The sequence below is a fragment of the Camarhynchus parvulus genome, chromosome 24 (genome assembly GCF_901933205.1).
Source record: "Camarhynchus parvulus chromosome 24, STF_HiC, whole genome shotgun sequence".
NCBI lineage: Eukaryota > Metazoa > Chordata > Aves > Passeriformes > Thraupidae > Camarhynchus > Camarhynchus parvulus.
Genome location: NC_044594.1, coordinates 4,958,464 through 5,100,145, shown reverse-complemented (window position 1 = coordinate 5,100,145; position 141,682 = coordinate 4,958,464). Strand labels below are relative to the sequence as shown.

General features: G+C 52.8%; 1 protein-coding gene across 3 annotated transcripts; it reads right to left on the bottom strand.

Moving 5' to 3' along the window:
• Positions 1-48,898: 48,898 nt before the first annotated feature.
• ETS1 (ETS proto-oncogene 1, transcription factor) lies at positions 48,899-124,995 on the bottom strand. Of its 3 annotated transcripts, none has more exons than XM_030964916.1 (10): positions 124,892-124,995; positions 117,602-117,684; positions 115,216-115,360; positions 70,342-70,461; positions 69,631-69,831; positions 66,209-66,286; positions 64,727-64,972; positions 60,197-60,457; positions 50,395-50,513; positions 48,899-49,114 (listed from the first exon to the last, which is right to left on the bottom strand). In XM_030964916.1, the coding sequence occupies exons 2-10, from the start codon at positions 117,671-117,673 to the stop codon at positions 48,899-48,901; spliced, it is 1,458 nt and encodes a 485-aa protein (XP_030820776.1). In that variant the 5' UTR covers positions 117,674-117,684; positions 124,892-124,995. The 3 variants fall into 3 exon arrangements, with proteins under 3 accessions (XP_030820776.1, XP_030820777.1, XP_030820778.1); XM_030964917.1 differs by lacking the exon at positions 124,892-124,995 and adding an exon at positions 123,609-123,626; XM_030964918.1 differs by lacking the exons at positions 115,216-115,360; positions 117,602-117,684; positions 124,892-124,995 and adding an exon at positions 93,030-93,169.
• Positions 124,996-141,682: the final 16,687 nt, after the last annotated feature.

Genomic DNA, 141,682 nt, shown 5'->3' with positions numbered 1-141,682 from the left:
ATGAACCAAAATGGTCCCAAAATGCACGAGCGGGCACGGGGTCTGTCACTGGGATCAGTTCTGCTCCATTTGCATCTTGCAGTTCATTGTCCAATTCCAGCTTTAGCCCATGCAGTCCCTGCTTGTTTTTCTCTCTCCAGCCCACGTTGTTTGTGCTCTTGGGCTGAGATTTGAATCATTTGTCCTTCATCCCCAGCTGGAGCAGGAATTGTTTTGTCTTCCTGCTCTGTGCACAGAGCTCACCATCCCCTCATGTGAAGCCCAGACCCACACACTGAAGCAGCACAGAATCTGAAAAACATAAAATCTAAACCTGAGGCATCACCACAATTCCATGGTTCCAGGTGATTTCAGAATTTCCTCCTCACTCAGGTGCAGGTCCCACCACAGACCCACCATGGGAGGGGGGCAGGGGTGGAGGGGAGGGTTCAGTGCCCAGCTCCAGCAGATTTTGGGGGGTGCCCCTGAATCCCCCAGGCCCAAAGAGCTGTTGATGCCCTGGGACTGAAACTGGGACCTGCCACCCCAAAAGTACCTGGAGGGAGTTGGTAACAGGGAAATGAGAGAAAAAGAGAGAAAAAAAAGGTAAAAAGGGGAAAGGGAGGGCTCAGCAGCATGAAGCTGCTCAGGTCAAGGAGCATCTGGAGCTCGTTTTAGGTCCAGATTGGAGCAAACTTTTAAGAGAAAAGTCTGGTTAAACCCAGACTTGCATCACTGCAAACTGAAACTTTGCTGCATGTTCAAGAGTCAATAAAGGACCCACATTTTGCATTATATTCATATCGTATTTCATATCTCCAGCAGCTAATAAAAGACACAAATTTCATATCATATTTATATCATATTTTTCATCTTCAAGAGTCAATAAAGGCCCCACATTTTATATTTCTATCTTCAAGAGTCAATAAAGGACCCATATATTTATATCATACTCATATCATATTTTGTGTCTTCAAGAGCCAATAAAGGCCCCACATTTCATATCATATTTGTATCATATTTTTATTCTCAGGAGCCAATAAAGACCCCGTATTTCATATCATATTTATATCATATTGATATTTTTAATAAATTATATTTCTAATAAATTATATTTTGTATCTTCAGGAGTCAATAAGGCCCCCCATTTTGAATCATATTTGTGTACTCAGGAGCCAGTAGAGGCCCAACATTTTGTGTCATATTTGTATCATGTTTCACATCTTCACGAGCCAACAAAGGCCCCACATTTTGGGCCATATTTGGCTTCATTTTCAGAGAGGCCTGGGAGGCTTTGGGTGACACCCAGACACGTGAGCAGCTCCAAACCTCTCTGTTGCACCTCTCCAAAAAGCAAATGCTGCAGATGCAGAGGAGAGATTTCTGTGGGTCCTGCTGAGCTCTGAGCGTTGCCAGGGGCACCAAAACCCCAAGCAAACAGCGGTGACATCGGTGACACCGGTTTGGGGTGGGTGACAAGAGCTCCCCTCTCACCTCTGCTGCAAGTTACCTCAGTGACAGCTCCTGCTTTAAAGGCACAAAGGTGGTTTCTTTGAGTTTTTGGGGTTTGGTTTGCAGCTGCTTTGCCCAGGAGCTGAGTGAAACTCTTGAGATCAAGATAAAGGTTGCGTGGCAACCGAGCACCTGATGGGTGAAATATGACACAAATGCAATCTGAAACATGGGGCCTTTATTGGCTTCTGAAGATACAAAATATGATCTGAAATGTGGGTCATTATTGGCTCCTGAAGATAAAAAATATGATCTGAAATGTGGGCCATTATTGACCCCTGAAGATGAAAAATATGATCCAAGATGCAGGGCCTTTATTGGCTCCTGAAGATACAAAATATGATACAAATATGATCTGAAATGTCAGTCCTTTATTGACTCCTGAAGATGCAAAATATGATACAAATATGATATGAAATTTGTGTCCTTTATTAGCTGCTGGAGATATGAAATATGATATGAATATAACACGAAATATGGGTCCTCTGTTGACTCCTGAAGATGCAGCAAATTTTCAGTTTGCAGAGATGCAAGTCTGGGTTTAACCAGACTTTGTCTGTTAAAAGTTTGCTCCAATCTGGATCTAAAACCAGCTCCAGATGCTCCTTGACCTGAGCAGCTTTGTGCAGCTGAGCCCTTCCTTCCCCTCTTCCCTCTTTTCCTCCCATCTCAGGAGCTGGGACTACAGGAGTCAGTACAGGGGGAGGGGTTGGATTTGGGCTTCTGCTCCTGTTATTGTATTTGTGAGGTGCCCCAATGAATGAAAGAAAGATGAATCTGACTCCATGTTCTCAGAAGGCTAATATATTATTTTATGATACTATATTATATTAAAGAATACTAAACTAAACTATACTGAAGAATACAGAAAGGATACTTACTGAATGCCAAACAGATAATAATGAAAACTCCTGACTCTTTCCAGAGTTCTGACACAGCTTGGCCCTGACTGGCCAAAGAGTGAAAACAACTCACAGCAGAATCCAACGGAACAATCACCTGTGGGTAAACAATCTCCAAACACATTCCACATGAGCACAACACGGGAGAAGCAAATGAGATAAGAATGGTTTTCCTTTTCTCTGAAGCTTCTCAGCTTCCCAGGAGAAAAATCCTGGGTGAAGGGATTTTTTCAGAGAAATGTGAATGCCACAGAGAAACCTGGGCTGGTGCTCCTGCTCCAGCTCCTGAGCCTGGAGAAACCTCTGGCATGGAGGAGAAATTGATGAGACGGATGAGAAATTGATGATTGATGAGCTCCAAGTCCTTCCTCCAGGTTTGCTCCTTGATGAAAGCCAATGGTTGGACTTGATGATCTTCATGGCCTTTTCCATCCTGAAGGATTGTGTGATTCCATGATCTTGCCATAAAAACTCTCAGAGCTGCAAATCTGCTGGAGGGGGTTGAGGTTGGAGATTAAAACTCCAAAACTCCTGGCCCAGAGGCTCAAATAAACTTTATTTTGGAGGATTTTAATTTCTCTGAGGATCAAAGCATGAATTGCATCATTTTTTTAGAGGAGGGTGGCAAAGAAAATCACTGCTTGGCAAAATATGGAAACTGCAGCACAGCACAGGACTTGAAAAATCCTGGCCAGATCAAAAATTCCACATTTCTTAGAGGATTTTTGGAGCACATTTCTTGGTGGAATAAACCAGGGGCTGGTGATAAACCAGTAAGAAAATAATCCTGTGTCTAGGGAAATGTGGACTGCTGGATCAGGGGAGGGAATTGTGCTGGAAAGGTCAAGTTCAGCTCTAAAAATCAACCCCTTGTTGGGACAGATTCTCCCTTTTCTGGAGGCAAAGGAGATTTTCCCATGGAAAGCATGTTTCTCCTCATTAAGAGGAGAGGCTCCTCTGCCTGTTCAAATATCCCAATAAATGCTGGATAAATAAATCCTAAAGGATCTGTTTAATAAATGATATTTTTAGGCATCCTCCGCAGGTCCCTTCTCCCCCTCGGTGGAATTGAGATGATGCCCGGGAGCAGCAGGAATTCCAGAGGAAAATAAATTCTCCCCTTCTTTGCCACTCCATTTCCCTCCCAAGCCAGGTGCTTCTTTAGGAACCTCCAGGATCAGAAATATTTAAATTTCCCAGATTTTTTTAAAGGGAAAGCTGGGAAGTGACATCCACCCCCAGTGACAATTTGCATTTTGTGAAATCCTGATTTTCCACGGATCTGTTAATTTTTATTGTGATCAGCCACAAATCCTTTCCCTCCATGAAGAAATGTTTTACTGATCTTGAAAGGAGATTTTTGGCCCCAAATACCAGCACAGCAGCAAAGAGCCCCCACCCCTCTCTCCTGTTTTCCAAGCAGGGAAGGGCTGGAGTACCCCAGGCCCAAGGACTTTGCCTGATCCCCTCTTTGCCCGTTTTCACCCAGAAAAGTGATTTATTAACAAGGCCTGCTGGAATCATTTCCCCTCCCCACACTGCTGTAAAACCCCACAGGCTCCAAACGAACAGAATTGCTGTGTTTGATCCCCATTTTCCCCCTCACTCCATCCCCCCGTTCCAAATTTCCTCTTCCCCACCTCATAAAAGAATTTTCTCCCCAAGAAATGCTGTTCCTGCTTTGCTGATGGGGTCAGGACCTTTCTTTTTTTGTTTTTTTTCCTTTTTTAATCCATTTTATTACCCCCGGGGAGGGAGGTTTTCCATCTGGGAGCTGTGTAATGTAATCCAAAAATAACAGCACGGCTGCTCTCTCCTGTGCCCCAGAGCCCTGGGAAGGGACCACCAGCATCTGGAATGATGGGGAGCTGGGGAAAACTCTGCCCAAATCCTCATTTATATAAATTAATTTATATTAAAATATAATATAGTCTGTATATTCTGTATATTGTGTTTAATAGTCTTTATATGTCTTGTATCTATTAAATAATTTAACTAATATACAATATCATGTATAAATATTATAAAATAATATTAAATAATTGTAAATTTTCTTTAATACAGGAGACCTTTATATCTATATCTATATCTAGATCTAGATATATAAATAGAAACAAAAATCACTCTGGAATGACGGAGAGATGGGGAAAACCCGGCCCAAATCCTAATTTATATAAATATAGTCTGTATATTATATATATTATGTTTATTAGTCATTAAATTAATTGTATAGATTAAATAATTTAAATAATGTAAAATATAATGGATAGCTATTATTTATGTATTGTATATATTAAATAATTTAAATAATATAAAATATAATGTAAAAATATTTTTTAAAATACAAAATAATTGTGAATTTTCTTTAATAGGGAGACCTTTATAGAGATAACATTTGTCTGGAATGATGGAGTGATGGGACAAACCCTGTCCAAATCCTAATTTATATAAATATACTCTGTATATTCTGTATATCATGTTTAATAGTCATTGTATGTATTGTATATATTAAATATTTTAAATAATATATAATATAATGTATAAATAATATAAATTATATTTCTATTTCTATAATTATAAAATATGTAATTATTCTAATATTACAATAATATGATTTCATTATATTATTAATATTATTATACTAAATAATTATTCATTTTATAATACAGTTTTATATATTGATCATGACACAATTGTTATTATAATATTAAATAATTGCGAATTTTGTTTAATAGGGAGACCTTTATATAGATATCATCCCTCTGGAATGATGGAGAGATGGGGAAAACCCTGCCCAAATCCTAATTTATAGAAATATAGTCTGTATGTTCTGTATATTGTGTTTAATAGTCTTTATATGTATTGTAAATATTAAATAACTTAAATAATATACAATATAAATATTATTATAAATAATGTTTATATATTATTAAAATATTGTTATAATAATAAAATGTTCTATTAATATTATTAATAATAATTAATATTAGTAGTAGTAATTGTTATTATAATAATTGTGGTAGTTATAACATATAATACTTATATTGTATATTATAAGAAATAATTATTATCATATTATTAACATATTGTTATATTGATATATTATAAATTATATAATAGTATTATAAAATAATATTAGATAATTGTAAATCTTTAAGGGAGACCTTTTTTAAATATTACCTGGATGGAGAGAGAGGAAAAGAAACCTTTTTTATTTTTTTTTTTTTTAAAATTTTTTTTTTTTTTTTTTTTTTTTTTTTTTTTTTTTTATTTTTTTTTTTTTTTTTTTTTATTCTTAAATTTAGAGACCTTCATATAGATATCATCCCCCTGGAATGATGGAGAGATGGGGAAAACCCTGCCCAAATCCTAATTTATATAAATATATTCTGCAGATTATTTACATTATGTTGAACAGTCATTACATGTGTTGTATATATTAAATGCTTTCAATAATATATAATGTAATGTATAAATATTGTAAAATAATATTAAATAATTGTAAATTTTCTTTAACAAAGGAGACCTTTATATAAATATCATCCCTCTGGAGTGATGGAGAGATGGGGGAAATCCTGCCCAAATCCTAATTTATGTATATATAGTCTTTATATTCAGTATATTATGTTTAATAGTCATTATATGTATTGTATATATTAAATAATTTAAATAATATAAAATATAAATATTAATAGAAACAATGTTTATATTTATTATTATATTATTATAATTGATTATATATTATATAAAATATTATAATATATATCATGTCTATATTGTATATTATAATAAATATTTATCATACTGTTAACATATTATATTTATATATTATAAATAATTGAATATTACTAGATGAAAATATTATATAGTTGTAAATTTTTTTTAATAAAGGAGACCTATATATATATTTATCATCCCTCTGGAATGATGCACATATAAATGTATAAATATATAAATATGATAAAATAATATTAAATAATTGTAAATTTTCTTGAATATAGGAGACCAGGACTTTTTGGGAAGTCCCTCTGAGGATGGACTGTGGATCTCCATGGGAGTTATTCCCTTGGATACCAAACAAAATGTCTTTTTGGATATCCAATGCCTATCCCTGCATCCTCCTCCCCTACCCCGGCCTCCCCAGGGCTGTGGTGAAGGCAGAGGGGACCAGGCACAGTGAGCCACCCCAAATCCTTATCCAGTCCACTGGAAATGCTCTGTAGCCCCTGGGAACAGCTCTTTGAGTGGGACATGGATTTGCAAGGAATTCTCCGAGCCTGACAGGAGGCTCACACAGTGTGCATCTGTGTGTACACTTTAGAGAAACACAGCCATGAAAGGTGCACTGCAGTGGGAGCCACAAAGGGTGGTTTAAGACTGACGAGGTCTCTGGTGCTGAGATGACCCCGAGGTGTTGGAAAGTCTCTTTTTCTCACCCCTGAGACTGAAGAAAAAGAGAGAGTTCCTTAGCTCTCGTTCTCAAGGTTGTTTATTTGCTCTTATCCAATGCATTGTCCCTCTCTGACCTGCTGAGATCTGTCCAACAGGTCAGTTCATGGCACACTGGCCACCCTTGGGGTGGTGTTAGCTTTTCATACTAAAAACTCTGTGTACTTTATTTACAATAATTTTCCAATACCTATCACCTGTGTTAGACAGTCTGTCTCTACTCTGAGCCAATCCAAAAGTGCCACCATCACAGCAGAAGCGTTGTCATTTTATTGCAGGGGTTCCATACTGTTATCTCCTTATTGTAAAGGTTTCACACCTTCTTGGTGTTTCTCGTGGGCAGCTCCTTAGAGAACTGACTCTTTACCTACTCAGTAACCAACTGACTCCAGTTCCCTTCTCAAACAACCAACCCACTCTTTTATAGCACTCTTCTTCTCACTGGTTACAGCTGTGGCCTGTTAAAGTCAGGCCTATTCCTAATCTTTGACAATTGGCCCAGCTGCAACTCCTTAGGGCTGAGATTACTTTCTACACTATCTTTATTTTCTTATATTCTATCCCCCTACACAGAAGATGGAGGCTAAGAAGAAGAAGCGTGAGAAAGACAGAACACACCCAGATTCCTCCATCTTGCCTCCTGAACCCCCATTCTAAATACCCCAAAGTTCTATATTATTTTTTATTATTTTTTAATTATTGTATATTATTTAAGTTATTTAATATTTACAATATATATAAAGACTATTAAACACAATATACAGAACATACAGACTATATTTCTATAATTTAGGATTTGGGCAGGGTTTTCCCCATCTCTCCATCATTCCAGAGGGATGATAGCTATATAAAGGTCTCCCTATTAAACAAAATTCGCAATTATTTAATATTATAATAACAATTGTATGATGATCAATATATAAAACTGTATTATAAAATTAATAGTTTTTAATATAATAATATTAATAATACAATGAAATAATATTATTGTAATATTAGAAAAATTAAATATTTTATAATTATATAAATATAATTTGTATTATTTATACATTATATTATATATTATTTAAAAGTATTTAATATATACAATACATACTTTTCCACCCTGTGACAAATTAACTATCATTCTATTCAAACTTTTGTGGTTTGTAACTCCTCACACAAAATTGGTAATTGTATCCATGGGCTAAAATCGAAGGCACAGGTGTTTTTGACTCCTTGCCAAGGTCTCTGAGCTCCTTGCCAGGGTCTCAGTCCTCCAGGGCAGCCAGAGGAATGTCCTGGGTTCCAAAATTAGATGTTTGGCTTTAAGGCATTTACAGCATGGTGTGGTTAAAGCTGATAAGCGAAAAACCACATATAGTGTATTGTAATTAAGAAATAATCAGTTTCTGATTATGATAGCATGAGTTATAACATCTGTATTGTCTCACCCTTCTCATGAGACTGAAAATGGAATAAAGGTTTTTAAATCACCTCTCAGTTGCCCCATCTCTGGGTCAGAAGAGGGCCCAATCCAATAATTTTGGGGAAAAAATGCCATCCTGAACAAAACTGGGTGTTTCCCATGAAAAACTGGGATAGGATATGATAGCCAGAGTGGCAGATGGGGAATACTTTATTATCTATTTATATCTCAATTTTATATAGATATTTCATCTCTATCATATATTTTATATGTCTCATATATTTAATCTCTATCATATATTTTATATCTCATATATTTCATCTCTATCATATATTTTATATCTCATATATTTCATCTCTATCATATATTTTTATACCTCATATATTTAATCTCTATCATATATTTAACTCCCAAATCGCCAGGGAAGGCATTTTCCAAGTCACCTTTCCCCATTCTCCCCTTTGTTAAAGCAGTTGCAGCTTCCAGACGGGAAATAAAACTCAAATATTTTGCCCCTTGCAGCTGAACTCAACCTTTATTTATTTTTTAAACATGGCTTGGAAAGAATCCCATAAATCCCTCATCCCTCAGAGCTTCCAAAGCTCCTGGGAACATCATTTTCCTTTGAAGTGGAAAGTGAGAAAAGTAAAGGTTGGGAAAGAGGCTGGTCCTGCATAGCCCAGTTTCCCCTCCCCCTTCAGAGTTTCCAAAGGGTTTCTTTTCAAATTTAAAATGAGTTTCACTCCCTGGTTTTGGTTCAAAAAGTGCAGGAGAAAAATCCCAACCTGTTGGATTCATAGCTCTTCCCATCACTGTACCTTAAGAAAAGAAGGGAAAAGGAGACATTTGACTTTTTTCTCTTTATTTAAGGGAAGATAGCAGGCAAAGTGGTCCAGCTGGGATTTTTGGTGTTATTTTGGGAAGCAGAGCTGATCCTCAGCACAGCCGGCACCACTAGAGGGCCCAGAAAGTGCTTTAAGTGATGCTGGTGCTTTCCTTGTGCTTATCATAATATCCAGTGCCCTAAAATTGCTTGTACATCACTGGATCCCTTCCAAAAATTATAATTTAAAAAAATAAATAAAATAAACTCCCAGCAGTTATTTGGGAGGATTTTTATATAGAGGCTCCTCCAAGACTCCTGCAACAGCAATCTCTTCCATTTCAGCCCCTGTTTGCAGCTGCCAATATCATTATTGTGTTCATAATCCATATTTTGGGCGCATTTGTACCTGTTTGAAGTTATTTGGGATCAATACAACCTGCATGGATGTCATTCCCCTTCCCAGGCTGGAATTCAGCTCACAGTGACCCTCCTGCCATGGATAACTCCCAGGACCCTCCTGGAGCTGGGGTTGAACAGTGACAATCAGTTTAAAAAAACCTTTTTCCATGAAATGAGGATGGGAACAGCTTTTCCTGCCGTTCTTGTCTTGGATATTTGGTTTCAGCTTAGCAAACAGGGAGGGAAGGTGCCCAGGAGTGGGCTGGGGTGGTTCCAGGCCTAGGAATACATTCTGAACCCAAGCCTTCCCAAAGCCTCAACTCTTACTTAAATATCTCCCAGAAGAAGCCAAGGGCAGCCTTGGCTCCTCCAGCCTGGGATCTCTGCCCCACAGCCCTGTGCTAGGATTAGGGGCTGCCTTGAGCCCTTCCCAACCCACCCAGAGGGGGGATCAGGGAGGCTGGAATCACCCAGGGTGGAGCAGGGATGTCAGGAGATCTTATCCCAGCTTTTATCTGCCATTCCCCATTGGTACCTGTGCCTCCAGCAGCCTCTGCCCCTCCCAGTCCTCCCTGAGCACTCCCAGGGGACAGCACTAAGAGCTCCTGGGGACACCATGAGGGACTGGAGATGGGAAATGGGATCTTAGTGATGGGGAAGGGCAAATCCAGAGAGCAGAGCAGCCCCCAGCCCCACTCCTGACCTCAATTTGGGCACTCCCAGGGCCAAACTTATGGGGATCTCAGTGATGCTCCCAGCAATGCTCCAACCATGTCACAGCCAGGGGTTCAAGAGCCCTCCCAGCAGGAGTGTGAGTCCCAGGGGATGCTGTCATTCCTGGAGTTCCTCTCCGGGCTGGGAAATCCATGCAGGAATTCCCAGAGTGTCTCTCCAGAATGGAAATCCACACACACACAGGGATTCCCATTCCCAAAGAGTCTCTCCAGAGTGGGAAATCTGTGCACCCACAGGAATTCTCATTCCCAGAGTAGTTCTCTGGGGTGGGAAATGCATGTAGGAATTCCCATTCCCAGAGTGCCTCTCCAGAGTGGGAAATCCACACAAGAATTCCCAGATAAGTCCGTGCAGGAATTGCCATTCTGAGAGTGTCTTTCTGGAGTGGGAAATCCACGCACCTGCAGGAATTACCATTCACAGAGGGCCTCTCTGGACTGGGAAATCCACGCAGGAATTCCCAGAGAAATCCACACAGGAAATCCCAGAGAAATCCACGCAGCAATTTCCAGAGAAATACATGCAGGAATTCCCATTCCCAAAGTGCCTCTCCAGGCTGGGAAATCCATGCAGGAATTCCCAGAGAAATCCACGCAGGAATTGCCATTCCCAGAGTGTCTTTCTAGAGTGGGAAATCTGTGCACCTGCAGGAATTCCCATTCCCGAAGTGGGAAATCCACGCACCCGCAGGAATTGCCATTCCCAAAGTGGGAAATCCATGCACCCGCGGGAATTGCCATTCCCAGAGTGGGAAATCCACGCACCCGCGGGAATTGCCATTCCCAAAGTGGGAAATCTGTGCACCCGCAGGAATTCCCATTCCCAAAGTGGGAAATCCGTGCACCCGCAGGAATCGCCATTCCCGGTGTGCCTGGAGCAGCTCCAGAGCCATCCCCGTTTCTGGAGCGCAGGGCCGGGCGCAGGAAGGGCCGGGCTCCCTGCAGAGCCATCCCGAGCCCCGGGATGTTTCCTGCGATTCTTGCTGGCCCTGACCTGCCTTTGGTTATCGAGGTGCCGCCGCTGGGCTGCCGCTGACCCTGCCCGAGCCCGGCTGCAGCATCCCCGCTCTGGCTTTATCTCCGCGGGGTTTCGCTTCCTCTGACGTCTTTGGAGCAGTGGGAGCAGAGGAGGCTCCGGGGCTGGAGGAGGCACCGGGGCAGCACCACAGCCTCCCGTGTGCTCGGGCACAGCAAATCCCATGGGATGCTGAATGCTGCTGCCTCCTGTCAGCTGGGCAAGAGCAAATTCCATTGTCCACATCGTCCATGAGCAGCTCCCAAACCCCTCTATCAAAACTTGCATTGGTGTAAGGTCCTAGAGGATCCCGGGATGGTTTGGGCTGGAAGGGACCTCAAAGCTCATCCAGTTCCATACCCTGCCATGGGCAGGGACACCTTCCCCTCTCCCAGGGTGCTCCAAGCCCTGTCCAACCTGGCCTTGAGCACTCCCAGAGTGGGGATCCTGGATAAATTCAGGGTGTCTTTGTGAAGTGCTGAGAGGCTCGGGGTGGAGCAGAGGTTTGCCCCTTCCTGCCCAACCTGCAGGCATGTTCAGAGTTAAACTTTGGTGGTGTTACAGACGGATAATGAGATTATTGGCTCTCACAATTAAGAGATAACTATTGTGTAAATATTTTAAAAAGTTTTAGCGATGTATAGTTATGTTATTGTGGTTTAGATGTCCTCTGTTCTCCCCACAGTTCCCTTTCCCCCCGTATTGTTGCCATCACACAGCCTGGGCTGTCCAGGACAGGTATGAAGGAGCTGCACAGGTGTCCCTTGCGTGGGGCAGGTGGGAATGGAAAAGCTTGGAGGTGCTCAGGGGGTGGGCATGGCAACACCTCAGCTCCAATGCAGTTACAAAGCACTTTTCACTGATAAATGGCAAAGAGGAGCTGCCTGACTGACTTTGGGAAGGGCCAGGGCTGGCTGATGCAACCCCCAGGGGTATAAAAGCCTGAGCATCCACCTTGAAGATGAACCAGCCACGTGGTGTGCACAAGGGGCAGTTCCCAGTGCTGCAGCTTCTTCCTTGTGTAGTCCTTTGTTGTATTTTTGTTAAGGTTTAATAAACCTCTTTAAATTTTCAAAGTGAGCAGTTGTCTCTCACAGTGGGAATTTAAACCCAGTCAGGCACTGGCTCCCCCTAGCCCCTTCCACAACCAACCGGAATCTATGGATGGATTCATTCCTTTCTGGGGAGTGGGAACCCCAAATCTGGCAAGGGGGAGCGGCAACTGCCAAACCCAAACCGCAGCTCCCACTGGATTACCCACCTCTACAGAGAGCCCAGCCTTTAACGGGCCCTTCCAACCCAAACAATTCCATTATTCCCTGACTTTGTGGGGGTTCACGGGTGTTTTGGGAGCCCCACCACCCCCAGCCCCATCACCCAGCAGGGAGGGAGCGGCTGCACCCCAAGTCCTGGGGCTGAGCTGTGGCACTGCCCGCCGGGCCGGCCTTGGCCCCCCAGCCTTTAACAGTCCTTTCCAACCCAAACTATTCCAGCATTCCCTGACTTTGTGGGGGTTCACGGGTGCTTTGGGAGCCCCACCATCCCCAGCCCCATCGCCCAGTAGGGAGCAGCTGCACCCCAAGCCCTGAGGCTGAGATGCGGCACCGCCCGCCGGGCCGGCCTTGGCCCCGCTCGTCCCCGGCAGCCTTTTCCACCGTCCCGCTGCCCATTGTTCCCGCAGCCCGGCCCTGACCCCGGGTATTTATAATCCCCCTTTCCGGGCCGACATTGTGTGCTCGGCCCGGGATGAGCCGGGCTCCGCTCCCGCTTCCGCGCCTTCCTGTTTACACCCGGCCGCAGCCGGGCCGGGCCCTCCACAGCTCTGCTTCTCCTTCCAGCAGGGACGGTGTGATGGCCCTGCTCCCCAAAACACCCGGGGAAATGGGGATAAATCACCCCCTGTGCAGTGCTGAGGGACCAGGCTGGGGACTGGCCGCCCTTCTGCCCACCCTGCTGCTCGCACCCTATTCAGAGCAAGCCCTGGGGTTGGTTTGCCTCCTTTTTGCAAGGAGGTTCCTTGGGATGGGCCCAGCAAAGCCATAAAGCCCCTGGAGTTTGGGTGTCACTCATGAGCTGGGGTCGGGGCAGGATGGTAGCAAAGGCAAAGAAGGCTTTATTCAAAAAAACAGAGTGGTTTTTATAGAGGGGTACAATAGATTCTATTCTATTGGCTGACTAACAGAAACATCTTTCTCACCCACTGTCTTGAGAGGAACAGAAAAATAAAGTAGAAAAGCAGCACCTGCAAACTGATTATAGTCAAGTTATCACATCTTTCCAGCTCCCTAAAACTTCTCACAAGCCACTGTGAGAAGCGCTTGCTGTTTCTCTCTCTCTGTCCCATGGCATCCACATTTGGGAATAGTTGGGTTAACCCAGGATGAGCTCTAAGACACCTTATTGCAATTGCCACCTTCAGCTTCAAACCCTGGAGAGTTTGTCCTGGGGCTGCTCAGGCAATAAAATCTAAGCTGTCTCAAGTTCTTCTACACCCCTGGAACACTTTGTGACCCCAAAACAATGCCCAGGCTCAGATTTGGGCCCCAAATGGATTTTTTGTCTCCTAGAACTGGCAGTGTTGCAGCTCAGCAGGCCATGGCCATGCCTTGACACAGACAAGCCTTGGGTGTGTTTGGTATTTTAAAAAGTGGAAAATATGTCCATTCTGTGCTGATCCTGTGTGCAGAACTGTTCATTCCAGCAGCAGAGACCTTTTTCCCAGATAGATTTTATTGTTGGGGGAGGTAAATCAGCGCTGGCAAGGGGCAGACCTTGGGCTGCCAAGAGCCCGTGGTGACCTCTGTGACAGAGCTGGGCCACAACAGGATGGGCTGTGGGCTCCTCTGCTGCAGGGCTGGAGCTCAGGCTGACAAAAAAGAGGTCAGCGTTTAATGGGAAAAGGTGTGGCAAGAAAATCAGGCCTGACCCGGTTCCAGTTGCTCCTGTTGGGACAGGATGAGTGTGAGGGATCCCCAGGCCTCGCCATGGTGCTGTCCTGGCACAGGGAGAGCCAAGGCAGAGGGAAAAGGTGTTTTTCTTGTGCTAGAAAGAGGAAAAATTGCAAAAAGGAGGCAAAGCAACCCCAGGGCTTGCTCTGAATAGGGCAAGCAGGGTTAACCCCAGAGTTTGCAGAGGTTACCCCATGGGCAAACCCCAGCCTGTATCACCCCCTGGGCAGCCCCTGGAAGCCGGAGGGGTCCCTGGCCCGGGAGTGGAACAAAGGCAAGCCCCAAACACAGCCCTGGCACTGTTAATGTGCCCTGGCAGAGCCGGGTGGAGCCAGCGCTGCAGGAAAGCCCCGCTGCAGCCGCTCATCCATCCAGCCTGGAGAAATCATTATCTGTGCTGCTGTCCCCTCAGCCCGGCTGGGGACGTCACTGGTGGCCTCCATCCATCCCTGGAGGAGCTCCAGGCGTGTTTCCCCTCGGACAAACAATGGCCCTGACTCACGGAGCTGCAGGCTTTGGGGGGGTTTCTGGGGGGGTTTTCCTGCTCCTGGCCCATCCAGGGAGAATTCCCCCCCAAATCCCACCTGCAGCCCTGGCAGATGTGCAGAGCCCACGGCTGTCACTGCACATTTATCCTTTATCAGCCCCTGACAGGCCAGCCAAACAGAATTCCAGATGTTTCCTACCCCGGAGCCCAGCCCAAGGTTTTGGGGTTTTTCAGTGTTGTTTTGGGTTGTTCAGTGTTTGCTCGGCTTGTCTGGTACTGGGACATCTGGAGAGGGCAGCTGCCTGCAAACATTGATTTATTTTTCTTTCCCCAAAATAGGAAAAAATATTTTCAATTTCCATGCAGCTCCTGTTAGCCAATATTTAACATAAAAATAAAATCCTGGGATTTGTCCTGGGACTGCTCAGGCAACAAAAATCTATCTCAAGTTCTTCTGTGTCCCTGAAACACTTTGTGACCCCAAAACATCATCCAGGCTCAGATTTGGGCCTCAAATGGATTTGTGGGAAAAAAAATTTGTAATTTCCATGCAGCTCCTGTTGGCCAATATTTAATACAAAAATAAAATCCTGGGATTTGTCCCGGGACTGCTCAGGCAACAAAATCTGGGCTATCTCAAGTTCTTCTGCATCCCTGAAACACTTTGTGACCCCAAAACAACATCCAGGCTCAGATTTGGGCCCCAAATTGATTTTTTGAAAAAAAAATCTGGAATTTCCATGCAGGTCCTGTTAACCAGTATTTAATATAAAAATAAAATGTGCTGTGTAATTTGTTAGGTCATTGGTAACATTATTTATGGGGAGAGAGATGGATTACAAGAAGAATGCCGCATAAAGGCGGCAGTGGGATCACACCAGCCTTCATGTAAGGATCTGAATTCCCTTTGCTGGGAATGGCAGCAGAGTGGAAGCCCAGCTGAAGGCTGGGGCAGGCACTCGACAGGTGTCCCTGATCCCTGGGAGGGATGGGATCAAACAGCTCCTGGAATGGTTTTGGATGTGTTGGTTTTGGCAGAACAAGAATTCCTAAGTAAAACAAATATTTTAAAAAATATATATTTTATTTTTTACTTTCTAATTTTATTTTAACTCTGAACCAAAATATTTTCCATGGGAAGCCCCTGTCTGGCTGTCAGTGTCTGTGCAGTGGAGCTGATGGACCCGACCCAAGCGTCCCACCCACAGCCTGTGCCAGCCTGGGCTGCAGCTCCTCGGGGCTGGGGTTCTGCCCTCCTCTGCCAGACCTGCTGCAGGCACTGCAGGCTGAGCATAAATCCTGTCAGGACCCAGGACATTGCTCTGGCTGCCCTGGAGGACTCGAGACCCTGGCAGTGGGCTCAGAGATCTTGGTATGGAGTCAAAAACACCTGTGCCTTTGATTTTAGCCCAGGGAAACAATTACCAACTTTGTGTGAGGAGTTACAAGCCACAAGAGTTTGAGTAGAATGATAGTTAATTTGTCACAGGGTGAAAATGTAGAATTTTGGAGATTTAGAATGGGAGTTCAAGAGGCAAGATGGAGGAATCTGGGCGTGTCGTCTCCTTCTTCTTCTCCTTCTTCTTCTTCTCCTCCTCCTCCTCCTCCTCCTCCTCCTCCTCCTCCTCCTCCTCCTCCCTTCTCCTCCTCCTTCTCCTTCTCCTTCTCCTTCTCCTTCTCCTTCTCCTTCTCCTTTTCTTCTTCTTCTTCTTCTTCTTCTCTTCTTCCTCCTTCTCCTTCTCCTTCTCCTTCTCCTTCTCCTTCTCCTTCTCCTTCTCCTTCTCCTCCTCCTCCATCTTCTGCTGTGATGGTGGCACTTTGGGATTGGTTTAGAGTAGAGACAGACTGTCTAACATAGGTATTGGAAAATTATTGTAAATAAAGTACACATCGTTCTTAGTACAAAAAGCCAACACCACCCCAAGGGCAGGGACTGTGCCACAACCCAACACGCTGGACAGATCTCAGCAGGTCAGAGACAATGTTACAGATAAGAGAAAATAAACAACTTTGAAAAGCAGAACCGACGAATCTCAACTTCTTCGGTCATGGGGCTGGGAAAAAAGAGACTTTCTAATCCCTTGGGGTCATCCCAACCACAGAAACCTGAGAAAATCCCACCCTGCATCACTCCCAGCCCCCAGAGAACTCCTGCAGGGCAGCAGCTGAGGAAGGGGCTCCTTTGGCAGTGCTTTTGGGGGAGCTGGAGCATCCAGGAACGTGGCTGGTGGGATGGGGCAGTTCCCAGCAGGAAAATTGGATTTTCTCAGGGCAAGAAGCAGGATGGTGCTGGTGGCTTGCCTCAGGTGAGCCAGGAAATTGGTGGAGGTGAAACTGGAGATCCATGTCTCTTCCAGATGACAGCCAGAAGGCTGCTGGAAAATTCCACCAGGGGTTATGCCAAGTATTTTCTCTGCATTAATTCCCACTTTGGACTTCCCAGGTAAGCCCCTGCAGAAGCCCCAGTAGTGTGGGTGGTCCTGGTGCTATGGATGAGCTCTCTGAAGACAGAGATTCCTTGCCTCATGTGGAGAAAAATAAAATTTCTACCGTGACCTGAGATCTGCAGTCATGGATCCATGGAATCCTGGCTGGTTTGGGTTGGAAGCAATCTTAAAGCCCACCCAGTGCCACCCCTGCCATGGCAGGGACACCTTCCACTGTCCCAGAGTGCTCCAGGCCCTGTCCAACCCCTGGTCTTGGGCACTGCCAGGGATGGGGCATAACTCCATCCCTGATCAATGAAGGGAAGCAGAGGCAGAACAGGGTCACACATTGATGGTGGGACTGAAAAACCCCACAGCTCCTCCATGTGCAGAGGAGACTTCCCAAAGCATCTCTTCTCTGTGGCCATCCAGCCCGGCTGGGTTCACATGGAACATCTGAAAAAACAACAATTAAAGGGATTGGAGAGGGATGATCTTTGTTTCACTGCCTGGTGAGGAACAGCTACAGGCAGGGGAATTTCCCTTTCATTATATTCAGATCATCTCTCTCCCCACACCAGGAAAATCCACATCCTTTCCTCACCAGCCCCCTCAGAAAGTTCCCCAAGCCCTGAGCCTTTCCCCCTTTATTCCCTGTGGGATCATCCAGGCTGTGAGGAACTAGGATAATCAGATTATTGCTGAGATGGGAGGATAAACAGGGCTGGGAGGAGGGGATGTGCACAGGGCACTGACATCTCCCTGTTATCCCCAGGGAACAGAGACATCAACAGGAACCTTTGGTGACTCTGGGCAGGTTGGGAAAAGTCCAGCTTGAGGCTGTGGAATTCCAATTGTTCCTGCAAAACCTGGCTCTGGAGATGTTCAGCTTAAATCCAGTGTCCTTGGGAGCACATCCATCAAATCCAGCAGTGCCACCAGGCATGAGGAGCATCCACACAGACCTTGTCCCATTCCTGCCTCCCTTTCTCCAGCAACTCCGTTGGGATTAAGGATCTTTTCTGTTGGAGCTCTGGATGCTGAGAATTTCAAACTTTCTGTGCTGACAGACTCTGACCCACAAAAGGACATTGCACTGACCTGAGGCCATGGAGAAGCTTCCAAAATGGAATGATAGAACTGGGATTGTGGGTGTGGAGTTTGGATAGAAGTGTGTGATATCACAGGGGGGAAAATTTAGAGTTTAAGTTTTTAGAATAGAGTCATATATATAGGGCAAGATGGAGGGTTTAGAGCAGAGGTTGGTCCTTCTTCTTCACCTTCTCCTTCTCCTCCTTCTTCTTCATCTTCTTCTTCTTCTCCTCCTTCTTCATCTTCTTCTCCTTCACCTTCTCCTCCATGGGTGGTTTTGTGTAATTTGTTTGGGTGGTTTTGTGTAATTGGATAAATAAGTCCACGTTGAGGGCCATGGGTGGTTGGTTATTGAGTTAAAAGTAAGAATAATTTAGGTGTCATTTCTTAATTGGACAGTTTAGCCTTAAAAGACCCTGTAGAGAAAGACAGTGAGCCATTTTGTGCCTTGTTAGTGAAGAACTGCAGAGCTCACTGCTGTGAGACTGTGATATAGATAAGGGAAAATAAACACCTGAGTCTGAACATGAAATATTGTCTCGAGTGCTTCAATCCCAACCTCAACAGAGGAAGGAGGAAGCCAAAAACCAACACTTTTCCACCCAGAAAAAGTGAATACCTGTATGGCACAAGGGATGCATCTCATTAATACAAATTTTAATAATTTCCTGCTTTTTAGAGCTTAATCCTCACAAGAGGGGGCCAGCAGAGGGGGTCTGCTCTGGGAGCCATCAGAAATCCCGCACAAAGCTCTTTTTAGGGAACAGGCATGGAAAGAAGGGGCTCTTGGGTTATTTTCCAGTTTTTCCTTGTGTTTTCCAGCTTTGGTGGATATGAAGATCCCCAGGATTTTTCCCTGGTGCTGTTATTCCCTTTCCATCCATGCACTGAGCAGAAAAGGGTGGGGAAGGACCAAAATCAAGCAGGAGTCATTGGCAGGGAGAGGGCAGGAGCTGCCAGCATTGATACACCATAAATAATAGCCAGAGGGGCTTGGGAAAAGGAAAAAAAATCCAGAGGAATTCCAGAATAAAGCAGGAGAGAGCTGGGATAAAGCCTGGTGGGTTTAACATCCTCTGCAGTCCTCGGGGCAGGAGCAGGGGCTCTCTCTGCTGAGCCCAGACACAAAGAGCAGGATAATTTGGGAAGTGCAGGATGAATTTCCTCCCCAGGACCCTTTGGATTGTCTCACCAGTGCATTACATCCTCTAAAGCTTATAAATCAATTAACTCAGGCCTGCTTAGCTAATTAGAGCTGCTTACACTTCCAGCTAATAAAATATTTGTCATTTCTAAGGCACGCGGGAGTTTTTCTTCAGCTTAACCCAATCACCCTGACAATTCCTGCAGCTGAAGACGTTCCCAGAAGCACTTTTTGCCAGAGGTAAGAAAAATCTGATTAGGTATGACAAAAACTTGCATTCCTGTAGTTTTCCCTGCTGGAGTGTGGATGGATGGAGATGATGACCCAGCAGCACTCCCATTGGCAATCCAGCAGTGAGGATGGAATTTGGAGGAAATTTTGGGATTAAGGGTGCAGAGGTCTGTTGGACACTTGGGTTCAATGGATTTCAACATTTTGGCTTCATCCTTAAGCCAAGCCTTGCTGATCTTGGGAGGATTCAAGCTCACCTGGTGGGTTTTTGGTGTTTATTCTTCTCCACATGTTTAATTCAACAAAGGGAAAAGAAACTCTTTGAATGTGCTGCTGCATCCAAATGTTTTTTCCCCCCTTCTATCTTCCCTTATTTTTTAATGGGCTTAATAAAGAAGGAAATGTATCAGCCAAGTCCAGCCCATGTAGCTTTAACAACTCAATTTAATTAACATCTCCCAAACTGTCTTATTAAAACTAAATTAAATCCTGATTTGAGAGGTTTAATAGATCACCCAGACCTTGTGCAGAGACAACTGCAGCTGTGGGAGTGGCAGCAGAAGGAGCTGAGACTTTCCCTGCTCACCTTTGGGGGGGCAGAGCTGCTCCCTCCCCCATTCCCAGGCTGCCATCCAGGTCTCCTGCCAGGTTAAATCAGTGTTCACCTCTGGGGCTGCAGACAGCCAGCAGCTTCCTGAGTCCTGAGTTGATCCTGGAAGACAGGAAAAACTGCCAAACCAGAAAATTATACAGAATATACAACCCTTTCCCTGGCTTTTTAAAATCCATTTGCCTAAACTACATTTTTGTAAGGTTATTTTTGACTTGTAAAAAAAAAAAAGAAGATGCTCAGGTTAAATAAGAATTATCCTAAAAATGGCCCTGTTTGCCATACATGCTGTGTGGGCAAGGATTTTGGCTTTGGGGGTAGGTGGAAGCTCATCATTTTTGGAATGGAAACAGCGAAGAGGAAGAAAATATCAATTTATTTTGGAAATCTTTGCTCCCAACAAGGAAAATGCTGCTCCATCAGCCCCTTCTGTGGAGGAGCTTGTGCCTTCCCCCATCCTTCCATGCCCTTTTCTCTCCATTTCCCTTTCCCCCTTTGCTTCCCTCCAGCTCCCAGGGATGTTCTCCCACCAGAAAACCTCCAGGAGCTGCTCCTACTTTTCCCAGCAGGCCCTCAGGACCTGAGAGCTGATGAGGGCAGCATCTGCTTTCCATCACCCTGCCAGGCCAGGCTTAGCTCTGCTCCAGTCTAATCCCTGCCAGGTTAAACCCTGCTCCCACAGCCCTGCCCTGTGCTCCAGGGGCTGGAGATCAAGGGAGCTCCTCAGGGTGGGGCTGAGCAGCCCAGAGCTGCTCCTGGGGACACCTCAGAGCTCCTGGGGACACCTCAGAGCTCCTGGAGACACCAGGGAGCTCCTGGATGGGTTGATGGGGCTGGAGCTGCTCTTGAGGACACCTCAGGGCTCCTGGATGGGCTGGCAGGGCTGGAGCTGCTCCTGGGACACCTGGGAGCTCCTGGATGGGCTGATGGGGCTGGAGCTGCTCCTGGGACACCTGGGAGCTCCTGGATGGGCTGGCAGGGCTGGAGCTCCTCCTGGGACACCTGGGAGCTCCTGGATGGGCTGATGGGGCTGGAGCTGCTCCTGGGACACCTCAAAGCTCCTGGGTGGACTGGCAGGGCTGGAGCTGCTCCTGGGGACACCTTGGAGCTCCTGGTGACACCTCAGAGCTCCTGGAAGGGCTGGAAGGGCTGGAGCTGCTCTTGGGGGCACCTCAGATCTCCTGGGGACACCTCGGAGCTCCTGGGAACACCTTCGAGCTCCTGGAAGGGCTGGAAGGGCTGGAGCTGCTCCTGGGACACCTGGGAGCTCCTGAAGGGCTGATGGGGCTGGAGCTGCTCCTGGGACACCTCAGGGCTCCTGGAAGGGCTGGCAGGGCTGGAGCTGCTCTTGGGGACACCTCAGATCTCCTGGGGACACCTCGGATCTCCTGGGACACCTGGGAGCTCCTGGAGGGGCTGGCAGGGCTGAGCTGCTCCTGGGGACACCTCGGAGCTCCTGGTGACACCTCAGAGCTCCTGGGAGGGCTGGAAGGGCTGGAGCTGCTCCTGGGTACACCTCAGGTCTCCTGGGGACACCTCGGAGCTCCTGGATGGGCCAGCAGGGCTGGAGCTGCTCCTGGGGACACCTTGGAGGGCCAGGAGGGGTTGGCAGGGCTGGAGCTGCTCCTGGGGCTGTTCCAAGGTGGGGTTGAACCCATGGATGGGTTTTGGGGAGGGGGTTCCTAGCAGGGCTCAGCTGCTGCTTTTGGGGGACCTGCCCATTCCTGGGGCAGTGGCCTGGTGGGAAGGGCCATGCCCAGGGACAGTGCCAGCCGCCAGCCTGGGAAATGTCTCTGCTGAGCCCAGGAGGGCACAGGCAGGGGCTGTGGGGGCTGGAGGGAGATAGGCAAGTGCTCAAATCCCCCAAATCCAGCTGGCCACGGGGTCAGCACTCCCAGCAGTGGGCAGCCCGGTGCTGTAGGATCCTGTTTTCTCTGGTATCCTGGTTTAGGGCAAATTTGGGAGAAAACCTCCAAAGGGGGCCCCTCCAGAAAGCAAACCCACACGGCCCCTGCCCCCAACCGGTTCGGGAAGGATTCCTTGGAGAGAAGTGGAAAGAACCTGTTTATTTAACAGGCACAGCACCCCCCAGCACACAAAATGAACAATACCGGATGACACCACTCTGTCACCGCTCTGAAAAAGATGACAAATTCAGAAAGTCTCTCCTGTGGGTGCTCGCTCTGTTATCAGTCCCTCCAGGGAAAGGCTGCAGCCCAGACTAGGCCCCGCTAGGCCACAAGGCGCAAACTCTCGGTGTTCCCAGGTCCCAGACCGGAGCAGGTTTGAACAGTTCCAAGAAAGGGGCAAAAAAACAGTCCAGGGAAAAATTTGGACTGCCTAGGTGAACTAACTAATGAGCAGAAGCAAAAAGCAAGAGCAAAGCAGAGCAAAAAGCAAAAGCAGCACCATGTACTGCCCTGTCTGTGTGTCCTGCCAGCTGTGGGGGAGCAGGCTGATAACAGAACAAAACAAAACAAAACAAAACAAAACAAAACTTTAATTCTTCAGAGCCAGTCTCGAAAGCACAGAACATAATACCCAGCATAAACAGAACACATGACTGGAGATACAAGCATCATAACGTCACCCTGGGACACCCTGCAATGAGCACTCCCAGCTCTCTGCAGAGCAGGGAAGCCTCTGGTGAGAATAGCTGGGGCAGCTGCTGCAGCCACAAGGTGCAAACTCTTGGTGTTTCCCAGGTCCCAGTCTGGAGCAGCCTCGAGTGGTTCCAAGAAAGGGAAAGAAAACAGTCCAGGGAAAATTTGGACTGCTTAGCTAAACTAACTAATGAGCAGAAGCAAAAAGCAAGAGCAAAGCAGGAGCAAAGCAGAAGCAGGAGCAAAGCAGAAGCAAAAGCAAAGCCAAAAGCAAAAGCAGCACCATGTACTGCCCTGTCTGTGTCCTGCCAGCTGTGGGGGAGCGGCTGATAGCAAAACCAAAACAAAACATTCGCTCTTCAGAGCCAGCGTTGAAGGCACAGAACATGATATCCAGCATAAACAGAACACATGGATGGGGATACAAGCATCATAACCCTAGGACATCTGGGAAGTTTGGTATTCATTCATTGTGAGCCCTAAAGGTGCCCCTGCCCATCCAAACCAGCAGCAGAGAGGGCAGCCAGGATGGCTCAGACAAAAAAAGGATTTAAAGCCAGATTTAAACCACACTAATTAGTTAAAATGCCATTGTTTCATCATTTGGTACTAAACCAGTGACTTTAAACCAGCAGCTGCTCATTTTGCAATTCTCTTGACGAGGATTTTCCATCCCTGCTGACGTTGGTGGAGTTATATCACCTGGAAATCTTCTGCCAGTGTGTGTGGAGCAGCATTGTTTACTGAAAAGTTTTAATCCTCCATTTACAGCCCCTCTGCTGAGAATCTGCGCTGAAATCAGGAAAGGCATCTGCAAAAAAAAAAATCCCTAAAAAACCCCTGTGTAAGCAGAAGGGAAGGAGATTTGAATCATCCAGTGCTGGAAAACTTCTCTCATCTATTTATTCCTGGGCCTGACATGTCCGAGAAAAAAATCCCCAAGCGCTTTCCAAACTCCAAGAGGGGTCTGGAAAGGTTAATCCTGGCACAATTTTGCCATCAGCTGTTCTGGAAGCTGTTTCCCCACGGAAAATGTTATCTTGGGATGGGCTGGGTGTCCCTGGGTGCTGCAGGGCAGGAGGAGGATTAGCCCCAGCCCTGTTTGTAACTCCTCAATGGGAGATAAGGATCGTGTGATAATTGCTGGCAGTAAGGAAAGAGAACTATTCCCCAGCTCCAGCCTTGGGGGAATACTCCCTTTTCCCTAAAAAGCACTGGAGGAAAACACCCTTTTCCCTAAAAAGCACCGAGGGAAAATGCTCCTTTCCCTAAAAAGCACTGGGGGAAAAACTCCCTTTGTCCTAAGAAGCATTGGGGGAAAACTCCCTTTGCCCTAAAACACATTAGGGGAAAACTCCTCTTTCCTGCACTGGGGAAAATTCTTATCACTGAAAAGCATTGCGGAAAACTCTCTCTTTCCTAAAAGCATTGGGGAAAATTCCCCTTTCCCTGAAAAGCATTGGCGGGAAACTCTCTTTTTCCTAAAAAGCATTGGGGGAAAAACTCCATTTGTCCTAAAAAGCACTGGGGGCAAACTCCCTTTTCCCTAAAAAACATTAGGGGAAAACTCCCTTTCCCTAAAAAGCACTGGGGAAATTATCCCTTTGCCCTAAAAAGAACTGGGGAAAATCTCCCTTTCCCTAAAAAGCACTGGGGGAAAACTCCATTTGTCCTAAAAAGCACTGGGGGGAAATGCTCCTTTCCCCAAAAAGCACAGGGGGAAAACTCCCCTTTCCCTAAAAAGCATTGTGGGAAATGTTCCTTTCCCTAAAAAGCATTAAAAAGTTGGCAGAGAACCATCAATCAGCTTTTTTCTGAGACCTTCCTGGGGCTGCTGGGACTTTTCCCAGAGAGGATTTTCAGGAGTTTTGTCCCCACCCATGGGTTGGGTTTGTGTTCTGGTGGAAGGTGGCATCTCCCCAGGTTTGTCCTGGTGATCCTTGGGGGGAATTGGGTGGTGTTTCAAAGCCAGAGCTCAAGTTAGAAATGTCACTTAAAGCCTGAGCTCTGTGTGGTTTGAAGTTATTTTCTTCTTGCAAAGGGTCCTTAGAGGCTTTTGCTTTTTGGTATGAATAATCTGGTTTTCCCTTTCCTGGGAATTCACTTCAACAGCTCCTTGGAAAAGCTAGGTGTTGCCTTCCAGCCTCCCAGAGAAGCTGGATGCTGTAATGAAGGACACAGAAATTCAGGTAAAAGAGGAATGAACAAAACCATAGAAATTATTTTCCTCACTTTTTCAAAACCCTTTTCCCCTCTCTGCCCCCTCTGCTTTCCCCAGCTCTTCCCTTTCCTCTCCTGAAACAGTTGGTTGTGAGTGGGGTTCAAATTTCCATTGTCAAATTTTTCTTTTAGAACTAAAAAACTTTCAGTTTAAAAAAAATACTGGGAAAACATCTCAGTTATAATTGTAAATTTTGTTTCAAGTGAAAACTAATGCTAAACCCCAGAGTTATGGACAGTTATTGACCTAATTCTGTGCAATGATGGTGTGGAATCAGCTTTCTTGGGTTTATTTTTTTATATGTTTTGCTTTATTTGTAATCCCAGAGCTGCTTTGCTTCTGCCCAAAGACCCTTTCAGTAGTGTGAGGTGGGGTCCCCTCCTGGGGGCTCCTGGAGCTTCTCCCTCTCCCCCACAGCAATGAGGTACCCTGAACTTCCCAGGGCAAACCTCCGAGCCAGGGGGAGTCCTGCTGCTCCAGAGGGGGCTTATTTTGGGATGTCAGGCAGCAAAACCACCCCAGTGAATCCCCAGTCTGGAGCAGAGAGGTTTCTGTGGCCCTTTGGAGGTGGAGCAGGGATCAGACATCGTGGAGAGGGGAGAGGAGGAGGGACCCAGTGCTGCTTTGATCCCTCTCGGCGTTCCCCCAAGGCCCCCATGTGCCCAGCACCTGAGAAAGGCTATTTATAAACCTGCAGGAAGAACAGGGAGCCCATAAATCTCCTGGGCTTCCTTTTCTCTCTGGAGCAGGAGGAGAATTAAAACCATGTGCTGGATTCCCCAGGGATGCTCCATCCTCCTGCCCCAGCCTGGACGTGCCCACAGGACCTGACTGTCCTCACCTGGGGGTACTCAATAAGGCAGGAGGTAAAATCCACACACTAGAGAGGAGGGAAGAAAATTTCCTGACACTTTGGGGTGGTTTCATGTAGAAACCCCAAAGCTCCCAGGCCATGAACTTTGCTGCTGCTGAATCTCCATCCCCACAGCTCCTTTGAGGACCAGATTCCATCACCTCTCAGCCATTCTACTAGAAAGAGGACAGCTGATCACTTTGACTAGGAACCAAACCCTCCATTTAACAGGGAAGAGTCACAGAGTTTCCTACAGGCTTCTGGAAGCTGCCATGGAGATTCTCTGGAGGTTCCTACGGGGCTGAGCTTGTGCTGCAGCCCAGCATCTCTTACTCAGCGTAGATTTGGCTGCTGGACCCCAAATTCCTGGAGGAAACGTGGATGCCATAAGGCTCAGCCACGCACTGGAGTGGTGATGCCTCCCTGATGGGCAGAGCTGCTCTTTTTGGGATCAGAGGTCAGAGGGCACCAAACTTTGCTGCTGCTGAATCTCCATCCCCACAGCTCCTTTGAGGACCAGATTCCATCACCTCTCAGCCATTTTATTGGAATTAGGAGAGCTGATCACTTTGACTAGGAACCAAACCATCCATTTAACAGGGAAGAGTCACAGAGTTTCCTACAAGCTTCTGGAAACTACTGTGGAGATTCTCTGGTGGCTCCTACAGGGCTGAGGTTGTGCTGCAGCCCAGCATCTCCACACTCAGCATAGATTTGGCTGCTGGACCCCAAATTCCTGGAGGAAACGTGGATGCCATGAGGCTCAGCCATGCACTGGAGTGGTGATGCCTCCCTGATGGGCAGAGCTGCTCTCTTTGGGATCAGAGGTCAAAGGGCACCAAATGTGTGACCTCCCATGGGGGCTGGAGCTCATCCTGACCCCAGAGCTCCTCCTGGGGAATGGAGGGGAGGCTGCTCCTGTCCCTGCTCCTGGGTGAAAGGGGAGCAGTGCTGCTGACCCCAGAGGGCACAGAGAGCAGGAGCAGATGGCAAACAGAGCTCCCAGTGTGGCTCTGCCTGCAGGAGGTGACCCCGGGCACGGGGCATTGTCACCAGGGTCCTCACCGGGACACGGGGCCCAGTGACTGCAGAGAGCTGCTAAAAATACTGGGAGGGACAAAAACTGGCTCCTCCTGCCCCTGCAAAAATTGGGAATTTGCTGTGCTGTTTGCATGGCCATGAAAAAAAACTATCCCAAATTTTTTTGGTGTTTTTTCCCCATCCTTCCATCCTTTCCACTGGTGCTGTTCAGCTCTGAGCCCTGGATCTAAACATGGGGATTCCTTCTGCCAAAAAAAAACCAAAAACACTGAGAAGTTATTATTGGTATCATTTTTAAGGTGGGGTAACAGAGCAGGGTTGGATTTTGCCTTCCCCTTCATATCCTGGGAACGAGGCAGGGAATTTCATGCAAGTTTTCACACAACCCTGGCCAAAATCAAAGCTGCAGCCCATGGACACGTGGGATGCTCTCCACATGGAGCAAGGCTGTCCCACTCACTTTGCATCCACTGAAGGAAAATAAATCAAACAAACCAGTCCAAAACTGCCTCCTGAAAGCCCCAGTTCTCACGGCCAGCAGTGACCAGAGCCTCCCTGCAGGGCTTTCCTTGCAAAAACTTGGCATTTTCTATCCATGTAGGATAACTGGGGCAAAACCAGGGCTTATTTCAAAGTTATGAGGGGAAAGAGGTACCAAAGAAAGGAATTCAGAGTAGTGAGAGGGAAGTGCTTGGCTGCACATCTGGGATCAAACCTGTGAAAACTGAGGGGAATCTAAGAAAACCACCTTTTTGGGATGGAGCTGGGCATAAAATTGGGAAAAGCGGCAGAAATCAGGAAGGGAAAAAGAGATAAAATCTCCTCCAGCACCATCCAAGTGTTTCCTAAACCCCCAGGCTGGGTTGCACACATGGGAAAACAGCCATAATTCAGGACATTGGGATGGGGAGCTCTGGGAAAAGCAGCGTCTGAAGTTTCCATGAAGGTCCCACAGCACCTGTGGAATATTTTCTCTGCTGCCTGCCCCTAATTGCATCCATCTGGGATGGAGGAGCTCTTTCAGCGCTGCCATGCGTGGGCAGAAGCTGCTGGGCTTTGCCCCACATTTCTGTCAGGTCCCAGATAAACACAGCCCCATCCCTGGGGAGGCTCTGGGCTGCTGGGATAAGGCAAACACACCAAGTTCTGCTTTCAGGGCAGCTTCAAGAATGAAGCTCTGATTAAACAAATGATTTTCAGCCTCTTTTTGTCATATTCTTGGGACAACAAAAATAAAAAGGAGGGGCAATCTCTCTTACCTTTTTCCCTGGGAATACAGGCACTGTGTGCCTCAGTTTCCCTGTTTATCTCTGGGACATGCTAAAACTTGCTGCCCGGATGAGTTTAACAAAAATTCCAGTGTTTAAAGTGACATTTCCATGTGCCACCCCCAGGTAAGATGTCCCAGCAGCAGGAATGTAAAGAAAAAGGGAAAATTCCCCCACTCCTCATGGAAAACTCTACTGGAGGGAAATCTCCTCCAGGAGGAAGGACCAGGGCTTTTGGAGCTGGTTGGAGCTCAGAATCCCCCAGGGATCAGCCTGAGGCTGCAGCAGGGGCTGGGATTGTCATCACATTATTAAACAGTTCTATAAAACATCCAAGTTTCTTCTGGTGGGAAAAAGCTGCAGGAGGGAGGATGGGGGAGCTGGAGTGGATTTTTTCCCTGATTGCAATTTTCTTTGTCTGGATGTCAAACCCTGATGCTCCAAAACATCCCAGTGACTCCAAATGATTCTGGACACAGTTTTGAAAAAAATTCTTTCATGTTTTGGCATCATGCAATAAAATTCTGGAGAGATTTCTCTCCCCATCATCTTCCAACCAATTCCTAGAGAGTGTGGAGAGGAGATAATTAAGTCAAGCATCATTAAGTGCTTCAAGAATCCTTCTCTCCTAAGTTTTCCTGTGATCCATTCACTTGCAGCAATCTTTACCTGAGCTCATCCCACCTGACACAGCTGGAGAAGTGGGGAAAATCCAAATGTGAGGTGCCCAGGGATGGAGAAGGGTCAGAAGCCAGGGTTTAGACCGAATCCTGTCACCCTGGGTGACATCTCTGCTTCTCCTAACCAAAGGGTTGGGATGAGATGTTTATTGCCCAGCAGCAGCACCTGAAATCACAGAATCATGGAATTACTTTGGTTGGAAAAGACCTCTAAGATGACCAAGCCCAGCCATAAATCCCAGTGTGACTCACTGAGGTCTTGTAGGATGGTGTGGTTCTGACACCACCATGCCCCTTGGTCCCCAGGCCATGAAATCCCTCTTCAGGTGGATCAGAAGAGGCTTTTCATGGAATCATGGAATTCCAGAATGGTTTGGGTGGGAAGGGACCTTAAACTTTCTCCAGTCCCATGGGCAGGGACACCTCCCCCTGTCCCAGGTTGCTCCCAGCCCTGTCCCACCTGTCCTTTTCTGTCCCCATGGTCCTTCCTCCCTGCTCCCACCATCCCAGCTGAACTTTGTGCAGGGAGTGGGAAGTGGAATCCAGGGAGGTGAAAAGGGTGGGAGAGGAGGAAGAGGAGGGAGTTTCAGGCCCAGCAGCTCGCTGACGGTTTTGCTGTTGCTCTTTTTATTTTTACTCCCTTTATGTTTATCCAATTTTGAAATTCTACTTAATTAAATTAAAAAAAAAAATCAAAGCCCTGCCTGGAATTTCTCTTGCTGCCCATTCTCAGCCTGTGAATTTCCCAACGCCTCGGCAGGGGCTGCCTGGACTCCGTGGGCCCAGAGCCAGCTCTGGTTTCCATTACAGTGATTAATGCCAGGGACCACGCTCACATCCCAGGCCTTCCACGCTGCTCAGGGATTTGGGGAATTTTGGTACCAGCTCTGGTGAATGCCTTCATTCCTGCAGGGCAGCCACGGTCACGTTTCCAGCAGGAGCTTGGGAGCTGCTCTGCAGGAGGATGGGAGCAGGGCAGGGCACCCCCAGAGCTGCTGGGGTGCCCCTGCTTTCCCTGCTCTCTGCCGAGGATTATCTCCACGCTCAGATCCTGATTTTCCCTGCTCCCTGCTAAGGAATTCTGCCTGCTCAGATCCCAGTTTTCCCTGCTGTCTGCCGAGGATTTCTCCCTGCTCAGATCTGATTTTCCCTGCTCTCTGCTGAGGATTTCTCCCTGCTCAGATCCTGGGTTCTTCTGTGGGAAAGCCACTGCTGGGATATGGGGAGGGCTGGTGGTGAGAGGTTTGTGATGGCAAAGTGGATCAGAGCATTTTCCTTCTTCCCTGTGTGCCCATAAATTCTGGAAACATCCAGGAAGTCTCCACCAGGACCAGCCTCTTCCTCACCCCCAGCGATTCCCAGCTACCTTCAATCCCTTCCCGGGAAAAGCATCACTAAATACAACTTTATTCCTTGTACTTTCATTGCTTTCCTTCGTTCCCACAGACCACAGCTGGCTGCTCCCAGATCCTTGGGGATGGGGGATTTCAGGAGGAATCAGGAACGCTGGGATGAAAGCAATGCTGGACAATCCATGCCAAATCTCCCCTGGGAAGGCTGAACTCTCCACCACCCTTGCTAAAGGCACCTTAGAGGCATCCCCACAGTTACCCTGCTTGTGCTCACGGTTTTCCCAATGCTGGGTTCATTGGATCAGCCCCAGGAGGAAATGCCCAGGCTCCCCAAACTCCTTCTCCAACAGATGTTCCAATAACAGCACATTAAAAAGGAAGTTCTCTCTTCCAGGTAGCTCCAGCTGTCAGCGATCCAGAGGTGAAATTTATCCTTTGCTCTTGTCCCTATAAATCCTTTCCTGGGCGCCAGGCCAAGGCAGCTGCTGCTGAGGGGCCAAGGGGTGCTCAGGGAGTTCATTCCTGCTGCCCTCACCCCAGCCAGCCTGGATCTGTGGGGAAAACCCCAAAATGCCTTAAAATCCCACAGGATTGCCCTGTTTGCAGCTCCTGGAAACACGATTGCTCCTTGTCCAGAAAAACAAAGTGTCCATGGAAGTGCATGGATTATTTGTGATGTGTTGATGACCTTGCCCTGCCCCAGCAAGACCTGGTCAGGTTTGTTGGATCTCCTCTCCCTGCCCAGACAGATGGATCCATCCATCCCATCTCTCTCAGGCATCTCCAAAGCTTTGGATGGACACCAAATTATTTGGGATACATCGCTGCCAATGCCTGCACCACAAAACCTTATCAGGTTGGCTGGGTCACCTCCTTCTTCCCAGAGGGATGGATCCATCCATCCATCCATCCATCCTCCATCCATCCACCCACCCATCCATCCATCCATCCATCCATCCATCCATCCATCCATCCATCATCCATCCATCCATCCATCCATCCATCCATCCATCCATCCATCCATCCATCCATCCCTCCTTCCATCTCCATCCATCCATCCATCCATCCATCCATCCATCCATCCATCCATCCATCCATCCATCCATCCATCCATCCATCCATCCATCCATTCCTTCCTTCCATCCATCCATCCATCCATCCATCCATCCATCCATCCATCCATCCATCCATCCATCCATCCACCCCATCCATCCATCCATCCCTCCATCCACCCATCCATTCCCTTCCATCCATCCATCCATCCATCCATCCATCCATCCATCCATCCATCCATCCATCCATCCATTTTTCCATCCATCCTTCCCTCTCTCTGGGTGCCTCCAAAGCCCTCTTCCCATGCTCCTAAATCTTCTTGGGTTATAGACTTTGGGAGAAAAAGATTCTGGAATTTTTTGGAGAGCTGATCAAAACATGTTTTGATTTCATTTGATGTCTCTTCATTCCTAGAAAATTGATTTTTTCAGCTCAAAGCCAAACTCTCCCCCTCTCCTCCCACACAATTTGTATTTCTGTGCTGATTCCTTCCCCTCTTTTGTAATGCCAATCCCAGAATTTCTATGGAAGGCAGACATCTTTTACAAGGAGTTTATCAGGAATCCCATTCTTTACCTGGAAGAATTGTCTTGAGGGATTATTGCCTTTTCTAGGAAGAATTTTTTCAGTCTTTCCTTTTGTGTGTCAGCTCAAGTCTCCGAGGAGCTGCCAGAGCCATGGCACTCCAGGGCACACATTCCACAGCTCCCAGCATCCGGCTGGCAAGAGGAGAACAAGCTGGGGCTGCCTTGGCCTGTTCAGCCCTGCTGGAGGTCACAGTCCCTCATGTTCATCCTCCTTCCTGGAATGCACATGGATATCGTCTCTTCCAAGCCAGGCTTTGGCTTCCCAGCCCAGCCCGCCCTTTGTGTGCAGAGCCTGAGCAACCAACAGGATCCCAGCTTTGTCCCTCTGCTGATGGGGATGAGGAGCTGGCATTCCCTCCTCAGAACCACATTCCTGAATATCCCCACACCCCCGTGCACTTCCCGCTGCCTTCAGCCAGACCTCTGTCTGCTTCCTGCCGTGCCCTTCCCGGGACAGGGAAAGTGCTGGGAAAGTTCTCTGCCAGGGCACTCAGCTGGCTGCGGCCTTGAACAATGCTTGGAAGGGAGGATGGGGAAAAATAGCTCGGCTGACGGAGCAGGGACTCATCCAAGCAGCAGCAGCAGTGCATAGTTTGTGGTGGAAGTGTCCTGGAGTTATTTCCTATGGAAATCTGGATTGGGTTAGCCCTGCTCACAGGCTGGAATCTTCCCAGCTCAGAGGCCCTGTGCTGGACTCCCAGTCATTGGTCCCCAGCTTTCCTACTCCAGGCTTTGCTTCTCCCAAGGAGATCTCTTGGTCTTCTCCCTGTCTGGTTTTCTGAGGGATGTTCCCAAAATGGCATCTGCTGGAGGCTGAGATTCCATCCCCAGGAAGACACCACAGGACTCCTCATCTGGAGTCCCCCAGGATCCATCCCATGCCAGTGCTGGGGCTTCAGGATCCAGTCAGAGACCATGCCCGTGGTTCTGGTGGCTGCACACGGGGGAAATGGAGCTCCTGGACAGGGTTTGTCCAGGACATGCCAGGGTTGGGCCCATCCGTGTTGCTAGAGCATGACAAGGAAAGTAACCAGGAACTGAGTTATCTCCAACAGCTCCTGGTGTTTTGTTAGGAAAACAGGGAAGACAAAACTGAGCTCATGTTTGTCAGCTCTTCTGATCTCTCTTAGGATGTGACACAGTCTCAAGCTATGTCAGGGAAGGTATAGGTTGGATATTAGGAAGAAATTTTTCACTGAAAGAATAATAAAGCACTGGAATGCTCTGCCCAGGGAGGTGGTAGAATCACCATCTCTGGATGTGTTTAAAAAAAGACTGGACATGGCACTTGGTGCTATAGTCTAGCTGAGGTGTCAGGGCACAGGTTGGACTCAATGATCTTAGACGTCTCTTCCAACCTCATTATTCTGTGATTTTGTGATCCTGATTTGGTGCTTTTGGAACAAATTCACCTTTGCAGAAACAAGGAGAGCACATGGAACACCAGAATTCCTTCCCATTGCACCTTCACATGGCCAAGCCCACTCTCCCTCTCCACAGCTCCATCACCTCCTGCTTGGAAGGAGGCCCAACATCAGGCTTGGAATTCCAGGGCCCCACTGGCTGCCTTTAAGCCCTGCTTTTCCCAGGCCACGTCCCCCTGCTCTCCCAACGCCGACCCTTCCGGAGCATCTGGCAGCCGAGTGCACAGAAGCCAGGCAGGGAAAACCACACAGCATTTTTATCCCTCAGCAGAACCTCCTGTGTTTGTTTCTGGAGTCACAGCAACCCCAAACGACGAGCTCTAGGCCTGAGAAGGAATGTCTGAGAAAATTGTCAGCAGGGATGGGACACTGGGTGGGTGTGCTCTCCAGAGGGAGAGATGTGTTCTCCATAGTGAGGATGTGCTCTCCAGAGGGTGAGATGTGCTCTCCAGAGGGAGGGATTTGCTTTCCAGAGGATGGGATGGGCTCTTCAGAGGGAGGGATGGGCTCTCCAGAGGGAGGGATGGGCTCTCCAGAGGGTGGGATGTGCTCTCCAGAGGGAGGGATTTGCTTTCCAGAGGATGGGATGGGCTCTTCAGAGGGAGGGATGGGCTCTCCAGAGGATGGGATGTGCTCTCCAGAGGATGGGATGTGCTCTCCAGAGGGAGGGATGTGCTCTCCAGAGGGCGAGATGTGTTCTCCATAGTGAGGATGTGCTCTCCAAAGGGTGGGATGTGCTCTCCAGAGGGAGGGATGTGCTCTCCAGAGGATGGGATGTGCTCTCCAGAGGATGGGATGTGCTCTCCAGAGGGAGGGATGTGCTCTCCAGAGGGAGGGATTTGCTTTCCAGAGGGTGGGATGGGCTCTCCAGAGGGTGGGATGGGCTCTCCAGAGGGTGGGATGTGCTCTCCAGAGGGTGGGATGGGCTCTCCAGAGGGTGGGATGGGCTCTCCAGAGGGTGGGATGTGCTCTCCAGAGGGAGGGATGTGCTCTCCAGAGGGTGGGATGGGCTCTCCAGAGGATGGGATGTGCTCTCCAGAGGGAGAGATGTGTTCTCCATAGTGAGGATGTGCTCTCCAGAGGGAGGGATGGGCTCTCCAGAGGGAGGGATGTGCTCTCCAGAGGGTGGGATGTGCTCTCCAGAGGGAGGGATGTGCTCTCCAGAGGGAGGGATGGGCTCTCCAGAGGGTGGGATGTGCTCTCCAGAGGGAGGGATGTGCTCTCCAGAGGGAGGGATGGGCTCTCCAGAGGGTGGGATTTGCTCTCCAGAGGGAGGGATGTGCTCTCCAGAGGGAGGGATGTGGGCCCTCCCAACACACAGCTCTGGAGGACAGTCACCTGCTCTGTGCTCATGTCCCTCCCTCATTTTGGTCATGGATGAGGCCAGATTTGGGGTGAAATCCTTCAAATTCTTCTTGCAAGCAGATCCCTGAGCTAATCCAGCCCTTGTCTCCAAGGGATCATCTCCATCTCCACCCTGGGAAGAGATGCCCACTTGCAGATCTCTGCAAACCCTGGGTGAGCACAAACCAGCCCCCAAGTGATTCCTCTTAGCTTTTCCTGTGTGATTAAACAAGTTTGAATCACAACCCAAACTGTTTATTAAACCAATTTCAATAAATGTGCCACCCTGGGAGCAGCCTGTGCTCGTTTCCCCCTCTCCCACAATCCCAAATCTCACAGAGTGGGAATCCAGTGCTGCAGCTGCTGAGATTTCTAAATCCACATGCCAAACCTGGATTTGTTCTGTTTCTGTTTGTCATTTCCATAAGCCATCCCAGTAGGAATTGCACATTCCTGGTTGCTGATTTTCTCAAGAAGGGCTGCACAGATCCCTGGGCTGATACCAGGAATGCTCCTATGGAAGGAGCGTCGTGTTTTCCTGTGTGCACAGAGTGGCTCCTCCTGAGAGGAATTGCAGACGGATTTCTGTTGATTTGTTGGGTTTGTTTGGAGTTTTCCCCTCCTTGCTGGTGGCTGAGCAAGCAGCTGGCACAGCCCCACCATGGGTGATTCACCGTGACCAGGCAAAGGCGGATCCAGCTCTTCCTGGCCTGGCTGCTTGTGACGGGAATTTTGGGTTCAGGTTGGGAGGTTTTGGGGATGGGCACCAGCTTTGGGTTGGGTTGGGGCAGCACGAGGTGGTTGGGAAGGGGAATGTGCAAAATCCCATTTTGCTACTGCCACAAGGTGGTAATCCTGGGATTAGGGAGGGATCATGGGAGCGGATCAGAATGGTTTGGGTTGGAAGGGACCCTAAAGCTCAGCTCAGACCTTCCACTGTCCCAGGATCCTCCAAACCCCATCCAGCCTGGCCTTGGGCGCTGCCAGGGATCCAGGGGCAGCCACAGCTGCTCTGGGCACCCTGTGCCAGGGCCTGCCCACCCTCACAGGGAACAATTCCCATTCCCAATATCCCATCCATCCCTGCCCTCTGGCAGTGGGAGCCATTCCCTGTGCCCTGTCCCTCCATCCCTTGTCCCCAGTCCCTCTCCAGCTCTCCTGGAGCCCCTTTAGGCCCTGCCAGGGGCTCTGAGCTCTCCCTGGAGCCTTCTCCTCTCCAGGTGAGCACCCCCAGCTCTGCCAGCCTGGCTCCAGAGGGGCTCCAGCCCAGGAGCAGCTCCATGGGCTGCTCTGGACTGGCTCCAGCAGCTCCCCTTCTGATGTTGGACTCCCAGGCTCACACAGCACTCCAGGATGGATGTGCCACAGGCACTGATGTACATTTCCAGCTCAGAGTAAGGTTCAGTTGCAGAAACTCTCCCAAAACTGGTGTGAAAATCCCAGGTTTGTTGTCAGCACCTCAGCCTTGGCATCCAGATGGGATCCCTGCAAGGAGCTGCTGTGTCCTGCTGCAAGGAATGATTTCTTTGAGCTGCAGAACATATCTGGGGGTTGAGGAGCAAAAATGAGCCCCAGACTCCAAATAAGCCACAGCATTCCTGAGCAAACCCTTCCAGAACTTAACGAACCTCACCAATTAACACCTTCCTCATTGCCACTCTGTCTGTTCCTCATTGCCATTCTCTGCTTGTTCACTGATCAGTTTTTCTCCCAACCCTTCATGGCCACATTTCCTTTCCCCATGGAGGAAGGGAGCCTGTGAGCTGGATAAATCCTTTCCAACACACAGGGAGAGAAGTGGAGCTCCCAGAGCCTCATTCCAATAATTTTCCTCGCTCTCTCCTGAACTGCTGCCAATTTTGCAGTTCCTCCACTTGGCCTGTAAATATTGGTGCTGTTGGAGCCCAAAAGCTGTCCCAGCTCTGGGATGCTCCTGCTGCTCCCAGTTCACATCCCCTGATTTTCACCCCAAAATCAGATTTACATTGGCAGAACTGTGAGACCAGGCACCATTTTTTTGTTATTATCCCTGTTTTACTGGGGAGATAAGGATGTGTACACATTAAACCCCTGGAAGTGACCAAGGCCAGGCTGGAGGGAGGTGAGAACCTGGGATAATGGTATAAATAATTACATAATTAATAATAAATAATAATAAAAATTATTTTTAAAAATTGATATAAATTTAAATATTTAAATTATATTTATGTAATAAATCACATAATTTAATGTACACATTAAACCCTGGGAAGTGACCAAGGCTGGGCTGGAGGGGGTTAGAGAACCTAGGATAATGGGATAAATAATTACTACAACATTATTATTATTATTATTATTGTTGTTGTTGTTGTTGTTGTTGTTAATAATAATAAAAATAATTTTAAATTCTATTTATGTAATAAATTACATAATTTAATGCACACATTTAACCCCTGGAAGTTCCTGCCCATGGCAGGGGGTGGAATGGGATGAGCTTTAAGGTCCCTTCCAACCCAGCCTCTCAAGGATTCCATGACAGATCTTCCCAAAACCCTGCAAACCCCAGGGCAGCCCCAAACAGAGGCTCCCACATCTCATCCAGCCTTTGGAAAGGCACCCCTGGGTGCTGGGGGTCCCAGGGGCCCTGGGGAAGCTGCTGGCACCCCACAGGACCCACGGCAGGCTGGGTGGGCACTGTGGGATCCAAACCCTTTGGCACATCCCAGACCAACACTTGGCACAGCCTTTAAACAGGTCAGCAGTGGCAGAGATTTCCAAATGCAGCTGGGAAAGGGGCTGGAGGGTTTGGATTCACTCTGAAGGGAATAAATCCATCGCTGCACACCAGCAAAGGGGTTTTCCCCTGTGTGGTGACACGAAAGGATGGTGACAAATCTCTCCATTTGATCCCTTTTCCTGTGTTGATCCCACCCAGACAGAAGTTCCTTGGATCCCCAAATCCTCCTGCAGCTCTGTGAGTGCCACTCTGTCACTTTTATGCATTTATTTGGCATTTCATCCCCTTTCTCCTCTTTCCTTCGCTGGCAGGAAGCCCCTGACTTCTATTTTTATCATCAGGAGTTGGCTCTGCCATGAAAGTGGGACCTCACAGGAGCAACCCCTGGATCCAGAAAAGGGGATAGGGAAAAATAAACATCCATCTCACCCTGTGCCAGCACTGGGACAGGGCTGGATTTCATGGAGGAGGGAAAAGTCAAACCAGGGCTGTGCCAGCTCCGTGCTGAGAGTGAGATTTCCCCCACTTGCTATTTTTTGGGGGGGTTTTGTGATGAAAAGCCAGCATGGTGATGCAGATCCCAGTGATCTATGTGGAGTTCTCCTCCAAGGAGGATTTTCCACTTGGCCAGACTGGGCAGTGCTGAGGAGAAGGGCTTGGAGGGGTTTGGAAAGAGGAGCTGGCAGGGAACTGGGAACAGGTGCTGCAAAACACCTTCAGTCAGGCCCCAAAGGGTCCCCTTATCCCAGGTTTGGGGCACAGCATGGAGACATGGGGCCTCCAGGTGCCTTTAGTGTCCCCAAGGTGCAGCCACTGTCACCAGCCCCATTCCCAGAGTCCTGACCCCAGAGGAGCAGCATGGATCCAGCTGGATGAGGCTCTGCAGAGCTTTTGCACATCACTGAGATCCAAAATATCCCAGGTTAACTTTAGATCCTCCATGCTGACGTTCCCCATGTTCCCAGGGAAGATCTGGGAGGTGTTTGGGAACACAGAACCCCTTGCAAGAGCTGCTCACAGCTCAAACCCTGAGCTCTTTGGGCAGGCTTCCTACCAGGCTTCCCACAGGATCCTGATGGTCCCAGCTCCCAGGGTTTGGGTGTGGTGTCTCCAGGGAAACCCCAAACAACATCCCCCAGTGTCCCCCATCCCACTTTCCTGGGAAATACCTGGGATAGAGGTGGGGAAAGGTGGCAGCAATATGGGAATGGGTTTATTCTGCCCTGCTGGGTTGATCCTGGCTGAGGATTCAGGGGATTGGAAAAATGAAACATCACAGTGGTGGTGGGGCTGGAAGGAGCAGCCATTCCATCCCATCCCATCCATCCCATCCCACCCATCCCATCCCATCCCATCCCATCCATCACACCCATCCCATCCCATCCCATCCCATCCCACCCCCCACCCCACCCACCCCATCCCATCCCATCCCATCCATCCCATCCCAGTCCCAAACAGGGCCCCCCAATGTTCACCCCAGTGTTTAAGGCAGGCTGGGAAGGTTTGGGATGCACTTGGGGAAACTGAGGCAAAGATAGTGAATGAGGCCAGACTGGCCAAGAGTTCCCCAAGTCACAGATCCCAAATCCCAAACCTCCACTGGGGGATCCCGGCCAGCTCCTCGTGCCCTGCAGACAGGAAGCAGAGCCTTTTCCTGCTGCCAGATCCCCCTGCTTGGTTTCTGGGTTCATTCAGCCAAGGATTCTCCCCCTGGAGCAGAGCCCCCAGCAGGAGGACAGCGATGGGAATTTTGCAGGAGCAACCAGGACAGGGAAGGGGAAAAACATAAAAAAGCCAAAGAAAAATCTCCATGTGGGGAATTTTAGTGTTCTTTTTTCTTGCAGAGGATGTTTCCCTGCTCCAAAAGAAACCCTTCTCTGGCAGGGCTGGAGCTGAGCGGGCTCTGCTCTCCCCTCCAGCCTTCCCAGCCTGTCCCAGCTCCCTCCCAGGCCTGGGTGTGGGCTGGGAGCCGGGGGCTCGCTGGAGGTCTGCGCTGGGCACCTTGGGGCCTGCCCCAGCCAAGGCCAATGGCTCTGCCTTCGCCTCTGGCTTCACCTGGAGCTTTCCAGCTGGGAAATGTCATTAATGGGGGCTGAAATGCACGGCACCGTTCCTGCCGTGCCTTTCCCACCGTGCCGGGGCTGGAGCGGTAGGACGGGGGCGGAGGATGCCAGGGAGGAGCCCCGGAGGAGGGAGGGGAGGTTGGGATGGCAGGAGGGATGGAGGAGAGGGGGATGTGGGAAGGCAGTTGAGGAATGAGCATGGAGGAGGAGGGAGAGGCTCTGCTGGGTCCATCAAGGGCAATTCAAGCTCAGGGAATGGGAAATTGGGAAATTTGCCCCATGGAAAGACAGCCCTGTCTGAAGGAAAAGATGAGCTCAGTTCAGCATGACCAGGCTGGGAGTGTCCTCTTCCCTTCCCAAAATGATGCTGAAGGCAGGAGGGGGATGCAGCATGTGGGGAGCATCCCCACCTCAGGGATACAGAATTTTGGGAAGTATTCTCACCCAGGGATGCAACATCTCAGAAAACAGTTCTACCCCAGGGATGCAGAATTTTGAGGAGTACTCACAGTCCAGGGATGAAGGTTTTAGGGAGCATCCCTCTTTGATGGGTGCAGGATTCTGGGGAATATCCCAACCCCAGAGATGCAGGATTCTGGGGAATCTCCCAACCCCAGAGATGCAGGATTTTGGGCAGTGTCCTTGCCCAGGGATACATCAGCTGTGGGAGTATCCTGACCCCAGGAATGAAGACCTTTGGGGAGCATTCTCACCCCAAGGATGCAGCATTTTGGGGAGTACCCCCACCCCAGGGATGCACAATTTTAGGAAGCATTTTAGGAAGAACTTTAGGAAGCATCCATCGTTCTTTGCTGGATGGGGAATTCTGGGGAACGCGCTCTGCAGGGATTCTTGGTGAGCACTTTGGGGACCATCCTTTGTGCAGGGATGCAGCATCCTGGGCATCATCCCTTCCCCAGGGGTGCAGAATTCTGGGGACCATCCCAGGGACTCAGGAACCATCCTCTTTCCAGGGATGCTGCACTTTAGAGGCACCCAGGGGTGCAGCATCCTGGGGAGCATCCCATGAACTTGGGAACCATTCTCTTTCCAGGGATGCCATATTTTGGGGAACATCCCTTCCCCAGGGGTGCAGAATTCTGGGGAGCATCCCACCAACTCTTGGGTTTCCAGGGATGCCACACTTTGGGGACCTTCCCTTCCCCAGGGGTGCAAGATTCTGGGGAGCAACCCAGGGACTCGGGAACAATCCTCTTTGCAGGGATGCCACACTTTGGGGAGCATCCCTACCCCGGGATGCAGAATTCGGGGCAGCAGCCCTGGCCCGGGCTCCCCACGATGCCCTCCGGCTCGGGCTGTTTGTCTCGTGTCCCTCAATCCCGAATTCCTGCCCTCCGGAGCAGCCTGGCACAAAGGCTCATTGTGGCAGCGCCTTTCAAGCCAGGCCAGGGGGCGGCCGCGCTGCCGGGAGCGGGGAAAGGCCGCTGGAAGAGACCAAAGTTGCTGTTGGACGAGGTTCAGAGGCCGGGTCTCGGCGGGAGGGAGCCGGGGGAGGAAAGCAAACAGCGGAAAGTGCTGACTCCGACAGGCAACCCCGGCATCCCGCGGCAGCACGGCCAGCCCGCCAGGGGGAATGGGCACTGAAGGTGTCCCAGTGCCTCCCAGCAATGCCCAATCTCCATTCTGGGAGGGGGAATGGGCACCAAAGGTGTCTCAGTGCCTCCCAGCAGCCCCAAATCTCTGGTCAGGAGGGGGAATGGGCACTAAAGGTGTCCCAGTGCCTCCCAGCAATGCCCAATCTCCATCTGGGAGAGGGAATGGGCACCTAAAGTGTCCCAGTGCCTCCCAGCAGCCCCAAATCTCATGTGCCTGCTGTGATGTGCTCGCTGTGCCCGGATCCATCAGCAGGATGTGTCCAAGGATGTGCTCACCCCACAGGGGATCACAGGATGGTTTGGCTTGGGAGGGATCATGAAGATCATCCAGAAACCGTCCCCCAGGAGCAGCCAAGCTCATCCCCTGCTGCTCAGCACCCCATCTGTCTCCTTGCCCGCTCCCTCTGCACCCCTCTGCTGCCCCCCCTTAAATTCATCCTCCTCCTCTTCCACCACCTCCTTCCACCTCCCTGGGGTCTCAGGGATTTCCAGAGCCTTTCCCTCATTTCAGCCTCAGCAATTCCTGTTCCTGTTTCCATCTCAGTGTCCCTCAAACACCAGTTTCAATGTCTCATTTGAAGACACCAACCTGAAAATGTCCCTTTTCCTCACTGGTCTCCCCTTGGAGCAGCAGCTCAGGATTCCAGCCCAGAAATCCCCTCCATCCCACAGGGATCCCTTGGGATTCACTGCCTCCTGCTCCACTGCACTGCTGCATGTGTGCATCCCTGGATAATCACATGCTGGAGTCCAGGAAAACCCTTCTGCCCACTCTGGCTCTGTTCAATCCCACACCTGAGCAGCCACACAGCGGCCAACAGACCAGAAAAATCCTCCTCCAGGTGCAATTCCCCATACAGGCAGGATTTTCTGCCTGGAGAGGACATCACTCCCAGCAAAGCCCTTCCTCTCAGCTCAGTTCTATCATGAAGCTCAATTATTCCACGATTCTACAAAATTATTGGACTCAAAGGTCTTGAAGCAGCTTGAATTGCAACCTGAGTAATTCTATTCTATTTCTATTCTATTCTATTCTATTCTATTCTATTCTATTCTATTCTATCCTATTATATATTCTATATTCTGTAATTATATTCTATGAATAATTCTATCTTGAAAGTCTCTTCCAAATTTGTGATTCTGTGATGTTCTATAATATTATATTCTATTATTTCAAAGTCCCATGGTTTTTTATTATATAATCTATTAATTTTTTCTATAATTATAATGTCCCATGGTTTTTTATTATATAATTTATATAATATTTATCTATAATATTATATTCCCATTATTTCAAATTCCCATGGTTTTTTATTAGAAGCCTGGTTGCAGGATGCTGCAAAGGGGATGGTTTTGGGGGAGCAGAGCTGTGGCTGTGATGGGTTTTTCCATGGGAAAAGCTCCGGTTCCCTCCCCAAACTCCACATCCCCATCCCAAATCTCACTGCAGCCGCTGGTGGCGTGGAGACCTTGGGAAAAGGAGGGGTGGGGACAGGGCAGGGGCATCGGGGGGCACGTTTGCTCCGTGTGCCCCCCCGGGCTTCTCCTGGGGGAGCAGGGGGCGGTCAATGGGTTAATAATTAGCGCGGGGCCGTTAATGGGCGCTTTTCATGGGTGTTTTTAGCAGGAGCGCTCCACAGGCTGCAATCCCTGCGGAATGCGGGATTCGGGCTGCGGGGGGAGGAACCTGCGGCATCGCCGGGTTCTGCAAGGAGGGAAAAAACCCCGAGCGCTGCGGCACCTTCACCCCTTTGGGGTTCGGCTGCTCCCCCGGTAGAGCCTCCTCAGAAAGGAGCGGAAAGGAGCCGAAAGGAGCCGCTGGATGTTCATTTTCCCGGGACAGCCGAGCAGGAGCCGCGGCGCTCCCGCTGCGATGGAGAAGCCGCGCCGGGACCGGGGCCCGCGAGTCCCGCCCGGAGCTCCGCGCTGCGGGGATGGATGGAGCGGGCTGGGCGCCGGCCCAGGGCTGTCCCCGCTTCTGTTCCATCCCCTCCGAGGTCGGGGATCGGCTCGGGAGTGCAGCGATGTCTCGGGAGCACGGCCCGGCTGCCGTGAGGACCATCAGGATCCCGCATCCTCGGGTATCCCGGGATGTTGTTCCCCGTTGTTATAAATGGAGAGTTCCTCATCCTGCATCCGCACCCCCCGTGCCTTGTCCGCTGTTCCTCCGGTTGTGGTGACTGTTCCAGCGTCACATTCCTGAGCAACGCTCTGACCCGGGCCCTGCTGACTCAGCCAATCCAGCGTCACTGGTGTCCCTTGGGAACTTCCCTTCACGCAGAATTTTATGGATCAGCATCAGCTCCTGGCCCACGGACGTCCCCCAGATGCCGAATTCATTAATCACCACTTCCAGAGGCTCAGGCTCCAATCCAGCCCTGTCCAGCTGGGCACAGCACCATTTTCCTCCTGCTTTGATGAGGACAAGGAAACACCAGAGCCAGCATAACATTCCTTGGAAAAGCATCCCAACTCCTGTGCAGGCTCGGGAGTTGGAGTCATTGTGAGCCCTTCCTGATGCCCTAGGGAGCTGGAGCAGAGGCTGGATGGAGTTCAGAGGAACAAAGTGGATTTTTATTGCGGCGCCTTCAGAGGCCACACCCTGGCAGTACCAGAGCCACAGTCCTGGCTCTGCCCAGATGGCTCCAAGATGGAAGCAAGAGAGGGCTTGGTCACGAGATCTCACATTTTTATAGGTTTTAGTCCATTTGCATACAGGAGTTAACTGCCCAATTAATGGCTTCAGATGATGAAGTTTCCTCCTCCTTGCTTGCTTGCCCAACCTCCTCTTTTCACATTGTTTATGCTTTGGGCCTGAAGTTTGAAGAGATTGTCCTCGAGTCTCCAGCTGGATTGGGATTGTTTTGTCTTCACCACCCTGTAGAAGGATCCTGGTGACCCTGAATATAAAGCTAAAAGCTGCACACCAAAACAGACCAGAAAAACTCCAAACCCAAGGTACCATTCCAACCCAGGATATTCCATAATGGATCCAAACGTGTTTTTTTCCAGGACCTGAAGCACAGTGGTGAAGGACATGGAGAGGACCAAGGTGGATTTCTCCTCCCCAGGGGCCACAGCCCGAGGTCTCCAGGAGGAAAGAGAATTCCCAGCACAAATTCCTACTGGTGACCACGGGACCTGCAGGGGTGGCCACGCTCCTCACCTGAGATGCTGCTGAGGAAATGCCCCTCTCAAAGCTCATTTGGCCTGGTAAACCACAGATACCCCATGCTCCCAGTGAGGACTTGGGATCAAAGAGGGTTTGGGAAGCCTGGGCTGTGGATCCATGATCCCAAAGTGAGAGGGAGCCATGGGGAGCATCACCCCACCACGATGTCAGCCAGGCCTTTCTTTCCCATAAAACCCCAGCTTCAATAATGGGGAAAACAGAGAAATTGCTGGATTTTCTACATTTTTTGTTTCCCACTTTCTGCCCCGAATCTAAAGAGGAAAGGCAAGGAATAATCACATGGACACCAAGGGTTAGGAATTATTCTTCTTTTAATTTCACATGGTTTAAAATACGATATGAAATAAGGCTACAGTATATAAAAAACTCTCCAGCAAAATGATGTGCCAGCATCAGCAATTAAAACAAAACCAATCCCCTCCTTCTCTAGGAATTCAATGGAGGAGGGATTTTATTTTTGTTTGAATCCTTTAAAAAAAACCAAACAGGACCAGACACAACACACGGACACACACACACATCGCTACATCTCTAAGCTACCTCAGCTCAGGTTTTTTTAAAAAAGCACCTGCTTTTTCCTTGTTTTTTTTTTTTTTTAAATCTCACTTTTAAACTTTTTTTTCCCACTTTTAAAAAATATAAATTATATGAAAATACAAGTTGGAAAATAGTCAAACAGCACAATATAACAATCTTTTTTTTAACTTCTTCTAAGTTTATCAGCTTAAAAAAATGTGTAAAACCAAAATAAAACAAAAAAGACTTCCTTATTTTTGGATTTTTTTTGTTGTTTTTTTTACTGAGGCAGTTAATTCCTGGAGATATTCCATTATAACATATAAGTATACATAGATTTATCCTTTATTTAAACCTCTTTGGAATGTAGACAACAGCTCCTGGGTGTTACACAGACCCTACCAGGGAGCAGAGCACACCAAGGCATCCCAGTTTTCACAAGGAACCAGCAATTGAATCCTAAAACCTCGGAGAAAACCCCTCCAAAAACTCCAAACTCAGAAAGTGGAGATGTTTCCTGCAGCATATGGATTTACTGCTGCTTTCTGGGACCATTTTTTGGAGGAGATGTTGCTTTGGGAAGACAGGAGAAAGTGAAATTTTGCATTACTCTTTATTTGTTGCCCTGTTTTGTTATTTCTCGCCCTGAAGGATCCCACCTGGATGGGGATGGTGGGAGTGTGGGAATGACATGGATACCCACCTGCACACACCCCAGAGTCCAAGGGCTATCACATGGAGATGGAGAGGGACTGGCAGCAGGAAAGTGCTTGTGGATTTTGTCATTATTGGAGTGGGGTTTATCATTATTGGGGTGGTTTTATCATTATTGGGGTGGTTTTATCATTATTGGGGTTTTCCCTTTAGTTTTGAGTTCCCAAATATCAACTATCAAGGCCCCCAAAGCTGTTTGCAAGGCTCAGGCTCTGCCAGAGGGGCCAAGGGAACACCAACCCCCATGGAAACAGCAGGGAATGAGCAGGACACAGAAAATATCCCAAAATCTCACCCAAAGCACCTGAGACATTCCAAACCAAGACAAAATGACCCCGTTTCCAACAGTGTCTGCAAGGGGAAATTCACTCCTGTGTGGAGGAACCAGCACAGGAGGGAGTCCCAGCCCTGGCAGATCTCCATCATCCCTCTCAAATCCATCCTTGTGGGACAGCAGGCGGGAATTAACCAAATTTTCATGGACTTGAAGGAGCTCAGAGGGTTTGGGTTGAGCTCGTCCAGCTCAGCACAGCCCTTGCCAAAGGCCAGCAATGAAAAGCAGAAGGAAAAAGGAACCAAAGCAAAAGAAACAAAGATAAATCTGCACATTTCCAGTGTATAAACAGCACCCATCTCTGGGATGGCCTCTAGAACAGGAATTAAAGCAAAGGAAAATAGGAAATTATGGAGCTGATGTGTCTGGAACTGTTCACAGGCTGTGAGCTGGGAGGGCAAAGGGCTGGAGAAATGATGGGGAAACTCCAGCCAGAGGCTTCTGCCAAAAATCCAGAGCTGCTTCCCCTGGCTCACCCTTCCCTACCTTTAACCATCCCCCCAAAATCACTGGGAACAGCCAGGCTCAGCTTGGAGACCTGGAATAAGCACAGTGGGGAGGGATTTAGCCTGGCAGGGTGTGGGGCTGTAGCCAAACCTGCAATTCCTCCTCTTGGAGGGAAATTTTATCCCATTCCTTTTCTTTTTCAGCTGGAGCATCCAAGCAAAGCAGGAGGGATGTCCTGGGGCATGGCCCATGCCAGGGGCAGGGGCTGGGATGTCTGGGACTCCCTTTCTAAGGGTGGAAGGGGCATTGAAGTGACCCACGATGGGCAAGCTCAGGGCACTTTGCAGCAGCCCTGAACATGCCAAACCCCTCTGATTGCTGCTGGATGCTCTTTGCCAGCTCCTCCCTGTGCCCTCACACCTCTCCTGCCTCCCTGTCCAGCTGCCCAGCTGTGGCTCAGGCTGGACCTGTCCCAGAGCCTCACCTCTGGGGGTCTCACCCATGATATCCCAATTTTCCTTTCCTCCCTCCAGCTTGGCCAGGCTGCCTCCATCCTCCTCCTCCCTGCCTGCCCAAGGAGATGAGCCTGAGTTCCACGTCTCAGTGGGCAGAGTCCCTTTCCTCCTTTGGGGCTCCCTTCACCTTCCTCCATCCCCTCTTCCCTCCTTTCCCTCCATCCCACCTTTCCTTCAGACAACCCACAGCACCTGAGTGTAACACCCTCCCTTCCTGGGCCCCCTCTGCTTCAGCCCCAGGCAGGAGCTCCCTCCTGGCCTCCCCATTTCCCTCCAACTCCACCTTTTGTAAGGACACAGCAATTCTGGGGCTGACTTTCCCTAAAATGCCCAGTTTTAGGATACAGAGGTGCTGGGTCCCTGCTCCAGAGTCCAAGGAGAGCCCAGCACCTCTGGGCATCACTTTGGGGTTGGGCTCCCCTCCAGCTCTGCCCCTCTGTGGGGAGGGGGGGTTGTGCCTGAAAATTCTGGGTATTTTACACAGGTTCCTGTCCTGCCACCCCATCCATTGGGATTGGGCAGGAGTAACTCCTCAGCCCCCGTGGAAAGGCTCTGATCCCAGCTCCCAGAGCTGTCCCAGTGCCTCTGGAATGAGCTCTGTGCCCCAAGACACTCAGAGAAGGGATTTTGGTACAGTCCAAAATGCTGCCTTTAAATGCAAACATGCAGGGGGGTGAAAGATTCCCTTGGGAGGCCAAATCTGCAGGGATCTGGCTTTGGGATTGAATTGGGATATGGGAACAGCCTCTGACCCTGCAGGTCCCACCAGTGCCCCAAGGGGGGTGGGACCTTGTCCTCAGCCTGCCCAGAGCATCCCAGGGAGCACGGGAGCAGCAGGAGTGACCCCTCCAGAGAGAACCAGCTGCAGGAAGGGTTTGGGGGCCAGAGGGAGCAGCTGCCCTGGGCCTGGTCCCACAGCCACCCCTGGTGACACCAGTGCCACTGAGCTGGTGCTCTGTGCCACCCTCACCCTGACAGCAGCAGCCCAGGAGCCATAACGAGCCCATTTGCAGGGACAATTTCCTTTCTGCTGTGCCCACACACGGCCATAAAGACAGAGCTGCTTGGAACAGGAAGGAAAAAGCATTTCCCTTTGGATTTTGAAATTTTCCTGATTTTTCCCCTCAATTAACTCGCACATTTTCCATTTACCACATTGAAAACATGGGAATTTCTCTCCTTTCCTTCTCCCCCTAAAAAAATGTCTAAGCACCAAAGTGTTCCTTGAGCAAAAGAAGTGATTTGGAAAATGCCAAAAGACATTTTCCATGGAAATTTTGAGAGGATTTGTGCAGCCAGACTTTTAAAAAAAGCAGGGATTTCAACCAGCATTATCAGCACAGCGTGTGGGGCTGGAAACAGGAGTGGCACCCCCAGCCAGCATCAACAGGAGCCACTTTGGAGTTCATTTTCATTCCCATCCCAGTCCCAGCATTTCAATTCTCCAGTGGGGTCTACATAAACTAATTCCTCTTTTTCTCTTTTTCATCCCTGGGATAAAACTCTCTGCTGGCAGAACAGAAACAAACACACACAATATTGCAATACTGAGACCATCTTAGAGCTTAAGACTATTTAGGAAAAAAAAATACTGGCACAAAATTTAATAAAATAAAACTTTAAAAAAAATTAAAAAAGTCTTGATCCCTCCTAGGAAAAATTCTCTCTTGTAGAAAAGAGGACAATGGACAGAAAGGTGATGGAACAAGAACAATAGTTCTTGGTCTTTTCCTATATTGCCCCTCCCCAAAGCAAGAATATTCACCCATTCTGGTTTTCCAAAAGAAAAAAAGTTTAAAATTCCTCAAATCTTCAGGAATATTGTCATTCCTGACCTGTCAGTTTGTGTGTGAGTGACCAAAGGGATCCATTCCATCGCAATTTTTTCTAAACAGCCAAGGGTGGGGAGGGGATTGTTGGTTTTTTTAAGTGAGCTACATTTTCCTGGCTTTCTCAAAACTCAGAATTTTCCTCCAGAAAAGCCTGTCTTGGAACTTTCAGGAAATCAACAAAAAGCCCATCCTTCCCTAAAGTTTTCCTCTTCCTCCCCCCTCTCCCCCGACATCCTCAAAGCCTCGAATCTGAGCGGCCCTCAGAAAAAAACGAGCAGAAGAACAGCGAAAATCAATAAAAAGGGAACGGCCAAACAAGTCCCGCGGGCTGTCCCTGGGGGACAGCGCCGTGCCCGTGTCCCTGTCACTCATCAGCGTCGGGTTTGACGTCGAGCATGGCGTGCAGCTCCTCGGGGGTGTAGCCCAGCAGGCTCTGCAGGTCGCACACGAAGCGGTACACGTAGCGCTTCCCCGCCGTCTTGTGGATGATGTTCTTGTCGTAGTAATAGCGCAGCCCGCGGCTCAGCTTCTCGTAGTTCATCTTGGGCTTGTTTTTCCTCTTGCCCCATCGCCGGGCCACCTGCAGGCAGCAGGGACAGGGAGGAAAGGTCAGCCTGGCACGGTTGGTGTGTTTGTGGGGATGTTCCCTTCCCAGCAGGAAGAGGGAGGATTTCCACAGAATCCACAGGATTCCTCATCGTTAAGAATTGATGCTTGGGAAAAACAACCTCTGTGCAGTGGCAGAACATGGCAGAGCACTCCATGAGGATTTATCTGGGTAATTTTGTGTGCTACCTCAGATATATCCTCATATCCCAAGTCCTTCACCCCTTTCCCAAGGTTCCACCTTCTTGTAGGGGGATAGAACATAAGTAAATAAAAGTAGTATAGAGAGCAATCTTACCCCCTAAAGAGTTGCAGCTGAGCCAATTATTAAGGATTAGGAGCAGGCCTGATGTTAACAGGCTGCAGCTGTAGCCAATAAGAAGAATGTTATAAAAGAGTAGATTGGTTGGTTGAGGGGAACTGGAGTTGGTTGGCTGCTGTGAGGACAAGGAAGAGTCAGTGCCTGGAGGAGCTGCCTACGAGAAACATCAAGGAGGTACGAAACTCCAGCAGTGTGGAACCCTTGCAATGTACTGACAATAGAACTCTTGCACTATAATGACAACACCTTTTGCCAGTTCTAAGCCAGATGACACTGACATGCAATGGCCCAGTGCCAGTCACTTCTGCGCTTAGGCAGGCTCCAGTCACTCATGGAATTATTTAGGTTGGAAAAGCTCTCTAAGATCACGGAGTCCAACTTTTGCCCAGCACTGATCCACATCCCCAAGTGCCACATCCACAGAGCTTTTAAATCCCTCCAGGGTGAAGACTCCATGGGCAGCTGTGCAAGGTCTGAACAGCCCTTTCCATGAAGAAATGTTCCCTAATATCCAACCTGAAGCTCCCCTAGTGCAACTTGAGGCCACTTCCTCTTGTCCTGTCACTGCTATTTGGCAGGAAAAACCAACGCCCAGCTTCCAGTCAGGGGAGGGGACAAAGATCCCACCTGTTCCCCAAAGCAGGGGACACTCACCCCTCACCTGTACCCAGCCTATCTGAAGAGCTTTGCCATTGCTCCTCTTCCTAAGGTGTTCCAGCTACTTCCCACCAACTTTGGGCACATACTCCTGCTTCCAAAGGGTGACTGCATCCCTATTGTCAACAAACTTTCAGTTGGACTCCGATTCCTTGGTTCCCCGTGACATACCCAAGATCAGAGCAAAGTGGCTGCCCAAAGGGAGGAGGAGAGGCTTATCCACCCCAATATTTCTGAGGGATTTGGGTTGTGCACTTAATTCCAGGGCACTTTACCTCATCTGGGTCTGAAAGTTTGAATTCCCAGCCATCGCCCGTCCAGCTGATGAAGGATTGACAGGACTTGTCAGTGAGCAGTTCCAGCAGGAATTGCCACAGCTGGATGGGTCCACTGCCTAAAAAAGACAAAGGAAACATGGGATATTAACGCCAGGAAAAGCACAGTTTGGTCTATCACAGAGGGGGGAAAATTCTCATACAAAAGGTGCTCACTGAGTAAAATAAAGCCTTCTCCTGTCAAAAAGAGGCACCAGCAGCCACAGGGCAGGAGCTGAGCTGAGAGTTAAACCCTACAGGTAACAGAGCTTCCTATTTGAAGGAAGAGCTGAATATTCATGCTCTGGAATGCTTCACGTGGAGTTACATAAATAGGATTATTTTTCTGGCACACAAACAGGAGGAGTCACTGCCTTGGCACGGCAGCAGCGCCAATCCCTGTGCCAAGGAGCCGCCGGGCACGGCTGAACTCCGGCAGACTCTGCTTCCCGGCCGTGACTCTTTGCTCTGTGCTGCTGATCCAGATAAGGGCGACCCAGGCACAGAATTCCTTGGCCTCTTTCCAGGGCGTGTTGCTGCAGGAATGGGCTCTGCAGGCTCGTGGGGAGGGCGGGGGCACACAGAGCTCCCCAGCCCAGGATCTCCTCACTGGCACAGCCTCAGCAAATCCACACAGAATCTCCCTGTGGCTGCTGCTCCCCTGGCCCCGCTGGAGAGGCACGAGGTGATGCAGGGCATCCCATGCCATGGGCATTCCACCTCTCCTTCCACACCTGCTCTCCACCTCCCCTCCAATCTCTCCCTTGGGCCATCACCAATTTGTCCCAGCACTCCCAGTAAGCGCCTGTGGTGAGGTTGGGCTGGAGTCATGGAGGAATTCTGAAATATTTATCCCTCCCTTAGGCTTGTGTCCCAATCCAAGGTAGAGGAGAAGCCCTGGAGCTAAAATCTCTTTGATGAGCAACTTACAAATTTGGCTACACCCAAGTATTGCACTTAGCTGTGGGTAAGGTGTTTTGGGGAGACCCTGCCATGGTTTAAACCCAGCTTGGAATAGACCATTAATTATGACAATAATTATAACAACACAGCCAGAGGAGAGAGGAAATTATTTATCCCACAGGGAGTTGCAGAGGCTGGATTAGCTGGGGTAATCTCAGTGCTGACAACACTGAGCAAAGCTTCAAGCAGGGAAAAAATGAGTTATGGGCTCAGAAAAAGGGACAGAGCCCAGGCTGTTTCCAGGAATGACAAGGGATGCTGTCTGAGCTGCGGCTGTGGGATAACCCACGGAGGGAAGGGAGGGCTCCCCTTCTCCATAAGGTTTTAAATGACTCCAAAGCTGCTGGGGAGGAGGAAATGAGAGAGCTGGCTCCAGGACACAGGAATGGCTGTGTCCCATCCAGCCCTGCCCAAATTGTTTCCCTCCTGTTATCCCTGTGGAACCACTCCAGGGCTTTGTCAGAGCCAGCCCTTGGGGTTATCACAGCCCCAGGCAGGGCAGGGCAGGGCAGGGCAGGGAGCTCAAACTGCTGGAAAGGGGAAGGGACCCGGCGGGGAAAGGCTCCAGCCCGCTGCTCCCTGGAGCTTGCCAAGATGTTGACTCCACAGCCACGCTCTCCAGCAGGGATGGAGCTGGATTATCCACGCCAGAATGAGGGAGGAAATGCGGATGATGCCTTCACCTCTCATTGAAAGGGAGGAGTGAAAAGCCTGGCCTGAAGTGCCACCACATCTCCAGGCTCAGGCCTATTTATAGCAGTGAGCTCCAAATGCAGAGAAAACACTGGGGAAAGGCTTTAGTGGCTGCCTGAGGTCCTCCACAGGTGAATCCCCAAGGGGATGAGTTCTCTTGGCCCATCTGGCCTCACACCAACTCCCCACACACAGCCAGGAAGCATTCAACACCCAAATCAAGTTAACAGAGACACAGCCCACGTGTCCAAGGCCAGGTCCATCCCCTCTCTTTGATTTCTCTCCTGCCCAGCTGAAGAATAAGGATTTTTAGTTTATTCCTTCCCCAGAATAAGAGGAATGGAAATTTATCACCTGGGTTCTTGAATGAGGAGCTGCCCTCAAAACACCCCTGGGCCACCCTGGCCCTGCAGGATCTTTGGAGGGTCCAGCCAATGGCCAGTGCCATTCCTGTTTGGTTGCCAGCTGGCAGGAAGAGGTGCTGGGAAACTCAGGAATTCCTGCCCTCTCTGCAGCAAGCAAGGTAGGGCTCCTGCCACCGCCCCCAGTGCCACCCTGCTGGGTATTTTGGGATTTCCAAGGAAGTGGTGTCATCCCTGGAACAGGGATTCCCAAGGTCTATTCTGAGCTGCCTGCAGGACACGCGTAAAGCCCCAGATTCCTCTCCTGGACAGGCAGTTATGTGAGGAATGTGTTTGTGCCCGGCTCCAGGCATGTCCCAGCTCCTGCAAACGCCCCCTCCCTGCCCGAGGGGGAGGCAGTGGAGCCTGGCAGATGTGGCACTGCTCGAGATGGCAGCGAGGTGGCAGGAGCCAAACCCCAGCACATGCCCAGGCCTGTGCCCCAAATCAGCCAGGCAGGGAGGAGACAGAGCAGGGAGCAGTGCTGGAGGTCAGGACATCATCTGCTGCAGCTGTAATTACTGCTGGGAGGGGGGGCTCCACAAATGAGCCACTCTGCAGCCAGCAAGGAGCAGGGAATATCTTCCCATAGGATCTCAGGGCGGCTCATGCAGCAATGCCACTGCCCTCAATGTCACAGGGCAAGCTCCCAGGCTTGCCCCTGCACCCAAACCTCCTCATCCACAGGAGCTGGGAGCAGCGCCCATTTTCCATCCCTTGTGCTCCAACCCTTCCCCTCACCCCAGCCAGGGCTGGAAATCCCCATCAGGATGCCAGGTTGGGATCACTCCATGGGATCCCACGGGCTGGGATCACTCCACACAGCCAGGCTGTCCCAATGCCAGTGGGTGTCCCCCAGCACAGGATCTGCTGCCTTGGTTATCCCAAAACAACCCCCTGCTCACACAGCCTGGATTGGGGTGCAGCTCCAAGCATGAGCTGGAGGGGCACAAGGCAGCTTTTATGGCATTGCTCCTTCCACACACATCCAGGGGCTTCCCAGAGCGGGCCCAGCCCTGGCTGGGGGCTGGGGGCAGCCCCTGCTCCACAAAAGACAAGGGGAGGACTCAGAGGGGTGGGGGTGTCCTCCTACCCCACCACGACCTCCTGCACCCACGGGGCTGCTAAAAATAGCGCCCACAATGGGGGCCCTGTCTGGCCTTGGTGGCACTGAACAGAACAGGGTCCTTCAGCAGCACTGTCACACCACAGGAATTCTGCGGCGTCAGGGGGAAAATATTCCCCTGGGTCGGGTCAGTGGGAACTGGAACCACTGCCTGAGTGGGGCTTCCTCAGCACCAGGCCCTGCTGGTGTGCCCAGAGCCAAGGCTTTGGTGCCACACCATCCCTGTGCCATCCCTCCTGGGGCAGGACAGGTCCCCACCTCCTTCCCAGCCACGGGGACACCAGACTGTCCCGGGTGGGGCCGTTCCAGTGGCACAGTGACGGTGGCACCGCCCAGCTGGGGCAGACAGGGAGGGCACAACCCCAGCCCTGCTGTCTCTCTCGGGACGGTTCTACACACCCACCCCTCCCAACGGCCTCTGTTTTATTTCCCTTGGTTCAAACAAGACAAGAAGACAAAAAAACCCCACCTACCAACCCCCAGCGAGGCACCTTTGCCTGGCGCTCTGCGGTTTGTGGTTCCAGCCCCACAAAACAACCAGCCCTGGCAACGGCTCCAAAACAGCCCCTGCCCCATCACCTGCCAGCCTGCCCACCCCTTGGATGGCACCACAGTCCCCAAATCCCCCAGAGTGTTGGGAGTGCTGGTCCCCATCGCTCCCTCGTCAGAGCAGCTCCCACAGCTCCTGCCCAGCTCCTGCCCAGGCTGCTGCAGGCATCAGACACTGCAAAGTGCTGGAGCTCAGATGGAGCATCTCCATGGAACAGCTGTGAAAAAGCAGGAGAGGACCCAGGAACTCCTTCCTCCTTCCCTAGGGAGCAACATGGCCATGACTGCAGGCAGGAACGCAGCCAGGGGCTGTCCAGGCCAGAGCTGCTCCCCTGCTGCAGCTCCTCTGCTCTCAGAAGTGGGTGTTGGGAGGACTGATCTCACGAGTGGGAAGAGATCCACACAGATCATCAACCCCAGCTCCTGGCCCTGCATGGGACAGCCCCAAGAGTCCCACCCTGTCCCTGAACTCGAGGCTGACACCAGGGGCTCTGTGAGCTCCACAGCCCCCTGACAGTGTCCTGCAGGCCAGGAGCTGCTGGGCAGCACCAGCTGGGTGTCTGCAGGAGACCCAGGCAGAGCTGCTGCCCCCAGCACCCCCGGGCTGGAGCAGCCCTGGGCAGAGCTGAGCTTTGCCACGCTTGGGCAGCAGTGCATGGGGCTGGGTTTGCTCTCGTGTGCACGTCCTGCAGCTGGGGCAGGAGCCACTGAACCGGCCCTGGTGCCACCCTGCAGTCCCCACCCTGGGGAGGCCACAAGGGCACGGAGCCCATTGGGCCCTGCCTGAGGCAGAAGGGGGCAGGAGCTGCTGGGTGGTCACCCTGAAGTCACCTGCGAGGGCAGGACATGAAGGACAAGAGCCAGGAAGAGCAAGTGAAGGACATGAGCCAGGAGAAGCAAGTGAAGGACATGAGCCAGGAAGAGCAGGACATGAAGCTCATGAGCCAGGAGGGGCAGGACATGAAGGACATGAGCCAGGAGGAGCAGGGTGACCCCATCCCCTGCATCCCAGCAGGGCCAGAGGAGCTGTTGTGCTGCTGGGCACAGGAGAGGGGTGCCTGCATTCCCCAGCTCCTGTGCCCTGCCATGCCCACATGGCCACTGTGCTCCAGCAGGGCAGGCAGGGAAGGAGCTGCAATCCAGGAATGCTGCAGCACAGGCTGGGGAAGGGGAGGCAGGGACAGCCAGAGCCCTGGAGTGAGGCAGGAAAGGGGACAGGAAGGCAGCTGCTGGCAGAGTTTTGGGTGCTGGTGGCCACAGCACAGGGGGGATCTCGCCTCTGGAGGCTCCAGAGCAGCAGCAGAGCACAGGGGGAGGGGCAGCAGCACCTGAGCTGGTCTGAAAGGGATCCACTTTCCTTGGCACCGCCTCGGCTTTCTTGCAAAACAGCAGCTGTGCTCTCACTGCTGGGCACAGATAACATCACTCACCAACAGCCCGGGAGGCTCAGGCTCTGCTCACAGCAGCTCACACACTGCAGGGCTGGGGCACATCTGGGCCCCATGGCACAGCCCTGTGGGTGCTGCCAGCCAGGCTCAGCAAGGCCTGGCCTGGGCAGGTCCAGCTCAGCAGAGAGCTGGAGTGGGATAACATCTGTGAGGGAGGCAGCTCCTGCAGGGCTCCTGAATTCCTGCTGCCCAGCAGGACCACAGGGATGCTCTGAGAGGGACACTCGGGCCATGGGTGACAGCAGCTGGAAGGGTATTAACTCTTTGAGTGCTGGGACTGGCTTTAAAGGATCAGCACCTCCCTGAGCAGGCCCAGAGCAGAGGACAGGAGCAGCAGCCATACAACCCCAGCCTGCACCTGTGGGATCAGGGCTTGGTGTGCACTCACCTCAGCTCTCCCATCCCTCTCCCCTCCCCTCTGGAACACGAGGGATGGCCCTGCTGGGTGCTCAGTGATGTGGAGCAGCAGTTCTGGGCCATGGCAGCATGGACACCATGCATGGAAAGCCCCGGGTGTCAGTCCTGCCCACCACAGAGCAAACAAACCCCATAACTTGGCTGCCAAACCACACAGCTGCTCGAGGGAACCCAAAACCAGCTCAGTGCTGAACGGCCATGGTGAAGCAGCAAGGTCTGAGCCTCCTGTGGCCCTGCAGGGAGCAGCAGCACGGGCTGCAAACACCAACACGGGGCACCAAGATGCAGCTGAGTTTATCCGCCTGGTGCAGGGCTCCTGCAGGATGCTGGTGGCCATGGGAATCACCAGAGGCTGCAGGATCCAGCTGTGGCACAGCCCCAGGGCATGTGGAGGCAGAGCTGAGCTCACTTTAGCCCAGCTGGGCTCAGGCACTGGAGGGATCTCTGCCCACTCACACCAAACTTGGCTCTGCTGCTGAACCACAGAGCTTAAACTGAGCTCAGCTGAGCCAGAGTGAGGTTTAGCAGTGAACACATCCCAGGCCATCCCTTGCCTGGATTTCACGTTTGCACTCTGTGTCATGGCAAAGAAAATAAAATCTGGCTTAACGTAGAATCTCAGAATCAGAGAACCTCCTGAGCTGGGAGGGACCCACAGGTTCACATCCAGTCCCACTCCTGGCCCTGCCCAGACCCCCAACAACCCCACCCTGTCCATCCCTGGCAGCGCTGCCCAAACCCTCCTGGAGCTCTGGCAGCCTCGGGGCTGTGCCCATTTCCTGGGCAGCCTGGGCAGTGCCAGCACCCTCTGGGGGCAGAACCTTGCCCTGAGCTCAGCCTGCCCTGCCCTGGCCCAGCCCCAGCTGTGCCCTCAGGTAAAATCCAAGCTGTCCAAGCTCCAAACCCAGGTGTCCAGGGCTGGCCCTCCCTGCAGCAATGGAAACTGAAGTTCACCAACTCCTGAGCAATTACATTTCTCCTTCGAAAAAAAGATAAGAAAATTGCATCAACCTCTCTGTGAGCAACCATGGCAACTTGTTAAAATAGGTCAAGATGTGGGGGCAGATAAAGCAGCTCTGAAAGGCCGCTCAGAGCTGGGTGAAGAACACATCAAACGCAACAGAGCTTCCGCCAAAATGCACCTTCTCACCCCAGAAGGCGCCTCTGGGGCAGATAGCATCAGAGATCTGCTGGGGCCACCTCCCTGGGCACACAGCAACAGCCTGCCAACACTGCCTGAACAAGAGTGTTGGGTCCTTAAAGCCAGGACAGAGAGCTCTGGGGGTGAGGGATGTGATGTCCCTCTCCATCCTGCAGGTCCAGCAGGGCCAGCACGAGCAGGGGGCTGGGGCTGGGTGTGTCCCCAGGGGGGAAATGGAACCCCAGGGTCTCGGTGTTTGGGGCTCCTGGGCTGGCAGAGCCCTGCTCTGCTCCTTGGGAGGCTCCACCTCCTCAGCAGAGCCACAAGCAGAGCCCAGACTCTGAGTTCCTCTGCTCTGGCTGCCAGACAGCACTTCCTCCCCTGAGTAAAGTAAGAGTAAAGCATAGCAATGCACAAACAGGCCTGAGCCCTGCCTCACTCCCCACTCTGAGCCCTGCCTCACTCCCCACTCTGAGCCCTGCCTGAGCCCCACTCTGAGCCCTGCCTGAGCCCCACTCTGAGCCCAGCTCAAATCCCCACTCTGAGCCCTGCCTGAGTCCCCACTCTGAGCCCTGCCTCAGTCCCCACTCTGAGCCCTGCCTGAGCCCCACTCTGAGCCCTGCTCAAATCCCCAGTCTGAGCCCTGCTCAAATCCCCAGTCTGAGCCCTGCCTGAGTCCCCACTCTGAGCCCTGCCTGAGCCCCACTCTGAGCCCTGCCTCAGTCCCCACTCTGAGCCCTGCCTCAGTCCCCAGTCTGAGCCCTGCCTCAGTCCCCAGTCTGAGCCCTGCTCAAATCCCCAGTCTGAGCCCTGCCTCAGTCCCCACTCTGAGCCCTGCCTGAGTCCCCACTCTGGGCCCTGCTCAAATCCCCAGTCTGAGCCCTGCCTCAGTCCCCACTCTGAGCCCTGCCTCAGTCCCCACTCTGAGCCCTGCCTCAGTCCCCACTCTGGGCCCTGCTCAAATCCCCAGTCCCCACTCTGAGCCCTGCCTGAGTCCCCACTCTGGGCTCAGCTCAGACCTCCAGCCCCGCCCAGAGCAGCCTGAGCAGGGTTCTCCTCACTGGCACAGACCCTGAGAGTGGGGAGTGCCCAGTTCTCCTCCAGTTTGAAACCCAGCATGTTCTACTCGCTCTCCCCAGGCCCTGCTCTCACAGTGACCCAGCTCTGGCTCCCTTTGCTTGGAAAACCCAGGGCTGAAGGTCTGGGGGCTTTAAAATGGCTCAGGGGGAATCTCTGGAGTCACTGCCTGCCAGGGTCACCCATCCAGGGCCCTTTCCCAATGGCAAAAGCTGGCTCTGCTGGCTTGAGCCCTGAATATTGCTCAGCAGCCTTTGGAGCAGGCAAACACAGCTCCAGCTCGAGCATTTCCCAGTGATCCCAGATTTTCCTCTCCACATTTAAAGCCTATCAAGTGAAGCAATGCAAAAATAAATAAAGAAATCAGGCCTTCCCACTTATTGATCCCACCAAAGTGCCTGGGCCAAGGGATTCTCTTCTCAGCTCCAAGAGGGGTTGGAAATGAGGTGAGGGAAAATGTTACACAGAGGAAAGTGCTTGGAATTGTGCTCTGGCACTGCATGAACCCAAGTCTCCCCTTCCTGAAGGCACAGCTCCAAGGACAGCCTTTGGGGTGCTAATATTCCTTGGAAAAACACAGGGCCCAGCCACTGACTTCAGCTCCTTGCCTCTCTCCAGGGGTGGCTCTTCTGCACTCTTTTCCATGAGCAACAGCAAATGTGGAGGGAAATATCCAGCTTGGAAAAGAATGCTCCTGATTTTGCCAGCACCTCGGTGCCTCGGTTTCCCCAGCTGTTCAAGCTCATCCCCAAAGCACTTCCATGCCACAGGGAAAGGCATTGCCAGGAGAAAATAGGAATAAAAATAGGAATAAAAAGGGCAAATTGTGCTCAGTGGTCTCTTTTCTCAAGAACATGGATTTCCACGGCACAGCAGAGAATGAGCCCCAGGGCACAGTCCCTCCTCTCCCTCCCCAGCCCATGCAGGAATGCAGAGCACTCTCATATTTGGTAGAGTCTCATTCAGCAGGCAGGGCTGAGCTCTCTTTCTAACTAAAGCTATAGCAACAAACCACTTCCTTTTTTACACTCCTAAAATTATCTGCCCACCTTTCCTCCCCCTGCAGCTCTCCCACCCTGCCAGGCTCGGTGTCAGCCCCAGCTGAGCCGTGCGTGGGAGGCACTCGGGGACGGCCGCGCCCCAGGATCTGCTCCGAACCTGGCCACGATCTTTATCACCACAAACTCTTTCCACCAGCTGCTCCCAGCTGGGCCAGGACACATCTGAAGGTGTAGAGCCAGGGGAACTGGCGGGAGGCTGCCCCAGAGTTTTCCTCAGAGCACAGGGGAAAGCCATGGCACAGAAGGGCTGGAAAGGATTAGCTCAGCTTTAGCTGGAAGTCCCATCCCACCAGGTTTCTCTCCTTGGAGATGCCAGATTGCTGAAGGGCTGTCATAAAGAGCCAGAGTTTCCATGGCCTATCACCTTCTCATCTCTCCCAGCTCAGGGAATGGAAAATGTTTGGGATGGCTCTGGCAGTGCCCCATCCCTGCCTCACACCAAGGCACAGCAGAGCCTCCTCTGTGCCGCAGGGAGAGGCTCCATCCCCACACACAGAGCAGTGCTGGAGCTGGAGCTGAGCCTGCTCCTGCCCCAGGGGGAAAGCACAACCAAGAGCCCACCAGTCACCAGCACAGGGCTGCAGGCTCTGTTCAGGAGCCAAACCAGCCCCAGCTCCTCCACAGCCAGCCAGGAGCAAAGGGAGAACAGGGCATTGAGTGCCCTGTGCCCAGCCAGGTGCCACATCCTCCATGAGCTGTGAGATGGGTGGGATGCCCATGATCAAAGGAGATGCAGCCCTGGGCTGACCCCAGACACCCCAAAACCCTCCCTGCACCAGTCACCCCGAGCTGGGGCAGCCCAGAGTGCCCCGAGACCCTGTCCCTGGGCATGGGGAGGTGCTGCCCCAGGGCTGGGGGCACAGAGGGGTTCCCAGGCCCTGCCCTACCTGTGTAGCCAGCCAGGGCAGCAGCAGGGATGACAGGCTTGTCCTTGTTCATGTCGGCCCGGTCCCGCACATAGTCCTTGAAGGTGCCCTTGGGCTTGTGGCTGGGCAGGGTGGCAGGGTAGTCCTCAGAGTCGAAGCTGTCATAGGAGGGGACGCGCTGCAGGCTCTGGAAGGAGGACTGGCTGCTCCAGGACTGCGTCAGGCGGTCACAGCTGTCATAGCTCTCTATGCTCTCGAAGGAGTCCTGACCTCCCAGCTTACCTGGGGGAGGCACAGCAGGTGAGACAGGTCTGGCCAGCACAGAGTGCTTCCCCTGGCCAGCACAGAGTGCTTCCCCTGGCCAGCACAGAGTGCTTCCCCTGCCACACAGACACTTACACAGTCTTCCTGGCCAGCACAGAGTGCCTCAGCACAGGTGCTTCCTCATCCAGCACAGACACTCACCTGGCCAGCACAGAGTGCTTCCCCTGACCAGCACAGAGTGCATCCCCTGGCCAGCACAGAGTGCATCCCCTGGCCAGCACAGGACACTTCACCTGGCCAGCACAGAGTGCTTTCCCTGACCAGCACAGGGTACCTCCCTTGGCCAGCACAGAGTGCTTCCCCTGTGCACTCTGCAGGCACAGGGCAACTGATGCTGTTCCTTTACATCCCATTTCCAAAGTGAGCACAGCCCAGAGCTGCAATATTTCCACCTTTGCCATCCAGAGCAGGGCTGAGTCCTGGAAAACTTCAGGCAGAAGAGCAAGGCAGAGAGAGACAGGGGAAAAACCCAAATCTGGCCTCTCTACCCAAGACTGGTGCCTGGGGCTGGCTGGAAATGGTCCCTCATTTCCAAAAGGCAATTTCAGAGACAAAATTCACTTTAGATACTCAAGGCTGAGCTCAGGAGCCTAAACATGGGCACTCCAGGACCTCTCCATTCAGAGGGTGGGCAGGCCCTGGCACAGGGTGCCCAGAGCAGCTGTGGCTGCCGCTGCACCCCTGGCAGTGCCCAAGGCCAGGCTGGACAGGGTTGGGAACAGCCTGGGACAGTGGAAGGTGTCCCTGCCATGGCAGGGGTAGAACCAACTTTAAGGTCCCTCCCAAGTCAAATCTTTCCATGATTCTCTGATTTCAGTGATTCTCTTGCTGCTGAGGGATATTGGAGGTCTCCAATAAATCCCCACTACATCTGCCAGCCCAATTCAAACACTGCTCAGGCACACCCAGCTCTTTGAATTTGGATGTTTCTCCCCACATTACACAGCAGCCTTTTGCTGCCATCTGTTCCAGCCAGCCCCAAATCCCCAGCCAGCAGCAGGTTTGCTGCAGGAGCAGAGCCAATGGCTGAGAGCTCCAACAGCTTTTCCCAGCTCTGGTAAGGTGAGCACAGCTGGTTTGTGTCAAAGTCACTCTCTGGGGTATTTTTAGTCGAAGCCAGAACATGAGAGGCCGGATCCTCAGCAGTGCTGATTTACACCCCCCAGAGCCAGCCCTGTACTGAAACAGAACTAAAAAAGGCCCCAAAGAACAAACTGAAATTGCAGCCTCTGATCTCCCTACTCTACTGATTGCTCAACATCTTCCCTGACAAGCTAACAGGATCATTCAAGTTCACTAATTTCCCAAACCCAGCTAAAAACAGCTGCTGGGATTGTGCAAGAGCTCCTGGAGAAATTTCCATTGGCAGAGCTACCCACAGCCTGGGCCCAGAGAGCAAATCCCAGGGGACAGGGAACGTGGAAGGGCGCTGGCACACGCCCCCAAATATTTGTTGTGTTGTAGTTTGAAGAGCACTTGCTGTGAAAAGACTCAACTACTGCAGGGCCTGCCCTGATTGCTGGCCTGGAGTCACTGGGAGCTGGGATCCATTGGCTTCATTCTGCTGGGACAGCCCTGTTCCAAACTCTCTTCTATTTTCTTTTTGCTGTTTGAGGATTTTCACGCTCCAATCCTTCCCTGAATCCTGCTAGGGAGAACACAACACTGCTGTGTGTGTACATTAATTGGCATAACCAATTCCCTGAGCAATCCTGCAGCACAGGCTCATTTAGAAAAGGAATTAAAACCTGACAGAGATGTGATTTGTGTCAATCCATTGAAAATTCACCTAAATTCCACCTAGCTGGAACAATCACGCCCTGCACTTACTCAGGACCAGCTTAAATGACTTTGGCAGCTCCACTTCTCAACCAGCTGACAGGGCAGAGAGAAACAACCCCCATGGGACCCCAAAACTTCCTCCTAAAGGCCCCACAGAAGGCCTGGAAAAGGCCCCACAGTGTCTGGAAAACCTTCACCCCGAGGTGATGCTGAAGGGCTTGACTTTGTGTCAGACTAACCTTGTAAGACAGTGCAAGGTAGAGAGGGACATAAATATAAATTAACTGGGCTCTGCTTTATATTAAGGCTTTCCCCCAGCCCTGGGAGGATTTGTGTCCCCCAAAGCCCTTCCATGGCTGAAATGCAGCACTGGTGTGAGCACAGCCTCTTGCAAGCACTGTTCAACTCTTTACTAACAGCAGCAGCCAGGGCTCTCTGTTCCCTCCCCTGAAACCATTTTTAGGTTTGCCACTGAGAACAGGCTCGAGGTTCAGTTGCAAAAGCTTTCCTGAACCATTGCACTGTGAAAATGATGAAATCACCTGTGTTAAAGAAAAGGTCAAGAAAAGGCAAAGATATTGCAGAAAAACAACCCCAAAAAGAGAAGTTTCCCCAAAATTGAAACCCTGCAGCCCTTCTGGCTCAGGTCACCTCTCTCAGAAGGAGAGGCAAGAGCACAAATAACAAGTTCCCTGTAATTGGCTCTCCCAGCCTGGAAAAAGAGTGAGGAAGTTCAAATGAGCAGCACGTGCCACGCAGCCTGGAAAGCAGCTCTGGCTTTGCTGGGAGGGCAGCTCATCCTCAGCTCTCTGGATAAATGGGTTTAACTGCTGCACATCAAACCTGGCTCACAGCACCACGTCCCTGTAACGAATTCTGGGGCTGAGGACACCTGGATTCCATTTTAGGGGATGGCAGGCAGGTCACAGCTCTTCCCTGTGCCTCAGGTTCCCTACCTGGAATCTGGAGATAATGATCTCACTTGTGAGGGACTTTGAGCTCCATGGATTCAGCTTTTTGCTTTGAAGGAGGCAGAGCCACATCCCCAGCCTGGCATCACTGATGTGCTCACAAAGCAATCAGACACGTGGGCCCCACGTGTTCCCAGCCTCACAACATTAATTGGGAAGGAATTTGGGCTCAGATCCTCCAAAGTGTTCAGGTGTTCAAATCCCACCACTTCAAACAGGAATCAGGTACCTGTAACTCTCTGGGGAGCAGCATTCAGGGGGTCCTTGGCTCTGCTGATCTGCACCTCCTAACTAAGCTCAGGAATTGGCTGCAGCAGAATATTTCAAACAAGCAGCCATCAAATCCTGGACATAATGGACAAAGACTTCAGATCACAGAGTGCAAAACTCTTCAGAGCCTTCAACAGCAATTCCCAATGAGAACTTGTGAAGAATTTGTGGGGATTTGCCTGGGCTTCGAAAAATGGGATTTCTACAAGCACCCAGCAGTTTGTCCTCCCTGATAACATGAAAGCTCACTTCAATTTCTCTCAGGCTGGACATCAGAGCACAGCACCAGAAACATGCCCTTTCTGCAGAGGATGTAAAACAGGCAGCAGAGGAGAGGAAAGAAAGACCTTCCTCGAGGTTTCCCTGGGGAGGGAGAAGGGCAGGGAGGGCCCAGAGCCACCAGGGAAGCCAGCAGTGCTGGGAGAGGGCTGTGTCAGCGCTGCTCAGCTCCCTCGGTGCTCCCAGGGCCATTCCCTCGGGAGGGAAGGTGAGAACAGCAGGAATCCAAGACAGCCCCTGTCACACAATCCCCTTTTCTAGAACTTTCGTCGTTCTATTGCTCCAAAGTATCTAGTCTTCTTTACAATCTATCCTTTAAAACTCTTTTTCTAGTTCCATTTTATAGGAGTGTGCCCTTTGTTGATGGAGTGACAAAACCATCCTTTGTCCCCTCAAAAAGAAAAGAAGCCCAGAAGTTTCTCTCCTGGATTAGGTGAAAAAGCCACCTCACAGGCCATGGGGACTTCACCTCAAACTTAAGGATAGCTAATTGGACAGAAGCCAAAAAGTCACACCTGAGCAATTCACTAGAAAAAGGAATGAACAAAGAAAATTGCTTTTGTGAGGTGTTTTACCAGGAGCAAGAACATCTAGCACCTGGCTTGGTTTTTCTTTGTTTCTTATTTTGTCTTTTATTAAACCTTTTTGTTTCCAACACTGCAACAGAAGCCATCCTGCTGATTTTTATGCCTCCAAAGGTAGCTGAGCTATCTTGGGTGTGATACAGACCTCCGAGAGCTCATTAGACCTGGCTCAAAGAAGTTACTACATCACAATTTCTCTCTCAACAATATCTGTCCTGTTCCATTTCTAACTCAGCATTTCTCATCTCCCAGTTCCCCTACAAACACATCCCGTGTAAACCTTCTGTTAAACCCTGAAAACCCTCTCCAGGTTCCTTTCCCAGGTTTGATCCCAGCCTTACCTCGGCTGGCACGGCCCATGCACATGTTGTCTGGGGTCACCACCTCCTGCTTGATGGGGAAGAAGTCGTTGTGCAGCGGGTCCTGGGCGGGCTCGCGCAGCAGCACCGAGGGGTACTCGCTCTCGTACTTGAGGGACAGCAGCTCCTCCGAGCTGATGGGGTGCAGGGTCTGGTAGGACTCGGTGATGAAGCTGGGCTCCGAGAACTCGGAGGGCGGCACGCACTGCGCGTGCTCGATGCCGTAACCTGGGGACACAGCAGGGTCAGAGCCCGCGCAAAGCAGCCCCGAGGTCACAGAGCACCCCACAGCCCGGGGCAGGGGGAGGGTCCACACCCACACCCCTCCCCGGGGCACTGCTTGGGGTGAGGGCTCCAGAGCACCCCACACCCCCTCCCTGCTTGGGGTGAGGGCTCCAGACACCCCACAGCCCCTCCCTGCTTGGGGTGAGGGTTCCAGACATCCCACAGCCCGCCCTGGGGCACTGCTTGGGGTGAGGGCTCAGAGCACCCCACACTCCTCCTGTAATGTTTTGGGTGAGGGCTCCAGAAGCTACAGAGATGGGGTCTGAAAATGCAGCAATTTAGCAAAATAAGACACCCCCGACCGTCCCCAATGTGCTTTGCACCAAACTCCTGCCAGGGCAGCTGCCAGAAGGAAAAAGCTGGAAAATTCTGGGGAGTGGATTTTACCCTGTTGCTGAGCAGAGGAGTAACAGGGTAAAAATGTTTCATTGCTGATTGGGAAAGGTGAGTCCTTGCACAGCCACCTCTCCCCATGCTAGAGCCTGGAATCCCAATCCACAGAATCACGGAATCCCAGAAGGTTTTGGATTGGAAGGGAACTTAAAGCTCATCCAGTCCCACCCCTGCAATGGCAGGGACACCTCCCACTATCCCAGGTTCTCCAAGCCTTGTCCAGCCTGGCTTGGGACAATTCCAGGGATGGAGAGTCCACCACCTCTCTGGGCACCCTGTGCCAGGGCCTCCCCACCCTCACACCTCATCCAAATCTCTCCTCCTCAGGTCAGTTAGGCTTTTTGCTGGTTCATGAAATATCTCCTAGATTTCCAATGTCCTTAAAGAACATCTCCAAAGCAATGGCAATGGGAAGTGCAGGAGTGCAGGTGGAGACTCATCCCTTTCCTGGCTAGGCTGCTCCCTGGCAATCCAGAGTTCAGCCTTTTCCCCATTCCCTCCCTTTTTTAAGAGGTTTTTTACAATTCCCAATACTCAGGTGTGCTGAGGCTGCTTTCAAAATCTGCTGAGTTACAGCTTCAAACAAACAGTGCTTGAAGAAATCAGATGTTGGCACACAAGGCAGCCACCAAAAAGTCCAAGAGGCTTCCAAATCAACGCTAAACCCTTGGAAACACAGCATCCCCTTTGCAGGGTGCAGTCCTGTTGTGGTGAGGACAAATCTCTGCTCAAAGGTGCCTCCAGGCATGGTAATGGTGATAATTGACACTGCTAATTGAGACTTACTAATGAAGTAGTCTGAGGTGTAGCGGGACTCGGGGTACGTGGTGTTCACTCCGTTTGCTGGGTACGGTTTCACCTCCTCTGCAAAGAGGAAACGAAGGAAATGTCACCAGTGGAAGGCACACGGAGCTGTGCAACACTTGCTGTGACACACAGAGCCCTGAACTTCCCAAAATCTCCTCCCCAGGTCAAATGGGACGTTCTGAGCAACAGAAATGAATCCAGAGCTGAAATCCCACAGGAACCCAGGGCACGTGGGGTCCTTTGGGAGTTCCTGCTGCAGGAATGGCTGAGCTTGAACAAAACCAGCACAACCCAAACAGCAACAATGCTCTCAGCCAGGGCCCCAGGAGGCTCTGAGCTCCCAGCTGCAGCATTTCCTTGCTTGCCTCAGGCTTTGTCACCTCTCCTTCTCCTGGGGGTTGCTGAGCACACTTCCATGTGTGAGCTCCTGGAAAAACTCCCCACACAAGGACAGTTGTTTTCCTGGAAAAGCCCTATTTTCAGACCCGCAGTAGGTGTGTACAAGGGAGTGGGTGACCCATCCCAAAGCCAGCTCCTCCAACCCCAAATCCGTGTGCATTCCCAGCCTGTGCAGCACCTGATGCTGGCAGAACATTCCATGTTCCAAACTGCTTTGTTCCACTCCTGACACAGACTCCTCCGTGTATATATGCTCAAAATGCCAAATTTCAGCTTTCCATAGGCATAACTCACTGCAACAGGGCATGGAGCACATCAAGGCATGGATTCCCTGCTTCCTGTGGCTTTTTCCAAGCACTTTGCTCCTCCTGGGCTGCGCTGAATTTGCTTTCCCATGTAAAAGCCACCCTGCCCCTACCCCTAGCAGTTTTTCCATGAACACCTGATTCATTCCAGCATGGCATTCTGAGCAGGGATACTGGGATGGGAATTTTCTTTCCTTTAACCACAGCAAGGCCCCCGGGCAGCTCTGGGCTGGGTTTGTTCTGCCCCAGCTCTGGAGAAGCAGAGCACAGATAACGCACGTTCCCCTGTGAGGAGCCTAAATTTGGCCCTCTCCCCTGGGGACTGCAGGCTGGAAAATATTCCCTAACAAAAGGAGGGGTTGTGCAAACACAGAGGGCTAATGAGAAATGCTCTGTTCCTCTCTCCACAGTGTCTGCCAAGGGGCAGGGGGTGACCACAGAGCAGGGGAGAACCTTCAGCTGAGCTTAGAGTCAAGTGCAGGGCACTGCTGACTGCTGGTAACTGGGGAGGTTATTTTAGGAAGAATTATGGAAAAGTGAGCCTGAAAATACCCAAGTCCATGCAGGGAAAAGGCACCCATGTGCTGTTTTTAAAGCCTGAGCAGGCTGTGGTACGTGAGTCAGGCAGCGCTCACAGGGGACAGTGTCAGCTCAGGGGACAGCGGGGTCACAGCCTGTCCCAGCACGACCCCGGGCCAGCAACACAGGTAAAGCCAGGCATTTCGGGGTTAACAACCACTCCCAGCACCAACACCCCCAGTGATGGTGGTGGGGAGGATGGAGAGACAAGCTGGAGCCCTGGCTGAGCCTGGAGACTCCTGGATCTCTTCCCATGTCACATCCAGGTGCAGAGGGAGAGCCCCAGCTCCTCCTGTGTGGGCAGAGATGTGACAGGGACAGGGACAGGGACAGGGACAGGGACAGGGACAGGGACAGCTCTGTTCTGTCTGTGCAGCTTCAGCCCAGCTCTGGTCAGGGCTGGAATGAGCCCCAGCACTTACAGGGAACAGAAACCAGTCCTGGGGGGAGGCTGGTTATTTCTTGGGAGCTCTTTGTCACCCACAGATACCTCACTGGACATGTGCTCAGAGCCCACCAGAGGAGCAAGGGCCCAGCTTGTGCAAGAGTGACAAAGTCACCAGTGAAACCAAACAGGCAACGGAGATTTCTGGGTTCCTAGGGCAACACCAACAGTGTGAAGACACAGAAATTCAGCTTTATTCATTTTCAGCCTTTCAGAAGAAGAGTTGCAGCACGCACAAAGATTTTCAGCTTCTTTGAAAAACTCCTCCCTGTCCTAGGCCTTTGTACCACCAATTCAGTGTCTGAATAGCCACGTGTGTCAGTGCTGTCTGAAATTATGATTCCCCTGCCAATTCAGGGTCTGAATAGCCATGTGTGTCGGTGCTGTCTGAAGTTATGATTCCCCTCTGCCATAAATGTACAGCATCAAGTCCATCTCTGTGTGGGGAATCTGCAGGAAGGAGGTGCAAACCCAGCCCTGGTGCCTCAGTGCCTGCAGCACATCCCACTCTCTACAGTGGGCACAGCCCAAAAAAATCACAGAATTACAGAATCCTAGGATGACTGGGTTGGAAAGGACCTTGAAGACCTCCCAGCCATGGGCAGGGACAGCAGGGAAGAAGGGCTGTGGGAAGGTGCAAGCAATGGCTCAATGCAAGGAGAAATTGGGCTGACACAAGGTTTGGCTTTGTTTGGTTAAACTGCTCAGTGTTGATCCAAGCACTCCATGAAAAATATGCAAAACAAAAGGGACAGACCAGATTTAGAGCCCAAGAGCAGGAAAACAGCCTGGCCTGCCCGGAGCCCGGGAAGGGCCATGTTTACCTTCTGCAAACCACAGGTAGCAGTAAAATTAGTAATGGGCAATTAACATCCATTTGTCAATGGTTTCCTGGAAGGAATAACTGTGCTCCCCCTCCCCTTCCTGCCACCAGGGTCAGTAGGATAGCACAGGGGACATTCCAGGAAAGCAAAGAACTCTGCAGAGAAGGGAGCTGGAAAAAGAGCCCAGGTGTGCTGCAGCTCCAGCTTGTGGCTCGGGTTGAGGTGCTCAGCTCCTCACCTGCTCCTTAGAAACCATCCCAGTGCTCCTGGGCATCCAGACACGGAAAATCAACACCCTAAATCAAAGTGTGTGCCCCCAGTCACTGGAAGTTAATGCCCTTGGATGCTGTCATGCAGGGAATGGCACAGATGGCTTCTCCTCCCAGAAATGCTGGTTTTGGGGACATGGAACACCCTTTTTTTGGGACATGGAACAAAGCAAAGCAGCTTCCAATCGCCACTGGGAAATTTGGGTAGGATTTTGGCTGTATTCCTGTACCCAGTTCCAGTGGAGGAAATAGTAAAATTCACAACAGGAGCTGAACAGGCTGAGGAAAAATGCTTTGGAAAATCCCACCATGGATTCCAGGCAGTCACAGTGTCCCTGCCCACTGAGAATCCCTGCCAAGCAGCTGGCACAAACACTCTGCCTCTTTGAGGCACTGCCAGGATTTGCCTTGCCCGCTGCCGTTGGGATGCCCATTTGGAATCCTGCTGAAAAGCTGGGCTTTGGAAGATGTTTTTCCTGGGATTAAAGCTCAAGGTGAACACCTCCTGGTCTGTGGAAAGCCCCAGAACCAGGCTGGCAGGGATGCTGTGAATTGTTCACTGGGACACCCCAGGACTGACCTTTCTGCAGGATCTCCAGATGTTCCCAAAGGATATCTCCCACAAAGTCAGGCGCCAGCTCCAAGAAGCACTCCTTGCCCAGGGCACAGAGGGCAGCTCCATTCATGCAGAACTTCTGGAAATCCACCTCCTTCAGGCTGAACTCGTTCACTGCCCACATGACCCAGTCCCGCACGTGCGTCTCCGTCCACTGCTGGGGGTCTGCAGAGGGATCCAGCCGTGAGCACCCTCAGGCAGTTTTCCCAGGAAAACAGGACACAGACAGTGCTGCAGCTGCCCTGCACTGGCACAGCCTCAGCCCTGGAGACTGGCAGCCCACTGGCACCAGGGTGTGAGGAACACCATGCCCAGGCTGGATCAGCCTTAATGTGGACACGTTTCATCCAAGGAACAAGCTTTGGATTCGTTTGGGACTTCTAAAAATCCCATCACTTCTCTGACCCCCTTCTCCCACCCATTTCTCCAATTTTCTTGGTTTCTCCCAGTCACCAGCCTCCAGTAAAGGGTTCCTGCTGCCTCTCTGTTTAGTAGAGATAACTTGTCCATATTTTTCCAGCTGAAGCTTCCAAGAAGCTTCAGGTGGTGTTTGAATGGCAGCACCACCTGAGGAGAACCAGCAGGGGAAATGGCAGACAGGGAATTCTGGGCAGCCTGGAAGGAGGACACAACCCCTGTGGGTACTGTGGTCGCTCATGGGAAGCCAGGTCTTACCTTTGGGAATTCCCAGCCGCTGCTGCTCCTTGGCAAAGCCGCTGAATGTGGCTTTCAGCGCCTGGGACATCATTTCTTTGCTGCTGGGTGTTAATAAAGGCACATCTGCACATTCCATGTCTGAAAGAAGCAGGAGGGAAACAGAGCCATGAGGACACAGGGCTGGGAAAGATGTCAGGAAATGCCAGCCAGGTGCACATGGTGTACCTACACTTCTGGAATGTGCTACTGGATGATGATATCAAGGCCTTTCCAGACATCAGCCTGCTGGGCTTCAGCATCCCAGGTGTGTCTAGAGCTTGAGAAATGGCTCAGCAGCTCCAGGCACCAAGGAAGGCAGAATCCCACACCAGGGTGTGCAAGAAAGCGGGAGTAAAGCATCTCTGAATTGCCACTCTGTCATCCCAGTGCAAAGAAAAGCAAGAGGAAAATTAAAGAATCCTAGAAAATTCTTTATCCCAGGAAATTCTTCCCTGTGGGGGTGGGGAGGCCCTGGCACAGAGAAGTTGTGTCTGCCCCTTCCCTGGAAGGGTCCAAGGCCAGGTTGGAACAACCTGGGATAGTGGAAGGTGTCTCTGCCCAAGGCAGGAGGTGGAATGGGATGAGCTTTAAGGGCCCTTCCATCCCAAACCGTTCCATGATTCTAAGAGTCCATGAAAAAGTGAGCTGACAGCAGGCTGAGACAGGATGGAGGAGTGGCAGAATACCCATTTGAGGGGGGAAGGGAAACAAAGAGCTGGAAAATCCCACATTAGCCCAGAGTTACGTCATGCACATCCATAGCAGGAGCCAGGGTGAGTCATGGCCAACGCTGCCATCCCATGGGACAGCGGGGCCAAGCCAAGAGCCAGGCCTGGAGTCAGTCCTGACAAGGACCAAACCTTTTCCTTTCCTTTTTTTAAATCCCTTTTTCTAATTTATTTGGAAGGAGATGAAACTTTATTGCCAAAGAGTCTCACAATAAAAGCAACCATTTGAGGCAAAATATCTGAAGAGAGGTTTGGCTCTTTTTCCCGTACTTTCAGTATTCCTGAAAAACATCTTTGATGAAGAAGGAAAGTCTTGAACAACCACCACCCCAAAAACTGCCCTTGGTCAGCAGAGATGAAAATCTTCCACCTGAGGTTGGTTTAGCTCTGCAGCCTAGTGGAAATTTTCCATGAAAATTCAGTGGAAAATGACACCATGGGCAAAGAAAGTCTTTGGTGTTCTCATGAATATCTGGATGCCAACATTGAAAATCAAAAATTCTGTGTCTTGTGGAAACTCAACCACCACAGTTTTCCATCGCTCCAAGTTCATTAAACTCCTGATTTAATAAACCTTTACACTTGCAAAATGCTGCTGAGGGCCTGTTCCAGGCAGTGTTGGTGTATTCCTGATAAAACACAGAGTCAGCGATGGAAGCAGCGCTGCAGCCACTGGGAAGAGCCAGTCCAGCTGCCCAGTCAGGAATTTCTGCTCCACTCAACTCCTCCCCAGCCAAACTCATGGGAGTTTAAAGGGAGGAGGAGGAGGAGTTTAAATCATTTAAAGGCCAAACAACCCAACAATGGGTTTTTTTCCAAGTGAGAATCTGGGGGTTGGGTCAACAGAATTCCGGGGCAGTGGAGTCACCACCCCTGGAAATATTTAAAAAACCTGTGGATGTGGCTCTTGGGGACATGGGTTGGTGGTCACCTGGCAGTGCTAGGCAATGGTTGGACCCCATGATCTTGGAAGGCTTTTCCAACTTAAACAATCTTGGTTTTCCATGGATAAACCTCCACATGCAGCTCTGTAGCACAGGGTGAGGGTTACAATGCTGCAAGTATCCCCAGATCATCCACTGGGTGCTCCCGCCTCAATTCCATTGCCAAGCCACACAGAGCAACTTCTCTGTCCCCACTTCTGCACCTTCCACCTCTCAGCCCCAACACAAAAATTCCCCCTTCCCTTTGCACGTTCTCCAGCCAAGTCCCCAGGGCTCTCAAGAAATGATTTGCAGACCCTTGGCTCAGGCAGGAGCAGTGAAATTCTTGACATGGAGTCTCTCAGGACATAATTCCTGCCCTCAGCCCAGCACACAATCCAGGATTGCCTCCACAGTGGCAGGATCAGGACCTTTGAAAGCAAATCCCACATCCAAAGGCTATTTGGCAAATTACACTTCATTATTTACTGGATTTGGCTGGAGAGGGCACAGAAAATGAGCAGCCACCATCACTATCTCTGTTCCCCATCTGCTGCCTGAGATAACACTGGGAGAAAGTGGCTCGGTGCCCCTTTCCCTTCATCCTCAAGTTACACTTGAATGCTCTGCTCTCCCTGCTCTGTGGCCACAGGGACCACCCAGGAATCTGCTCCCTCTGCCTGCCTCAACAGCAGCTCCTGCCTGCCCTGGGAAGATGAGTCAGAGCCAGGCTGAGAAAACGGTTCTAACCCCAATTTAACACTGAATCACCATGAAAACCTGTGTGGAGGTGAGCTCCTCATGCCAGACACCAAGAGCAGGGTGAAAAACGGTATTTTTATCTCTGCAATAGCAAGGACCCATCCCTGATCCTGCTGTTTGGTCATGCAGGATCCACGGGCTGGCTTTGCACAAACCCAGCAAATCAATTTTTCAGTAGCGGGAGGATAAGATTTCGGTTTAGGAAGGTGAATGCTGAGCTCTGCACAAACAACCTGTCAAAACAGGGAGACTTAAAAGTGATTCCCAGGGAGAGGTCACAGGGAAGCAAACAATCTGTTCCCAAATAAAAAAAACCAAGCCAGAGGACGGTTTCTATTTAAACACCCAAATCAACCCAAATGCACACTTCAAGGCTTCTGCAAAATCTGTTGTGCTCGGCAGATTTGGACTAAAACATCATCTGCTTTTTCCTGCGAGGTCGCAGCCACTTGTTTGAATTTCTGCTGAGGACAGAGCAGCCCCAAAGCCCTGAGCCTGCAGAAGCCTTGGTTGGGTCAGTAGTGTCCCAGAGCTGGGGAAAACTCACCCCAGGAAACCAAACGTGCGTGTGAAGCTCTGCAGACGTGTTTGGGGACAAGGCTTGGCTGGTGGCTTGAGAAAGATGGGGTGGATGGACAGTTTTTACCCAAATTCTGCTTCTGCTGCTTTGGAGGTACTGAATTTATTTAAGTAATTCAGTATTTATTTTAAAACTGGGTGGTTTATGTGCAGGGAGCATGGTGGGCTTCACCCAGCTCTGTGCAGGGCCAGGACTTAGTGATCCCTGTGAATCCCTGCCAACCTGGAATATCCTATAACTCCATGAACTTTGCTGCTGCAGGGAAATTCCTTCCCATGGAGGCAAACCCAGCCCTGGCAATGTTCTCCAGCCCTTCGCCTCCAGTCTGGGATACCTAAAGGTCAGAGTTGAGCAGAATTTCAGGAACAAAAGCAACAAGCCCCACTTTGCTGCCCCTGTATCAGCTTTCAGTGCCATCTGAAACCTGTTTGCAAGATTTTAATCAAACCTTGCACCAATAAAACCTCTCCTTTAGTGCTGCCCACGGAGCTCAGGGCTGTGTTCAGGGGCTGGGGTGGGAGCCAGCACCAAGCCCAGCTGTTCCACCTAAACCCAGTTTAGGAATGCTGGGGCTTTAATCCCAAAAGCAAGCTCAGCAGCAGGGGCCAGACTGGGATTTCTGGCTGGTTTTTACGAGCCCATCAAAGCCCCTGACACGGCTGCCACGTGCACCCAGCTGTGGGGATGCCATGTCCTCGTCCTGTGCCGACAGAGCCGCCTTTGATTTCCCTCCTGGGAGAGCAGGCAGGGAGCTAGAGTTTGATTTTTAAACTGTGCCAGGAGTTGCAGTCGCGCTGGAGAGTTATGTCAGCAGCATCTGCAGAGCAGAGATGCAGGATTTGCCTCGCATGGGGACAGCTTTTATCTGACTGCAGCTTTCCAAGGCAAAGAGGGATCTGGAGGCTCCGTGGCTTCTCCAAACCAGGCCCCTTCAGCTCCCTGACATCCCTGGGGATGGGACTCACAGGGACAAGAGCATAAAACACCCTGACATTGCCCTGGATGGGTTCTGTGCTAAGGGGGGACCTGCCCAGACCCCCCAGCCAGGGGCACGTGGAGCCTGAGAGAAAACCAGGAGCAAAGAGGCCAAGATCACCAAGTTCATCTCCCAGCCAAATTCTCACTCTGCTCCCACCAGGCCCTGCATGTATAAACTATTTCCACACATCTGATCTTTTTAAAGAACTCAGATTTACAAACTTCAGGGATTTTGACCTTCAAATGCACAGAACTCCTCTGCACGCCAAAGCCATTTGCAACTGATTGCAGAAGGAAAATAAATGGCAGACAGGGCAAAAAAAGGATGGGCCGAGCAGAGGGATGGGAGCAAAGCCATTCTTCAGCCCAGTTTCCACTCGGGGTCAGTGACTCCTCCAGGCTCCCCTCGGCCACTCACTTTTTTCCATGGGTGTGGGGTTTCACCCAGTGGCTGCTGGAAATGGATGTGGGGAGGGTCAGAGCAGAGCCAGCTGACCCCACAGCACCTCCTGTCCTGGATGGATGGATGGATGGATGGATGGATGGATGGATGGATGGATGGATGGATGGATGGATGGATGGATGGATGGATGGATGGACGGACGGACACCAAGGGCAGGAAGCCAAGGTCTCCTCAGCCTCCCCGTCCCAGGCCTGGAGCACAGGATGCCACAGAGATGCCAGGCCTTGTGTGGCTTGGCAGAGGCACAGGGACAAGGGGGAAAGGCTTGAAAATGAAACAGGGTTTAGATTTACATTGGATTTAGATTCAGATTTAGATTTAGATTCAGATTTAGATTAGATTTCAGGAGGAAATTCTTCCCTGTGAGGGTGGGCAGGCCCTGGCACAGGGTGCCCAGAGCAGCTGGGGCTGCCCCTGGATCCCTGGCAGTGCCCAAGGCCAGGTTAGACGGGGCTTGGAGCAGCCTGGGACAGTGGAAGGTGTCCCTGACATGGCAGGGGGTGGGATGAGATGGGCTTTAAGGTCCCTTCCAACCCAAACCATTCCAGGATTCCATGGTTAAATAAGGGGAGAAAATGCAGGTTAGTTTCAAACAAGATCCTTTGCATCCAAGGGCTCCATGAATTCATGCCTGTGTCCCTCAGAAACCTCAATCCCTGAGCCCTGAGGCAGCTGAGATCCCCCTGGAGCCCCCATCCCATCCTGGAGCTGCCCACTCTCCAGGATGTCCCCCCACTGCTGGGTGACGATGGAGCAGGAGTTTCCCAGAGGGTGCCAGGGGTTCACTCTCCCACCCCCTCCCACGTGCCCACAATGGGTCTGTGCCCACCAAGGCCACAGTTTCCCCCCAGCCCACCCCGAGCTCATCTCCCTGAGCCCCTCTGTCCCAGCTTTCCCTGGGATCCAGAGCAGGGCAGAGCTGGAGCTGGGGGAAGCTGCAGCACAGATTTCCCAACGTCCCCCAGCTGGGAGGGTTCAGCAGCACAGAACCTTTCTCAGGATCAGAGCAGGCTGAGGAGAGGGGGGCTGGGAGCTGAGACCCTTCCCACGCTCCCCAGCGAGGCTGCCAGGCACCGTGGAGCCACCACGTCCCCACCACGTCCCCACCACGTCCCCACCATGTCCCCAGCTCAGGTTTCCAGCACCCCCAGGCTCCTCCAGCCCCTGGGGCAGCTCTGCCTTTCCCAGGTGCCCTGCGCCCTGGAGCAGGGACACCCGGGCAAACAACCCTGGCTGAGCCCCCTGTTATTTAGGCAGGATTAGGCAAAAATTTGTGTGCACTTTTGAACTGTTTTCACAAGCGTTGCCTCTCACTCCCACGCAGGAAGCAGGAGAGGAGCCGGCCTGTTCCAATTAGGGCTCCTCGGACCCAAAGGGCAGCAAGATTCCAGGGGGGGAAAGGGAAAATGGGACAGAAAGCTGGAAAAAAGGGACCAGAAGGAAATCTGGATGGGGAGCAGGGATAAGCACAGCAAGGGGTGTTTGCTGGGAATGGGATGGGATGGGATGGGATGGGAGCAGATGGGGAAGATTTGGGTCCCCTTCCTGCCAGAGACCAGCCCTGCTTCCCTCTGCAAGGATGGCACAAAAGGTGCAGACATTTGCTATTTTAATTTAAAATAAATATATTTCTTCAACAAAAAAATAAAAAAGAGAAGAAAAATAAGTCTTTTTTTTTTCCCTCCTTCAAGCAGTGAAAAATAAATACTGTGAGATGAAAGCTGGGCTTCGAGAGAAAAACAAGAGAGGAAACCGAAAGCCCACAGTGCTTAGCACTGCAGAAAGCCCAACAAAGCCGGCTTTTTTCCGGCCCTCAGCAGTTTTCTTAGGGAGATGTGGTGTGCCATGGGGGCCAGCTCTTCCCCTCAAAACGGGCCTGAGCACCGTCCTCCCTAAATGCAGATAAAGGCATTTTGTCCCAGGTTTGGGCTCTCAGCACTTGGAGCACCAGAGGGGAAGGTTCAGCTGTGGGTGAGGTGTTGGGATGCTCTGCTCTGCCTCGGGTTTGGGGTTCAGCCCTGTGTGCCATGGACAGCCTGGCCTGGCTGTGTCCATGAGGAAACTGGACACAGAGCAGCCACCAGGTGAGGGAGGGCTGGTTTGGCTCTGTGAGGAACCAGGCCCAGGGGAAGGGTTCTGCAGCCGCCATCAGTCACAGCCTGCCCTGCTCAGGCTCCAGCTCCTTCTCCTCCCTCGCTCTCCCTGCTTTGTAACGTGGGTGTTGGATGGCAATCCTGGGAAAGCAGCATCCTTGAGAGTCCCAGGAGCTCACAGGGGAGCAGCCTGGTGGGCAGCTCGCTCTGTCCTTGGCTTTTGTGGGGAGAAGAGGCAATGAAGTGCTAGAGAAAGGCCAGGGCTGAAGCTGCGCTAAACCACAGCCCCTGAGTCAACGCTCACTGTGACTATGGCAAAGCTCCCCCAGCTCAGCAGGGCCAGGGCCCACAGCTCCTCTTCCTTCAGCAGCTCAGGGGCTTCCCTCAGCTGGGGATTCACCCCATCCTCCCCGTTTCAGCTGCTGGAAGGAGCACAGATGGATAAAGCAAACCCTAGGGCGATTCAGCCACATCTGAGGTTGGGGAATGTGGCCATGGTTTAACAGCACTTGTTGGAACCATCAAAGAAGTCAGAAACAAGATTGGTCATCAATCCAATTCCACCAGCATTGCCCAGAGCAGCTGTGGCTGCCCCTGGATCCCTGGAAGTGTCCAAGGCCAGGCTGGACAGGGACAGGGAAGGTGCCTGTGGGACGGGATGAGCTTTAAGGTCCCTCCCAACCCAACCCACCCGAGGGTTCCAGGATGAGATGCCACAAGGCTGGAGCGGTCCGGCTCCAGCAGCTCCAGCAGCTCAGCACCAGACCCTCCTACTCTTGAATCAGCTCTCAGTGGCCTTTGCAGCCCCTTCAGATTTAACAGCATCACAACCTACAACTCCCACCAGGCTTTTCCAAGCCCACTGGCCTGAGGGCAGAGTCCAGCTTCATTAAACCCCTGTGGAGGCTCCAGGCTGGAGACAGCCAGGCCAGGATGCTGCAGCCAGCCAGGTGCAACCTCCACCTGCCCAGCCCCTCCTGCTCAGGAGGCAAAGCCATCGCTTCCCTGCCTCTTTCCCAATGGAATATCCCAGCAGCAGCGTCCCTCCGGAGGCAGGATTGGCGCCTCACCTCCAGGCTGGGATCGCGCAAACCTGTGAGCCAGGCTTCCCCCTAATCACCCTAATCCCTGCTAACCTCGCCTCTAAAGACTCTAATCCCCGGGCAGGGCACGGCACACGCGCTGCCGAGCCTGGAAAAGCCTGCCATGGACACCCAGCCCTGGAAAAGCCTGTCATGGACACCCGGCCCTGGAAAAGCCTGCCATGGACACCCAGCCCTGGAAAAGCCTGCCATGGACACCCAGCCCTAGAAAAGCCTGTCAGGGACACCCAGCCCTGGAAAAGCCTGTCATGGACACCCAGCTCTGGAAAAGCCTGTCATGGACACCCAGCTCTGGAAAAGCCTGACATGGACACGTGGCCCTGGAAAAGCCTGTCATGGACATCCAGCCCGGCTGGAGGCAGCTCAGGTGGAACCAGCCAGCCCAGGTCATGCCCCACCTCCAGGAGATGCTCCTTTCAACCCAGCCCCGCTGCTCACACCCCACAGAGCTGGGATTGCTCAACAGCAAATGGGGGAAAAGGGAAAAACCCCTGCCAAGCCCCGGCACTCAGCACTGAGCAGACAGTGCCCTGCTGCTGGCACAGAGCCCAGCTGCTCACGGGCTCACAACCAGAAGCTGCTTGAAGCTCCTCATTGTGCCAGGAGCCCTCAGTGCCAGCCGTGCCCCCAGAGCCTTGCAGGGCTGCAGGAGCCCAGCCTGAGCCTGCCAGAGCAATCCCACCTGGGCTCCAGCACTTAGGGCACGCTGCTCCGGGTCACACACACCCACCTGAGAGCTCACATTCCCTTCCAGCCTGGTCACACCCAGGAGTTCTGCTGTTCTCAACTCCCTGGCTGATGTTGCCATTTCTGGTATCTGTGATGGGGGGGGATGGGACTGGAGGATTTGTCCCAAGAGAGGAATGAACCCATCCCAGAACCCTGCCATGGGTTTTTTCCTGGATTGCAGAAGCACCCTGAGGATGCTCCCAAGGTACTCCCCAGACAGTTCAGATGGAATAGTTCTCCGTCCTTCCATCCAAACAAACTCTCAGACTCTTCTGCAGATATTCATCTCCCTGTCCTTCATCATCACCCAGGAATAGGGACAGACACAAAGGGGATTCAGCTCCAGCACCTCCAGCTGCTGCTGCAGGCTGGGGCTGCCAAGCCATGCACCAGAGTCTCCCAGCAAGGGAGAGCAAGGATGTAGCAAGGCCAGGTTGAGGATAATTGGCAGAACATTGCGTGGGGAAGATGCTGTCAGGATGGGAAGTGTGAAAAGGGAAGGCTGAGATCTCTTGGCAGGGCTGTCCCCTCGCAGCAGGAGGAAGGCCAAGGAACCTTCACTCAAGCTGAGCTCTTTCATCACTCACAAAGGATCCCAACCCTCCGAGCTGGCTCAGACACTCCTGAAGAACAAACTGTGCCAGCACACTTTGTGAGCAGCCACGCATGACCTCACAGCTCGGGATGTTTTCATCCCACAATCCTGATGATCCATGTGCAATGACTCCATGCCCTGATAAAACCCCATCATTTGTGCTGCCCATCACCAGGACACGAGACATTTCTGAGGCTGATGGACTCCAGAGCTGTCCCTGCTGCTGGGGGGTCCTAACAGAAGCCTCAATTCCCTTGCCTTGGGAAGCAATCAGACACGGAGATGCTCAGCCAAGCACTTCCAATGTCTGTCCCGAGGAATTCCCAGCCTTCCCCTGATTTCCCTGCTCAGACTGATCCCTCTGTGTCCAGGCCCAGCCCCTGCCCCCGGGCCCAGTCACACCAGACACGAGGCAGCACATGGCAGGGCAGTGGCAGTGCCCGGGGCTGGGGGGATGTTCAACCCCAGATATGTCCGACCACATCAAAGCCTCTGCTGCTCTCACCAGCTCCCATTCATCCTCTGGGAATGTGTGTGAGAGCCGGACCTGCCGCTGCTGCGTCCATGCACCAATGGGGAAGGTCCCTGGGATGTTCCTGAAGGCCAGACCATCCCACAGGATGCTGCCAGCACGGAGGAAGGCGGCGATGCGGGAGGATCAGAGGATGACGAGGGAGGAGGGAGGGAGGGAGGCTCGGCAGCTCCGGGTCACCTCCGCTCGCTGCCGCGGGCGCCGGGCGCTGGGCGAGCCCCGCGCCGCTCGGCAGCTGCAGATTCCTGCCGGTCCCACCCCCTCCTCCGCAGCCTTGCCGGGCACCCCTTCCCCGCAGGGGCAGCGCCAGCAGACAGCCGGCATTGCTCAACGGCAGCGCGAGTCACATCGCGTCCCGCGGCTGCGGGGGGACCGGCCAGCCCCGCTCCTCCAGCTGCGACAGCTTCTCCTCCTGCACATCTGGGACTGCTGGGCTCCCTGAGCGTGTGCACGGCACAGGGAGGAGGAAGAGGAGGAGGAGCCCAAGAGCTCCTTCACAGGAGTCCTCACCTGTCCTCCCCATGTCCCCCCTCACCCCTCTGTGCCCAGGGAAGTCCCTGCACACCAGGACTGCAGGGCTGCCCTCCCTTATCAGCCCAGTTGCAGTTTCCAAAGGCGGAGAGGGAAGATTAGGATATTTAGCTTTGAAATCAAACAAATAATTGCACAGGCCTTCTGCAAACAGATCAGGGTTGGGAGGTCAGAGAGCAGCTGGTAAATCTCAGCACTGTTTGCTCTGCCTAAATAATATTAGACCAAGAATAATCAATCATTTTTAATCAACAAAATTATTTATAACTCTTTAGAGCAAACAGTCAGCTCCACTAGCAGCTGCCAAAAGATGGCAGGTAATGATCCACACGTCTCCAATTCCCCTCTGTGGTTATGGATTGGCTCCTTTGCATCCCTGGATTTACTGCCCTGGAGATTTGCTCTCACAAGTGCCATGACCCTCTCTGAGGGTGTCCCTGGCCAGGCTCACAAGCACACACTCAAACACACACAAATGCACCCAGCAGCCCCCTGCAGCTGAAAGCCCCCCCAGGGCAGCTCACAGCAGCCACTGCACACTCCAAGCACCCTCCCAAGCTGCATCTCCCAGGGAGGGAGGGACGGAGAAAGGGAGAACCTGGTGGACAGGAGAGGAGAAGGTGCTCCTTCTGCCCTGCCACCTGAGCCAGTGACACCTCCTGGGGTCGTGGCTGTGCTGATGGCACCACTGAGCCCTCCACGGGCACCACTCATGTCCCACACCCTGCACATCCCCGCTGCCACGAGCAGGCTCTGCACAGCAGCAGATGATCCCAGCAGCCACAAGGACAGGAGCCTTTTCCTGGCTGGGCTGGAAGCCATGAAAGCCAAGGGATTGCTGAGAGGAGAACGAGAGCCAGCTTCCCATTTGGGAGCAGGAGGGAACCGGGACAAGGCCATCCCTGGGTGCTCCTGCCAGCCCTGCACCATTTCACATCCCTGTTCCCTGCCCAAGCTCAGCTCCCCCAGTGATGGAGGCCAGGAAGGGCCTGGGAAAAACCTGGGAACCAAATTTCTGCAGCCCACGCCAGCCCCAGGAACAGCAGTGCCAAAGTAATTTCATTCCACAACTTCCCAGGAACAATTCTCCTGGGTTTATTAATTTTTAAGCGGACAAGAAAACCAACAAAGGGGATTTTCCAGGAGAGCCCCAAGATTAATCATCTCCATCCCAGGCTGAGCACAGGGCTCCTGGGCTTTGCCCAGGTGTGTTACACCATGCAGCATCCGGGTTTCCAGTATCCTCAGGCACAGGAACAAGGGTTTTCCCAATCCCCAAGAAGTTCTTCTTTTCCAGCTCCTACTTCTAGGAAACTTCCCACCAGGGAAGGCACCAGTGCAGGGATTGGGCCAGAGCAAGCCCTGGGAAGATGAAGGTGGGAGTGAGCTGGGAGAGGCGGCCAAAGAGGAGCTGGGCTGCCCTGTCAGGCTCAGCCCTCCCCATCCCAGAGCCAAGTGCTGTCCAGGATGGATTATGTCAGCTCCCGGCCTCAGCTGGGAAGAGAGAAGGGCAGGCAGGGATAAATGCAAGGTGCTGGGATCTGCCCAGAGGAAGCCCGAGCTTGGAAACCTCGGTGAGGGCTGGGGGAGAGGCTGAGACGCTCCCAGGCCTCGCATCCACCCCGCGGAGCATCCGGAAGCCATTAAGGAATTACAGCCTCGCTGGCCCCGAGCCCTCCCCGGCAGAAGTGCCTGGAGCAGATGGTGAAAGGGCTGATTGAATTCGGCTGCTCACGCCAAGAGGCTCTTTAGGAGACACTCAATGGAGGAGGGGGTGGAGGGGGCGGCATTTGGGACTCAGGAGCTGGGAGCCCTTGCCAGGAACTCCAGGAATCCTCTGTCAACCCTAAGGAGGCTGGAGGAGCTCGGGCAGTCACTTGGATGTGTGGTTTGAGGGGTGTGAGATTCCCTTGGGAGCTTGGCCCCGAGCTCCTGGTGCTCAGGGGTGATTCCCCAATAATCCAAGGCTGGTTCCTCTCCCTTCATCTCCAAGGGCACTGTGCATTGGACCAGCTCCCTTCCAGGGACCTGGCATGGCCCCAGGAGCTGAGTGATCCCAAGCCTGGATCCCAGCTGAAGAGGAGGCACAGGAGCTGTCAGTCCAGCAGCCCTGCCCACCCCCGGGGCTTTCCTCCCAGAAAAATGCCGGTTTGTAAAGATCCTTAATTCCCAATTTGGTGCAATCCCACCCCATTCCCACACTGGGTATGGGACCAGACCTCCCAAAGAGCCCTCATAGAGGGATGGAACTCCAGTTACTCTGGATGGGGAGGAGGTGGGGAAAAAAGACCAAGATGAGAGAAATGTAGGATGAAAAAGAGCCAACAGGAGGGGAAAAAAACCTAAGGAAAAATGTGCTTCGAAAGTCATCCTCGGTGCCAGCCCTCCCGGGGGTGATGCCAGTGCCTGGGCAAAAACACAGATGGAGGAACCAAAATTGCCTGGGGATGAAGGAAGGGCTAAACCCTCCCTGGAAAGTGGAGGGGAAGAAAAGGAGGAATGCCCCAAAACCCAACACAGCCCCAAGCTCTGGGCTCCCTGCCCTGGCCAGTGAGCTCCAGCTCCCTATTCCCTGTGTCCCGGGGGGACAGGCATCGGCTGCGAGGCCCCCGTGCCATCCCGTATCTCCGAGTCCATCCCTGTTTTTCCAAGGGAGAAAGCTGCAGTGAGTCCCCCCGGGATCCTTGGCCGGCTGCCCGAGGTTGGGAAATCGGGAGCCTGGTCAGGCTCTGCCGGAGGGGCCGGCACTGAGCGCTCCGTGACCGTCAGGGGATCTTTGCGGAGCAATCTTTTCCGAGACAAGTCATGAGACTATTTCTTGCCTGGAATTTGCTCCCGCAGCTCCCATCGGCCCCGGACTGCTGAGTCAAGAGACCGCCGGGGCTGTGCCCTCCAGATGAGTAAATAAATTGCCATGGGGAGCGCGGGGGCCGGGGGGGCTGGCGCCCGGCGGGGCGCAGGATGGGGCAGGGAGGGACCCGATGACTCCCGAGCCTTGGGCTGGGGATGGATCCCGGCTTGGCAGCCACGCACGGAGTTAGTCACCAGATTAGCGAGCACTTACACACGCGGCTTAAAGGCACATCATCCTCCCCCTCCCCTTCCCTTTCCTCCTTTTCCTGCGGGGTCTTATCCCCCTTTTCCCTTCTTTTGAGATTTCTTTCAGCCGAACGTTGGCTCTCCGTGAGTGCCAGGGACGGGCAGCCTGACAGCCACGGAAGGCAGAAGCCCTTGAAGACGCCAAAGGAGGGGAAAGGGTCCGGCCCGGGGGTGACAGAGCTCGGGGCAGCCCCTCCTGATCCCTTCCCTCCCCATCCCGCTGTGCCGCTCCACCGGGCGCTCGGGTCACTCTATAGGATCCATATGGCCCCGGCTGCTCCGCGCTCGGCTGCTTGGAAGCAGGAATGGTGCGAGTCATCCCGCTCGAAGGCAAACAGGCGCAGGGCCGGGGCCTTTCATGTTCCGGCCTTTGGAGCCAAATTCAAATCTGGAGCCGCTTAAAGGGATGGAAAGAGCCCCAGCGAGCCCGCTAGCACCCAAACCCCGCGGCTGCCGCTGGGAAGGGAAATTGCCCCAGCCTTCCCAAACCCCGCTGCTGCCACGGGAAACTGCCCCAGCCTTCCCAAACCCCACTGCTGGAAAGGGAAACTGCCCCAGCCTTCCCAAGCCCCGCTGCGGAAGGGAAACTGCCCCAGCCTTCCCAAACCCCACTGCTGCGAAAGGGAAACTGCCCCAGCCTTCCCAAACCCCGCTGCTGCCACTGGAAACTGCCCCAGTTTTCCCAAACCCCGGCACAGCCCCGGACCCCGAGCCCGAAGTCCCTGGCAGCCCTTCACAAGGATGGGCTTGGGAAATGCCACCGGTTCTGCTCCCAAGCCGCCGGGCTCTCTGCTGCCCGGGGCTGATGGCAGGGCTTGAGCAGAGGAGTTTTTCCTCATTTCCAGCTGCAGAGCAGGAGGAATTGCGTTTGCTGACCTCATGGAGCAGTCTGAGGCATGGAGCAGTTGGGTAATGTGCCTCAAGCACTTGAAAAGAGAAAGCTCTTGGCATTGCATTTTCAAACCGCTTCTAACAATAATGGGTAAAAAAAGAAGGGGAAAAAAAAGACCCAAATTTCACGTGTCCCACTCCATCTTTTTTTAATTTTCCAGTGGAAAAAGCCAGGACTACTCAGCTTTTGCAAGTTGTTTCTTCAGAGGGTTCAGGTTTCGGTAAACAATTGCTCAAAACTAAAAGGTAAGAAAGCAAAAATCCCCTTTTCTGCTCCCAGAGCAGTGACCAAAATTCAGTGGCTTTGCACAAACACATGCAGGCACCTCTGCAAAAAACCTTTCATGTGGGTCAAAAAGCCACAGTTTGATTATTGAGATAAAAAGTGCTGACAACGGGGGGTAAATAACAGAAAACAACCCCAAAGCACTGCCCAGTGTCCAGCTTCAGCTTTTGGGGTCTGCTGCTGGCAGTGGCAGCTTCCCTGAGTGAGCAGGGTTACCCTGCAAGGCCATGCCAGGAGAGGCAGTGTCCCAGGGAATGGCAGCCAGCCCCATCCTGCCGTGCCTGACTTGGTTCCCAAGGGATGCTGAGCCTGCCCCAGTCTCCCAGCCCCCCCAAACTGGGAATTCCGGGGGGTGGATGGCTCCAGGCCTGCCTGCTGCTGGCGAGGAGCTGGGCAGTGGAACACAGAGCATGGAGAGCAGGAATCCTGCAAGCAGAGGGAGACCTGGAGCACCCAGCTGAGGATGCTCCCTCCTCCCCGAAACGGTGGAATGGGAGTGCTGTGCCTCAGTTTCCCTAAAAACAAGGTCTTATCAAACCTTTTCTCAACATCTTTTGGGGTCCAAGGCCCCAAAGCTTTAGAAAGAAGCTTTTAAAGAAAAGCTCAGTCCCTGGGCTGGCTTCTCCTGCACTCCCCACCAGCCATGAGAAGAATGCCTTGGAATCACGTCAAGTATTTGAGATGAGATGGGGGGAGAGAGAGGGGGCATGGCGAGGGGAGAGGGGGAGCTTTGACTCAGTGTCTGGCTTCTTTCATCAATCTCACATTCCTGCTCATGCCATCACCCTCCGGGAAAGTGCCACAACCTACAGAACCCATGTGGAGCCAATTTAGAATCCTGTCCGTGTAAGAAAATGCATTTTGTTCATTAGCAAGCTCTGGATGCTCAGCTGGGGTGAGGAGGCAGCCCCACAGCCACCGCAGAATGGGATTTAGTGGGAAGATATCCTACACACAGCTACAGCCCGGAGCAGAGCAGTGCTCCCTGCACTCCCAGGATGTTGTTCCAACCCAAACAACCCCGAGGTTCCTGCCCCAGCCACCTGAGCTGGAGGTCTCTGCTCTGCTGGCTGTACAGGAAAGGTTTAAACATGAGGAAAAAAGCTGGGAAGCATGGAATTGCTGGAGCAGGTATTGCTGTTGTGCCCAGCAGCAACTGGGAGATGAATGAATGGGAATTCCAGCCCCAGAGGCCAGTTCAGAGCCAGACAGAGCCCTGGGACTTTGCACATCCCAATCCACAACCAGGGCTGCCACAATGACTCCAATCCTCATTCCCAAAGCAGAGGGAGCCCCAGAAAGGAGGGGATTTTCCTCTCTGGGAAAGCAAGCTGCTGTTTCTCGGTGTGTTTGTGATATTTCTCTGGCAGGTTATATTTATCCACGAGCTCCAGGAACCAGATGTGGGATGGAGGGGCTGTGCTGCACCAGCTTCCTGCCTTCCTGCAAACACCAGCCCCACCTGCCCTGCACAGAGCAGGACACAGCCTGCAGAGCCAGGAAACTCTGCAAGGTCCGCACAGCCAGGGAGGGGACAGGGACAAACGTGTCACCTGCCTGGTCCTGCACAGGGGGCATTGCTCCCATGAGCTGCTGATGTTCACGGGACAGAGGAGCAAATCAGGGCTTGGATCTTTGGCAGTTGACTGAAAAAAAAAATCCAAAACCTCAACATAAAAATGCAGAGTTTCAGTTCAGAAAGAGATGGTAGTGAGAGAGCAGGGCTTGACCCATCCAGGGCTCCTCTGAGCCAGCCACCCTCAGGAGGAGGATGGAACACCTCAGAGCAGCTCTGAGCACAGCACTGGGGGCTCTGCCTCCCCCTCAGCCCTGCAGGGCTCAGGCTCTGCCAGGCAACGTTTGCAGCCTGTGAAAGGCTGCAGAGCCAGGGTGAGACGCTGAAACACCACAGCTGAGCCCTCACACCAAACTGCCAACTGAAACCACCCTGGCAGTGCCCAAGGCCAGGCTGGACGGGGCCCTGAGCCACCTGGTGCAGTGTGAGCTGTCCCTGCCATGGCAGGGGTGGAACTGGATGAGCTTTAAGGTCCCTTCCAGCCCAAACCATTCTGGGATTTAGGATTTATTTCTTTTTTTGCCATTGCGGTGCACCTGGCCTCCAACTGTGTCCATCCCAGACCGTCCCTCCCCTATTCCAGGAGATATTCAGGCACATGAAGCCACTGTAGATTTCCACATTTTTCCATCACTGCCAGGGAAGCCTGCAGGCACAAATCCCCAAAGCTGGGGAAGCTGGGCTGGGGAGATGAGAGCAGCTCTGCAGGGCTTGCAGCAGGAGCCAGCCCAGCTTTCCAAAGTCACCTCTGCAGGAGGAGATCCCCCTCCAGGCCCGTTATCTCCAGAGCCATCTCCCAGCTCTGCCATGGGCAGCTCTCAAGTGCTTCCCCCCCTCAAATTCCACTGCACCTGGGAAAAATGTAGGAGCTTGTAGGAGAATCAATAAATATTTATTGTTTAACCAGCAGTATTTTGACTGGAGATGTAAGCATGGCCCTGTGCCAGGGAAACAAGAGCCTTCTTGGCCAGCGCTGCAAACAAATTTTTGTCTGTATCTCGTTGGAAGATTATAAACTACACAATGAAAGGAAAAAAAAGAAACACAGGCAGCGAGCAGCTTAGTCACGGAAGAGGAACAAAAGAGCTGAGATGGATAACTGTGGCATGGGGTTACAAAAAAAGGGCTGCAGGCCTGAATTTTGGCTGTGAGACAGCTGTGCTGCTCAGATCAGCTGCAGATTGTGCCACTGGCTCCTGCTGGGATGGGGCTTGGAGCTGCACCAGGAGGCTCTGGAGAGACACTGGAATCCAGCAGGAACTCCCAGCCAAAAGCAAACTGGGGAGTCAGGGCTGAGCCTGCAGAGGCACAGCCTCACCCCTATGGAATAGCCCAATTCCCACAGGGATCCCGGGATCAATGAACAGTCAGGCCCTGGCTCCAGGGGAGTTTTAGTGCTCCAATACAGCAGATCATCCCCTCCTTGTGCACCTCCTCAGCGTCCTGGCACACTCCTACCCAGCACAGGTGCTCCACCAAGCCCGACTTGTCAGCCTGGAGGGTGCCAGAGCTGCATCCTTTGGATCAGGGACAGCAGTGACACTTGCTGTCCTACATCCTGCCATTTCCTCACCGTGTGCCACGCAAGGACCAGCTGACAGTGCAAAAAGGAAAAGACTCTCCTGCCTTATCTGGGACAGATTTACTTGGATTTGTTCCCTTCTTCCCCAAAATCCCAGCAGATCCTGGTGCCACAACTGACAAGATCCATTTAGGGTGGCAGCTCTGCCAGTTCACATCCCTGATGTGTATTCACACAGTCTGGTCCTACTCACACCCACCTGAGGCTTTAATCTATGGCACAACCTGTGCACCCTCAGCCTGATGCAGCTGCCCCAGCTCCTCGCACAGCAGGATCCATTCCAGAGGAATGTGACTATGGATTTCCACTTTTTCCCATCATTGCCACGGCAGCCTGCAGTTCCACAGCAGCAAATGCAGAGCTGGCTCCCAGAGAAGCTGGGGCTGCCCCATCCCTGCATGTGTCCAAAGCCAGGTTGGACAGGGAGCCACCTGGGCTAGTGGGAGGTCTCCCAGGTGAGATCTTTAAGGATTTCAACCCAAACCATTCTGGGATTCTGTGATAATCCCGTGGCAAAGCTCAGCGTGCCACAGTCCTGCTGGAGTCCCAGCCCCTCGCTGCCTGCCTGCAATCTGCTCTGGATTTGGGAGCGCAGGAAGTCCCAGGATGTCTCAGCAGCTCCTTTGGAGAGCTGGAGCACGGCATTCCAGCATGAGCCTGTGTTATCCCTGCATTCTGTAAGGCCCATCAAAGCATGGCACGCTGTAATTACATGGCAAATTAGGGGCCACTTCATGGAATGACACTGTAATTACACACTTGGTGCGTGCTTTGGGGAGCTCGGGATGGAAACGTGAAAGGAACGGGGTTTGCTCCTGTTCCCTGGAAATCTCCCTCCCTGTACCAGGTTAAAAACCAGGGATGTGCTCTGTGGATGTGTCCCTGAAGGACAGCTCCGTGAGCTGCCCTCTTTCCACCCCTTTTCAGAGCTTTGATGGGAAGCTGACACTAAAAAACTTGAAGCTGGTGGCAGCCAAGTGCAGCCAGTCCCCCCTCCTGGGAACCTCTCATTCCCGCATCCCGGCTGGATACCACAGTAATGGGCATTTTGTCAGCGCATACAGAGGTAATTGCTCTTCTTCAGCTGAGTTCTCACCTCCTCCGCAGGCAATCAGCACCGAGAATGCGAGAGCGGCCCCAAGCCCTCCACGGCTGAGCCTCAGCCTCGCTGCTGAGCATCGCAGCCCACACAGAGCATCTCCAGCCGAGCCCAGCGCTCACCTCGGCTGCACTGCAGAGCAAAGCATTCCAAAAGATGCAGGTGCCATTCCCTGCATCCCTGGAAACACCAATCCGTGCCTTCCTTCCCCAGGCTCAGGCATCCCGGGCATCCCCGGCAGGACAGGTGATCTCTCTCAGCGCCACTGAGGCAGAGGGGGGACAGGGAAATGCAGGGGCTCTCTGCTGTGTTTTATCCTGCATGGAAACAAAACGTGGCCATGCAGGAGCCAGTGCCCATCAGCAGCAGGGAAACTGAGTCACACAGCAGCTGACACAGCTGGAGGGCTCAGCCCTGCGAGGATAAGGCAGGACCAAACCTGTCTTTTTGAGAATAATGTTCCAAGTCCCTGAGCACTTTCACCCTGAGCAGCTCAGCAAACTGCCCCCGTGGGTCGGGCTGGTCCAGCTGTGAGCCCGTTCCATGACCTGGAGCCAGGGATGGCTGCAAACTTGTCCTCTCTAGACAAGGCAGAGGCCAGAATGAAGGATCCCTTCCTAAAACCTAAAGAAAAGGGATTTTCTCTGCCACTTGCCCACGGCCAGGCTCTGTGGAGGAGCTCTGTGTTTGCCAGGCTCACAGTAAATGCGAACTCCCTTATTTGTCTGTGCTGAAAGCGAAAGCAAAGCCTGACCTGGCTGTGGGAAGGGGGACAAGCACGATTCAGGCAGGTCCTGCATCCCCGAGCAGCATGGAAGCTGTGTAGGAGCTTTCCTGAACCCTGCACCACCCCAGCAGGGAGAACCAGAACCTTACAGAGCTTTGGGCTGGAAGGGAAAATCTTGCTTCAGCCCTAACTGATGTTGTCCCAAATCCTAAACAGAGGGAAAAGCTCTTGCCAGATAAAAGCACACCCCTGGGATGCCACCCACGCACAGGCCAATGGAAACAACGTGTCCATGTCCCAGCTGTCCTCGGGGTAGGCATGGGAAGGGCCAAACAGCCTGGATTTCTGTGCTGTGTGTGCACAGAGCAAATCCTTTTTCCAGGAGCCAACCCCCCCCTGCTCCCGTAACACACCTCAGGGAAAGGAGGCAGGAGGAGGGCTGGATGCAGGATGGGGAGTTTGGCATCCCTGCTCCACCTGGGATGCCCAGCAACGACAGCTGGGATTACAGCCCTGCTCTGGTACCTCGGGGAGGCAAATCTGCAGCTTCCTGAGCAAGAGATGAGCACTGGGAGCCCCAGTTACACCCCAGAGTTCCCAGCAGGGCTGGAGCTGCTGCCCACTCTGCCCACAGCCAGCAAATGCAGTTTGGCCGAGCTGCAGGAAACGAAGTGATTTGTGGAGGGCAGCCTTCATCAGCCCCCAGGTGAAGTTCCCTTGGGGTTGAATTTTGTGTGGTTTGGGGTTTTACTGTCTCAGAAAACGTCCCACCAAGCCTTTGGTGGATCAGCCATGTATGTACAACCACAAGTGATGTTACCACCCTTCCATCATGTCCTCCTAAGAATATCCACACACAGAATTGTGTCCTGGAGAACCCACCCCATGGGGTTCTGGCTCTGACCTGATCATCTCACACATTCCTGCTGCTAATAGTGGGAGTGGAGGGGGAGGATTTGGCTTTGGAAGCTTTCTACAGCTCCACATCCCTTCCAGGTTATTTTTAAACCCTTTGGACACCACAAATCTCCCCAGAGTTTTGCAGGCAGAGGTGTGGGGTGGAGCAGGGTTTGGTTTGGGGGGTAAGGGGGGACAGAGTTTCACAGGGCACCTGGCACATCAAACACCCTGCACAGCTGAAACCCTCTGGCTGCAGGGCCCTCCCTGCCCAGGGTTAACCCCAGGGATCACATCGGCACGGCTGCTGTGAGAAGGGACAAGGGGCTGCAGTCCTTCTCAGCCCATTTTGGAATTAAGGACGATGGGAACATTTGGTGGTGGATTCAGGGCTGCAGGAGCCATCAGGGAGCAGATGAGCCCTCCAGGAGCAGAGAGAAGTGATGTTCCCTCCTCCCCTGGCTGGATCCCAGGAACACGACCCAGCAGCATCCACACTCCTTCCTTCGCCATCAATCCCACCAAACCAGAGAGCTGCAGCTTTTTGCTCTCGGAGTTGGAGGGGAAATGAGGTTAAGCCAGCTAATTGACAGCGCTGACCTTTGTGGCTCCCAGCGAGCACAGCCACCAGCACAGGAGCGGCTGCAGCTGAGCCGATGGGCGGGCAGCACTTTTCTACCTCTGGGGTTGTGTTTTTCAGCGCTCTTCCTGCCCAAGTTTCAACTTTGGGTCAGCTCTAAGAGCAGTTTGCTGACATCAGCTGCAGAAGAGCTTTCAGGGACAGAAGAAAACGAACTTAAGGCAGGGTGAAACTCCGAGTGCTCCCTTCAGGCACCAGGGAATTCCACTGCTCCCGACGCCCAGAGCCTCTGCGAGAGCTCTCACCCCGACCAGGAGAGTGCAAATTCTAACAGATAATTTACTCAGGAGTGAAAAGCAAACCCCACCCCACCCTGACGGTCCAGGTGTTTATTCCTATCCCGTTTTTCTCCCCTCCGAACAAACAGGCTGCCCTCGGGGGCTGAAGGGCAGCAACGAGTCTTCACCAGAGCTTTAGGAAATAGGCACAAACGGGTCCTCAGCTCCCCTCCAGCCTCTCATTTCAGCTGTGTAGGTGCATTCTTAGCATCCCTCGGGCATTTTGAAGCCTGGCGCTCCCCAGGCCACCCTGGGGCCAGACTCAGCCCTGCTGCCGGGGCAGGGAGCGCTGGCACCTCTGCCCAGCACAGGGAGCTCCGTGCGGCCGGGGACAGTAGGAGAAGGGATCCCAAGGGACACTCCTGCGCTGCACACTCCGGAGCCCATGGACGGCTGAAGCCCAGGTGGTGCTGCCTTTGGAGCTCTCTGCAGCTCCGCTGATGCTGCACCAGCATCTACTGAAATCGAAGCACCAACCCCTGTGTGGCTCCAGCACTCAGCTGTCATTTTATTTCCACATGCAGCCCAAAATCCCAATGCCTGCGGGAGCTGCGGCTCCCTTCTGGCTTTCCTAGAAACTTTCTAACCGGCAGAAAAATGTACAACTCAATCTTTAATTTGATTTTCTTTGCCGCACCGGTGCTGCACAAAACCCAGCAAACTTCCAGTTTGGCACAGTGGGAATTGCAGCGGAGAGAGATGAAGCAACTCGTTTAATGCAGAAAAAAGGGTTGTTTTTTGTTTTTCCTGCGGGTCCTCCAAGCTCCATCCTCCACCTCGCCTGGGCAGGGCAGAGAGGAGTTGGGCGCCCGGGGTCAGCGAGCAGCCAGACGCCAGCAGTGTGTGAACAGCAGCCCTTATTCTGGTCAGGCTCGGCTCGGAGCAGCAACCACAGCCAGTAGCAGCTGAACTCACCCCGCTACCACACACAAAAAACCCTTCTCGCCTCCCTCCAGTAACGTGTTGCTCCCTGCACCCTCTCTCCACCCATTTCTCCAGCTCCAGAAGGGCGAAAAAAAAAAATCAAAGCGGCGGGTTTTCCTGGATTAAACGTGCTAAATCCAGAGTATTTAGCACTGGAGTTGTGTTTCCCAAATACCACGAGTGCCTGGACCACACAAGGCATTTCCAGCCAGGGATGGGGGAACGCACATCCATCCCAGCTAACGATGGGAACGGGCGGGAGCCCCGGGAGCGCATCTCTCCTGCCTGCCCGCCGGACGGGCTTCCCTGCATCCCGGCAAGGATGCCAGGAGCGTGAGGGAAGGAGGCTGGAGGGGCGGCGGGATGGATTTTAAGAGAAGGAGGGGGATGGAAAGTCATAAAAGCGATCGGAAAGTCAACTCGCCTTCGGCAGCGGGCAGAGCCCGGGCGGCGCCGCTGCGCTGCGACTTGGGGCGCGCTCCCTGTTCCCTTCCGAAAGACACCCCCAAAAAACCCCACACCGACCTCTCTGCCCACCCCTCCCCAGCAGTCCAGCCTCTCCCCGCCGCCAAACCTCCCCCGCCGCCGCCTTCGCCGGGAGAAGGGGCCGGGGCTGCGCGGAGCGGGGCGCGGAGGGGACACGGCGCTCACCGGGGGACGGGAAGAGCTCGATGTCCACCTTCTCCGTCTTGATGATGGTGAGATCCACCGCCGCCTTCATGGCTGGGGCAGCGCCGCGGGGGCGTCGCGCCGGGAGCGGGGGGCGGCGGCTGAGCCCCGCCGAGCGCGGAGCGGGGCGCCCGGGGCAGCGCGGCCGGCGCTGCCTCCTCCCTGCCGCTGCTCTTCCTCCTTCTCCTCCTCCTCCTGCTGCTTCTTCTTCTCCTCCTCCTCCTCCTTCCTTCCTTCCTTCCTTCCTTCCTCCCGCGCTCCCTCGCTCCGCTCCCGCCTGCGCTGCGCTCTCCGCTCCGCTTCGCCCGTCCCCGCCGCCGCCGCCCCGGCCGGGCTGAGCCGAGGGGAGGGCGCTGGGCCGGCCCCGAGCGGTGACAGCGGCCGAGGGACCGCCCCGCCCCGCCCCGGAGGCGGCCCCGGGCCCGGCGCTCCGGGGAGCGGAGCCGGCGCTGCCCGGCCAAGGGAGCGGGGCTCCGGGGGCAGCGCATCCAGCGGGGAACGGGGCTCCGGGGACAGCGCATCCAGCGGGATACGGGGCTCCGGGGACAGCGCATCCAGCGGGGAACGGGGCTCCGGGGGCAGCGCATCCAGGGCGCCTCCGCCCCGACCTCTGCGCGCATCCCGGCCCCCAAACACCGCGGGATAAGAGTTTGAGCGCGCTGGCTGCAGGCAGCCCTGGCTGGAGCCGCTGCCCGAAACCGATGGTTCTTGAAACTGGGCCAGTTGTGTTCAACCTGCCTGTCTCGACATGAACCGCTGCCTTTCACACTCACCCCTTTGGCTCCCATCGCCCCTTCATGCTCACATCATCTCCTCACATTTCCATCTCCCCTTCACAGTCTCATCCTGCCTGGAGCAGCCTGATCCTCACCCACCCAGAAGCACATCCAAAGTCAGGGGCACAGCCAGGGCAGAGCAGTGCACACCGTGCTGTGGTGGGTGACAGCCAGGGGGGCTGTTCCGGGCCTGCTTGGTGCAGGTGGGAGGCCAAAGAGAGTTGGGAACTGACTGGATAAAAAGCATCTTGAAGATGCAAGATGAGTGTCATGCCAGCACAGCATGGAGTTAACAGAAGAATGTCGGTTTTCACATGAAATCTGTTTGGTTGTATTTAGGTAGCACAAACTTGAGACCACAAACGGCACAGCAGAAGGAGAGTATGACTCACAGATGTCAGCTTACCGGTACGGAGAAAAAAAGTCATTAGCAACCAGCTCTTGTGGTTCTGTCACTCCGAAAGTCTTTAACAGCTTCCGACCCGGCACAGATCAGTCTGCTCTCATTGAAGATGGGCTCAAGTGAACACAGACCTGCAGGAGCAGCTGCCCAGGGTCACAGTCACTGCCCAGCCCTTAGGGATGGAGCAGGGTCCCGCTTGCAAACACCCCTGAAACCTCCCGAGGCCCAAAAGATGAGCTGCAGATGCAAACGCTGCAGCTCCGATCATTTCGCTTCTGCAGCGGGGCCTTTCTCAGCCAGCATGGGGGTGTATTTATAGCAGGGAGTTTGTGCAATTGAAAGAGCTGCGAGGCTGCCGGGGCCAGACAAGGAGAGGCAGCTCTGGCTGCACACACAGCTTTGCCAAGGCAGGCAGATCGCAGATCGAGCAGCAGGAGGACTGAAAGCTGGCAAAGCTGGGCAGGGAGCTCCAGCCCCCAGTTCCTCTTCCTCACCCAGTGACAGCCTCTCACATTCCCAGTTTTACAGGCAATCTTGTTTCCAATTTACTTGCAAGCTCAGTTCTGGACAACCCATTCCTGCAGCAGTAGAGTGGGACCAGAGTTTTGCTGTGATGAAAAACTTCCCTCCACTGATTCCCAAGGGCCCAGGAGAACCTGAGCTGTGCTCAGGGCACAGGGCTGGAAACCTCAGCTGGTGGTTTGAAACCTACCACAGGAATGAACCTGGAAATCCGAAGGTGGAAAGAGGATTGCTGCAAGGATAAAATGTGGTCCCTCCCTGGGACAGGATCATGTGCTTGCACCTGCCCTGGGTTTGGGTTTCTTTCCTCCCTGTACAGCAACGATTGAAGGAAGAAACTACAGAGAGGCAATTTAGCAGAACATTTCTAGTTGAAAATCAGAAGGGGATTCAGGAGAAACAGCTGCCTTTCTATCTGATCTGTGATCCCTCCAGAGCAGGCTTGGGCAGAGAAACCTGATGCAGTTATCAGAGCCCCCAGCCCCCTCTTTTCCCTTCCCTTCCCTTCCCTTCCTGCGCTGCCGGGCTGGGATCCCGGGCAGGGAGGGGAGCGGAGGGGGCTGCCCGGGGGTGCCGCTTTGTGCAGCTGCCTGACGGAGCCATCAGAAAGCACCTGCGGTCCCGCGTATGGAAATGACCCCGGGCGGACCGCCCGCCCCGCTCAGCGCGGCTGCAGCAAACCACAACCCCCGGAGCGAAACGGAGCAGGAGGCGCGGCGGGGTCACTGGGACTTGCCCAAACACAGGCTGGGACCGGCTGCTGGTGGCACACAGCACAAGGCTCTCCTGGGCAGACAGGCCCTGGAGGGAGCTGCCACAGATTGAGATGCAGCAAGAGGAGGCAGCGGGTGCCCTGAGGTGTCTCTGCTTTAGCCTTGGCCCCTGGGCTCCACTTTTGGCTCAGCTGCTCCTGCAGTGCTACAGTCTCGAGGACTGGCTGAACTCCAGGGCACCTGTACTGGAGATCCTTCTCTTCTGGACCAGGACAGAGGCTCTAATAAAGACCTTTCTCACAGCTTGTGGGGTTTTTATTAGGAGAGATCCACACCCTCCTGGCATCTAGGTTGAGCCCTGATCCCACAAAGCCAATGACACTGAGCCCAGCTTGGTGCAGGATAGCTGCAGACGAGCTCTGAGCTGTCTCACCCCCTTGTGCCTCCCCAAACCTGTGTTCCATGTTGTTGGTGCAATGCATGGCAACCCCTACATGCAGGGAAACTGGAAATGCTTCCAAAAGTAACACCAGGGCAAAAATCCCCAAAGGGGAGGAAAAGAAGAGAGTGGCTGCGGACAGAGGTTTCCTCCCAGGGCAGCTGAATCTCTCCTTCGAACTCCATCCCAGCAGCCGCCTTAATTTGTGTTCACTTCAGAGCTGCAACATGAAAGCCCTGGCTCTGAGCTCCAGCTGAGCCGCTCAATGGCTCAGTGTTCACAGAAGGCATGGAAGGAATCCATTGATTAGTTTCTTCAGCTGGGATGTGACCATTCCGAGTCCAAGACCTGCCAAACATGACTTCGCCTCAGCAACTGGTTCCTATTTGCTGCTCACAGGCTTTAGGAAAATCTTTCCTCTTCCCCATCCAAGTCTCACCCTCCTTTTCCACTGTGTCGTTAGGAACGTGAATATCCATTCAGGCTCCGTCGGGGGAGGGAGGATGCCGGGCTGGAGAACGGCCCTGCAGCCCAAGGATGGGCGATAACCATCTGCCCTCCCTCCGCAGCGCAGCCCCACTGTTTGCAACCGCTGCAAACAAAGAGAGGATGGGCAGTAATGCCCCATTGTTCCCAGGGCCGCTGACTAACCTTGGGGTAACAGAACAAGAATAATTATTATTCATTTAGCTCTGAGGAAAGGTGTTAGGAGAGCGGAGCCTTTGCTGTGATTTCCGAAGGAGAGAATGGCTCTTCCATGACCTCTCTCCTGGCTAGGATAGCTCTTTCACTTCTCCATGGCCAAATTCACTCCTGTCCCAGCCCAGGGCAGCTGCTGGCTCTCCTTCAGATGCCGAGGAGCTGGGCCAGCTTCTCTTTTCCCTCGCATTTCCCCATTCTCATTCCAGCAGGAATTAGGTGGAACTTCTGGTCTGGAGAGGGAGCTTTTCCAAGCACTGCTGCTACCAAAACATGGGGTGAAATACAAGGGCCACGTAATAACGTGAAGCATCCACCCAGCTGTAATGGCCAGGAAATGAAGAACACTATATCCAATTAAAACTGCAGGGGGATATTTATGGCAGAACGTAATTAGCCAAATTGGAGCCTTCCCCAAAACTGCCATGGGATTTTTAATGACCGCGAGTGGTCAGGGATTGGGTTTGATGTTTTGTCAAGTAAACAATACCCAGAGGGCATGAGACAAAAATCAGGAGCAAAGGGGAAAAAAAAAAAACAAAACTGTCCTGCAATTCCAGGGAGAAACGGAGACATGAAAGGATTTATCGTAACGGGGACATTGTTGGAAGGAGCAGCAGCCACCAGTCCAAGAAAGGAAAGAGCAGGGAGGTGGCCCTGGGTGTGGAGGTGGCCCTGTGCAATGAGAGGAAAGAGCAGGCAGCTGCCGCGGCCGTTCCCCCGGGAGATACCTTTCCTGGAATTTAAAATGATACGAGAATTTCTTTCAAGCACCGTAATAGCTGGGAAGTATTGGAGTATTTTGGTAAGAGGAGGCTGGGTTAGCCCCGCTGACTCCAGCTCCCGTTTTTGGCTCGGGCATGGAAGCAGAGCTCGTTGGTGGCACATCCTGCGTGTGCCCGGGGGGGGGCTGCGGGAGCCGCTGCCAGAGCCAGCTCAGGGGCCCGGGGGCGGTGACCGGACCCCGGTGCGGCCCCTGGGGTCCGGAGGCACGGACAGTGCCCCAGGCTGGGCGCTGGGGGCCGGAGGAGCAGGGCAGTGTTCCCGCTGGGATGCCCAGCCTGGGCCATCGGCCACAATGCCCTCCTGTCAGCGACTGTCCCCGGGCTCCGAGCCTCCGCGGCTCCTGCTCTCATTAACTCCCGGCGGGGAGGGCTCACAAAAGCCGCTTTGTGGCCAGCGGGGGTCAGGGCCCGGCACACAGAGCCCCGTGGCCGCGGGAGCCACAGCCCTGTCACACACCCGGGACCCCTGAGAGCCTCTCGGGCTGCCCCAGCATCTCCAATGCCTCCCGCTCCTGCCTTCCCAGGGGTGCTGACCCCTCACCTGAGGAGCTGCTCCAGGCTCCGGCAGCGCCATCCTGATAGGAATGCCCTGGCAGGGCTGTGGTACTCCCTTGTGTCCCTGCTGGGAGCAGGGGCTGGATGAAAATCCTCGTGAGCTGCTCTGCAGCCCTGTTTGCTCTCAGGACATCTTCCTGCTCCCCCCAAGTCACAGCACCGGGCTCTGGGTAAACACATCCTCAAGGGTTTTGCTGCCGAACTCCCGATATTCCCAATTACACCGAGCTCATGCAGCCAATATCCATCAAATCCCACCTGCAGGACACCTCTCTGCCTTTGCTCAGATCTCCTGGCTCACATCTTTCTCCTTCAGAGAGAGAAACAAAGCAGCCAACGCAGGTTTAAGCAGCACAGCTCTGCTTGTGGCTGTGCTCTTGCCATTGACCAGTCTCTCCTTACTGAACTGATCCCTGGTAGCCCTTGGAATTCCTTCCCCTCGGATACATGGGGGGATTACAAAGGAGAGCCAAAGGAATCATTGCTCATAAACAGTCTCCTGACAGCCAGACTGTGATCACTGACGCTTATCTGCCCTTTCCATCTTTCAAAAACCCATCGCCACCAAAACACCACCTACTGCTTCACCAAACCCCAAGGGACAGCCACGTTTCACTTTATCGAGGTCCAAGAGACACACCAGCACCTCCCAAGGGAGGTCAGTCCAGCTCCAAGCTCTGGTGTAGAACCCACAGCCTGAGAAGTGGCAGCCATCAGGACAATGCCATGCTGGCAGCCAGTTGGAAGTGATCAGCCCAGGAAAATAAACCACAGGCCTGCAGTGACCTCCGGGTTAACAGCAGGGCCAGGACAGAGGGGTTCAAGTGATGGAAGTTTAATTCCTGGCCAATATTTCCACCTTTGTGCCTCCATGCCTTTTTTAAATGACACTTTCTCCCTTCCCAAGAAGCTGGGAGTTCATCAGCCACAAAGGAAAAGCTCAGGGGCTGGGGACCATGATGGGATCTCTCCAGAGATAGATTTAGGAGAACCGGGATTTCCATCCCCTGTTCCACAGGACCCTGAAAGGCACAACCAACTAAGATCCAGCAAGGAAGGTCCCTCCATCCCCAACCACTGTCCTGCCAAGGCCACAAGGTGACAGGTGCACACTAGAGAGATAATTCAGAGGTGGGCACGATTATCCCACGTGCACCGTGCCCAGAGCACGGAAATTCCAGGAGGAGACACAGGCCTGGAGCTGCCATTCCCAGAGAGGCTCTGCCAGCAGAGGCACCCCCAGCACCGCTCCTGGCTGAAGGATGCGCCTGCCAAAGCCTCTCAAAGAGGAAAAACCCTCTCCCGGCGCTGGAAACCTCCTCTCCCGCAATTGTCCGCGCTTGGCAACCTGGCCTGGCAGTGAATAAGCGCCAGGGAAATATTCCTCCCTACACGTGTTTGGGTTTTTCGGGGTGGTTTTCTTGGCCACAGCTCCTGGCTCTACAACAATGCCCGGCTTGTTCGGGCCCGCGCTGCAGGGCAGCCTTGAATAGATCTGTCTAAAATTATAAGCGGGCAGCCCCTGGGCTCTGCGAGATCACAGAGCCCACGCTGGGGCTGAACAAAGCCCCCGCTATTTCCCAACAATTAGGCCGGCTAAAAGGACATCTATCTCCTGCCATCAGAGCCACCACGTGCCTCCCAGCCAGCCCATTGTGCGGCTAATTAAATAACACGCCTCTCTCCCCGGGAACGTCTCCTGATTAGCTCGCCGAGGTCCTAAATCCTTGCGGGTGTGAATGGGAGCAGACAGCTGCTGGGCAGGGAACTGCGGCTCCCGAGGGGACACGGTCACGCCGGGACAGCCACGGCAGCGGCACCGCGCATTTCAGGGCTTTTAGGGACCTTAAAGCTCCTCCAGTGCCAGCCTTGCCATGGGTTCCACTGTCCCAGGTTGCTCCAAGCCTGGCCTTGGACACTTCCCGGGATCCAGGGGCAGCCACAGCTTCCTTGTGCCAGGGCCTGCCCACCCTCCCAGGGATTACCTCCTTCCCAACTTCCCATCAATGCCAGCCTGCTCCCGGCTGAAGCCATCCCCTCATCCCATCCTCAGGAGCTGCTGAGCAGAGATGCTGGGATCCAGGAGGGCTCAGCACACTCTGCTTCCCCATCCACCTCCCAGCTGCCTGCAGCAAAAGCCGGGAAAATAGATGATTTATTTCTTATTTTTCATGCTTTGCTGGTGGCTGGAAGAAAATATCAGATACAAATATTTTTTCTAAATATGTTCCTGGCTGATACAGAGCAGTTTGTTGTAGGGTTTTTTTTTTCTTTTCCCACACTTCTTATTGGGTTAAAGCAGTGGAAAGAAAATAAACAAGGAAAATGTTGTGTCATTCAACCAGAGCTAAAACTTTCTATTTTTGCACTTTTAATATGGGAAGGAATTGCAAAATGGAAAAAAAAAAGGCCCATTAAAAGTAATTTGTTAACAAGCTCTTTTCACCCAGTTAGTTCACCTCCTTGAGGAGGATTCTGTGGGAGGGGAAGGTCTTGGATAAGGATGAGGCCAAAGAGAAGCTGGGAAGCTGATTTGTGTTCTGTGAGATGAAACAGAATAACCTCTGGGGCTTGGAGTTTCCTTCCAATCCCAAAAGGAGTTCTGGGAAGTGAAAAAAATCCACTCAGATGATGCATCAAACACCCCAGGGCTGACTCAAATGTCCTGGGCCACCACAACCATCCCTGGGGAGGTGGACATGGACCTGAACACCCAACCTGCAGCAGCTGGGGCCAAAAGCCACAGCAGGATTTTCTCCCCCTCCCAGCCCTGCTCCTCGGGCTGAGCTCCAGCACAACAGCCCAGAGCTCCTAAATCACTCCAGATGCTCAGCACCTTTCCTCACACGCTCCCAAGACCCGGAAGAAATTCAGTTCCTTTCTGTCAAGGCCCCAGTCAGCAATAGGTGCAAATATCCCTTTTACCCCCTTTAAATCATCATTTCCCACCTCTGGCTATTTCCATCATCATTTCCACACTGGGAGAGCCTGGCTGGAGGACTGGGAAGGTGGGGCAGCAGATTAATGAGCTGATTTCCTGTGGACCTGCAGCTCCAGGCTGGAAGCAGCTGGACCTGCTGCTCCATCCACTCAAGGAAAACACAAAATCCCCACTCCTCATCCCTTGTGGAGAGGAGGTGGCGGGAGGAAGGACAAAGAGGAGGCAGAGCTTGGTTTTGTTCTAATGGCAACCAAAGCTGGCTCCTGTTTTCCAAACCCACCCTGGGGGGCGGCTCCTGGTGGAGCTTGGTGGGAAAAAGCTCCTGGGAAACGTTAGGAATGCATCAGGGAATTATTAATCAGTGTATGTGCACACCCACAGGGGTTCACTGCAAAAGCACAGGGATCAACTTGATGCACGCTGTTGTTGAAATCAGATTTGCCCTGCACTCAGGAAATGCAAAGATTTTACACCAAATAACCAAATTTTACAGGGGTGCATCCACAGAGCCAGGAAAAACATCATTAAAAGAGATGCCATGGCTCACATGAAGGTCCAGAGGGGGCTACACAGGAGCCCAGCCCCAAAGCCAGTTTAACATAACCCAGGAGCAGCCTCCTCAGCCCTCCAGCAGCTTCAAACCCCACAGGCAGGTCTGAGAGCTCCATTCATCCCAAACTCCCAAATGAAGGGCAGGAGCCAAGAAAAAGCTGCCTCCCCTCACCCAGCCAGTGCCCTGGATCCCAAAGCTCTGGGAATGGCTCCACAGCCACTTGATTAATAAAGGCCCAAGGGGGGAAAAACCGTTTATATAACCTCGTCTTCTCTAAACTTCCTAAGTGCTTCAGAAAGTGGCTGCCCTGGAAACCCAAACTGGAAACGAAAAATATTATCCTGCCATTTATAAACATCCCTGGTGCTAATGAAGTGAGGAGCAGCAGCGATGGCCAGCGAGGGCGAGGTGCTCTTGGCAGTCATGGGAGAGCCCCAAAAACCTGACTTCAGGGGGCTGTGGAGGGGAAAGTGCTCCCACCATGATCCAGTGCCACTGGGGCAGGGATTTGGGAAGAGGGATGGCTGTGGAAGTGTGGCTGTGCTAAATGCAGGGGCTGGGGGCAAATGTGGGGGGAGAAGGGCAGGGTGATCCCAGCCAGGCAGGAGCAGGTGGGGGAAAGGTCTCAAATCATTCCCTGAGCTCAGAGGGTGGCTGGGGTGAAGCAGCACACCCTGCTCCTGGAAAGCAGGGAGGGAATTTCAGTGCTTGCTGCACTCCAGACTCTGTGGGATGAACTGCCCAGGCCAGGCTGCTCATGCAGGCCAGCAGAGCACGGCTGTTTACACCACTGTGCTCTGAATAAACACAGATCAACCCAAATTTAGCTCCTGGGTTCAACCACCCTACTCCTCACAGCCCCTCAGCCACACATCCCAAGCAGAGCCAGGACAGCAGAGCCCATTGCTCCATCTGCTTTCCCTGCTGGCATTTCCCACAGAGATTTGTTTGTGTATCAGCACCAGAAAACGCTGAGGTTTGGCTGGAAATATTTGGATTTGGTTTTGACAAAATATCGATGATTTCCGCCCAACAATCTGTCAGTTTTGGCAGCAACAAGGAGAAAAGAGAAAAAAAAGAAAGGTTTTTTCTCAAGATATGGGGACAGAGCTGACACCCAGCCTGGGGCTCGGCACAAGGAGAAGGCAAAGCAAAGCTACTGGGCTGCCTCATTATCCTGTCAGTCTGATTACTGCTCCTGCTTCCACAGAGTGGCTCCTTGCCTGGATGGACACACAGCAAGAGCTGCCAGACACATGAGGCCTCTGCTCTCCTGGGGTCAGGCAGGGGCTGGATGCCAAGCAGGGGAAGAGCAGGTCTGGTCACTCTGGAGATGTCACAGGTACCCCAGGGGAGTTGGTGGTGAGGAGCTGGTCCAGGGCAGGAGGAGATGCCAGCTTTATTTCCATCATTGCCTTCCAGAATTAGTCCTGTCTCAGGAGTCTGGAAAACTGGGTTGAAATCTCCCAAGTGCAGACTCTTCTGCAAGATGCCTGGAACTGACCAAATTAGAATTTTTCCATGAACAGGCTCCCTTGGGGCATCTCTTCCTTTTTTCCTTTTCTACCTCAGTGCTGACATCAGTTTGACCAAGCAAGAGCTCCCTGGCCCAGCTTGAACCTCAGTTGTGGAGAGTGAATCACACAGACCTGGGAGAAAGGCATTCCTGACTTCTGAAAAAGAACTGCTGCTGAGTTAAGGAGAATTTAACAGTTCTCCTTAACTGTTTGACCTGGATCTCCTTAGAAATCAAATCTCCCCTTTGGTGGAGCAGTTTATTTTCTCAGTTTTTCCTAAATCCCAAACCCTGGCACAACTTGAGGCTGTTTTCCCTTGCCCAGTCCCTTGTCACCCCTGAGAAAAGACCAACCCCACTGGGCTCCACCCTCCTGACAGGGATTTGTGGAGATCCCGGCTTTGTATCCCAACCTGCCCTTGCAGCATCACAGGGAAGGAAAAACATCAAAAGAGAAGCCCTGTCTGACCTTTGGGGATCAGAGGTCTCCAAAGGCAGCTCCCAGGGCACGGAGAAGCTCCTTTCATGAGCCTAAAGCTGGAAGTAAGCCCACGTGCAAAGTCCACCCTCCATGCCAAGCTGTTCCCACCCCTCCCTGAAGGAATTCTGGAGTGTCCCATGGCTGTCCCCAGAGTTGCCATCACCCCAGCACACCAGGGCCTCGTTATCCCTGCCTGCTTCCACGGGGCCCATCCCTCCCAGGACCAGTTGCACAGAGAGGAACCACGTTCCAGCTTTGGTCAAACAGCCAAACTGACCCAGTGCAGCTTTTCCAAAGCCTATTGATCCCAAATCCCACAGGGGAAAGTCCATCTGGAGGGCTGGGAAACTCCAGCACGTGCTGGGGAGGCTGCAGGCAGCTCCAGGGCTCACTTCAGACGTCTCTTTTTGTGTGTAATCTGAAGCGCTCGCACAGCCCCACTCTCCAGGGACCCTCAGCCACTCTCCTGACCTCACTGAATTAAGTATGGCAATAAAATGTGCACTGAATTAATCATCTGCATCTCCAACATGAGAAACTGCTGTGCAGAGGCTCACAGGAGCGGCTGCAGGGATTTGAGGATCTCACTCCAAGGGAAGGCAGTGGGGTTTAGATGCCTAAAGACTTTGTGGTAAGTGATGCAGCCAAGGTCTTCCAAACCCCAGCTGTAAGATCAGTCTGGTGTCCTAGATATCCCTGAGAACCCTTCTGCCATAGAAAGCCAGGCTGGCCGGGCTTGGAGCAGCCTTCTCCAGTGGAAGGTGTCCCTGAGCAGGGATCAAGATGAGCTTTAAGGGCCCCCAGCCCAAACCATTCTGGAGAGTGAATCACACAGACCTGTCAGAAAGGCATTTCTCTGTTTCCATGAATGACCATGGGTGCTGGGAAGGCTCACCAGGACTGGGAGCTTGCGTGAATGACGCCCCCACGCTCTGGGAAGAGGAGGTTGCCCTGCAGGGTCCTTACAGCCCAACAGCTCATTGCTGCAAAGCTGGGATGAACAGGGGTCTGGGAGAGCAGCAAGAGATCAGGGACCCCATATTTCCACCAGAGGCTCCAGGTAAGGTGAGAAACATCACAGGCACAAAGCAGGCTCTGGAAAAGGAGGTGCAGAGAGCTCCTTTGGAAAGCTCGGCCCTGGCTCTGCTTGGAAAAAGGGGAATCATTTCCATTCCCAACTGGCAGCAGGAGCAGCTTGGGCTGATTTCTGTCTCATTTTAGAAGTAGAGCAGAGATGCCATCCCTTACAGGGCTTTCAAGGAATATCCCTCTAAATGCTCTCCTTGCTTGTCTAAGCCTGATCCTCCTCTCTTCCCCTCTCCAGGCTGGACAAGCTCCTTCCCAGAGCTGGGCTGGGCACAGGACAGTCCCATCCTCCTGGAAGTGTCTCTGTCTTGGAAATAACAATTAAAAGAATCGAAAGACCATCCTAATTGGCCCCCTCCCTCCCCCAAACGTCTGACAGCAGTTTCTCAGGCTGAAGTGATGCAAATAGCTCAGATAAGGCTCAGATAAAGTTAAAGTATCTGTGCTCTCGAGGGCTTATCTGTGCTGAACACCAACTCCAAAAATCCTGAAATTTGCCCCGTGGGACTGTCTCTGGAGCCTGATTTCCATCTGAAGCCCCGACCTCCAGAGGCTGCAGAAACAGCTCCTGTTCAAATGCATTCTTGAGATAGCAGGGTGGGACCCCGCAGGTCTGCAGCTCCCCTGCTGCGGCTATCTGGGATTTGCCTCCCGGTGGGAATGTTGCAAGAGGGAGCTGATGGCTCAAGGAACCGGTGACGGCCCCTCTCACCACCCCTGCTCACACACCCGGGGCTGAGGGAAAACCCTCTCAGCCCCGATGGAAAGGTCACTTTCCCCTGGCTAGAGATTGTTCCGTGCTGGCTTTTGCTTTCAGGCCCTGCTCGGTGACTCCAGGCAGAGGGAAGGCTTGGGGGACAGCTCAGGGTGCTGGGAATTCCTTCAGGAATGGCAGTGTGGGCATTGGGATGAGATTTGAGTTCCTGGGATCAGCAGGGATCTGGGTGCAGTCTCCCCAGGTTCTGTGACCATCCTGGCCTGGCAGGATGCAAAAGCAGTCAGCAATCCCTGGGACAAGGTCTGATGGAACAGACCCGGATCCCAGCAATGGCCAGTCTCTAAAATTCATTTATAAATGCTCTGCTTAGTGAGCCAGCCTTTCCAAAACACACAGAGCTGCAAAAGGTGTGGGAACTGGGAGTGACACCCATTGCTATTCCCATTCCCATTCCCAAGCTGCAAAAGGTGTGAGAGCTGGGAATGACACCCATTGCTATTACCATTCCCACTCCCATTCCCATTCCCATTCCCATCCCCACTCCCACTCCCATTCCCATGCCCATGCCCACTCCCACTCCCACTCCCACTCCCATTCCCATGCCCATGCCCATTCCCAGTGCACAGCTCAGGATGGGAAAGGAGCTGGGAGGTCCAAGGCCAGGCCCTGAGAAGGATAATTGGGATCTCTTTGTAAGCTGGTACAAAGGCCCCTGGGCTCTCACCTGGGCTGAGACCGTTCCTGGTGCTGTGGGAGCACCCAGGGTCTCCATCTCCTGGCCAATCCCACATTCCATGGGCTCTACAGACTCTGGAGTAAAAGAGAGCAGGAAGGATTTCCCCCTGGAGGGTTTGTGACCAAAGAATCCACAATCTAATCATTTATACACCTCATGCAAATCTGGCAGGGATGGGAAAATGGAGCTTTCTGAAAACCTCTCAAAGCTCTGCAGAAATTGCCCAAATCCCGCTGATCCAAGCAGAGAGAGATTTCCTCTCTGCAAAGGTTTGCAGCCGACAGGCAGAGTTCTCAGGCAAGAATAACGATGAAATTCTATAGGATGGCTCATAAACCAGCGAAAAAATTCATTTCCTACTAAAAATTCCCAACAGCCTATTCCCAAAGGGCCACAGGACTGCTGTAGAGTGCTGGCTCCCCTTCCACCCCAAAACTGGGACTGAGGGAAAACGTGTGGGCAGCTCTGGGCTCCCAGGGCTCTGCAGCACTGGCAGCACCAGGGTGAACCATGAGGTACCAAAACCAAGGGACTGGGGGAAAACCTGCGGGCAAGGTCCAGCTCACAGTGCCCCGTGGCACTGGCAGCCCCTGCGTTAACTATGAGGCACCAAAATCCCAGGGACTCATGGAAAATGAGTGGGCAGAGTGGGGCTCCCAGCACTGCTAGCCCAGAGTGAACCACAAGGCATCAAATCCAAGGGATTGAGGGAAAATGTTCCATGATGGCACTGGAAGCCCCTGGGTTAACCATGAGCCCCAAAATCCCAGGAACTGAGGGAAAATGAGTGGGCAGAGTCCAGCTCCCAGCACTGGGAGCACCAGAGTGAACCACGAGGCACCAGATCCCAGGGATTGAGGGAAAATGAGTGGGCAGAGCTGGGCTCCCAGCACTGGGAGCAGCAGAGTGAACCACAAGGCACCAAATGCCAGGGACTGAGGGAGAACTTTCCATGATGGCACTGGCAGCCCCTGTGTTAACTATGAGGCACCAAAATCCCAAGGATTGAGGAAAACAAGTGGGCAGGGTCCAGCTCCCAGCACTGCTAGCCCAGAGTGAGCCACAAGACACCAAATCCCAGGGCTTGAGGGAAAATGTTCCATGATGGCACTGGCAGCCCCTGGGTTAACCATGAGCTCCCAGATCCCAGGATTGAGGGAAAATGAGTGGGCAGAGCTGAGCTCCCAGCTCTGGGAGCAGCAGAGTGAATCACAAGGCACCAGATTCCAGGATTGAGGGAAAACTTTCCATGGCACTGGCAGCCCCAGGGTTAACCACAGCGGCGCCCTGTGAGGCAGCGATTTCTGCTTTATTTCAGCAGGGGAAGTGTGTCCCGGCCTGATTAGCCCAATGGTTTCCTCTTTTCCCATAACCTCCAGACCCCCATGGCCTAAGTGTTTACTTTCTGAAATAAAAAATCTGCCAGTGTTTTTCTTTTTGCGGGGCATGTGTATTTTGGGAGGGCTCGGGGGGAGGAGGCGGAGGGGGAGTGAATGGGCCGGGAGGCTGGCGCACACCTCCCTCCCCTCTCCCACCCCTCACCCCAGCTCCTTCCCAGCTGCAGCCTCCGAGCTGAGACTTCTGGCTTCGATGTGAGGAAGAGAGAGAGAGAAATGCATTTATGAGAGAATTCAGGCTCTTGCTGCAGCAGCCATAAACACGAGGAACATCTGGAGGGAGAGAGGTGCTCCAAGCTGCCAGCAGCTGAAAGGATCAGGCTGTTTGCAGGGTCCTGGATTCCCTGCTCCCCACAGCCCCTCTGCCTGCCCTGCTCTGCTCTCCTGGCATCCCATTGTCCATCCAGGGAGAAAACACAATCAGATAATCCTAAAGGCTGGAGAAACCCTCTAAGATCATCCAGTCCAACCATTCCCCCAGCACTGCCAGGCCCACCACTAAACTGTGGTGGACATGTGGTGTCCCCCAGTGCCGCATTTACACATGTTTTGAACATTTCAAGGGACAGGAATTCCACCACTTCTCTGGGAAAGCTGTTCCAAATATCTCTCCTCACTTCTGCTGCCCTCCCTGCTCCTCACCAGCCCAGCAAAGCCCCCCTAAGTGCTGCCACCAGGGCTGGCCACGGGCAACCAAACCCTCTGGAGAGGGTGCTCTGCTGCCCAGTGTTCCCACAGGTCACAGTTCTGAGGAATTTTCTTGGGAAAGCTCAAACACCACACCCCCATCCCCCAGTTGTGCATTGTGTGCCCTGTCTGAAGTGTTTGGTGGCGCAGGATGGTTTCCTCCTCTGGAAAATCCAGCAGGTACATCCAGCTCACTCCATCCCTACAGAGGGGTTGGTCCTGCTCCAAGGGTACCCCAAAAGGAGACTCTTCTGCAGGCAGCCTCACAGCATCACAGAAACCCTGGCCCTGCTGTGGCTCAGATCCCTTCCTCCTGGACATCCCATTGTCCCTTCCCCAAGGCACACTGGAGCCCTCAGTGCTGCTGCTCATTTTTGCAGCTCCCAAACTTGAGTTCTGCTTCTTGCCGAGGTCCCATCCCCTGTTATACCCGTGAATCCCAACGAATCTCCAGGCTTCTCCCAAAACCAACATTCCAGCTTTGCCCCAGCCTCATCCCAGGGCCGAGCATGATCCTTCATCCTCAGCTGACTCTGCAGCTCAAGTGGGAAAAGAGCTCTGAGCTCATTCTCTGCTGATGACCAAGGCACAGGGAGCTCCCTGGGGCTGTGTCTTGGACAGGCAGCACAGGGAATTTTCCAGAGTCAGGCAGGAAACAAATGGAAAACTGAAAGCCTAGATTTTTGTCATTCTGTCGCCTCAGTGCAAATAATCCTCTCCAAGTGATGAGCTGCAGCAGGTCCCAGCATCACTGAGTGTCATGGTGTTAAAAATAGGTTAGAAACTGTTGTAAAATAGTTGATAGATGGTTAAGCATGTACTGTTAGTTTGGTTGTTATATTGCAAAAGGGGTTAAAGGGTAGTTGTAAGAAATCAGGTACTCAAGGTACCATAACACACCTCAGTAAAGTGCACCATGAGCCAGCCTGGACAGAACTGTAATGGCCAATCAAACACCTTAAACCTTCATGCAAATGAAGGATCCAAACAGAAACCAATCCAGGGGGACAAAAAACAGGATAAAAAGGGGCATCTGACCCAGGGAAGCTGTGCTGCTCCACCTGGAACATTGGGGCCATCGCTGCTGAGCGGCCCCAGCACCGGCGCTGCAGCATCCTCGGTGGGAACGCTCCTGCTCGGCCGGGCCCCTGCTTTAGGCCTTTCTTTTTCTTGTAATAAATGCTGAAATCACTTTAGTACTGGGAGTCTGGTCCTGTTTTCAACAATGGGAACCCCTGGGTGTGTTTTCCCCACCTGGGAAACAACAGGATCCACAGGAGCCAGCAACTCCAGCTCCCACTGACCTGAGAGCAGAGCAGGGGCTGCTCATGCTTCCCTGCAGATTCACACACAGCACAGGCATCCCACAGGCATCCACAGCCCTGCAATTCATGCCCAAGGCATGGAGGGATCTCCTCTCTCCACCAACAGATCAGAAAGTGCCCTTAACAGAGGAAATGATATGTGTCCTTCAGCAGCTCAGAGTGTCACAGAATCACAGAATCACAGAATAATGAGGTTGGAAGAGACCTCTAAGATCAAGGTCCAACCTATGAAGTCCAAGCTATCAAGTCCCCCAGCACAGCAGCTGGGACTGGCCCTCAGCTGGAGCGATGGAATACCCAAAGATCCACAAAGAAAAAGTGAAAATCCCCCATTCCAGCCAGGCCCTAAACAGCCCCAGAGCCAGAGAGGCTGTGTCACCTCAGTGGCCAGAGGTGACACAGAGACCTGAGCCTCATCAGCCCCTGGGCCTGGGAGAGCTGAGGGTCAGGGAATGCTGCAGCAGGTTGGGAAGGGCAGGAGTTTGTGCAGGGCTTTCTTTGAGCCATAGAATGATTTCCCATCCAGTGCATCCCTCCCCATGGGGCTCACCCTGATTTCCCCCTATCCTGCTGCCCTTCACCTTCCTGCACATCCTCCTTTGCCTGTTCTGGTTTGCTAAAGAGGGTGAGGAGAGCCTGGCTGGCCTGGGGGTGATCCTGGCTGGCCTGGGGGTGGTCCTGGCTGGCCCAGGGGTGATCCTGGTTGGCCCAGGGGTGATCCTGGCTGGCTCAGAGATGATCCTGGCTGGCTCAGGGAAGGGCTGGGTGGTGTAGGGATAATCCTGGCTGGCCCAAAGATGAACCTGGCTGGCTCAGGGAAGGAGTGGCTGGCCAAGGGGTGAGCCTGACTGGCTCAGGGTGATCCTGGCCGGCCCAGGGGTGATCCTGGCTGGCCCAGGGGAGGGCTGGCTGTCCTGCAGGCAGGAGCAGCAGCTGTGCATGCCCTGTGAGAAGGCTCCCATTCATCTCAGCGAGAGCGTGCGGGGGAGGCAGCGCAGCACAGGGGAGGGGGAAGTGTTGGAGGAGGCTGAGAAAAGGAAGGAGGCCGCAGTTAAAAATAGGATAAAAGGACATGAAAAAAAAAAGCAGATTTAGAAAAAAAAGCTTTGCTCAGAAAATGCTCTGCAGCTGGAGAAGCCATTGGGCTGAGCCTGGTCAGCTTTACCTTCCCCCCTTCTCCTCCTCCTCCTCCCCAAGCCCCCTTCCTCTGAGCGTGGGCCTGGAAGCTGGCCCAGAAAGCGCTCACAGAAAACGTTTTCCTGCGGGTTCTCCACCGGGAGAAGGGCAGGCAAATGAGGGGACATGTGGGGAAAAGCAGGGATGCTTGGCCACGGATGTGGGTGGCCCCGTGGGACCCCGGCCCGCGGCCCTGGCTGGGCTGGGAGCTGGGCTGGGAGGAGGATCACAGGGTCCACACCACTGCTTGGGCCTGGAGCACACCGAGGTGTTTCTGCAGCTGCAGGGCCTTGGCTCTCCCGGCCAAACCAGCTCCACACCAGGGCAGCCCAGGCTGTGAGGACTTGATGCCCATGAAGCACCAGCTCTGCTTTTTGCTCTCCAGAATATCCCTGGGATGGTTCAAGGGCAGCCTGGACACGGCTTAGAGCAGCCTGCTCTGGTGGAAGGTGGTCCTGCCAGTGGCAGGGCATTGGGATGAGATGATCCTGAAGGATCCTTCTAACCCAAGCCATCCCAGGATTGTGTGATCCATTTCTCAGTGAAGCCAGGAGCACTCCCCCAAATGCTCCAGGAGTATCCAAAAGGCTGAGAATGCCTTCAGTCCAAGGATGCTAATTCAGCACAACTGCTGTAGAAAGCTCTTCCGCTGGAGTCGGAGTGGTTCCATCCCTCACTTGCCATTAACAACAGTTTTATCTCCCCTATCAGTAAGGAAAACAAACCCACTCTGGGTGCAAGGGGCTGTTAAAGTGGCCTTGGCTCCTAAAGGCAGCAGAGCCAGGCCTGAGTACATGCTCAAATTATTATGGAATCACAGAATCCCAGAGTGGTTTGGGCAGGAAGGGACCTTAAAGATCATCTCATTCCAACCCTTGCACCACGGGCAGGATGCCACCCCCTAGATCAGGTTGTTCAGAGCCCCACAACACTTTGATAATTCCACTAGCAAATCTTTTCTTCCGCTCCATTTTACACCTAACCTTGTACAACCCAAAAAATATCTTCCCCAGGGAGGATTATTAGGATCCTATTCCCTTATGAGTTCACCATAAGGTGCTAAGTGGGGCTTTCAGCATCCTTTCAGCATTGCCTTGGGCAGGCACAGGGCAGCTGGGTGGCAGACGGAGCAGTCAAGGTGCCTTTACAGACCTGATGCCAAGGAGCAGAGCTACATGCCCTTGTGTAGCTCATCTCTCTCCTCCTGGCAGGCTGCCTTCAGCTACTGGAGAGCTGCTCTAACAATTTGCCCAGAGTCTGCTCTTCTCCAGGCTGAGAGAACGCCTGCAGGACTCTGGCTTGATGACAGACTCCATGTGCTACACTGGGGGCTCAGACCATTCTTCTTCTTGGTATTGTTGGAGGATGCTCAGCCACTGTTGATTGTTCTTCATTGTGGTACAGGTAAGAAATAGTTGATTGTTTTAATAAAGACACACTTGAAACCATAAGAGCTAAATTTTAAAGCAAAATTATTTGAGAAAAATTCCTAAACCTGTGGCCAGTTACTAGCAGAGCAGCCAGCAGCTCCCCTCTGGATGGCCTTGTTCTGTCACCTCTGGGCTGGGCCTTTCCCTCCTGTCGTCATCCCTGGGCACTGACATTCCCAACATGTGCACCACGCATTGTGGTACAAGCTGACAAATTAAACTGACTCCAGTCCATTTTCAAATGTTGGCCTTTCAAGACAAAAACTCCACCCCTTCTTGCTTTATCTATGAGCTAAATCCACATCAAGCTTTCCTTTATCCATATCACAGAATAATCTTATCAGCTTCAAGCACAGTGTAAATAAACTTGCTCAAGCTTCAAAGGCAAAGTATCTTCCCTAAACGCAAGCAGCCCTCAAACTCTTAGAAATGTTGTGGGTTTCTATTGCAGGAGGATATATTCACACTTGCATTTTCCTTGTTGACTTGTTTCTTTCACCAACATCAAGACCATGAAAACCAAAATAGCCTCTGGTGCAGCAGAAGAATAGATGACAAATGGTTTTCATGTGCAGCTGAGACACAAAGGAGAAATGAAAGGCTGTTCCTGGCCCCACATACAAATAAGAGTTTCCTCTCATTTAAAATTAGAAACTACTCTAGACTGAAGAACCAGCAACATGAAAAAACAAATCAGAGAAAGAGCACCTTGCATTGCAACAGGAAGAACTGAAAAGTAATTTTTAGGTATTGCAAGATACCCAGGAGCCTGTCCTGCTCATCCCAACCCTCTAAAAGCTGTGGATCAAAACCTGTGGAAGATAGCAACAGCTTGGATTTCTTTCCCTGGCTTCACTTATATTTGAGGCAGGCTCCAGCCTCTGCAATAAGAAAGTTCACAGAGCCATGGTGGAGTAAGGAAGATCTGGGCTGCAGATATGTTGGTCCCTGGAGAGAGCACTTTCACAGAAAACGGGAGATGGTTGGGAAAAAAAACCCAAAAAAACTTTCCAGGCACAGACTTGCAAAATGTTTGAGCAAATCCAAATGCTGCCAGGGCAGATTTCATCAGAGCAGAGCTGACATCATGCTGAGAGAGGTCACTCACAGGAGTTGAGCAAATAGCTGGAATAAGGATGCCTGGGAATAGCAGAGGGGCTTTGCTCCAGCCACGGGCACAGCTCTCTGTGTCCATCTCCTGCTCACATCCAAGTGCTCACCAAAGGAGAAAGCAAAAAGAACCAAAGGCCTGAACCTTGCCAAGGAGAGATTTCAAACTGTACATTTGACCCTGCTGAGTCCTCAGCTGCAAAAAGTCTCTGAACATCAGGGCTTGCCCTCCCCAGGGGCCAGTGAGCACCACCAAGGAGCAGGAACGCTCACAGGAGAGCAGCACACACCCAGGGGAGCTTACACAGGGTTTAAGTGCTTCAGGACAGGCTTCTGTGGGACTGAGGGGAAGCATAAACTTCATCTTGGCCCTTGGAAAGGTCACATTGTACAACTTGAGCTCTTTCTCTTGGTTCTGTGGCTGGGCTGTGCTGGGGGTACCTGAGCCCCAGGCTGCTCCCTCCTCACCCAGCCCAGGCCAGAGAACATCTGCCCTGCCAGCTGCTCCTCCAGGAGTCCTGGAATCCCAGCCTGGGCTGGCTTGCATGGGACCTTAAAGCTCATCTCATTCCACACCACAAGAAGCAGCCCAAAGTGCAAGCTCAGCATGAAAATTCATCTGGTGGGGCAAGAATCAGATCCTGGTGCTTTTCTAACAGCTTCCAAACTACAGAGTGTAGGAGGAGACATCAGCTAGGCCCAGGCAGGGAAGGCATGAACCCATTGCCTAGGCCCAGGCAGGAAGTTGCTTTAGCTGATGGCCCAGCGCGGCCTCTCCTCTCCAGTCTGGTAACCACCAACCTCCCAGGAAATCAAAAACTCCCAGAACTGGGTTGGAAGAGACCTTAAAGCCCATCCAGTTTCATGGGCAGTGACACCTTCCACTATCCCAGGTTGCTCCAAGTGTCCCAACCTTGGACACCTTGGGGTTGGGGCAGCCCCAGCTGCTCTGAGCACCCTGTGCCAGTGCAAAGCATTGAGTTACAAGAGACTCAAAATTACCAGCAGAGTGGAGTGGGAATTTGGGAATCCCTGTTTCCTTGCAAGCCTCCATGGATGCCACTTTGCAAAGCCACTAAGCAGGAGCCACGACACCAGTCCTGCAAATGCCAGGAGAATTGCAGAGGGTGCAGCCAGGCAGGTGCACCCTGCCCACGGGATCCTCCCAGAGAGCCCAGGAGCAGCAAGCAGGGCTCCTGCCCCACATGCAAGGGCAGTGCACACAGAACTCCAACATTCCAAAAACCACCAAAATCACCAGCTGAAAGGGGAGAGGAGCATTCCCACACCATGGCATGGAAGAGGGAAGCTCCCACCCTTCAGCATCACTTCAATAGGTGGACAATAAATACAAAACCCCCATATTTAAGGTTTTTTTCTGCCTTCTGGACCAATCGTCACTAAGGGAGCCCCTTGACACCATCAAGGCAGGTACCAACCTGGTGGTGCTGTGCTTGGGGGTGGCACTAAGGGCAAAAACCCCAATAAATGAGGGCAGGACTGGGGCAGAAAGCAAATCTGGAACGACACTTGGGGGGACACAACAACAGAGCCTGGCAGTGATTCAGGCTCCTTTTTCCAGCTGAGGCTGCTCCGAGCCCCCCAGCACAGGGAAGGTGCCACCCCTGTGTCCTACCCGTGCCACCACAAATGTCCTACCCGTGCCACCACAAATGTCCTACTCGTGCCACCACCATATCCTAGCTGTGCCACCACAAATGTCCTACCCGTGCCACCACAAATGTCCTACCAGTGCCACCACCATGTCCTAGCTGTGCCACCACAAATGTCCTACCTGTGCCACTCCCGTGTCCTACTCATGTCACCCTGTGTCCCACCCATGCCATCACTGTGTCCTACCTGTGCCACCACAAATGTCCTACCTGTGCCACTCCCGTGTCCTACTCATGTCACCCTGTGTCCCACCCATGCCACCACCGTGTCCTACTCATGCCACCACCGTGTCCTACTCATGCCACTCTGTGTCCTACTTGTGCCACCACAAATGTCCTACTTGTGCCACCCCACGTCCTACCCATGCCACCACAAATGTCCTACCATGGCACCCCATGTCCTAGCCGTGTCCCACCTGTGTCCCACCCATGTCCCCCATGTCCTACCCGTGCCGTAGTGCTCCAGCCCGGTGGGCACCTCCTGCGTGGCGGGCTCGTCCCAGAGCGGGCAGCAGGGCCGGGGCTGGCAGCAGGAGGCCTGGAAGGCACAGGTCACCCAGGGATCCTCGCAGGGAACGGGCACTCCCTGTTTCTGGAAGGAGCACATGGAACTGTCAGGGGAGGGGGACCCCAAAATGTGTGGGGGGCAATGGGGCTGCCCCAGAATCAGGCAGAGAGTCCTGCTCTGGCAGATCCCAGCCCAGCTGGCTCAGGGGTGTTGGGACAAAAAGGGCCCTTTTTACACCAAGATGAGGAGAGAAGTGAAGGTCAGAGTGAGGCTGAGCTTGGCAGGATTGCAGCCTGGGGTCTCCCATGGGGACACCCTCTGTGGCAGGGCTTTGTTCCACTCCCCACAACTGGGAAGGCCATTTTTAGGCAGCAGGAGGCCCCAAAACACCCCCCAAAACGTGGGGGGTCACCAGGGGATGCAGAACCACAGCCCTGCCCAGGCACTGAAGGAGAGCCTGGTCCCAGCTCTCATATTTATGTTCCTATTTATAGGGATATTATTTGGGATTATTTTCTTTATATTTGGGTTGTTTATGTTGGTTTTATTGGTGTGTCCACAGAGATGTTTATACATGTGGAATGCATACATGGGTATATGAGTTATACACCTCATATGAAATGTACAGATGCACCTATAATTTATATAACATAATGTATCATTACCCAAACATTACATAATAAACATATTATTATGTGTTAACACACAATACATTATAGATGTACTGATTATATGGGTGATATAAGAATTTATACACCCACACCTATGTAATCCTAGCTTATAACTCTATATAAATTGCACATTTATTTTTATTGTATATGAAGCTAAATTTATACTTTATAAAGAAAATACATTTACTATACATAGATATAGAGGTATTTAGAAACATAGATTTGTTTAGATTGGGAACAAAGCTTTAATAAAAGATCCCAGGATATAATTTTCATTTTATTTTGTACACACCTATTTTATAAATATATATTTATGTACATATAGTGTGTATATATATGTACACACCATATTTATTATGTGCATCTGTGTGTATATTTTTTTTATATATATATATATATATATATTTACCATGGACACACACACATATACATATCTACCACACAATAAATACATTGCATGTAAATGTTTGTCTCCCTAGAAGAGGACAATACGATGCACATACCTATAAATAAATGCAGGATGTTTGAATTTTTTATCATTGTTACCATTTCCCTGTGGGGGAATAGATTTCCTTGATGGCAAATCAATATTTAAAAGCCAAATGCTTGCTCGGAACCATTTAAAGGAAAGCTGTGAAGCTGCTTTGGGAATATTCCATGGCTCAGGATGGGCTTTTTTTTCCCAGTTTGGGGAAGATGTTGGGTTTTAGCACCAGTTCTGTGCAGCCTGAGGTGTCAGCCCAGAGCTTATCTGACCTCTAAGGCTCAGCAGTTCTTTGGACAAATGGTTAGAAATGCCATTTCTCTAAGTAGAGATCTGATTTCTCTGGATATATTTCTCTGACTTATTGAAATATAGATCAGATTTCCCTAAATATGGATCTGATTTTCCTAAAAAAGGCTCAAATCCCTGTTCAACCTGTCCCAGGATGACACTCCAACCTTTATTACACACAACCCCCCATCAGCTGCAAACAGACCAGAGCTGGCTCAGGACAGGGAGCACCAGAGTGGTCCCAAAACTCCAGAAAACCACAGGAGCCTTTCCCAGTCACTGCCCTGCTCTGTGCTGGTCCCCCTGGTCCCAGGTGAAGGGCAGCAGGGGGAGCAGGCAGCGGGACAAAGCTTCCCCTGACACTCCTCCCAACACCAGCACAGGAAATCTCACCCAGGACCCCATTTCCAGGGGAGGTTTGCTGGCTCCAGAGGGTCGGAGAAGCTCTGGGTAAACACTTGGAGTTCAGGACTGCCCTGAACTACCTCAAACCTTGGATCCTCAGGAGATGGCACTGAGCTGGGTCAGGGCTGGAGAAATCCCAGCAACCTGAGAGAAAACTGCTGGGGTAGGAAACCAGCCCCAGTTCCTGACTTTTATAGAGGCATGGAAAGGTTTGGGTTGGAAGGGACCTGAAAGACTGTCTCACTCCACCGCCTGCCATGGGCAGGGACACCTTCCACCATCCCAGGGTGTTCCAAGCCCCAATGTCCAGCCTGGCCTTGGACACTTTCAGGGATCCAGGGGCAGCCAAAGCTTCACTGGGCACCCTGTGCCAGGACCTGCCCACCCTCACAAGGGCGAATTTCTTACTGAAATCTCATCTGTGCCCACCCTCATTCAATGCAAGGCCACTCCCCTGCCCTGTGTGTTCCTTACCATCATTCCAGGCCGAGCCAAAGCATAAGGAGCTGCATTGCTGATGGCTGTGTCCATATAATAACTCATCATCTTGGAGGAGCCTGCAGGAATGGAGAGGGCCATTAGAGTCCATGCCATACAAACTGACAGCCCCAGCTAAATCCATGCTTTCCACAGCTGTATAAAGCTTGGAGCACTGTCACCTTAATGAGTTTAGGCTGGAAAAGTTAAGAGGAAAAATACCTGAAATAATAGGAAATATTGTGATTAGAGGGGTCGTGTCAACAATGCAGCACCCAGATGCAGGAGTGGAACCAGGGGAGAGCCTGACAATGGGGAATGAATTAATGAATGATCACCTGCAAGCTGAGGGAGCTGCTCTGAGGGAAGAAGATGAGATCATATTTCCTTTGCTGGAGAATTGGTGGGAAATTGTTGCCAATTTTTTTCTTTTGAGAGAAAAAAAAAAAGGCAGTTTGTTGAGATCAACACCTTTCCTGTGAAAGCTTTGTCAGGCCCTGTCTGCCTCACAAAGAACTTTGCAGCTTTCAGGACACATCCTCTGGTTTTGCTTAGGTTTCCCTGGCTGAATCTCTGCCTGGCATGCCTCACTCAGGATTCACTCTCCTGAGCAAGTCCTCCTGCCAGAGCTGCTCATTAGCTGGATTTTTAATCATCACTGAAGCCATTTGTGTGGCTGAGGCAGAGGAGCTGCAGTGTGGCTCTGTTAGCAGAGCCGTGGTGTTTCTCTCTCTCTCCTTGCAATGCCAATGGGAACACAGGGCCAAGGCAAGGTCTGTGTTTTGGGGATGTGACTCCAAGGTGCTGGGAGGACGGAGAGAAGGGGAATAGCCTGGGCTGGGCAGGGCTGGCTCGGGTAGGAGCTGTGGGAATGGCTGTTCCCAGCCTGGTGGTGCAGAGGAGCTGCTCTAAGCTCCCTGAGAGCACAGCCCTGGCTCCTGGGGAGCCCCTCTGCACTCCTGCAGAGCCCTGGGCTGTGGCCACTGCAGCTGCAAACACCTGGCTGAGTTATCTTACAACAAAATCCCAGAACCATCCAGTCCAACCCTTAACCTGGCACTGCCAGATTATCCCAAGTGCCACTTTACACGTTTGGAGCGCCTCCAGGGAAGGGGACTGCACCATGCCCTGGGCAGCTGTGCCAGTGCTTGGCAAACCTTTGAGTGAAGAAATGTTCCTGATATCCAACCTAAACCTCCCCTGGTGCTATCTGAGGCTGTTTCCTTTACTCCTGTCACTTGTTTCCTGGGAGAACAGGGAACTCCCCATGTATTCCCCCTCCTTACAAGGAGTTGTGCAGAGCCAGAATTTACAGAATCCATCACTGGGTTGGAAGGGACGTTCAAGATCATTGAGTCCAACCCAGCCCAAACACCTCAGCTAAACCCTGGCCCCAATGTCACATCCAGGTTTGTTTTAAAGAGGGCCCCCCAAGCCTCCTTTTCCTCAGGCTGAGCCCCTTTCCCAGCTCCCTCATCAGACTTGTGCCCCACATGTTTTGAGCTCAGCTCTTCTCAGCAGAACCAGCTCACCCACATCACCACTTGCCTCCACTTCTACCCTGGACCCTTGAACATCTCCTGGAGGCCCTGGGACTCTCTCCCAGCCTTCCCTCTGGTCCTTGCCCGAAGGCTTTGCTGCTGCCAGAGCTCTCTGCAGTTCTCCACCCCCGGGGCAGGGCAGAGCTGCTTTGGCTCTCACTCAGCACCTCAGCAAACAGGGACCCCCAGAGCATCTCCCCCGTGCCCTGTGAGTAATGGCCCAACACAAAACACCTGCATGTGCACAGTATTAAATTATCATCATCATTTCCTGCTGGTTATTACTAACTCTGCCTCGAACACCAACAGAATTTTTTTTCAAACTTCTCTTTTTTAATTCACAAGACTGAAAACTACCCCTACGTGGTGGAAGAGCAACCAACCTGTTTCTCTTTGTGCTGTACCCAAAACCACACCGAGTGCGAGTTAGTGTGGCTGAGAAGCCTTAACTAATCTCAGCATCTGTGCACGCCCTGCCAGCCCGCCCTAACGAGGCGTTAAAACGTCTTGGCTTCAATCTCCCTGCAGCTGGGGCAGCTGCAGCTGGGCCAGACAAAGTGTGTGCAGCCCTTTGCTGCAGCCTGGCTGAGCACAGAGTTTGGGGTTCCAAGGGACCTTAAAGCTCACCCCGTGCCGCGGGCAGGGACGAATTTAGGCTGGAAAAGTTCTCTCTTCCACGAGACCAGGGTGCTTTAAGCCCTGTCCCACCTGGCCTTGAGCACTTGCAGGATGGATCATCCCTGGTGCGAAGGGCATCCCCTAATGCAGGGCAAGGTGCTCCATCCCAGCCCATCACACACCTGACCCCAACCTTCAGCACAGGGAAACCATCTCAGGTAAACACGGGCTGGCCTTGCCCTAAAGCAAAGGTTGATGCTGCCAAACAAAGCAGGACAGACAGGGTGGAACAGCCAGAGAGAGCTGGGGCTGTTCAGCTGCCACAGTGACACCCACGTGTGCGAGGCTGAGGGCTCTCAGCCCCAGAAGCAGTCACAGAGCAGTCCCAGAGCAGTCCAACCACTGCTCTCTGCTCTGCAGCTCGTGCAGCAGCAGCTGGGCTTGCTTTGGGGTTTTCTCCCCTTTGGAGGAGGCAGCTCACTCACAGCAGCTCTCGAGAGTGCTTCACGCCTCGCTGGCTCTCCTTTGCATCTTTCTCAGGCTGAACCTTCCAGCAAGGCACCGCACGCTGCTACTCGAGGCCGTGGGTGTGCGCTGAGCTCAGCAGCACCAAACCCATCCTGACACCCAGGACAGGCTTCATGCAGCAAGGAACAGCAATAGGATTCAAGCAGAGCTGCAAAGCAGCCCCAGCGGCTCCCTCACAGCTGCAAGAGGTGAATTAGCATCTCTAGACAGCAGCTCCAAGACATTTAGAGCCAGTTTGCTTTCTGGTTTCTCTTCCCCTCCAAACTGAGCTGTTAAAAAGCGCAAGAGGGGCAGGAGCACAACACAAAACTCAGCAACAATTTGCATCCTCATCTCTGCGGGTTCAAGTGAAGTCCTGGTTAGACACAAATTAAACCAGTTCCCCACCCTGATGCAGGTTTTGTGGGTGACAATGGTTAAAGGGCAGAGAAACACAGGCTGGAGGCTGTGAAAAGGACCTAGAATCATGGAATCCCCAAAGAAGGAACCCAGAAAGGACCATTCCAAGCCCCCACTATGGATGGCAGGGATGGCACCCAGTAGGTGACACACCCTGCTGGAAAAGGTGGGTGAGCAGATCCTGGGCACAGAATAATTGTGCTCTGGAAAAGGAGGCAGGGACAGCACAGAGAGAGCTCTGCTGTGCTTTGTCCTGGCTAATTTTAACAGAACTTCCACCACTTCCCAGAGGAAACTACTTCACAGCGCAAAACATCTCTCACTGTCAGCAAGTTTCCCTGATGGCTGAGTGATATTTTGCTTCTCTTCAGCTTCCTCTAATAAGAGCCCAAAGAGTTCCTCTCCTCCCCTGGATGCTGTCAGGAGCTCAGCTGAGCTCTGTTCCAGGCTGGAGCTCTCCAGGCAGGTAATCTGGCTGATACTGAGGAAATCACTGCAGATTTACATCAAGATAATCCAGAGCCACAGCTTGCTGAGAGCTGCTAGTAAATAGAGGGGAATCGGAACCATTTGGTAAAATCCTTAATGATTTAACAGCTTGACTTCAGCCTCATTGTTTGCTCTTTTTATTCCTGTCCTATTGTGAAAACATGTGTAGGAGAAACAGCATTTATTTTGGGACTTGATCAAGTACCAGCCAAAGCTATTACACTCTTGGGTCATTTCTAAACTAAATTAAAATTTTAATTTCATTTCAACATCCATCCCTCCTCTTTTACAAGGTTGAGGGTTTTTTTTAATTTTAAGTCAATTACCGAGCTTGGTTTAAAAAGAGAAAAGCTGTTTGTGTTCATGATTAACACACACTCCCTTGCAGAAGTTGGGAAGGAGTTAAAAATTAATATTAGAATAAAGTGAGCTTTGTCTATTGGATAAATGAAGACACTTCACAGTATTTTCATGTTTGTTGTTTGTTGTTCAATTTTATGTTTGCTCAAGGATAGGCAGAGGGAAGTGGAGCGATACCACAGTGATGTCCCAGTGGCAGAGTCTCCGTGGCAGATGTCCCAGTGGCAGAGTCAAGTCCCATCCCTGTTTCCCAGTTTAATGCTCCATCCATGGCTCTGCTGCAAAGTCCTGAGGTCAGCCTGTTCCCCAGTTTCTGAGCAGCCGCACCACACTCAGCTCTGTCCCACATCCCTCAGCTGGGCAGCAGGGAAGGTGTCACTGCAGGGTGGCACACCTGGGACAGCCACCAAACACTGCTCGAGTTCTTTCCTCCATCCCAATAAACCAAGAAAATTCCTTTTCCATGGAGTCTGAGGAGAAGCCAGGAGGATGGGGCAGCATCAGCAGCCCCATCAAAATATTTCTGGCTTCAAGAAGGCGAATCAAGGCTTTAAGAACCTGCAGCAGCCCCTGCCACACCCCGCCCTCCCCGGGCTGCCTGGCTGACCCAGAGCTGCTCAGTGATAATCACTTCATTTTTGCATCGAGCAATAATTTATCATCTTTGAGGGGGTGGGGCAAAGAGCCGCTGGAAATGACATCCTTCCGCCAGGCTTTAACCCTTGGGATGCGGGCACTTTCCAGGCCGCCTGCCAGCCCGTTCCCAGGGGAAGGAGGGCTTGTTGATCTGTTGGCATTTTAGAAACCTCCTCCCATTCATCAGCCCCCGGCACCGCCTAGCACAAAAGGAGCATCCCTAAGGACAGCGGCGGACAGGAGGGTGCTTTCCACACTTACAGGCATGGTTTGAACAGACTGGCCGCACTAAATCCCACCTTTCTTATGATTTTATAACTTTAGAGAGTTCGCACCCGGTTTCCTGAGGGGCAAGCGGGCGGGGCAGCAGGAGGTGCTGCGGTGAACAATAGAGCAGCAATGGCCCTTCTGGAGCCGCTGGAAACACCCCGGGAGGGTGAAGGGCCGGGAGAAGGTCAGCCGGGGAAGGTGAGGGGCGAGGCCGAGGGTGAGAGCCCCGGGCCTCTGGCCGGGCGCTGTTTGCCGGGGCTCGGCCTCTGGAGAGGACGGGGCAGGGGCCGCCCGGCAGCGCATCCCTGGCACCCCATCCCTGGCACCCCTTCCCTGGCACCCCATCCCTGGCACCCCATCCCTGGCAGCGCATCCCTGGCACCCCATCCCCGGCTGCTCCGGCGCTCCCGGGGCTCCTCCCTCCCCCGGGGTCTGTCAGATACGAGGGCATCTCTAGAGCCTCCCCGTTTGGCTGGACAGGCTCTGCCCGGGATGGGTGACAGCGGCTGTGGGACAGTGCCAGGGGGGTTAAAGTTTGGCCCACAAAGCCCTGGCTCTCTGTGCTCAGAGTAAACTGCTTTTTCTCTACATTTCTCCTGCTCTCTGCTCATCCATCGATTACTCAGCTGCTAATCAAGCTAAGATAACGCCCCCATCAGCAGCCCCATCAGATGCACAGCGAGCTGACGGCGCGGGTCAGGCAGGAGAGGGTTTAGGTGGGATGCCAGAGCTGCTGCCATTAAACCACCCTGCTCTGCCCCAGCTCACAGCAGCCACTTGGCAACTGCAGGAGGATGTGAAGGGAGGGTTAATTAGGTCAGCTGTTGTTTCACTCATGAATTTGCCTCCGTGAGGCAGTAGACTCACCCAATGCCACAGGCCAGGCCCTCAGCTGGGGCAGAGCACAAGGGGAATGAAGGGGATCAGCGTCCCACTGTTCAGAGAGGGATCCCTGCCATCCCACACCCTGCCCATCTCAGAGAGCCCAGCCTCTCCCTGGCACAGGGCCTTGGGCAGGGCTGGACAGCCCAGCTGGGAGTCCTCCAGGATCCCTGTGTACCTTCAGCAGGACACCTGAAGCAGCCTGCCCCAACCCGCTCTGAAATTGCCACCAAACCCTGCTCTTCCACAGGGCCCCAAACCACTGGGGAACGTGGGGTTACCTTCTGTTTCTTTGTCCCTCAGCTTGGGAACGAGGTTTGTGATCTGGAGGGACACACAGTCCCTCCCCCAACGCTCTGTGGTGAACCTGAGGACAAAGGACACACACACATCCCAGTGCTGGGGAGCACCTCGGGCTCCCAGACACCCCCAGCCCCGGGCAAGCAGAAAATGCCCCAAAAAAACCAGAACATTATTTACATGGCAGGCAGGGGAAAGTTGCACACCAAGCAGAGCAGGGGCCAGCAGGACCGGGCTGAGGCGGGAACGGGCTGAGGCGGGAACCGGGCTGAGGCGGGACCGGGCTGAGGCGGGAACCGGGCTGAGGCGGGAACCGGGCTGAGGCGGGACCGGCTGAGGCGGGAACCGGGCTGAGGCGGGAACCGGGCTGAGGCGGGACCGGGCTGAGGCGGGACCGGGCTGAGGCGGAACCGGGCTGAGGCGGGACCGGGCTGAGGCAGGAAGGCAGCCTGGCACCGGTGCGGCCCGGCCCGGCCCGCAGCCGCAGAGGTGACAGCTGGCGGCGTAGCGGGGGAAGCTGGTGGTGCCTCTAACACCGAGAGAGTGGCCGCATGCACAGCAGTGATTTACAGACTAACGGGAAGGGGAAGGCCTTGCTGGGCTCCTCAGGGACTCACAATTCCCACTGCCTGGGTCGGGGGGCAGGATTCTGCTCTTCCCAAGGAATGGCAGCACGTCCCTGCAGTTGTCACACTCCAGCTTCCCCCAAGGCAAATGCTGGCACCTGTGGGACTCGGCCCTTTAGGAGATGGCATCACCATGGAAAACCCCTGGAGGGGTCATAGCAAATCCTTCCAATCATCCCTGCAAAGCAGGAATCAGCCCCAGGTCTGTCCATCTCACCCTGGGCACTTTGGAGCTCCCCTGCCTCACAGCAAACCAAACCAATTACACCAAAACCAAATTACAATTCAGAACAGCAAAGGAACTGCAAATTTAATTCACTGTACTAATGCCAGTGCATAGCCTTCCACCTCTATGAGGAAAATAATAATGTTCTCCTAAATGTCCATATAAAATTTATGTACCAAATATATATATATATATATATATATATATATAAAAATTTTTAAAGGGAGGCATAATCTGAGACATTTACAGAAGATCCTGCAGTAGCAAATACACAAATCAGTTACTGGGTGAAACTGGAAATTGAGAGAGGAAAAGTAAAGCACCACAAACCAAATCTGAGGTGTCCTGAAAATGTCCACAGGTACCTCCAGCCCCCGAAAGAGTTCAAAGAGCCTCTCCCCCCGCGACTTACGGCTCAGCTGAAGGACCCGGGCAAAAGCTTGATATCCTCCACGGCTTCCCACACTTGTGTCCGCTCTCCTCCCAGCTACCTGGTGCTCTCCGCGCTGGAGCCGGGGAGGATGGAAATACCATAGTGTTCGAGGCAGGGCTGCTATTCAAAGGGAGGGGGAGTGGTCAGCCCCGCACCCAGGGCGCTGCGAACGCCGCCAGCCAGGAAAAAGCCACCTCTGGCCGCTGTCACGGCGCTGGGGAAACAAAACAGCCGCTGCTTGGAGGTGGGGATGGGTACAGCCCTGCCAGCCCCACCGTGGGGTGGCCTGTGGGTCCCTGCCCTGTAAGTGCACCCGAGGCTCCAGCCTGCCCAGGGCTGCTGCAGCACCAAGTCCCGTCAGCGGAGTTCGTTCCTGCCCAGGGACCAAGCCAAGGCTGGCAGAGCACGGCCAGGTGGGGCTGTGGGAGCCCTGACCCCAAAGCCCAGCCCAGCAGCTGCCGAGGTGCCCCATGGCAGAAATCCCTTCCCCTGAAGGGCCCTGGCACCGCCGCTGTCCCTGCTCCGTGCGGGTCCCCGGCTCTGCTCCCCGCCTTACCCCAGCTCTGGAAGGCTCCAGCCTGCTGCCAACCCTGCCAGCTCTCGGCATGTACCCCTGGAGCCAACAACGTGCCCTGGGGGCCGCTGCTCGCTTTTAAACCCCTAAAGGCTGAGGGAAGCTCCCTCCTTTGCTCCCTGGGCAGCGCTGGGAGCCACCGGAGCAGCTCTGCCAGGGCTGTACGGTCCCGACCCGCATCTCCCCAAAGCCCAGCCCCAAGGCAGGTGCTCAGGGTGTGCGGGGCAGGAGAAGGGCAGGAGAGCACATTCCCTGCTGGCCAGAACAGCAGAGGGACAGAAACACCGCGTGCAGTGATCTCAGTCCTGTAACGCCCCTGGGAATTATCCAGAGGCTCTGGAAGAGCAGGATCTTTGCCGAACACCCCTGTCTCCCTCTTCACAGCCGGGACAGGGAGCTCCAAACACCAGTGGTCCCCCAAATCCCGGGTGCAGGAGGACGTGCCCATCCCGCCTCTCCCTCTCGCTCTCCGGGCAGCAGAGCCGCCTTTTCCTCCAGGAGAGGGCTCCAGGCTGGAACTCCTGCCCGGCTCCAGGCTGGAACTCCTGCCCGGCTCCAGGCTGGAAATCCTGCCCACCTCCAAGCTGGAACTCCTGCCCGGCTCCAGGCTGGAACTCCTGCCCGGCTCCAGGCTGGAAATCCTGCCCACCTCCAAGCTGGAACTCCTGCCCGGCTCCAGGCTGGAACTCCTGCCCGGCTCCAGGCTGGAATTCTTGCCCAGCTCCAGGCTGGAACTCCTGCCCGGCTCCAGGCTGCAATTCCTGCCCGGCTCCAGGATGGAAATCCTGCCCACCTCCAGGCTGGAACTCCTGCCCGGCTCCAGGCTGGAAATCCTGCCCACCTCCAGGCTGGAACTCCTGCCTGGCTCCAGGCTGCAATTCCTGCCCGGCTCCAGCATGGATCCCACCCTGCTGTGTCCGTGAGCAGCCTGGGACCAGCCCCTGCCAGGGCCAATGCCCAGGCCCCAAGGGTTCCCTGTGTGCTGCTCCAGGAGCAAATGGGGCACTGGGAGCAGCTGCTGGGATTTCCCTGGAGATCCGAACAGAGACTGTAAGAGAAGAGCAGCAAAGAGCCCCCAGCCCCAGTGGGGCTCAGCCCTCAGTGCCCCCCTGCACTGGCTTCAGGAGGTTCTGCTTGCAGAGAATCTGCAGGAGGGGGTGATTTCCAGGGAATTTAGCAGCACCCTCACAAAAACCCCAAGCAGCCTGTACATCTGAGCGCTGTCACTGCTCAAGGGTCGGTGTGTGGGGAGAGGAATAACTCCTGGAGGCTCCTTCCCCTGCACAACCCTGGGTATTTTGAGTACTCTCAGCACAGTGGGCATTTGCAAAGTACAAACCAAAGCTGTGTTTGCTCCCACGTGGATAATTTCTGCCTGCACAGGGCTCCTGTAGCATGTCCTGCTGCCAAATGTTCCCCAGAGAAATCAGATGTTCTGAACAAGCGTTCACCGGATAAAAGTCCCTCCTGTCCCCCTCTCCCAGACCAGGAGGCTGCTAAAATGCACAAAGTGACAAATAACAAAAAAACCCCATTATTTATGCACATAAAACTATTCCCAGGCCCTTCAGGAGCTGCCAAATGATGAATGAATCTCGCCTTTAGCCCTGAATTTAGAAAGACAGAGCTCCAGGTGGCCCAAATCAGTTACCTGCTGGACTGGCCAGGCACGGCTCCCTCTTGTAGCTGTTTTAACACAGGAAATGATTTACAGGGTTCCATCTCCCCAGGAAGGTTTCCAACCTCCTGGGCTTTGCTACAAAGGCTCTGTCACATCTGAGCTCCAAAGGAGTGGAATGTGTTCAGCAATCAATTTTTATCTGGGCAACTCTTCCTGGGATAACCCTGCTGGCAGCTGTGAGCAAGATGTCCTTGCCTGGATGCTGAGCTCAGGAGGGTGCTGGGCTGCAGAATCCATGCATTAACAGCTCTGTGGAGTGGCTGTGCAGCCAGCTGGGAGGCTGGGACGTGGAATCCCAGAGTCATGGAATGCTTTGGGTGGGAAGGGACCATGAAGATCACCAGGTCCCATGTGGTTGCCTGGTTTCAGGGTCACTGCTGTCACATCAGTCACCCAAAGCAGTTGCTTCAGCTCACAACAAAAACTAGGGTTAAATTTCGGGCAGCTCATGGAATTGATCATAAAGTCATTGCACTTTCCATGGCAGCTGCTTTGGGTTTGCTCTGTGCTCATAAAAAATAAAGCGATCCCTTAATGTTTCCCTGCAGCAGTTATTGATGGCTTCACCAAATTGGGGATGTCCTGGGGATGTTTCACAGGTTCTGCACTCGTACGCTGCTTAAATTTGGGGGTCCTCAGGCTCCTGTTGAAAGGTGCAGCACACTGGTGTCAGCAGAAGCAGCCCTTTCCCAGTACCTGAGAAATCCTCAGCACCACTTGCGGGGGGAGCTCAGAGCAGCAGCACTGGGAGGGTGGCTGTGCCTGGAGATGCTCCTGGTTTGTCTGCTGGAGCTGGCCAGGGAGCTTGGATCATCTGGGCAAAATTCAGCCCAGTCCTGAGTGTCACTGTCACCTACCCCAGCTCCACTCCCTTGCAGCCCCAGGTTCCTCTCCAGAGAGAGATCCCTGTGCTCCTGCCTGTGGATCATAAAGCACTAAAGGGGAGAAGCTTCCAGAGCCCTTCATGGATCACCATTTCCATCTTACTCTGTGAAAACAGAGAAGGAACAAACAAAATGATCCTGAGCACCTGAATCTCTGCTTTTGGTGGCAGGGCAGAGTGAAATGAGGATTCCTGAGCTGGAGAAACCTTCCCAGTGTTTGCCCTGGGGGAAGGTGGCACAGCTGGATCAGGAGCTGCCTGTGCCTGGAAATCCATGGCAGCTTTGCCCAGGGAGATGTTCCCTCTGCCCTCCTCAGAACCTGGGTGTGACTCACAGCCGGTGCCCAGATGTTCAGAGCTGGGCACATCTGGGACCCAGCTGTTGACACCCTCTGGAGCTGCCTGCCCTCAAAAGCCAACAGGGACAGTGCTAGGGCTCATTCCTCTGGACCAACCCCCATGAATTCCCTCCTGTACGGAGCCCAAGGATGCTGAATGTCTGAGCTAGAGGAAAATTTCTGCCCTCCCAAGCAGCAGAAGGAGCTTTTTCTACCCTTGGATCAGACAGGAGCTCAGATCTTGCATGTCCATTACCTTGGATGTGAAGGTGCAGGATATGCACTAAAAAAGGAAAAAATTTGGGGCACACAGGAATATCCTGAATGCCTAAACTGCCCCAAAAGGGACTTCTGTGATGCTCCTTTAGGCTGGGAGCTGCTGCACGTGGATCTCCTCCACATCAACCAAGATAATTGTGATGAACTGGCTCATCCATGGTTTATCCCACTTTTCTAAGGGAGATCAGCTCTGTGCAAAAACAGGCTTTAAACAGGGAACATCTGAAGCTGTCAGGACTGGGTGAGAAATGGCATGGGGAAAAATTCCTTTTTCGTCTCTCTCCACATGGATGAAAACACATGGATGTGTATGGAGGTGAGAAAACCCAAAATCACACCAATAACAACATTTTCTTCCCTGTGAGGGTGGGCAGGCCCTGGCACAGGGTGCCCAGAGCAGCTGTGGCTTCCCCTGGATCCCTGGCAGTGCCCAAGGCCAGGCTGGGCAGGGCTTGGAGCACCTGGGACAGTGGAAGGTGTCCCTGCCATGGCAGGGGTGGCACTGGATGGGCTTTAAGGTCCCTTCCACCCAATCCATTCTGGCATTCTGAGATTTGGTCACGTTTTCACTCTAGAAGAGGAAGTGAGAAGTTTCCACTCAGCTCTAACTCTGCTGTTTAAGCAACATCTCCAGGGAAGTTCCAACCAGAACATCTCCAGCCTGAGCCCTTGAGATGCAAACTTGTGGATTTTGCATAGTTGGCACAAAACCCGATCCCTTTTCTAGAGGCCAATGTGAACATTTTCATTGCAAACTCCTTGTGCAGGTGCCTGCCCACTCACACCATTAATAAAGTCCTGAAAGCTGCAAGAACAAGGTAAATTAATTCTCATTTCTGTCAACTTTAACTGGGAAATCAGTACTTACTCACAAGTTCTCCCATTGCAAGAAGAATTTGGCCTCTTGGTTGGAAGAAGGATCTTTGATTAGTCTGATACACTCAGACAAAAAACCAGCGAGGATCTCATCACACACACCCTCTTCAAACTGTAAATTAAAATCCTCATCCAGAATCATTTAATCGAGGACTATAAAGCCAGATTTCAGAAGTGCTCTTTTCCCAGGCAGGCACATAAATAGAGATCAGATTTATAAAAATGCTATCAGCCAACAATTCCTGCTCGAACACATCTGGCCAGATTTCAAAACCAATTCAGCAGCCAGTTAATCACTTGCTCTTTATTATTTAACTTACTATTAGCATTGGGGGTAAAAAAAACCGAAGAGATATTTTTATTTTCTTTTATCTGTTAAAATATTCCCTGCATCTTGCTGGGGTGGAATTCAAAGCCTTGATAAAAATCATGACATTTTTAAAAAGTCAACTGCTTCTCAAGCCCGTGTAAAAATGTAGGGCGTGAATTGAGATCACTTCACTGCTTCCCTTTGCAGCTTCTTGTTCAAAAAATGAGATTAGCACTGCACTGAGAATGCCACATAAAACCCACCCAGAAAATAATCAGCAGCTTGTGAAGGTTGAGCTGGGATGGGTATGAATGGGAAGCTGGAATTCTCATTATTGCTGGTGGTTCTCTGAGGACATCAGTGCACATCTCAAAGCTGTGTGTCCCCAGGGATGGCTGTGGTGGAGGTGGCCCTGCCTGGACAGCAGAGAGTGGTGGCTGTGGTGTCCTGGGCTTGGAATTCCTCTCTCCTGGCAAGCAGTGGCTCCAAAAATATTGGGGAAGGGTTGAGCAGTGAAAAAGGATGGGACCCCCATCTCTGGAGGGGTTTAACAGAGTGGGTGTGGCACCTGGGGACAAGGTCAGTGGTGGAAACCCAGGGCACTGGGAATATTTCTGTGTCTGCTCTGGGGTGCCCTGACCCCCAGGGCAGCACTGACTTTGACCCTCATTCATGGAGAAAGTTTCCCAGACTTCAAGATAGACTGGAATCCACAAAAGTGTGAAATAGATTATAGAGAGCAGTGTAGGTGTATCACTTGATGAGAAATTGAGGTTTTGGGATTTTTAGTGTGTTGTGGATGGAAGCAAGATGGAGGGCACAGGGTGTCATCCTGAATTTCTTCTTCTTCCTTCTTCTTCTTGGGTTTGGGTGGCATTTTGTAATTGGGCAGAAAAGTCCCATTGTGGGCTCTGTGGGATCAGTTATTGGGTTAAAAGGGAAAATAATCTAGGGGTCAGTTCTTAATTGGAGAGTTTAGTCTTAAAAGGCCTTGTAACAAGAGATTGTTGGCCATTTTGTGCCTTCTAATGAAAAGCTGCCGAACTCGTGGTTGTGAGACTGTTTCACTGATAAGAAATAATAAACACCTGAGTCCCAACATGAACTACTGCCTCAAGTGCCTTCAATCCAGACCCAGAGAAACTGATAATCAGTGGTGGATCCTTGGCAGTGCTGGGGGAATGCTTGGATGGTCACAGAGAGTTTTCCAACCCAACTGAACCTGTATTCCCTGAGCTGGGGGCTGGAGCAGCATCAGGAGGAGGGGCTGCAAAGGCAGAGCCCAGGGTTTGCACCTGGCTCACTCAGGGTGGTCCTGGAGGCCTCGTGGGGTCTGTTCCCCCAGGGCAGGGACACCCACAGCAGTGGCCAGCACAGGTCTCAGCTGGACCCCTGAACCAGCTCCTGCTCCCCAGGGCTGATCCCAGGTTCCATCCCTGTTTTTCAGGATTCATGGCTCCACTCCAGCCCAGCTCAGCTCATCCTTTGAATCCCTGGGCTCTCCTTCCATGGCTCACAACTCTTCCCACCAGGAATGCCACTGTGTGGGGAGGAGGAGGACAAAGCACGTGGGTGACATAGGAATGAAGAGATTTCTCTGCGGTGGGTTCTATGGGGAGCAGATAAACCTGGGAAATTCTCCTTTTCCTGAGGCCTTTTCCCAGTCTCAAAGTGACCTTTGTGTTCTCCATCAGCTGACAGACACAAGGACAGTGAGGTTGGTGCCACAAGCTCAGCAGGGCTGGGTGGGAGCTGAGCCCTCCTGAGTCCCACCAGCCACCCAGCCATGCCAGGGACACACTCAGCTAAGGAAATGTTATCCTGGATCTCCCAGAGGGCAGGGAAGGTGTGAGATGTTCCCAGTGCAACAGAAACTGGACATTTTTCAATGCTTTATTTGCATATCTAAGCCAATACAAAATGATCTGTACCTTCATAAACACTTCTTGTTTCTGAAGAAGCAGCAGAGGGAAAAATTCCAGTAGCAGAAAAGCGAGGCTGGGTTCTGTGGAAATGAGTTATTAACATGTCCTTTACCTCTCTGTTTATTTTCCACACGGTTCCAGGTCAAGGAAAGTTTGTCTGTGACAAGGATTAGGCTTTGGGAACAGCCGTGTCTTTTCATATTTAATTCCTGAGCTGCACTGAGGGTGTTTGGACAGATTCTCCTTTGTCTCCTCTGTCGATTGTCAGTGGAGGATAACAGGACACAGGTGACATCCCCAGGGTGTGACGTCCCCTCCATGAAGGACACTCAGAGCTCTGGAGGAAGAAAGGGGATAAATAAGGCATGTTCTGGCTGAATCCACACTGTCCCCGTGGTGGTTGGTGCTGCAGGGGTTATTTATGGCCGGGCTGGGAATTGCAGGGCTGGGTCCCACATGTGAAGTGAAAGTGGAAGTGTGTGGGTGGGAGGGGAAGCAGCAGCCTCCCATTTATCAGCGCTCCCGAGGCCGAGCAGCTTTCCCGGCTCCAGGCTGACATCTCCCAGGCAGCGCTGCAGCACCCCAAGGGCGTGATCCCATCCCAGGGTCTGTCCTCGGGGGTGCCTGGGACAGGCACACCCGCCCTGAAGAGGGAAAACCCTTCCTGCTGTGCCACAGCCTGCTCTGGGTGCTTCACTCACCTGCCCACCCTCAGTGCAGCTGCTAAAAAAGCAGTGCAGCTGGGAATGGCCCAGCCTGGAGCCAGCCTGGGTCCGTGGGGCTTCAGCCGGGCAGGAGGATGGGCTGGAGGGCTGGAGGGAGGGGTCACGGCGGGGTGAGCTGATGAACAGCAAACAATCCTAATTTATGCAACAAGCAGTCTGGAAAAAATGACATTCCTGCTTGTCTGCATGTGTAACATACAGAGCTCCTAAAGAAAGGAGCCAAAGATGTGCCCATGAATCAGAGCTTTATCCTGCCAGCCCCCAGAGCCCAGCCCGTGGGTTTGGGGCAGTTTGCCTTGGTAATTCCCGGCTCTGCAGCACAGGCTGCACCAACAGTGCCCTCTTGGAATCAAACAGGTCCTTTGGGCCTCGCATTTTCTCTGGTTTTCCACCCTCTTAGACAACAAACAAGCCATTAATGTCTGGCAGCACAGCCTGGATTCCCACTCCCAGAGCACAGCTCAGATCCCCGCTGGGGATGCCCAGTGCCACGTTCAATCCCTGTGCCCAGTGCTGCCTCCCGTGCCAGGGGAGGCACTCCGGGTTCACAGCTCTGGAAATAAGATCCCAGTGTGCCTTTTCCTGATGGAAAACTCTCAATAGAGAGCAAGCCCAGACTTTACTTTTGACCCCTTTTGGCTCTCCCCTGGGATAAGGACGTTTGCAGAGGGTCTCTGGGCTAATTTCTGATCTTTATCTTCATTAACAGGAACCTTCTCTGCCCTGAATAACCCCTGGTTCATTCTGCTGGCGAGTCACAGACTCATGGAATGGGTTGGGATGGAAAGGACCTTAAATCCCACCCAGTGCTGCTCCTGCCATGGGCAGGAACACCTTCTACTGTCCCAGGGCTCCAAGCCCCGTCCAGCCTGGACAGGGACACTTCCAGGGATGGGCCATTCACAGATTCTCTGGGCAGCCTGATCCATAGCTCCAAAGCTTTACCCAGCTGTCCCTGTCTGCAGGGTCTCTGCCCAAACCCAAACCCCTGGGCACATACCCAGAGTGCCAACCTGTGGGAAGCTGCATGTTTTCCCCAGGTTTGCTCTGGATATTCCCAGGCTCAGCTGGCAGCTCCAGCTGGATGCTCTGCAGCAGAAAATGGCAATTTTGGCTCAGGCTGGATGAGAAGGGGAGCCCAGCTCACAGGAAGGGTGATGGAAGGAGCCATGGAGCAGCGTCCTGGGCTGGCACTCCTGCTCCAAAGGCTGGTCCCAGATGATGCCTCAGGTTTCAGCTTTTCTATTTTTCAGATTCTGTGCTGCTTTAGTGTGTGGGTCTGGGCTTCACATTATGGGATGGTGAGCTCTCTGCACAGAGCAGGGAGACAAAACAATTCCTTCTCTAGCTGGGGACCAAGGACAAATGATCCAAATCTCAGCCCAAGAGCACAAACCCCAGTGGGCTGGAGAGAGAAAAACAAGCAGGATGGGGCTGCATGGGCTAAAGCTGGAATGGGACAATGAACTGCAAGATGCAAATGGAGCAGAACTGATCAAAGGGAGAGACCCCGTGCCCAGCCGTGCATTTTGTGACCATTTTGAGTTGTGCTGCCCAAGGTGGATCCATTGAGGAGATCCTCTTAATAAATCCCTGCTTTACTCTTTAGCTCTGTCCAGTCTCTGTTCTAGGTCAGCCTGCACAAGGCATCACAGACAGGAGCCACCCCAGCACTCACCAGGCAGTGGTGGCACAGCCTGAGCTTCCTGCCAGTCCCTTGGGACAGACCCAGGAGTGACTTTGCTCCCTTTTTCCACCTGGACCTGCCATGTCAAGTGGGCACTGGGGATGGTGATGCCCATGGATGGCAGAGAATGCATTTCCCAGGGAGAAATGCCATCCTTGGCCAGCCTTTCCCAGCCCTGCAGGGATTTCCCCCCACAGCCCCAGCTCTGGGTACAGAGCTCCAGCTCTGGGTGGTGCTCCTGGTGGGCAGGGAGAGCACACCCCACTGGGGACACTGTCCTTGTCCTTGTCCCTGCTCACAAGGACTCAGCTGGTACCATCCTGGGCCTTTGGAAGTCAGCAGGAGCCCGGCCTGGGGAAGGTTTAAGGGATGAACCTAGCTTTGGGAAGGTTTGTGGGGTGAGCGCAGCCTGGGGAAGGTTTAAGGGATGAGCCCAGCTTGGGGAAGGTCTATGGGGTGAGCCCAGCTTGGGGAAGTTTTATGGGGTGAGCCCAGCTTGGGGAAGGTCTATGGGGTGAGCCCAGCCTGGGGAGGGTTTATGGGATGAGCTCTGGCAGTGCTGACTGAAGCTGTGTCCAGAAATCAGTGAGTGCCATTTCCAGCACTCCAAGAGGAGCCAGGGCTCCAGTGCTGCTCCTTCAGTGCCTGTGAATCTGCCCCTGAGGATTCACCAAGCTCAGCTGGAGTTTTTATCTCATTTGGCCCCCTGGGCACTGCCATGGGCACAGATCAGCGTTGCAAATGGGATGAGGAATTATTCTGTTTCAGTCCGATCCTGTGGGCTCAGAGGGACCTCTCTGAGACCCAGCTCAGGCTGGATTCACCTCCTCCCTCAATGAGCTTCATTAGCTCCAGCTTTTCATGGATGCAGCAAATGAGAGAAATAAATACTACAATCAAAATGCTCAAACCTACGCCTTGCCTATGCCAACACAAACCCTGAATGGGAGGAAGTATTAGGCTAAATTTAGCTCCTCAAGCAAAATCCAAGAGCTTTTATTTTTTCTTTAATTTTTTTTCCCTCTAGGTTCATACTGTAAAACATCTGCTGAACAGTTTCCTATAACTGTTTTTGGCTTTTAAATCAAAGAAAGAAGAAACAATGTCCCATTTTTGTAGAGAGAAAAGGAGGAGGGGAATAATAGACCTTCCTCTCAAAGGAGGATGACAATGAGGATAGAAATAGAAAGGGGGGAGCTTTGAAACATCTTGAGTCCAGACAAGGAGTGGGTGGATGACAAGGTCCAGGTATCTCTGCTTGCTTTGGCCACTTCCCATTCCAGGAGGGGGCTGGCAGAACTGCTGACAGCCAGGGGGAGAAGCCACGGGCAGGGCTGGATCTGCCCGGGTGAAGGGGGGCTGGGAAGGGGGTGCAGCAGGGTTGGGGGTGCACAGGGAGGTGGTGAGGAGGAAAACCAAAGTTATTGAGCAGGAAAAAGAAAGAGGAGTTGTGCTCGGTTGTGCTGGCTTTTCCCCCAGCCCAGGAGAAAATTCCCTACTCCTTCCAGCATCCCATGGTCAGCTGAGCTCCTCGGGGTGTCCCACAGCTGCAGCCACCTCCACCCACCTGCAGCATCCCCAACACCGCTGTGGGTGGCCCTGAGCTGCCACATCTGGGCTTGATCCCCTGCCAGTCTCAGGCTATCCCCTGCCTGGACAAACCCAGTCTCCTCTGTCCTTCCCTGTCCTTCCCTGCTCTTCCCTGCTCTTCCCTGCTCCACGGAGAGCACAAAGCCCCTGCCCCAGCAGCCCCAGAGGGAATGTGCAGCCCCTGGAAGGACGTGCAGCCCCGGAGGGAATGTGCAGCCCCTGGAGGAATAGGCAGCCCCCAGGGGGAAGGTGCAGCCCCTGGAGGGATGTTCAGCACCTCGAAGGACGTGCAGCCCCTGGGAGGACGTGCAGCCCACGCTGTCACACCTCGCGGGCTCCTTGGCAGCGGGGGCTGTGCACAGAGGCCTTTCCTGCCAAGTCACAGGATGCGATGACGGCGCGGCTGGGAAAAGCTTCAAACCAGCCCAAACAATCGGAGATTGTCTGCGGAGAGCGGGCTCTAAAATTGGCTCCTTGGATCAGCACCAGGCTCACCCCGGGGCCTTTGTCAGGAGCGCCGGGCCGGCAGCGCTGACGGAGAAGGAGCTAATCTCGCTTCCCATCTGCGTTAGGCTCGGCTTAACCCGGCCGTGCCCGTCCCGCCGTGAGCCGCGGGCATCCCGCGCCCTGCCCTGCCTGCAGGGGCCACACGGCTCAGGGGCCAGCAATCCCATCTTATTTACTGCCCCGAAAAGGTGCTTAGGAGCGTGCATCCCTGTTCCCGTGGGGCTGGGGGATGGGGGAAGAGTTGTGCTTTTTAAATGGATTTAGCACCAGCTGGGCTGGATTTGCTTCTTCTAAGTAAATCCCAGTTAGGTGGTGGCAGAGCCCTCCTGTCCCTTGGGGTTTCTCATCACGAGGAGCTCTGCCACAAAGCCACTGTAGCAGCACCGGGGCTGGGTCAGCATGGCAACACATTCCCATCAGCCATTAACATTTTCCCCACCTTTCAGCCTTGGCCCGGCATCCTCCCGGTCCCAGCAGCCCCGCAGCACTGCAGAGCTGCTCCCGAGGATGTGTCAAACACGGGCAGCGTGTGACCGACGGCTCCGGCAGAGCCCTGCGCTGCCCCACCCAGCGGCATCCCTGCAGCATCCCTGCAGCATCCCTCTGCCAGCACAGCCTGGCCCATCCCATCCCATCCCATCCCATCCCATCCCATCCCATCCCATCCCATCCCATCCCATCCCATCCCATCCCATCCTGGCCCAGGCCGGCCCAGCCCAGCCTTGCCCAGCTGGGGAAAACTCAGGCAAAAGGGGCTTAGAAGGAGATCCAGGAGCAGGGAAGAAGCAGGCCAGGGGCTGTGTCAGATCAGCCCGAGCCCCAGGAGGAAATAATCGGAACAAGGCTCTGGGACGTGCCTGGGATGGGATGGGATGGGATGGGATGGGATGGGATGGGATGGGATGGGATGGGATGGGATGGGATGGGATGGGATGGGATGGGATGGGATGTGCCAGGATCATTCCCTGCCAGCTCTCCCTGGGCACTGCAGGCAGGAGCAGCCACTCCCCTGTCCCAGCCCATGGAGGGTGAGGGGGAGACCAGAAAATGGCATTTTGGTGGAAAAACCTCTCTGTGACTGAACTCCTCAGTCTCCATGGAAGGGGCTTTGCTTTCCCCAGGAGATTCCTCTCAGTCCCACCAAAGCCAGAGAGAAAAGTGTTTCAGGCACTTCCCAAGCAGCCAGAACCATCCTGCTCTGCACACACTTCTCCTCCAGGCACAGGGAGTCTCCAAACCCTGAACACCTCCAAGGCTCCTTCACCAATCCTGGCTCTGCAGCAGGGCAGCTGTAGGGGATGGGGGCAAGTGCCCAGTGCCAGGGGGCTGTGGTGGAAGCCCAGCACTGGGATAAATCTGTGAAACACATTTCAGCTCCAAAGGGATGTCTGTGGGATGAGAGGGCAGCGGTGCGGGGCAAAATCATCTGTCTCTCCAGGAGAACGAGCTGAGGGCTGTGTGCAGGTGCTGGGGCTCACACAGGGGGAGGGCAGGGACTCACACAAATATTGGGAAAACCACAGGAATTTATGGAGAAACAGGAGAAACGTGGAGAAACAGGGCTGGGGGGCAGTGGGGCTCCCCAGGGCCCCCCACCCTGGTGAGGAGCCCCACCGAGGGCAGAGGTGTGTCCCTCCTTCCCAGGGAACCTGCCCAGGGTCCATGGCAGAGCTGGAATGGGTTTAGATCTGTGCACGGACACACAGGCAGGTCCTTGTGCTTCAGGTGCACCCCAGTGGGCAGGACACCGCGGTGCTGGTGGGGTCCCGGGGGTGTCCCCGCGGTCGGAGCGGGTGTCCCCTGCCCCAGGTGACAGGAGTCGCTCCCAGGTGACAGGGAGGCGATGCCAGCAGCGCTGCCTGCACAGCCGAATTCCCGGGCTGCGTTTACATTCCTGCAGGCTGCCTGTGCCAGAGCGCTGATTGCAGGCAGAGCTCTGCAGCTTGGAAACTTGGACGGCTCCGGCTGGTTTCACTCTCCCTCTCTCTCTCCCAGGCTCTTTCATTCATGCTTCCTCTCTCTTTTCCCCAGTGCATTTCTCACTCACGCTCTCATTCATGCTCGCTCGCTCATTCTCATTTTCCTGGCTGTATTTTTAGCTCCCTCGCCTCGGAGGATGTGAACATTATCCCTGAGTCATGACTTTGTGAGGAAGCAGCCAGCCAGGGCTCCCATTACAGCCCGCCAGGGCTCTTATCAGCTGCAGCACAGCCTTGCTGGGGAGGGGGCTTTATCTCTCCGCTCCTCCCCCCTTCCTTTCCCTCCAGCTGCTGCAGCTCCGGCCCCTCTGCGAGCCCACGAGCCTCATCCCCCCCGGCCGTGTCGTGATGCAGAGCCCGAGGGGTTCAATCAAGATTGGCAGCCAGGAAATGGGAGTAAAGCGTGGGGGCCAAAGAGCATCATCCACCCTCCATCCTCATCCTCCCTCCTCCCTCCTCCACCCCCGGCCCTGGGGTGCTGCCGCCGGGATCGCAGCCAGGGAAAAGGTGTCTGGCAGGGCTCTGACTCCGAGAGCTGCCGGCTTATTCCCAGCCCGAGCAAACAGCCATGAGGTAATGGCACCTGTGGGCTGAGCGCTGAGCCTGCTCCGCGCTTGCAAACACAAAATCGCCCCCGAGGATTTCGCTGGCTCGCGGTCAGGTGGAAGCAGCGGCACAGCTCGCAGCGGCTGTTCCCACCCCGGCATGAGCCGGGGAAATGAAAAACATCCCGCGCAGAGAGGATTGGAGCCACTCATTCATTTGGGATTCCTTCCCGAATGGCAGCGACATTTGCGTGTCCTTTGCAGGGAACAAACAGCGCGGGAGCAGCCACAGGCGGTGCCCCCGCCTGCCTCCTGCCCCAGGGACAGCCCGGATGGTCTCCAGGTGCCCCCGGGTCGCTGCCGGGGGCAGGGCGAGGCCAGAGGGCAGATGTCCGTGTGTCTGACGCAGCCCGAGCATCACGACAGGGCTGGGCTGCTCACGGCGCTGGGCGGGAGCCGCAGCTTCACCTTTCGGTGACATCCCGGCTGTTTTCAGCTCGCTTCCTCTGCCTTTCCTCTCTAACCTTTCTGTTATCTCCCTGACACTCTCTCCTCCCTTTCCCACCCCTCCGCTTATTTTAGCTGCCTCTTCCTGCCTGCTCGTGTGGCCGCTGCCCTGCCCTGGTCCCCTCCCGTGCCCTGTCCGTGCCAGAGGAGGGGTCACTGCCCTGCCCTCAGCTCCAGGACAGAGCTGGCCCCCTTTTCATCCCCATTCTGCCTCCCCAAATGTTGCTTCACCCCCAATCCCTGGGAGCAGAACTTCTTGCCCCCTTTTCCATGCACACCGCCGGGCACGGGAGTCCCTGCAGCCTTTCCTCTGGCATGGATTGTGGTTATCCCTCACCATTTCCCAAAAAAACTCGTTCCACATCCCAGACACCTCTTCCTGCTCGTGCTGGCCACACTGATGCTCAGCCTCGGGCTGCTCTTTCCAAGTTTTAACAGATCATTGTGATCCTCTGCCCCCAGGAGATGCTCCCAGTCCTTCACTCCTGACCTCCAGCCAGACCTCAAGACCTTGCTGTATTCCACCCTCAGGGCCATTTGTCCACCCCAGGAGAACAACAAAAGAGATGCCACAGGAAACTGCCAGGAGAGATGAAAGCTGACATGGGATCAGGAACCAGCTCAAGAAATTCAAGGAAGAAAAATCCACCCAGGGCTACCAAAGAAACAAGCTTTGGGTCAGGAAATCCCAGTGCTGTGGTTCTCGGAGCTCAGAGAGGATCCCAGGGATGGATCAGGCTCTTTTCTCCTGTTTTATCTCTGGTTCCCAGTAGGAGCCAAGAGTGGAGCTGCTGGTTTGGCTCAGCAGAACCATTTCTCCAGACCCCTCTGAGCTGGAGGCTCTCTTCCCTGGGACAGACACAGAACTCTGGGAAAAAGGGATCTGGGCAGGGATATTTTCCATCCTGGGGCATGGCAAGACACAGGGCAGTGGAGGGGGTGCTGATGGTGCAGGGTGTGTCCCTGTCACACCCTGGGGGTACCCGGGGGGCAGGGGGGACCTGCAGGAGCTGGGGGCCTTGGCTGCTGGTGTTTGTGTAAGAAACGAGCCCTTTGCAGTCCCGAGTCAAAACACTCCCGCAGTGGAAGTGGGGACTTCCTGGGCTGAGCCCCGCTGCTAAATAAAAGACAAAAGAAAGAGTAATTAGGTGCCATTAATTGTTGTTAAGAGGATTTTTGCTGGCAGCCAGCACTCCTCTCCAGGGCCACAGCCCCGGCCTCACCCACAAGGGCTGCAATAACACTCACTGTGGGTTTGGGTTATTCCCAGTGCCCTGACTGACCCTTTCTGCCAGCCCCAGTGGGCACCAACCCTCCCATCCTCCCCATCTCCTCTGGCCCTGCTCACACAGAGGCCAGGGGTGCTCTGGGGTGGGGTTGGCAGGAAAGGAGAGGACAACCCAGCACCACAGTGGGATCTGGCCCATTCCAGGCTAACCTGGAACAGCAAATCCATGGATGCTCCCAGCTGGCAGCCCTGGGAATCTCAGCTGCCCTGTCTGTATGCAGTGCAAGGGAATGTGGAAATGATTTTCCTGCAAGGAGAGGCTGAAAGAATTAGGATTGTTCAGCCTGGAGAAGAAAAGGCTCCAGGGAGACCTCTCAGTCTTCCAGGGCCTAAAGGGGCTCCAGGAGAGCTGGAGAGGGAAATTGGACAAGGGATGGAGGGACAGGACCCAGGGAATGGCTCCCACTGCCAGAGGGCAGGGATGGATGGGATATTGGGCAGGAATTGTTCCCTGGGAAAATGGTGAAGCCCTGGCACAGAGCAGCTGTGGCTGCCCCTGGATCCCAAGGCCAGGCTGGACAGGGCTGGGAGCAGCCTGGGACAGGGGAAGGTGTCCCTGCCCATGGCAGGGGTGGAATGAGATGGGATTTAAGGTTCCTTCCCACCCAAATCATTCCTGGGTTTCATGAAAATATTTGTCGTGTGTTTGGCTTTGAGGGCAGTGCAGGGTGAGCCCTGGGGATGTTAAAAGGCTCCTGTGCCCCTGTCATTCACCTGTGCTCTGGCTTCTGTGCACTCCCATTAGAGTTTATTAATTATGATGGCTGTTATCTTCCTGTGAGATGGACACAGCTCTTGGCAGGCCCTGGGACACTGCTGAGAATCAGAAGCAATTCAATAACGAGGAGCCAATGCTGAGGCCTGGCTTTCACTCTCCTCCCTGGTGAGGATCCCACTGCTTCTCACCCAGGGCAGAGTTCAGCCAGAGCTGTGTCCCCCCAGCTCCACCTGGTGCTTTCACTGTGATCGTGAAACTGAGAGAGAGGTGGCTCAGATTGGAAATCAGGAGGAAATTCCTCCCTGTGAGGGTGGGCAAGCCCTGGCACAGGGTGCCCAGAGCAGCTGGGGCTGCCCCT

Bases quoted from the DNA above. Each gene is read 5' to 3' on its own strand.
- ETS1 (XM_030964916.1), bottom strand. From the start codon at position 117,673: ATGATGAGTTATTATATGGACACAGCCATCAGCAATGCAGCTCCTTAT. The intron at 69,832-70,341 runs GTAAGACCTGGC...ATCCCTCTGCAG, and splicing joins GCGGCTGGGAATTCCCAAAG to ACCCCCAGCAGTGGACGGAG. The intron at 50,514-60,196 runs GTAGGGCAGGGC...TGTCTTTTTTAG, and splicing joins TGCCCTGGCTGGCTACACAG to GCAGTGGACCCATCCAGCTG.